This window comes from Protopterus annectens, chromosome 13.part0 (assembly GCF_019279795.1).
Source record: "Protopterus annectens isolate FY-2018-M chromosome 13.part0, PAN1.0, whole genome shotgun sequence".
NCBI classification, from domain to species: domain Eukaryota; kingdom Metazoa; phylum Chordata; order Ceratodontiformes; family Protopteridae; genus Protopterus; species Protopterus annectens.
The window spans coordinates 307,970,542-308,114,720 of NC_056747.1; the positions used below are offsets into that span (position 1 = coordinate 307,970,542).

Here is a 144,179-nt window from a genome sequence, read left to right on the forward strand (position 1 = left end):
GGTGTTAACCTTCTCCTCTTGACTGTCTAGCACAATCTTGGGTGGAGAGAGCTTTGCTTCCATTTTGGCTATGCAAGTGCCTCTCTCACAGGTTGTAGTGTTGGGTGGTAGGAGGAGAGGGTTGTATGTGTACATGGCTTGCTTTGGTTTATAAGTTCTTTCAAATAAACATCATGCAACACTCCAGATTAGAGGGCTGTAATACTACACTCTTGTTGACTATCACCTCCTTGAATAATTTCTTTTGAAACAGGTCCTCCGAATCCATTCCTGTTTCCGCCATCACCTCCAATACATTCTTCTGCTCCATACTCTCCTTCTCCTCTGGTACAAATGCTTCCTCCTCCTCTGCTACCTTATTATTACTTTTAGTTACTTGCACAATCATTTCTGCTCTCATATTTTCATTCTCCAGTTCTTTTTCAGCTTGATTCACATTTGCCATTCGTCCTGTCTCTCCAGGCCACCTATGTGCCTGGAATGGAAACAGGAAGTAAGATGCACCACTCTCTAATGCTTCCCCCTAAGCAAAGTTTAGGGGAAATTCTGTGATGCCCTGGCCAAAATTTCCCTAGTAGTTTAAGTACCACCTTAGGTCTCCCCCGAAAAGAGGCCACTAATTTAGTGGGACTAACATGGTCAACAAAGGATAAATAAAATAAAATATGCAGACTCCACACAAAAGGCACTCTAGGCGAGAAATGAACTGGAGAACCAACTGCTGTGAGGCAGCAGTGCTAATTGCTGCACCATTATACTATCTGCTTTTAATCATATCAAAGTGAACTACATATTGGAAAACTTTGTGGATAAGAAATGTTGTTACTGATGAAAAAGTTCACAGAGGAAAAGTGCTTGCATGAAATATTTACCCAATTATAAATGGATAGAAATTAAATTTTATATTAAAGGATTGTAGTATACAAGCTATAGAGTACAGAGGTGGTATTACTTTTTGTACAGAAAGAAAGCAAAGATGATTACATAGGGGAAAAATGCAATATTTCTGAAGGCTGCAAGGTTTGTAATGGCTTAGGAAAAAGAAAAATGTATACACTTTTTTTTTTTAATTTCTCCAAGTCTTTTGGGTTTCTAGGAACCAAGAACAAATGCCAAAAACACCAAACCAAAAAGCAAGGAGCTCCGACCAACTGAAAATGTTCTTCTCAGCAAACTCACTGAAGACAACCACAATGAAAATCCACGCTGTGCTGGAACTGTGTCAAAAAACGATCACAACACAGCTATGATGGACCAGTTTATTACACAAATACGAATAAACGAATTAACCTAGGTTTCGTCCGAGTTGACTAACTTCATCAGAATACCCATCCTAATGATGACTGACGTTTAAATACACAAGTCACACCCCAATTAAGACAATAATACTAATTACAACCACTTGTCAAAAAATTGACAATTGCTCAAATAGTACGTGTATGTTATATAAAAAATATGATAATGAAAAATACACATACTCAGCTGAAAATTAATAAAATTAGTATATGAATGATTAAAAACACTTTCAAAAATACTTTCAAAAATGCATGAATTTATACACTTGACTAATAATCTTAATAAATGTTAACCATAATGCAAAGCAAATTATTGTATAATGTAATGTTAATTGATTTGATGTGTATGTATAATGTGTAAAAATATTTAAAAATGTATAAAAAATATATATATATATATATTAAAGATATTCTGTTAATAATGTAATGATATAAATATTAATTTATTAAATACACAAGTCTTGTAAATATTCTAAAAATGAAATTAAAAATAATAATAATAATAAATGTGTAACTATATCATGAATAGATAAATTGATTTAATCATTGTTTTTTACCCTTAATCCTATTGAGCCTTAAAATGGGTTTAATGCTACAAAATTCATTCAACCCAGGTCGATTGTAGGCATCCAAGCATATCTGCCATCTCAATTCGTTAACATCCAAATCATATTTAGTAATCCTACCCTGTGCATCATAATCCATATGTTGGATAATACAAAATTTAAAACTATGGTTAATATTATTCTGTATATGTCTGGCAAGGGCATTCGTTGTTTTCTTGTGTTGCATATCCAGCAGATGATCCTTCACCCTATCCCTAAAACGTCTGCTGGTTTTGCCAACATAAAAAGCTTGGCAATCCTGGCATAATGCAATATACACAACATTGGATGTATAACAATTAAAATGACCTTTTATCTTAATGCAATGAGAATTCACAACAAGTTGATTGCCTGTACAATATATGTGGGTGCACACAGTACACCTTCCACATTTAAAGTTACCAACCGGTCTATTAGACTTTTCCCTACCAAAATTAATTTCTTTTTCAAAAAATTCCTTGAAAGACAAATCTTTCCTACATACAAATTTTAACTGCCCCTGAAATAAATGTCCCAGGGTATTATCTCTAACCAAAATCTCCCAATTCCTACTAATAATGTTCTTAATGACTTCAAACGAGTCATCAAAAACAGAAATATACAACGGTATCTGATTGGGAACTGGTTTAACCATGGTATTACACAAATTACTTCTATCACTTGAAAACCCGTGACGTAATATGGCCTGGTATACACCTGTGTGTCTTTTACACTTGACTTCATGTAAGATTTTCTCACATAAGTCTATAGGATATCCCCTGTTGTGAAACATAGATGACATATAATCCAATTCCTTGACAAAGTCCTCCTCATCACTTACCATTTTGGCTGCCCTGACCATGTGCCCCTTAACAACGGCCTTTTTCTGATGGTCAGGGTGCCAACTATCAAAATGAAGATAGGAATTTGAGAAGGTGGGTTTCCTATAAATGTTGGATTTTAATTCACCATTAACTCTGTCATAAGATAATGCAACATCTAAGTATGTAATAACCTCATGACTAATTTCGTGAGTAAACTTCAAAAACGCACAGTGTTGTTGATGTATTCAAAAAATGAATTCAATGCACTATGATCTTCATCCCAGATGATAAATATATCGTCTAGGTATCTTGAGTATGTTTTAATATGCTCGTAATAGTCACTCTTGAAAACATAATAGTGATAATAAGTCATGATGAATCAACCTGTTGATAATAATTACCTTCATAAAATAAAAAAATTATTGTGCAATACGATATCCATTAAATTAACTAATGTGTTGATTCTATCCTGGTCATAAACATTAGTTTCAAAAAGCTGTTCCTCAAGCCATATTAACCCAATATCATGTGGGATAGATGTAAATAAATTACATACATCCACCGTTACAAAAATGTAACCATCCTTCATATCAAATTCTTTCATTTTCCCTAAAAAATCCCACGAATCTTTAGTAATATAGGGAAATTTTGACATACCCATTTTGAAATGATAGTCTAAAAATTGACTGATGAAGCAAGTTTTGCTCCTTTTTCCATCCACTATCGGTCGAAACTGCAGGTTATTCAGCCCCTTATGTATCTTGGGTATACCAAAAACCCCACTAATTACGGGATAATCATTGTTCAAAAAATTATATTCATTTTCAGAGATTTCCCCTTGTAGTAACATGTCCTCTAATGATAAATCTATTTTTTTATAAGCAATGTTAATTTAGTTTAAACTTACTTCAATGTAAGAATCACCAAGTAACATGGTTGTCATATAGGAAATATAATCACTTTTATCAGTAATAACCACACCATTACCCTTATCGGGTTTCATGGTCCTAATGTCCTTAATACCACGTATACATTCAAAAATAGCATATTCATCATTAGACATGTTTGTATGTGTAGGTTTCTTATAACATGTGTGAAATCTTCTAATGTCAATCTCACTTAACCTTTCAAAAAGGGCTACTTTTTCGTTCATTGGAGGGTTGAAAACACTAGGCTTAGCAAATTCACTATTAATGTGCGTATTCTCATTGTCCAAACTATCATTAAAAAAAGATTTTAAGTTTAATTTTCGGGTAAACAATTTTAAGTCCAAAATGGAATTTACCAAATTGCCCTTGCGACACGGAACAAAGCTAAAGCCTCTTGAGAAAAGATTAACGTGACGACTGTCCATAGCAATCTTAGAATAATTAAATAATTTGAAGTCTCCCTGACTATTAGTAACAATGGTTGGGTTACTTAAAAATTCACTATTAGACACTTCCAAATTAATATTGTCAAGGTAATTGTTTGCTTCCTCTAAATATGCATCAGGGTCCAAGTTGATGGAAAAATCAACATGAAAATGATTGTCATCCAATGCTGTGGATGTAGCTGAATGAGAAAATTCATCACAACATACGCCATTATAGATTCCAAATCCTAATGTTACACCATTATTACCCTCAAAATGAGTAAAAACCTCATTGTTGTTCAAATACTCATACGTACTAAGGTTCATTAATATGTTATCCCCCACACAATCAAGCAAAGGCTGCAAAAACAAGTTATTGTCTTGCAAAACCATAAAGGGACTACCATGAATAACTGTGTAACAATCCATATTGTTCAACAAACAAGGATTTAACTTCCCAATCAAGGAATCATTAGCTCTATTACACTCGTTGGAAACGGACGCATTGTTCACAGTGTTATCGGTAAATTCTATGACATTCAACTCACTATTTAGTTCACAAGGCAATGATGTCAAAGTCCGTGTTGGATAGTCCAAATTGCAATCAATGGCAAAACGCCAACCATCCAAAATGGGCTCAACCGCTCCTTCCAACACTGCAGAAGTCCTGATACCTATCGTACTACACTCCAAATGAATTCTATTGTCCATTGTTGTCAACAATTTACCTTTTACTATTTGCGCGTTTTCCAGATGTTCTTCGGATTTCTGTTTTATAAAAAATCCTTCTTTGGGCGAGCCCCCATATTGCCATAATCACCTCCTTCATGTACATGCCCTTGGTTCCTGAGTCTCTCCGAACGTCGCAACCCATCGTCTATAGGGCTGCCATTAAGCGTACAAGTTTCACTGTTGTCATCACGTTCACAACCAGAAGTGATGTCATCCAACTCCTCCACGTGTCTCTCATGCCCCCTTTTGTTGTCTTTACCATGGCAACGGTCAAAGGGTATAGATTTAGGATAAATATGCCCAGTTTCATATCTTTGAATGTCCCTTTGAATTTTATGATTCTTTTTCTGAAATATTGTATCACAACTAATATCCACATCTTGAATGATGTGGGTATAATTCGTATAATATTGATCAAACAAAAGGTCTTTACTAATGTTGTGAATTAAGGCATCCAGTTCTGTTAGCAGACCCTCGATTTTAACATTATTGTATTTAACCATGATCTCCATTAATCTTAAACCAGTGTTGTTAAATAGTTCATGTAGTTCTTTAAGCATATTCTCATTATTATCACACCCATTTGGATACCTCCAAAGGCGTAACCCTTTAGGTACCATACCTAATTCGATGTTCCTGGTTAAATAACTGTTCTCTAATTGTGTTCTTTTAAATTTAAATAATTTCATCTCAAATGACTTTAGCATTTCCTTCATGGATTTGGTGTCATGTTGTGATGAATTGACTTTGGGAACTTTTGGGTTTCTAATTCCATGACGGAAATCGACCCCATTCTTAAGTCAAAGTATGATTAAAGTTCATGAAATTAGTATTGTTTCAATCTTTGATGTCAGCCAAAAGTGCTCTTCAGAGTACCCACAATGTGCCCAGTAATGACTCCTTCTGCAATTTATATGGAGTTACATGAATTGGTAACATATCTAAATATGATTATAGATTCTTTTTTATAAGACCCATTGCTCCTACTACTATTGGAACCATCTGGGTATCTTTCGTCCACGCTGCTCTCATTTCTGCCTGCAGATCCTGATATTTATTTACTTTGTGTCCCTCTGTACGCAAGACAATCTATTCACTGGGTGTGTCAATTTCATCAATGCTACTCTTGTCTTCTTTTCTTGAACCACTAGATCTGTTTTCTAACATCTATCTTTTGAACTGTTGGTAATGGGTGGTCCCATGTGATATAAACCATCATTTTCTATCATTCTTTGTGGCTCATGTTTCCAGTGTTTTTCAGCCACTTCAATACCATAATGTTTGCACGATCTCCATTGCAACAGTCTTGCCACATTATTATGCCTTTCAGTATACAGTCCTTCTGCCATTAGTATGTAGCAACCTGCAACAAGGTGTGCAAAAGTTTGGTTTTACAAAACCTACATTTGTCTGTTTCTCCCACATGCTCAATGGACTTTGTAAACCAACATGTACGTAGCACACTATCTTGGGCTGCCAATATTTTTATCTCTTGGCTTGAATTCGCCTCTCCTTAACCATTCCTGCTTTCATTCCTGATCAACATGAGGTTCTTCCAGAAGTTTTCTATACTTCCAACTATATTTATGCTTTTTCCACATTATTTGCCTTCTCATCTGATCCTTCACCTTATATGCTTTCTTTTTTTTTTTTTCGTATGTTCAGTTGCTGATTTTTATCCAGTTCTGGTTTGATTTCCATTCCTGCTTGACGCTGAGATGCTTCTGCTAAATTAAGCAGAGAAGTCATCTTAGATTTATTCTCCTCATGTTTCAAAACTTTCATTACGTTTGGGTCTTGTAAGGTCAGCAGATATGTGTGGAGTCCCACGATTGCAGATCTATACATATAATCAATTTCAAGGAGGCCCATTCCTCTTTCAGAATGGGGAATATATAATCTTGCTATGCACTGATTTTTATAAATCATTTGGTGAGCATGAAGCATCCTTCTTGTTTTCCTATCTAATCTATCCAACACGTTTTGCAGCCAATCAATCCAAAACTAAGCTAGGACAGGAAGACCAAATTGGTTTATAGCTTGAATTTTATTCCTACATGGGAGTGCTGTTTTCAGGATTGAGTCTTAAGTTTTACTCACATTTGTTCATGTTTTATTGTTGATCCTTCATCAATTCCCAAGTATTTATACACTCCCTTCTTGCTCAAGCTCTTTTATGTTACATTCTTTCCCCAAACTGTTTCCTGACATTGAAGTTTACCTGCTTTAAAGGTTGCTTTTACACATTTATCAAGACCAAATGACATTCTTACATCATCTGAAAAAGTTTTGACAACTTACAGTTGTGCTTTCAGTTCCTCATCTGATGAGCTATACCATTTTTAAATCAATGACAAAGATGAGAAGTCTTTACACTTTGTTGTTTTCTACGAGCCAAATTATAGCCATGGTCTAAGCTGTTAAGTAGACAGCTTAATGGGTTAAAAAGGCAGAATAGCAGCATTGACAGAGAGTCACCCTGGAATATCCCCCTTTGAATTTTTATCTCTGTGATAATAATTTGTCCTTTATCATGGCTTAATTGCAAAGTGGTCTGCCACTGTTTCATGGGCACTGTAATGTAGTCAATCAGTGTAGGGTGTATGGTATACATTAAGCTCTCTTTTATCCATGAATGAGGGATACTATCAAATGCTTTTTTGTAGTCAGTCCATGCCATACTTAGATTTTCCCCTTTTTACAGTTCTCCACTATGACTTTATTTAACAACAAATGATCCTTTGTTCCATGTGACTTTCTTTTATTGCCCTTTTGTTCTACTGCCATAATTGAGTTTTTTCTAAATGACTATAAACTCTGTCAGCATCAGTTCCCATGTATAGTTTATATGTTGTCAGAAGGCAAGTTATTGGTCTATAATATTTAAGGTAGCTTGCAGGTTCACTCTCAAGTAGGAGCATTGTTTTTTCCTGTTGTCAACCAGGTTGGTGTCTGTTCAGTATGTGCATATAAAGGGTTCTTACTCATGGCTAAATCTTCATGCAAAGATGTTAATATTTTCAGCCAAATATTAGGTACTGCACCTGGACCTGTGGTTTTCCAATTAGAGTCTTTTCTTAACTTGGTTTCAATCTCTCTGGCTGTTACAGCATGCCATTTCATATCCTGTATCTTTGAACCTCTTATTCTTTCTTTAACTTCTTCTGTCCATTTAGCATCTTTATGTTCCACAGGATCTTCATAGATATTTCTCCAGAATGTATGTGTTTCTTCTTTTTTTGGTAGTCTTTCAATTCCTTTTACCTTATTTCCCAATTTTCTATAAAACTTTTTTTGGATCATCAATCAATTGCTTATTTTGTACTTTTCCTTTATATTTTCATATATTCTAAGTCTTTGTGCCTGTGCTGAAATTTTAGTTTATTTGCAATAGTGCATCATAGAGCCTGGTCTGTTCTAATACTGCACATTGCTTTTATTGCATCTATTTTTCGTAGTATTTTTGTTGATCTGCTCCCTCTTCTATACTCTTCTAACAGTGACACTTCTTGTCTTAACTGCTTTATAGTTTTCTCTATTCAATATTTTCATGAGGGTATTTGATTTCTCCCCTTCCTTTCCCTCATTACCCAGATTTCTTGTGGTAGAACTTTTATCAATTAATTTAGCTGCACAGTAATATATCCTGTTAGCTTCTGTTATATCACATGGGTCTCCATGAACAGTCCTAATTACGGTGTTCATTATCAAACGTCTGACTTTTTGGGTTTTATTTCTTTCTTTCTTTCATTGATCTTGATATATTTGTCTATGTCTGTTAAATCAAACCCTTCTCTTAGCTCATTTTCTTCCAAACTAAGGGCAGATCCCTTGTTTTCCAATTCCTGCAGGCATGCTATAGAAGATTCTATAGCATCTTCCTGTGGCACATTCTCTTCAACTTCATCCCGTGCCATCCGTTGCTCTGTCATATGGGAACTTGCTGGCCTATCACTCCTCAACATTGACTGCATCAGAGTTTCCTGTTCCTTCCCTTGCTGTCTAGCTTCAAGTGACTGTTTAAACTGGTTGCCTGTGGAAGGCTCCAAATTATCTTCATATGGCACCTGACCAATTGCTTCCTGTTCCACTGATTTCCCCTTAATTTGGATATCCATTACTCTATCCTGTTGTGGTGCTTTCTGAATTAGATTTTCTACACTGAATCCTTCACTTTGCAGGTACTCCATGACCTCAATTTCTATTTCTTCAACTTCTCCCTATTCTACTTTTCCTCTGTCTTATTTTTTGTATTGTAAAGTTGTTCATATCTGGATAAATTTGCCTGTATTTCACTTCAAATATCTTTGGTGCTGCTCTTTTTGTATTGGTTAATTTTGCTTTATCCTTGCATAAATATTACACCATATTAAATTTTTCTTTGCCATGCCCATACGTCTTTTTCAGATGTTTCCTGATCTTCCTGTTCTTCCCTACTTTGGGGACTCCATCCTGTGATGTAACCTGTGCTAGGCCTTCTACACCAAATCCTTCACTTCACAGGCACTCCATAACTTCAACTTCTATTTTTTTTACTTCTACATTCCATCTTTGTGATTTTTTTTTTATTCTGAAATTTTCCATATCTGGATGCCTTTGCCTGTATTTCTCTTTGAATATCTTTGAGGCTGCCTTCTTCACATTGATTAATTTAGCTTTCTCCTTTGCATAAATATTGCACCATATCAAATCTCTCTTTCCCATGTCCATATTTCTTTTTTATACTTTTCCAATATTTCTTGGTTTTATTGTTTATATATTCGCACTTCCTTAAATGCTTCTTTTTCCAAACTGGTCAAGGTTTCTTGATCTACACACTGTTTTTCACAAATATGTTGTATCAATGAACACAAATTTTCATTTGAAGCTTCTAGAGTGTTTCTTGTGGAAGTATTTTTCTTTTCTCTAATTTCTTTCAGTCATTTTGTACATCTTGTGTCTGGAAATTCTGGGCTTTTTGCATAATAGTAACAATACATAATTTCCTGATCTTCAATAGTCCACATTATGGCTCTGCTTTGGCCTATTAGTTTGTGACTTTTGTGGACTGCTACTTCCTTCTACAACAGGGGGGCATCCTCCCCCTGGGAATGGCCTGGCCCCATTGTAGGAACATTTCTGTATTTTGAGGATTCTACACTGTCATCTTTTAGAGTCCTGGTACCAGTGCACCTACCAGGATTGGGCACTTTTTTATCCTGGGTTTTGTGCATCCAGCTATCTTTTTTATTTTTTAACCTACTTCTGTCCATGATTTATGCTATATAAATACAATCTACACATCAGTGTCACCTTGGTGAAATTTTGTAAAAACAGGGTCCATCTCATACAGGTACTCACCAAGACTTGCAGATTAATTCATTTCAGCACTACTACTACTCCTTTCCTTTGCTTGCTGACTTTTCATCTCTCCATTTGGTCCCCCCTACACCTATGAGGGAAAGAGCATGTTAAAGCTGAGAAATATCTAAGACTATGATAATGTACATATGGTAGAATATAACTGAAAAGTAATGTTAAAAATGGAAAAAGTTAATAAGTAGAAAAGGTCCATTAAGTAAACAGCAAAACAATATACCTAAATGTAGTATTAAGTCAAATTATTCAATTTGTCAGGGAAAACAAACAGTGCTACATGACTGTACTTTCTGCTGAAATGGGGATGGTAGGATAAACCCAGTTAAAATTATTACAAGTAAAGATGAGCGGAGTTAATATGCCAAAACCACAGTAAGCACAAGTGTGTAAACTATGTAAAGGATGATGCATGTATAGGGTTTCATGAAGGAATGATAATTATAATAAAAGACTGTAAGAAATAATCAGAAATATGGACAGTACAAGCTGGCCAGAACAAAGAACTAAACTGTGAAAATAAACACATACAATAAAATTTCATGAGATCAAATATAACAGATGAAAAGTTGTATGCTTGTACAAAACAAATATATAACAGGGAAAACAAATCACTGTACTTTGGTTTCCAGTTTGGTTCCTGTCTGGGATACTATTTATGCATAGACTGCACACTCTGCCTGTGCCACATGTGAGCTTTCTCTAGGTGTTTTGATTTTCTCACATATTCTAGAAAGCATGCTTTAGGTGAATTACTGATATTAAAGTGACCCCCAGATGTGCATGTCATATGTGACTGCATGCATTATGTGATGGGATGGGTTTTGCCATATACCCATTATCATGATAGGCCTCAGCTTCAGTGCAGCCTTGAAAAGAATAAAGTGTATGCTGGAACATTAATAAAATAATGCATAATAAAGAACTGTATAGCAGAAGTGCAAATCAAAATGTATAACATTTTTCTTCTTTATAAAAACAGTATAATAACTGTGTATGATCTTTCAAAAGTTTTGCAACTATGTAAAACCTAACAATCCACCATATTTTAATTGTATAACTTAAGTTTACTTGCTCTGGTTTACTGCCTCTGAGCCTGGGTGAAAGCTGAAAAAGGCCCCTGTATAAGACCACCTACCCAGTTACCAAAGAGTGAATAAATAAATCAAAAATAATTTCCCAGACACAGCATTCATATTTGGAACCCGGTATGGTTAAGGCCTTTGGAAGACAATAAAGGACTGAGAAAGAATTCATAAACAAGAAAGCTACCCTAAGAAAGAAGAAAGTTTTTTTTGGTAATGGCAACTAACAAGTATGTTTATTGTAATCAGATGGGTTAATTTTTTAAGGCATAAAAATTATCTAGCAGAATTTATTCTGAGAAAATGAAAATGTTTGCTGGGAAAGTTTGAAAAAAAGGAAATTTATTAACACAAAATTGCAGAAAATAAATTGGGTAGATATAAATTAGATCAATTTTAAATGAAATAAAGTTAAGTAAATGTTATAAGGTTAAATGAGAATGGTTAGTAGGCAGCTTGTTGTATAATTAGTAATGCAAATATCGCAAAAAATATGTTATTGTATGTGATTGTTTTATATTTAAATGTTAAGCAGTGTAAATATGTATAGAAGCTGTAAGGGTAATACTTTACTCTTTTCTGTTAGTGTCGTTCAACTTTTAACATCCAAATGAACTATTAAGTCAGATGCCACCTCAAAACTGTATCTTCCCATTATGTTGCACTATGTGATAAATACTGGAACAGGAATCCAAGCATCTAGTGCAGGACAGATCCACAGTCTTCTGATCATACAGCAAACACACACAAAAAACAACAGGTGTGCTACATGGTGAGTCACCAACAATGATCAGACAAAGCACTTAATTTCAACTCATATCAGTAGATACTGTAAAATACTAGGTAAATAAATGGGCACATTAATCTGGTAATTATTTATAAGAAGGGAATATGGAAAGCTTTCACATAAATACCCCAGGGACATGTTAATTCTTCTACATAAAACCTCATGTACCTTAGTATTATTTATGTGAAAGAGCAGGCAAAGTTTTATACCATCCTTAGCAGAGATCAAATCAGTCTGTCCAGACCCAGAGAAAGAAAAAGAACTGTCAAGTTATTATTAAAATACAATTGTTTCAAGCAAAACTATGAAAAACACAAGCTGGTCCTGTAAACCTTGTCCCATCTGTACCTTCAGTTTGAAGAAAAATGTGCTATCAGCATTAAAGTCTGTTTTCAGATGCACAAAATAAATCCACTCAAATCCACTCCAAATGGTCTGACATCAATTACAAGGAAGTTCCAAAATCTGAGTAGTCTGGAGTTGCAGAAAAAAAAACTGGTCATTCAAGCCATCAAAATCCAGGGACACTGCTTTGATTATTGCTGAAGCTCAATTGCAGGAGAGTTCATTTCTGCCTCAAGACTGAGGTGTACACCAAGAAGAAAAATCTCTGAAATACCACAGCAGCCCAATTCAAACTGAAAAAGTTTGATATAGTTACAAGTAACATCAGAATGGTTTCATTCCACAGCATGGGTATAATGAGATTTTAACACACAGCAAGCAATTGGAAAGTTAATTTCATTTAAATAATGCTGTCTGCAAATGAAGCTTAGGTGTGTAAAAGCTCTCAAGTTTACACAACAGTTCAGAGTCTCTAAAGATAATATTTAACCTTTTTTTTTTCATCACGAGCTGTCATCATTAGCAGTCTCGTACACCTTGAAAACATAATAAAAAAAAAATCACACAGGAATCCATGCACTACATTTCTTGGAAGTTAACAAAAATATATCTGAAAAGGCAACCTGTCATCACATTAAGCTTAGAAGTTTGAAATTGTGAGTACTGTAAATACACCTTGAAGATGGTAGCAAGACCAATAACTAAATAATATCCTTTCAGTTATTCAGAGAATGAGAAGAGCGGTAATCTAAAATCAGGAAAAGAAAGCAGGTCAGCAATATGTATGAAATATCCTTAGATACAAGTTAAATAGTGTTCAAGTGTAAGAACACCCATTGTAACTCAACACTAAATATAAAGCCAGGTTATTTATAAAACATGCACGCACACATAAATGTGTATAGCTGCTCCTCTCAAAGATCATATGGAACCATTTTTTTTGAAAATACCTGCAGTCTCTTTTGGAATAATAGAATGGCTTCCCACTCTGCAAATCCAATTTAATGGATATGCTATTCAATTTTACAATTTCCGCTTCCAAACATTTGCTCTCTTTGGACTTATGCAGGCAATTCTTCCTGTTTTTTTTCCATCATCACACCTGCCATTTTGATGATGCAAAGTTGGATCTTTCCTGAACCTCCTGCGTTAGTTTTATAGGCAAGTAAATATCATGTTAATGTGCACATGGCTGAGTGCAGTATGTCCAGTTATTAATGGAACAGGTTTTGCATTAGCCTGAATTTTCCAGGCAAAATGAATTATAAACTATGAAACCCTAATATTTAGCATTAGTGTCTGACTGTAATCCTCAGTGATTTACTAAAAAAATCAAAAATATTTTGAGAGATGGACAGAGTGAAAATATAAGGCATAATCAAGGGGCATTCTGCAAAAATCATGGTGAGATGAAAGTTAGTTTCAGTGACATTAGGAAAAAATCAGAGACAAGCATTATGGACTTTATGCTGCATGTGGGGTCTATATGACTAGACCGAAAGATCACAACAGCGAATGTATGTACATTGACACATTTACATCGATGTACATACAGAGCAAAACACCTAAACGGCGAAAACCAGAACACCGTACATGTTTCATAGCTAGCAGCAGCACGATGGTGGGGATAAGGAAATATAAGTAGTGCGGTCTTGGAGTTGGTATATTTAAGTAGGGGGGTGTGGGAGTTGCAGGGGGGCTTGCCCCCCTGCAAAAACTAATTAATTTAATATTATTTTAGTTTAGATTTTACCTACCTGTGTGGTGCATTATGATGATGAAACATGTTCGGCGTTCCGGTTTTTGTCGTTTAGGTGTTTACCTCAGTATGTACATCGACGTAAATGTGTCGATGTACATACATTCGCTGTTGTGATCTTTCGGTCTAGTCATAGACCCCTGCATGTGATGTGCTTGTGAGACAGCATAAGCAGCCTTCATTTGTTTTCACATAAAAGGAACACAAAATGCATGGGGTTTGAAGAACAGATTAATCAGAAGCATATAACTAACCTTAAAATTGAAAATTAGACAAAAATATACAAGTAAAACTACCCCAATATGAAAATACTCCTTTCTCCCTCTTGTTGAGCTGACTAGATGTTATAAAGGAAACGGAATATCCTGCACAGTAATCAAGGAGAATGGAACATTTTATGGTTATGGGGTCATTGTTTTTGTAAGAGATCTACTTTAAAAAGAAGAGTGGCAATGCAAGTTTAAATGTCAAGGTAAGTAAACATTGAAGAAATGTATTTTGGGAACAGATAGGCTACTGCACATTATCTTTAAGGGAGAACAACAGGCTAAAGTCTTAAATTCCTCAACCTCTAGATGTCTTTTTTTCCACAGTGCTTTCATATCTAAATAAAATTAAAAAAAAAGCACCCCCCTTCACTAATTTCCAAACTTTTGCTAACCTTCTCCATTTCACTAGTGTACAGCTAGCAATTCTTTCACTGCAGACAAATCTCACAACCTGGAAAATAAGAGATTGTCAGCAAATAGCTGATATCAGGATGGCAATTAATTCTTAGTAGTTTGTTTCGTGTTGTCTGTAAAGCTCACCCACAAACGGAAGGCATTTTCTGATGAAGTTTTGTTGAATATAGATAAAGGAATGAAAGTGGTAAACGTTTTTTTTTTTTTTTTTGTCCTGCTGACAGTTGCAAGATTATAGCTGCAGCCATTCGTGGTTATTTTATATTAGTTTTTCTAACCCGGTTTTACGTAGTTATTTTGTTTAGATTGTACCTTTCAGAATTGCTTTTTCATCTGAGGTGTTCTGCAGTCGGTATGCAGATGACTTAAAATTGGGAAAACTGATTGTGTGTTACAAATAGGGTATGTCTGCAAAAGACCTCAGCTTAGTTGGCCATTTGGACACAGTAGAATAATATGCTGATAAATACATAAAAAAACTAAGCATATGAAATTTGGGAGACATAAATTGAAAGGTTACAGCACATAATGACTGCAACTATAGATTCATTTAAGGACCTGGGTAGATCCAGCTTTGAGTTTTTCTAATCATATCAACCAACTGGTTAATGAAATTATAGAACTATAAGTTGTATAGAAAGATTTATAAATTGCAGGAAATCATGACATCATTGTTAGTTACATTAGACCTAACCTTACGTATGGAATAATAATATGGAAACCTCATAAGAAAAAAAGTATGAGTAAACTGGAAAGAGTACAGTGGAATTAAACCCAGGGCATCCATGGATGTGAAAATTTTAATTATGAAAGACTAAATAATTTGAACTTATACAATGTCTCATATAGATATTTAAGAGATCGTATTCAGGTATATAGGGCATTTAGCAAAAACTACCTGTGGGAATGTTTGGGGTCATCAAAAAGTAATAGGGAATCATCAGACAACCTGTGTAGAAGATCCTATAGGAATAAGAAATGTAGTAATTGGTTCTCGGAGAATGACTAATGCATGGAATAGACTACAAAATTATATTAAAGCAAGAACCAATTTAAATATTTTTAAAAGCAGCCTGGGCACTTATTATGGGGCCAACTGTTTTGGTATAGTGGCAGGCTAGAAGGGCATTAATGTCCATGCTTGAAATATTTGTGTGTGTGTGTATGTATATACATGTATCCATATATGTTGAATATTGTTGATCTTTCATGAGCAGTTTCACCTTGAATGTTCACTTAGCTGACTTTACATGCTTTTTTGTTTTGCGGGAATTTGTGGCCTGTTGAAGACTGGACTTTAATTATCGCAAGCTGCTCTGCTTTTTCTTATCCATGAATTTTTACTTTAGTATTTCATCTTGTGTCAGATTTCTGATGTTGCAATCAAACTCACTGCTTTGATGCTTTGCCAGATCCTTGATCTACTGTGAATCAACATCTGGAGCTTGCAGACTATACATTGTATTGGCATGACCGTATTGTGTTTGCTCTTGGATTTTGGAGATGATGGTTAGTAGGTTTCCAGTATAATGACCCACAGTGGATCCAACATTGTACTGCGCTGTCTCCCATGTGTGAAGAGTGAATATATGAATCCATTTCCTTCATATTACCCTGCATTTTATCACAGTGGATTGATAAACATTTTCGACATTTTACCCATACAAGAGCGGTTGACACATCAACTGAAACATTCTTCCGACATGGCCTTTTCTGAGTTATTCAGATGTTTTCACTGCTACTGCTGCTGAGTCTTATTTCTACTTTTGTATCAATTGCCATCTGACTTTGCTTCTCAGGTACATTGTCAATAACTGAGAGTTTCAAGTGAACAGGAGTTTACTGTTGCTTATGCCAAATCTCTTTTCAGTGCAAGTTTCCGTTTGGTTTAGCAACTGATATGCAGTGTTCTACAACTACTGTATTATTTGCAAGCTTTAAAAGTTGTGAAAAGCTTTTCACTAGGCATATAGTTTCTGGCATTTTGGACAATGCTCAAAACCATAAGGAAGCAAGAGTGATATAGTAAGTTATATACCTAAGCTTGTTTATGTCCAATTACAAATGAGCCAAATGCTCTATACAACTGCATAGGCAATAACCAGGTGTAACTTAATTTTTTTTGGTCTGTCAGCATTTAGTATATAATGCATGTATATAAAAACTGGTTATACAAATAAAATGGAGAAACTAATTAGATACGTAAGGGGTGTGAGTTGTACACTCTTAGGAGAGCACTGAGCTGAAAAGATAAATGCACGTATGGCAGTTATTTGTATATGTATTCATTCCACTGCAATCAAAGATCTGAGGTGTACAGTCCTACAAGTCCTTTAGTTAACAGCCGTGTGTGTGTGTGTGTGTGTGTGGGGGGGGTTAATTAATGTTTTCAATTGTTCCTAATATCTCAGAATTTTTCATCTCACATTGTTGTCCTATTACTCAAAGTTTGTTACTTTTCTGGCAAAACATTGCCACTAAATGATGACAGGCATTTTAGTTTCAGGCTTAATAGCCTTCAGTAAAGCATGCAGATGCAAAGCCTATTAAATATTCCAGCAGTACTTCTCCCTAAGATTAGTCCTTTGTCATCCATTATTTTTAGTTGTCTCTGATTCTTGATATGAGTGGAGGGGAGGGAAGTGTGTTGCATACCGTAATCTCCAAACAGTGAGCTGAGAAGATAAATTTGTCAGTTATTTATGTACCATTCATTCATTTGATGCTGTTAAACAGCTAAGATATATAGTCAAATTCATACAAATGGCTGCTACTGATGGTCATATCTGTATGTGTGGGGGGCTTAGATACTGTCAGCTGTCCCTGATCTTTCAGGATGTTTTTTTTTTTTTTTTGCCATATTATGCTCTGTTCCTCATAAAGGTTGTGTGAAAGTATTTTTTCTGTCAAATCACCAAGGACTATAGTCACTAAATCGTGCAAGACATTTGATTTGCGGCTTCAAAAGACTTCCATGTTAATGCAAAGCAAGTTATTCTTGAAAGTTTCTATGTATATAGACCCAACAGCCCTTGCTGAGTTTACTTGTCCACCATTATTTTTTAGCTTTCTCCTTGACAGGTAAGAAGTTGAGACATATGTTGTTGGGGAGTTTACAGTGGGTTGCACTGTATTCTGACAACTAACAAGGTGATAAACTCCTGGGTGGAAGTTATTTATATATTTATACATTTCATTGTATTCAAACATATGAAGTATTCAGTTACAGTCATACAAGTGCCTGTAATTGCTGATCATATCTCTGTGTAGGGAGGTGTTAAATTACTATGGCCAGCTGTTTATTGTCTATATAGCATTTGCTATTAGAATGGAGTTGGCTTTCATTGCTGGGTACAGAGGTTGTCCATGGATGAAAGTGACTGAAACTGTTGTCATCTATTCAAAATAAGCAGTTATTACTCTGATAAGTCCAAGAGATATCACTCCCCACAAGACTAATGCTACCTGTGCCAAACTCAGTCCAAGCACATAAACTAACATAAAAGGTACAGCAGCGATGCAGGCAGTAAACAAAGCACTAACAATAAATCTGAATTTTAAAGTTCATGAAGCAGCATTTTTTCAGCTTTGTTTCCTGCATTTTGGTTAGTGCTTTGTTTACTGCCTGCATCGCTACTGTGCCTTTTATGTTAGTTTATAAGTTATTACTCGGAGTTTGCAAAAGTAGTGTGCATAATATTTTTTTTTATAGCTGCCAGGCACATTACCTATTCACATGGAACCTGGGTTTTTTTTTTTTATTATTTAACTTATGGCAGCATACAAGTCAAGTGAAAATAATGACGGAGACAAAAAAGTACTGAAAAGGGAGAACAATATCTTTTAGTACTATAATATAGGAAATTTATTCATTGTAAGGTTTTGAAGGCTCAGCCATACAATTGTTGATAGCTAGAAAGCTAACTGTGACATTTAGTTTAGCTTTTCTTCTAATTGTGTTAATCACATCATGTCTATTGTATCATTATATGACTGTTTTAATTATAGTTTGGAAGCTAATTGTTATTTAAACTGTGCTTAAACAGATGTCATTACCAGATCATGAATTATGGACAAAATAGGGGTGAAGACTTCAGTACTACATTGAAATCTATTCAGAAAGGGTCAACTAATAGAAATAAATAAAAAAAAATCCTCTAGCACATTTATAGCCGTAGATGCTTAATTATTCCTTATTTTAGTGAAGCTTGTGTGTGTAACAGAGGATTCTGGACTGCATTTCATTTACTTGATAATGATTGAATGGTGATTACTGAACTTCTACAATATATAAAACCACAGTTAATTAAAAAAAAAGATGTTTTTCGTATGGATCACTGCTGCCAGTAGTCTAAGCTATACGGGTTACATTCTGCCAAGGATATAACACTGGACAAGCTTCCAAAGCTTCAGGGCACCTTCCACGTGGCCAAACAATTAGCTTGAGCTGAGCCAACTAAAAGATGGGTTTGGGTGTTAATCACTTCATTGTTTCCAGCCATCAAAATGAGTACTCCTCTGTAGGCTTTTGGGGATAGAGGATTGACTAACATTGTTCCGTTATGCAGATAGGTTCCTTTTGGGGGAAAAAATTCCACTGTTCTTTTTATGACAGAAACTGTACTTTTTCTGTAAAATATTTTTTAAAGCTGGGAAAAAAAGTGCTTCTAATGACTGCTACGTGACTTTTAATTACTTCTAAATGGTAGCATCACTTTTTACTTTTGTAGTAAATAATTGTTAAAACTGTTTTAAACTACTTTTCCTTCAGGGAAAGTAAAGTTTTTTTTTTGGGGGGGGGGGGGCTAAGGTTTTCCAAGTTACCTGTCTTACTATTACTGCTAGACTTTCTTGGGGATCGGGCACCTTTTTCAGCTTAACCATGGAACAACCTACCATTTCCGTAATTTTTCCTTCTTACAGCCACAAAAAAAAAAAGAAGAAAAAAAATGGTTATACAGCCTTTGCAACAACAGCAGACTTCTAAAGTACCTCAGCCACAGGTGGGTGACTCTGCTGTGCCCAAAGGTGTTTTCCTTGGGTCCTGCTGCCATACTCCTCAGCCACTTCAGCCACCATAGACTGTAGGTTAGAAGCATCCTCTGTGGCTGTTGGGAGTGCTCATGGCAGGCAAAGGAGAGACACTTTGGCATTCTCTGCTCCTTTTTCCAAGGACCAACTACTCTGTTTAGGCAGAAAGATACGCCGATCCCTAGGAAGGCAATATTGGCTCCATTTCTGAAAAAAAAACTTCCTGTGAAAATGAAACAAAAACTTAAAGCACAAGTCCTCCTCTCTCACTGTCTCTGGACAGGAGTTATTTCCTGGGCTTAGCTCAACATTTAGTGTAAGCTCCTGACCCTTCCTTATGTCCATTTCTGGTAAAAGTTTCTCTTTCTGACAAGATTCAACAGACTGAACATCTAAATGATTCTGTTTTGTCTCCATAGATTTCAGATTTTGAGGAGAGTACGACTTTGGCCAGTCTCTTTAAAGGATTCTCTTTCTCTGTATCTATTTCCACAGTGAAACAGATTTTTCAGTGGGAAAACAGAGATACTTCTTAGTCCCTCAGGAAGTATTAAGAGTTATTACACATGTCAATAAGGAATTACCATTTTTAAAATATTTTTAAATAAATGTTCAGTCAATAATAAAGCACATTAAAAAACTCTAAATAATGTCACTTCTCTACTATCCATCAAATTCTGTTTTGACTGGAGTTCTACCAAAGGTCTGCTGCCAATTCACTTAACTCTGAGAACTTAAGATTCTTACAGCTGATAGCATACTACACTCTGTTGTCAACTGACAGACACAGCTATCAGCTAGTGAGAAGACACAATCAAATACCTGAAAAAAACTTAACCAAGGATTGCCCTTTGTAAAGAGATGAACAATCTACTTATAGGTTCATACTAGGCTATCTGCCCTAGGGCATTTATAAGCCTAGCCAGAATGTGTTTGGCTTTCGCCACACATTTTAAATTTATTTTGCTATGCCCTTTTTCGAGGTTATTATACTGTGCCTCTGTCTAACAGTGACACAGAAGTGATACCCAGGGTAAACCTACGATCTCCCATCCACTCATCAAGATTCCTCTTGAAGAGAGTCAATGAGGGACTCTGCCTAACCTGGACTGGGATTTTATTCCAGAGTGAAGGGAGCCTCTGGGTTATGAATCTGTCCCTCCAGCATGTCCTATTTATTTCAGTGCTGAGGTTCAAGTCTCTCGAGCGTGGCTCGATGGGATTTGGATTTTCTGAGGTGCAGCATGTCCATTAATTCCGGGTTGGACATGGCTTTATACGTCAGGCACAGATCGCCTCTGAACAGGTGGTATGCCACTGAGTAGAGCTGGAGTTTCTTTAACCGGGCAGCATATGGCATCTGTTTGAGCCCTTTGATCCTCTTGGAGAGGTACGTTTGGGGTCTTTCCAGTTGCTGCAGGTGTCTGGTAAGGTACATCCCAAAAGGGGCATTGTACTCAATTATGGGCCTGATGAGGGATGAGTAAAGAGGCACGATGACCTCCCCTGATCTAGATGTGAATCCCTTCATGATTAGGTTGGCTATATAAAATGTTTTTCTAACCACTTTGGCCATGTGGTTGTCAAATGAGAGATTGCTATCAACTTGGGTCCCCAGGTCCCTAATTACTTCTTCTGTACTTAATGGATTACCACCTATGTGGTAATTTGTGGGCACTTTGTTTTTGCCAAAGGGGATGACTATACACTTTTGGCGTTTAGCTTGAGGCCATGGCTCTGGCACCAGTTGTCTGTTTCTATGAGGCCCTTTTGGAGGATGCTTGTGTCGGCTGGAGAGTCGATTATGGCGCCCAGTTTGCAGTCATCTGCAAACTTGGTCAGCCACAGTCCTTCCGTGTTGGCCTGTACCTCCGAGAAATATATACTGAACAAGAGAGGTCCCAGGACTGAGCCTTGTGGGACACCACTTGTAACTGGTTTGGAGTCTGACATGGCTCCAGCAATTCTAACCATGTGGGTTCTGTCCTTGAGCCAGTTTGCAATCCATCTAGTGATATAGGGGTTTATATTTAAGCTGGTGAGCTTATCTATAATGCCCGAGTGGGGTATTGTATCGAAGGCTTTTACGAGGTCCAGGTAGGCTGTGTGGACCACCCTCCCCTCGTCAATGGCCTTGGTGACTTTCAAAGAAATCAACCAGGTTTAAGAGGCTGCCCTTAACAAAGCCGAACTGGGTAGGATCCAGTGTCTGTAGGTCCCCAATATCTTTATTTATGAGGTCCATGATGATCCTTTCCATAGCTTTGCAGACCAAGCTCGTCAGGCTTATGGGGCGATAGTTTCCAGGATCCGTTGAGGCACCACCTTTATGGAGCGGGACCACTGTTGCTGTACGCCACTCTTTGGGCACATATCCTGTAGTAAGGCTGAGACTGAATAGTAGTTTTATGTTTGGGTTTAGCTCTTCTTGGAGTTCATGTAGGACGCAGCCCGGGACACCGTCTGGTCCCACTGATGCTGTGTTTTTTGCTTTGGAGAGGGCGGCTCTTACCCGAGCATCTGAGATGTCAGGGGGGGCAGCACTCTGCTGGGATAGATATTTGCCCTTTTGGTGGGGGGGGGGGGGGAAGTTTGCGCTGAACCTGTCAGCTAGGATTGTTGGCAATGTCTGTGGGTTCAGTGTATTTTTTGTCATTTTGGACTAATTCTGAGCATATCTGGGAATTACCACCCAGGTTCCTAACATAACTAAAGAAAGCCTTGCGATTATCCTTAGTGTCCTGTGAAATTTTTCTCTCGAAGCTGGCCTTAGACAATTTTATGAGTGCCCGTAGTGTTTTGCTAATACTGATCATTGATGCCTTCCCTTTTTGGGATTTTGCTCTATCATTTAGTAGCTTCCTCCTTCTATTGTATAGTTTGTTTATGGCTGGGGTCCACCAGACAGAACGTCTGCCTTTGGAGGATTGGGTCTTGGTTTTATTTGGGATTGCATGATCCATGCATTCCTGAAGGTGTTCATAGAATGCGTTTATAAAGGATTCTGCGGTCTGGGCCTTATTTTCCACAGGCCCGGGGGCTTTGAAGGATTCCACCTCGGTTTTGAAGTGTGTGAAATTTGCTTTAGAGAAGTTTTTCACTGTGGTTTTCTGGGCAGGGGGTGGGGTCGGGATGTGAATATCCAGTGAGATTAGTTTATGGTCTGATCTTACCAGTGAGGGATACACTTCTGGTCTGGAGCATAGAGTCCCCATGTTGGTGATGATCAGGTCCAGTATGTTTTCCCCTCTTGTGGGAGTGGTAACAAGTTGTTCCATAGCATTTGAGTTTATAAATTCTAGGAACCTTTGGGCTAGGGTGTTGGAGCTAGAGTAATGCTCCCAGTCTATGTTTGGGTAGTTGAAGTCGCCCAATATAATGGTGTTTGGAGAGACCTTCATATTTTCCAGTGTTCTCAGGAAGGCCGAGTGGGGTTCCTGGGTTTGGGAGGGTGGTCTGTAGCAGGCTATAAACTGGAAGGCAGTTTTACCCACTGTTAGTTGCACATGGATAATCTCTGATGCTTCGTGCTTTGCCACCAACCTGGAGGTGTGGGTATCTTTGATGAATATCGATACTCCCCCTCCTTTTGTGGTTCGGTCCAAGCTTTGGGGCCAAAAAGCATGGTATGAGGTATAACCTGGTAGTGCTGGGGTGCTCTCGGGAGCCCTGAACCAGGTTTCTGTTACTGCACAGATATCAATGTTCTCCATGCTAAGGAGAGTTTTGAGTGTGTGCATCTTGAGGTTTAGACTTCTGGTGTTGAGTAGCATTACTCTTAGTTTCTTATCCCTTGTGATACCTATGGAGGTATAAAAATTATACAAGCTATAAATGGATGACATTAAATGTTCTATGGATAGTCACAGACCTTGGTTTTCTGGTTTGGTTCCTGGTTGAAATGCTTTCTCTGGGAAGTCCATGTCATCCTTTTGTCTACATGAGACTTTGCAGGTTGCCACTCCTTCCACATTCCAAAAACATGCAATTGTCAAACTTTCCTTAAATTGGGTGTGTATGCCTGTGTGTGTGTTGAAATGGAAGGCCATCCTGCCCAGAACTAGCTCCCGCCTTTTCAACAATGCTTGGCACGTTGGGAACTAGCTTGCCCAGGACACTGACCTGAACATATTTCTAGGAGATGACATTGTCTTCTACGGTCATTTAACAATATAACATCACTTCCCTAAAGACGGCTATTGTTGGAAGTGCATCTCAGCTATGGACAAGAGAACTGCATAAATAAAGCACAGAATGAAGTTAATGTCAACAAGCCTTAACCAAAGCTGAGCAGTGACAATTTACTACAGCTATTGCTCTTGGCAGAACATGTACAACATACTTGAGAGTTTCACATGACAGACAACACTTTCTGCTGCAGCTTACATGGAAGAGGGTGGTAGCATATCACAGAGGCCAGGCTGAAGCAAATAATACTGGCAGAATGCTAAGAATAGGAGCCAAACGACAGAAGCAATTTGGGCTGGATTAAAGTGGCTTCTGAAGATCATATGAGCTTGTCATGAAAAGCTGATGGTAGGGTTCTTTACAATAAAATCATAACTACTGTCAATAGAATGCCAAGAAAAAAATGGAACAAAGTGAATTTTAGCATTACATAAAAACCTCTATGGCAAAACAGGCATTTTCATCTAGCCACAGATGGACACTATTTGCAAAGGTCATTAGAAAGATGAGGAACTGCATGTTGAACAGTAGTAAAAAATACAACTAAAGATGTCAATATAGTTGAAGCATATGTCATTCTCTGCCTTATGTCCCTCACTACCAGATCCTGAGTTGCAATGCTGGGAACTGCTACTCTCTAAGAAACGCAATACACAGCAGAGGTTTAAAAGGAACGGACTTCATCAGGCAAGCTCAGAGTATGCCTGTACATAAATCTGTCATTAATCAATCCAAATGACATCATGCATATTATTATTCTGGTTCAACAAGTCACACCATGTCAAACTGGCTTATACAAACAAGTAGTATTAAAAGCCAGCTTACCAATATTCACTTAATAGGCTTTTTTTCCTCAACATAAGCTTGTTATAAGTCTTCAACTACATCTGAGTAACTAGAGTTAGAGTATTTGCTTTCATTCTATAAATGTTCTAAACAAGTGTCATTAAATAAAATACAGTTTGAAAAATACTGCTAATTTTCTGGCATTTTATTATTTTTAGCAATGAAAATAACAAAAACTACCGTAGTTTAAAGGTTACTCAAAGTCACCCGACTCTGGATTAGTCAATCCCTTTGCTAAACATGGCTCTCCTGACATATAGACAGCAAACAGGCTTTTGGAAGAAACTATGCATACAGAAACCTGGCAGTTTTTGAAGGAACTGCAAGTGCTTAACACATATCCTGACATATAGACAGCGAACAGGCTTTTGGAAGAAACTATGCATACAGAAACCTGGCAGTTTTTGAAGGAACTGCAAGTGCTTAACACATATCAATAGGTTATCACGCTGTAAACTAGTGATAACCTAATGTCAGTTTTTAATTTCAAAGACGAGACAAAATTAGTGGCATAGGCTCATTACAAACTGTAGAGGATAAAAATGTACTCAAGCCTTTCCTAGAGATTCCATGCTCAGGAGGTCAGGTCAGAAAAATGACTAAGTAGAGGTCTCCCTGAAATCGAAACAAAGTACTCCACAGACTACATCACATTAAAAATACTTTCAGTTAATCAGTCAAGAAATACTTTTAACTTTCTCAATGAACAAAGCTGCAGCTTTCTGTAGAAATTCCCCCTTCTGCATAAATGAAGCAGGCTTATGGTTTATCAGTAACTTGTTCATTTCCAAAGCCAAGCGATCTGGTCCAAGCTTAGAACCAGCTTCCAAATAACTAGCTGGAATGGACAGATTACTTGCCTGTAAGGCATCTTCCAAAGTTTCCAAAACAATCTCACATAATCTTTTATCTGCTTTCTTGGAATCCGATAGGGTCTCAAAGAGAGAGGAGGATTTGGAGAGATACTCCAGGAATATGAAGCATGTCAGCATGCTGTAACGAAAAATCTCAAAGGGGACTGCTTCATGCTCCCGACACTGTATTTTCTTCAGTAAAGAGCCAGAGATATTTTCAGGTATTCTTCCCTCATTGCAGATCCTTTTCAGAAGATCAGAATACATTCTGCCATTCAGACCAGGCTTCTTCTTCCGCCCATTTGTGAGGAGAATATCATAGGCAATGCCAACACTGTTGTTAAATGCAGCCCTGTTTTGGGAAAACAGTTGAGAAATAGATTACAGAGTGGTAAAAGTTTACTGCCCATTCTAGTACAACATACCACTAACTGAAATATACATTTTCTGAAGGCTCGTATGGCTGAAACCACAAGCTATTCTAGTGTTCTGAATTCCAGAGGTAGAAGTAGCAGTGAAATCTGGACTGTAGGACAGCAACCTCATGCAAGACTTAAGAATGGAGCAAATAGATTATTGATGATCTTTGTATTTTGCAAACATCAGGTACCTACCATATACATGATCCTTTGACCCGACATGTTTAATCATTAAGTCAGTCATGCTATGCATGACTGCCCAATACAAAAGTTAATGAATCACTGTCTCAGCTGAAGGGCAGATCTTTTTACAATCATCCAAGGCAGTAGCTCACCATCAAAGCCTTATTTACTGATACATGCTACATTGACTTTTGTACTAATCACCATGTGCTACCACTGCATTCAATCTTGTTGCAGGAAGACGGCTTAAATCTATAAAAGGCTGAAATAATAAAGAAAAGAAAGCTCCCAGGTATTATTCTTAGAGTATGAAACCATTAACATATGACATTTAAGACACCAGAAAAACACAAACTAGGAATATGGCTTGATTCAATGCAATATTCAAACATAGTTTTTATTGTTAAAAAGCAGCACATGCATATGTGAAGACTCTTTTTCAGACATAAAGATCTTTTGTATGCAGCAATGCATTCACATACAGCAGCTGAAATCTTGACTGAGGTGATACGGTGATTCAAACAATGCTAGTTCAGTACCTTACACAACAAGGATTGATTTACTTATTTTACTAGTTGTTCATCAAGAAGGTGGGCTGATCCACTGACCCTTTTCAGCCACAGCCTGGGATGAGAAAGCAGCAGTACACATAATACAAGATTGAGATTATATATAGAAAGAAGTGCATAATTAGGAAACAGCAAATCATAGCATACACAATCTAAGTGCTAGTACATTAGCAATAAACAAATGTTATCAAGATGTGCAAATATGTTGGCAAGAAACAGCATTTATAAACCAGCATTGTGTTCATATATAAAACAAGGAAACACCAGATAATATTTAATGCAACATACAAGAATATTCATTGCAACAAGTAAGGATTCGGGTACAAAGACATGAATATGTTCAATGTCATAGATGGTAAAGTGGGCTGCCATAAGATGATGCTTCTTTTAACAGCATGTTTAAGAGTTTCAAGTTTATCATGGGTTTTTACATCTATGGAGAGTCGGTTCCAAATGGCAGGACCTAGTCTACAGAATGCCCTGTCCACAGTAGCATTTTTGACGTGTGAACACACAGGAAATGTTGCCTTTTTGAGAGCTTCTCAGGGTGTAGTTTTGGTGCTGGAGTAGGAGTGCTGTTTTTAAGAGTGGGCAGGAAATCAAATTTAAGCTTTTTGAAAGTATAGTGCTGAGAAGACAGGCAGACCTGTATGTTACTGATAGCCACTTCGTGTTAATTAAGTTCATGGGGATCTGCTAAAAGGAGAAGTCTTAAAATTTTGTTTTGTGCAATTCATGATCTCTTGAGTACTATAAGAGGAATGCAGTGCCAGCCAATGCAAACTGTAATCAAATTTTGGAAGTAAAACATTTTTGGCAATGGCAATCTGAGCAATAGGTGAAAGGTGGTATAGGATACCGTAGCAGAGTTTTACTTGTACCACTACTATGAATGTGATTTTATCTGCAGGAATAGAAAAGAAGAATGATGGGTCGTGTGTCACTTCAAGGTATTTCTGTTCCAAGACATTGGGAATGGTGTTGCCTTGGATGTCCTTACAGCAAAAAAATGTTGAATAGTAGCAGTATCATTGACTAGATGGAGCTTACTGGACTATGACTGATTTACATAGCTGGCTTTAGGCACCAGGGAACCCCCTATGGTTGTTGGGAGTCCTTAACCACAGTAAGTTATTTTATTTTGATATTTTGTCAAACCAATTAAAGCTAGTACAGCAATCTTGTGTAGTTCATAAACCATGTAGGTTATATTAAAGGACAACTGTACTATGTTCTTAGTGTTTCACTGTTGCAGTCATTACATTTGGGTAGAATCCCAAAGTTATGGATGGGAGGCTGGCGCTAAACAGCATTAGGGGCAGCTATAAGTAGAGAGGCAAATGATAATGCTTTGTACAGGTGTGAACAGAACTCCAAGTAGCAGCCTCTAGAATGTCTTTGGTTGGTACTCCTCTGAGGAAAGGCTGCTGATATAGCTGCAGCTCTGGTGGAATGAGCCTTAATGCCCTTGGGCACAGGTTTGCCACGGTGCAAGTAGCAGAAATAAATGCAGTGGCTTATCCACTTTGAAATAGTCTGCTTTGAAATAGCCTTTCCTTCTGATCCTGCAGCATATGTCACTAGTAATTTGCTCAGTTTTTCTTACAGCTTTAGTCCTGCTCAAGTAGAATCTTAGCTGTCTGTGTACGTCCATGGAATGCAGAATTCTCTCCCCCTTGTTCTGCTGATTTGGATAAAAGGTTGGCAGATGAATAGTTTGGTTAAGAGCCACACTGTAAACCACCTTAGGCATAAATGAAAGATTGGTCCTCACAGACACCCTGTGTCTGAGTAAAATATGATAAAAGGCTCCATAGCCATGAGGGCCTGTAGCTCTGAAACTCTTCTTGCTGAAGTAACTGCTAGGAGCAGAGCTGTTTTCCATAATAAGAACTTTATATCTGCAGTAGCAGCTGGTTCAAATGGAGGCAGGGTGAGCTTTTCCAACACACAATTGAGGTCCCATGCAGGTATTAGTGATCTTCTGGGAGGCCTTAAATTTTTGGCTCCTCCAAGATACTGCTTTAGTAAAGGATGAGAAAAGATTGGTGGGTCTGTATTGTAATGAGCCGAAATGGCAGAGGCATGGATTTTTATTGATGAGAAAGATAGGCCTTTGTCCAGCATCTCAGTCAAGTATTGTAAAATCTGAGGAATATTTGGTTCTGCTGTATCAGTTCCTTGTGCTCGATTCCAAGCACAGAATCTCTTCCATTTATCAGCATAAGATTTTCTAGTACTAGGCCTTCTGGCTTCCAAAATGACATCCATCACAGCTTTACTGAGAGATGTTGTTTGCATAACTACATGATCAGCCATGCTGCCAGGTTCAGTGTTTGGAGCTGATTGTGCAGGATCTGGTTGTTTTGCTGGGACAGTAATTGAGGTCTTTGAGGTAAGGTCCAAGCTGGGTATTGAGACAAGTTCCTTAGGATTGGGTACCAGTATTGGTGGGGCCAGTCCGGGGCAATTAGTATCCTCTTTGGTTTCTCTTGTCTGACTTTTAGTAGGACCTTGGGAAGACGACGCAGAGGAGGAAAGGCGTAAACTGATAGGTTTTTCCAACTGAAGGATAGGGCGTCCACTTTTCATGCTTGTCTGTGATAAGTCCTTGTGCAGAATCTTTTCAATTGATAATTTTGAGGAGAGGCAAATAGATCTATGTCCGGGCTCCCACATTTCTTTGTTATCATGCTGAAGACTTGTGAATCTAGTTTCCACTCGTGAGGGTCCATAAGGTTTCTGCTTAAATCGTCTGCCAGAGTATTTTGTTTTCCTGGCAGGAATTGAGCTTGAAGATGTACTTGGTAAGTCAAAGCTGTGTCCCACAGTGCCATGGCTAGTCTGCAAAGGGGGTATGAGTGCGTGCCCCCCTGTTTGTTTATATAACACATAACCGCGGTGTTGTCCGTCTTTATCAGTAGTTGTCCTGGATGAAGCAAGTCCTTGAAGGCTGTGAGGGCATTTTGAACAGCTAACATCTCTTTTTGGTTGATGTGCAGATGCATTTGTTTTGGGGATCATATGCCCTGAATGCATCTTCCCACCAGGTGGGCCCCCCATGCATAATCTGATGCGTCTGTTAAAGTTTGGCTGGCAGGGGGTAGAGTGAAGGCCCGTCCCATATTTTGGTGACATGCCTTTGCCCACCATAGAAACTCCTGTTGTAGGCAGGGAATGAGAGGAATCATTGTTTCCAGACTGAGAGAATGTTGACTACATAAACTTGTTAGGTACCATTGAAGTTTCCTCATATGCAGTCTTGCATATGGAATAAGTAGGATGCAGGATGCCATGAACCCCAAAGCCTGCAGAGTTTGTCTTGCAGATAACGGAGTTTTTGTTGCCATCAGTTTGAAGTAAGTAGTCAGTTGCCTTTGTTTGTCTGGCATGAGGAAAGCCATCTGGGCAGTTGTATTCAAGTTTGCACCCAGGAATGTTATCTTTTGAGAGGGTACCAGTTGTGATTTCTTTTCGTTTATTGTGTACCCTAGGCATGTTAGAAGCCTTTTCACAAATGCCAGGTGCTGAAGAAGAATGTCCTTGTTCTCTGCTTGAATGAGACAGTCGTCCAAGTAAGGATATATTTGTATACTTCTTTGTCTGCAAAAAGCAATTACTGGTGCCAGGCACTTTGTAAAGACCCTGGGCACAGTAGATAAGCCAAAGTGCAGTGCAGAGAATTGGTAATGCATTAAGCTAGCCTTGAAATGGAGGTATCTTCTGCACAATTCCGTTATTGGAACATGCAGATATGCCCCTTTTAGGTCTAATGTCATCAGCCAAGCATTGTTGCCCAGCATGGGTAGAAGCTGCTGCAAAGTCAGCATTTTGAATTTTGGAATGTACAGGAATGTGTTCAAAATTGATAAATCCAATATTGGCCACCAGGCCTTGTCCTTTCTGGGTACCAAGAACAGACTTGAGTAAAAACCTTGTCCTTTTTCTTGTTCTGGTACTGGCTGAATAGCCCCCATATCCATGAGGGACGTAACCTGTTTTTGTGCCTCTGCCCATTGATTTTTTGGCAGATCCGGCCAACCGTTTGCCATTGGCAGAGTATGGGAATGGAATCTGTATCCCTGTGATACTATGTTTAGCACCCACTTGTCCTGGGTTATTAACTGCCAATTTTGAGCAAAAAGTGCTAATTTTCCCCCTAAGGGTGCTGCCAAAAGGTAAGTGCTTGGCAAAGGCAGAGGGAAGTCATTGGGACTGTTTTCTGTAGGGTTGCACTTTATCTCCTCCAGATTTGGAGGTAGAAGCACCCCATTGCTTTGACCTGTAAGACTCTTGTGCCTGGTATCTAGAACCTTTAGGGCGTCTGGATTTGCCCCTTTAGGCTCTGTCGGACACAGGAAAGGATACGTTTTTTGTAGGCTAGTGTCTACTGAATCTTGGTGCAGCGAAGTCTTTTACAGTTTGCGTAGACTTAGCTTGGTCTTCCATTTTCTTTAAAACCTCTTCTGCCTTAATACCAATCATGCTGTAAAGGTGCATCCAGTAATTTAGCTTTAACATGATCAGACAAATTTTGCTCTTTTAGCCAGGCATGCCTCCTAATCACAGATTCAGTAATTGCGGCCCTGCAGGAGGCCTCTAAGGAATCAAAACCACATTGCAAAGTATACTTTCCAACTTGTTCAGCTGCATGCAATAATTCCTGCAATTCTTTATTTTCTGCACATTCAGAAATCAACATAACTTTCTGTTTCAGCAATCCCATAACATGTTGTTGATACTTGAGCATATGCAACTGGCAGTTTAAGGCCGTAATTGCCAAGGTTGCAGATGTATAAACCTTCTTACCCCATCTATCCAGTGCCCTTGGATCTCTGTCAGAGGGGGTAGGATTTTTTGCTGTTTAGGCCTTAACTCCCTTTGGACCCTGTGAAATAGTTTCAGGGTCAGCAGCAGGGTTTCTAAATAAAACTTTGTGTGAATCAGGGACCCTGTAATATCGGTCAGGCTTGCTGGGAGCCGGAGGTAAGGAGTCAATAGTCAAGCTTGACTCTGAAAACACATCATCCACAATGTCTAAAACGGGGTATGGCTAAAGGCCTGTGCTGAGGGAGAAGGAAATTCCTGAGCCTCTTTTTTGATTGAGAAATCTTGACTCTCCCAGTGAAAATGCTCCCTCAAAGTATGCAAGGTTTCTCCAAATGAATAATCCTCAGGAAGTGATGCAGATGGGATAGATTCCTCTGCATCAGAATCCTCATATGGAGGTATAGATAATTCCTGATCAGAAGAGGAATCAGAAGAAATAGAAACCTGATCTGAAGATTCATAATCAGTGTCTTGCCTAAGCCTCTTATCAGGAGGGGGTTGGGAAAGTACAGTTGTGTCCCTACCATAAATGTAGATGTTAGAGTGTATTCACTGTTGCAGTCATTACACTTGGGTTATCCTGCTGGCAGGCTACCCGCAGTCGGCCTGAATTCCAAAGTCTTGGTCCGGCGTCGGCTGCTGTCGCCTCTTCCCTGACGTCAGTGCGCCAGAGGTATAAAAGATGCAGCCAACGCCATTTTCTTCAGTTTTTCTTGCCCCAGATGTCAGGTGCCCCCAAATTGGTGGGCTAAAAATTTATGCCAATACGTATGCATGCAATAACAAACATTTCCTTCATCTATAAGCAAATACACCACATAGGTTGTATAGGATAGAGAAGTACAGATAAGTCCCAGCAAAGAAAAGGGGGATGGTGGGTGGGTAACCTGGACTGCAACAGTGAATACACTCGAACATCTACTTTTATGGTAGGTACACAACTGTACTATGTTCGTGTTTCACTGTTGCAGTCATTATACTTGGGTTGAATCCCAAAGCTGAGGTAGGGTGGCTGGGTCTAAATAGGATTAGGAGAGGCTATAAGGCCCTGCAAAACTGCAGTGGCAAAGCCTGCTCTGGATTTAGAGTAGAGAGGTAAATGGTAGTGCTTGGTGAAAGTGTGCACTGAACTCCAAGTTGCAGCCTCTAAAATGTCTTTGGTTGGTACCCCTCTGAGGAAGGCTGCTGAAGTGGCTGCTGCTCTGGTAGAATGTGGTCTAATGCCCTTAGGAATTGATTTGCCATGTTGTGAATAACAGAATCGAATGCAGTGGCCTATCCATTTCAAAATAGTCTGCTTTGAGATAGGCTTTCCTTGTGATCCTGCAGCATATATGCCACTAAAAGTTGGTCAGTCTTTCTGAAAGCTTTAGTTCTGTCCAAGTAGAAGCGTAGCTGTCTGTGTATGTCCAAAGAATGCAGGAGTCTCTCAACCTTATTCTGTGGGTTTGGATAAAAAGTAGGCAAATGAATGGTTTGGTTAAGGGCCACACTGGACACTACCTTAGGCATAAAAGTCGGGTTAGTCCTCAGAGAAACCCAGTCTGGATGGAAAATGACAAAAAGGTTCCACAGCCATGAGAGCCTGTAACTCTGAAACTCGGCTTGCAGAGGTTATTGCTAGGAGCAGAGCTGTTTTCCAAGATAAGAACTTTATTTCAGCTGTATTGGCTGGCTCAAAAGGCGGCAGTGTGCATTTCTCCTGGACATAATTGAGGTCCCATGGAGGTATTGGTGCTCTCCTTGGAGGTCTTATGTTTTTGGCCCCTCTGAGGTACTGCCTTAGCAATGGACGAGAAAAAATAGGTGGTTCCATATTGTAATGAGCTGAAATGGCAAAGGCATTGATTTTAATTGATAAGAAGGATAGGCCTTTGTCCAGCATCTCAGTTCAGTACTGTAAAATCAGAGGAATATTTGGTACAAGCTTGTCAATTCCTTGTGCCTGGTTCCAAGCACAGAATCTCTTCCATTTTTCTGCATAAGATTTTCTGGTACTTGGCCTCCTGGCCTCCAAAATAACATCCATCACTTATTTAGAGAGAGGTGTGTTCTGAATGGCTACATTATTCGCCATGCTGCCAGATTTAGGGTCCTGAGTTGGCTGTGCAGGATCTGATTGTTTTGTTAGGTCAGTAAGAGAGGAATTAGAGGCAATGTCCAGGCTGGGCCTTGAGACAAGCTCTTTAGGACTGGGTACCAGTGCTGGCGGGGCCAGTCTGGGGCAATCAGGATCATTTTTGTCTTCTCTTGTCTGACCTTTAGGACTACCTTGGGAAGGAGAGACAGAGGAGGAAAGGCATATACTGTTAGGGTTTTCCAGCTGAATGATAGTGCATCCACTTTCCATGCTTGCTTGTGATAAGTCCTTGTGCAGAATCTCTGTAGTTGGCAGTTGTGAGGGGAGGCAAAAAGATTTATGTCTGGGCATCCCCATTTCTTTGTTACCATGCTGAAGACTTGTGGATTCAGTTTCCACTCGTGGGGATCCGTAATGATTCTGCTTAGTTCGTCTGCCAGAGTATTTTTCTTTCCTGACAGGAATTGTGCTTGCAAATATACTTGATAAGTCAATGCTGTGTCCCACAAAGTCATGGCTTGTCTGCAGAGGGGGTAGGAATGTGTGCCTCCCTGCTTGTTTATGTACCACATGACTGCAGTATTGTCCATCCTTATCAGTAGTTGTCCTGGATGAAGAAGGTCCTTGAAAGCTGTCAGGGCATTCTGAACAGCTAGCATCTCTTTTTGATTGATATGAAGATGCATTTGGCTTGAGGGCTATGTGCCCTGAATACATTTTCCTGCCATGTGGGCCCCCCAGGCATAATCTGAAGCATCTGTTGTTACTGACTGCCTGGCTGTGGGTAGGTTGAATGGCTGTCCTTTGTTGAGGTGACAGGACTGTGCCCACCATCGAAACTCCTGTTGAAGGCAAGGAATGAGGGTAATCAATGTTTCCAGGCTGTGGCAATGTTGAGTCCAAACACTTTTAGATACCATTGTAGGTTCCTCATATGCAGTTCTGGCATATGGAATTAGCAGAATGCAGGATGCCATGAAACCCAAAGCCTACAGAATTTTTCTTGCAGATAACTGGGTCTTTGTTGCCAACATTGTGAAGTAAGAAGTCAGTTGCCTTTGTTTGTCTGGCGTGAGATAAGCCATCTGGGCAGTTGTATTTAAGCTTGCACCCAGGAATATTATCTCTTGAGAGGGTACAAATTTTGATTTCTTTTTGTTTACTGTGTACCCTAGGCAACTCAATAATCTTTTTACAAATGTCAGGTGCTCTAATAGAATGTCCTTGTTCTCTGCTTGAATAAGGAAATCGTCTAAGTAAGGATATATTTGAATTCCTCTTTGTCTGCAATATGCAATTACTGATCTCTTGTTCTTGACACACAGAACCAACAATTTGACTACTAATTGGTAATGTGGTTCTGGTTTGTCTTGACAGAAGTCTCTGAGCAGGTGAACCAAGATGTTTATCACAAGGAACATTTCTGAGATTCAAGAAATCACTATTATCTCATTTTGACTTCTCTAGTAACTGCTTTGCACATTGCACTGTGCATTCTGCCAAACCATTTGACCGCGGATACTCTGGACTACTTGTGACATTAGTAAGGTCCCATTCTTCAGCAAAACCTTTGAACCGTTGGCTTGTAAACTGCGTGCCATTGTCAGAAATAACTGTGCGGACTCCCATGTACTGCAAAATGACACTTCATCTTACTAATGACTATACTGGCTGGTAGTTTAGGAAGCAAGTCAATCTCAAACCAATTGGAGTAAGTCTACTAACATCAAATAATGTTGACCATTCCACTCAAAGATGTCTGCATCTACTGTCGACCAAGGCAGTTCCGGAATCTGGTTAAGATGAAGTGGTTCTTTCTGTTGTGGTGGCTTTGTACTATTACACATGGAACAAGACAATAGTGCTTTCTCAATATCTTGTGACATAAAAGGCCAAAATACTAGTTCTCTCACCCTCTTTTGGTAAATTCAATTCCTGAGTGACCATGATGCAAGATAGTGATGTACTCTGGTTGCAAGGGCTTTGGAACAATTACTTTCGGACCTTTCATAATGATACCTTTTGTCAGCCAAAATCTTATCATTGTATGGAAAGCAAGGTTGCAGATCTTGAGGTAAACTAGATTGCTCTGAAGGCTATCCTTGATTGAGGAAGTGGTTGAGCCACTATAAAAAAGACTGGATCTGTAGTTGTGTGATCTCTCAGCTCATCAAGACGTGTGGAAGAAAAATGACTCACTTCCCAAGACTTCAAAATCATCAATCGAATGAGAACCTTGATTTTTCACTCTGTTCAGTGGTATTTCTGGGTGATCTGGATAACGTATTAGCAAGATAAAGAAGTTTGCCTTTCTTGTAGACAAGAATGAAATTGTACTTTTGCAACCTCAGCATCATGTGTTGCAGTCTGGCTGCAGTTGAATGCATTGGCTTTCTCAGAATATAGTGACTAATGGTTGTTGGCTTGTTTTGATCTGGATACGTCTACCATAAACATAATCATGGAAGTTCGAATATACAAACACAACTGCCAAAAGCTCTCTCTCAATCTGGGCATACTGCATCTCAGTTTAGGTAAGAGTTATTGATGCATAGGCAACAGGTTGATCCTCGAAGCATCTCAGGAAAAGTGTAACTGGTTTGTGAAAAGCTAAGTATCTGAGCGTTGGTGGACCAGCAATTCTCTGTTTCAGGACATCAAATGCTCATTGGTGTTGCTCTAACCAAGACCAGGATGTATCTTTATGTGTTAGCTCTCAGAGTGGCACTGAAAGTTGGCTTAAGTCTGGAATGGACTTGCCTAAGCAGTTGACCATGCAAAGAAAATGTTGCAGGGCTTGAACATTGTCTGGAGCTGGCATCTTGAGAATGGCTGTTTGCTTTGAAGGGTCTGGTTGTTGGCCTGTACTTGTAAATAAATGACCAACATAAGTAACTTCTTGTAGCCTGAATTTGTATTTGTGTGTGTTGAGTTTAAGATTCACTTGATGTGCCCTTTCTAGAACTGAGGTTCTGAGGTTTCTGTCATGTTCTGCTTCATCACGACCTCCTACTATGTTGTCTACTATAACAGCACAAGGATACCTAAAAAAAACTTTGCTCCATTGGATGTTGAAAGACTTCACTTGCAGAATTTCTCAAATGGCATTCTCAAAAATCCTTGCCTGCCAAACGGAGTACTAAAGGTAGTGAGGAAAGAGGATTTTCTATCAAGCTGAATTTGCCAAAATGAACTCTCTGCATCCAAGACAGAAAAAATACTGGCATTTGGTATTAAGGTTGCGACTTCGACTGTGTGCATTGGATGATGAGGTCTTTTTAGTGCTTTGTTCAAATCTCATGGATCAATACATATTCTGATGTCATCTGAACTTTTCTTATGAGCTACTGCCATGGAAGATACTCATTCAGTTGGAGTTTCCACTGGACAAATTACACCTCGTCACACCATTTTATCTAACTTGGCTTGGACTCTGTCCTGCATGGCTACTGGAACTATGTGCTGGCCTGATAAGTGGACTAACCTCTGGGTCTAACTTCATGGAGTACACAACTGGAAGTTTGCCTAGTCGGTCTTAGAAAAGATCAGCATAGGCAGAAACAATGTGCTGGGCAAAGTTAAGAGTAGTGGTCTTTTAAACTAACATGGTGGACTTCCTTCTTAAATAAAAGTAGTCCCATTTTCAAAGAGTCTCTGAACCCTAATAATGACTGGACATGCCTCTTGACCACATAAAATAAGTCGTAGCTTCTTCCAGCAGAGTAACATGAAAGTACTACTGAGCCTTCAGTTTGAATTGCTTTACCTCCATAAGCAACAAGTTTCGCACACCTTGCCAAATCAAGTCTTTCAGTTTTACACACACTAGTAAATGTTTATGACATTACACTTGGAACCTGTATCAACTTTGAGCTCTATGGGTTTGCCATTTATTCGAACAGTACAAAATACTTCATTCTTGGCCCTTAAATCAGCTGCATTAACCATTTCATGAAGCACCGACACACCAGCAACATAAAGAGTAGTGTTGCCACAGTCTAAATGATCAACTCGCCTCTTAAAAATGTTCCTTTTTTTATAAATGAATGTCGGCCTTTTGATTTTCAAAATATTTTGAAGTGATTCCATTTATTACATTTGTGGCATTGTTGACCAAAAGCTAAACACTTTTCCCTTTTAGATTCATGATTACCACCACAATTACGACAGTTGGCAACTAGATTGGGGCCCATACTTTGAGTTTGCAACTCACTCTTATGCTTCACTGAGACTGTATGAACTCTGGAAATTGTTAGAAATTTCTGGGGGTTACCAGTAGGTGCTGCAGGGGTTACAATTGCCATGTGCATGGGCCTGTTTCTTTTAACCACATGTTGCATACTATCAACATATGAGCTTTATCACTGTGTCTTCTAGAGCTGCTCTCATTTATAAGCATATTTCTGTGCTTTTCTGGGAGCTCGTATATCTGACAAATCTCAATGGCCTTTATTCAAAGCTAAATCACTGTCCCGAAGCATACTCTCTCTCACAGCATCATCTTTTATACCACACACAAGTCCGTCTTTTATCAGCTCATCTCTTAAAATCACCAAATCTGCAAATTTCAGCTTTATGTCTCAGGTCAGTTATATATGCTGAAAGTTTCACCAGGCTTTTGATCCCTTCTGTAAAATAAGAGCCTTTCCATTGTAACATTTGTCTGGGGTTACACATTTCTCCAAATTTACATTTTAAGCACTTGGGGTCCTCCTTTTAATCAGCCGGTACAACAATACGATGGTTTCCCCCCTCTCCAGCAGCTAGATAGCAGGTGCATACGCAAATAAACATTCCCTTTCTATAGCTTCTGCTCCAGCTAAAGTAGAATAAATGCCTTTGTATGATCATCTTTATCAGAAAATGCAGCCTTCATGAAAATGTCATACTCTTGCTCAAACACTCTCCAGTTCTCAGCAACACAAGTGTAGTGGGTTTTTGAAATCCACAAATACACTGAAAATATGGTCCTTTGTAATTACGTACAAAAACTCTTCTGCGAGCTTGTAACAACATCCAAATGCACAAACTCTCCAAAATACTTGACTTTGCGAAATATGCCTTGTAATGGCTGTACTTTGCAAAATATGCCTTGTAATGGCTGTACTTTGTGAAATATGCTTTACTATAACACTTCACAAACATGAGAACACTTTATACATTTCTGATAACTCGGATATTTTTGCTTAATCGGAAAATATATACTTAGTGAAAATGCAGTCATTCCCCTTATTTTGTTTTATGCAAGTCTGATTTTATTTCAAACATTTGCCATAGTAAATATCGTACATATCAGTTCATGCGAATATCGTTTGGAATGCTCTGTATGCCTCATTTCATATTATACGAAAAGAAATAGTGCTGAGCAAGTTTTAATACCCGAAATTCATTTCTGACCTTTATTTTGTGAAGTTTGCACATTTTTAGGATGATCCACTCGTATATATTCCACCAGCATCTGGGCAAGTGCCTTAAATAGTTTTCAAGCCTTTTCTAGGTTCATGCCCTTTTCTGGTATCTGTCCTTTAGCTATGCCACTTCTGACACCATGTCACTTGTTTGTCTCTAATACAAATAATAAGAAGGCTTGGGGCTTCAAATGTTCATAGGTGTGTACTAGGCTAACGGCCCTGGAGCCTATATAAGCCTCACCCAAGAAGATTCCCTGGCATCATACCACCTAAAGTTAGTTCCCAGTGCCCCCTGTCAAGCAAGGCCACTGAAGTGATCCCCGGGGTGAACTTCCTATTGCCCACCCACTCTTCAAGATTTCTCTTAAAGAGGGACAGTGAAGTGCTCTGCTTGATGTGAATGGGAAGTTTGTTCCAGAGTATGGGAAGTCTCTGGGTTAGGAACATGTCCCTCCAGCATGATCTGTTTATTGTGGTAATGAGGTTAAGGTCCCTGGAGCGTGTGGCATGGAGGGATTGGGATTTCTTTAGGTGCAGCATATCTAGCAGCTCTGGGTCAGACATAGCTTTGTAGGTCAAGCAGAGATCGCTTCTAAGTAGGCGATAAGAGACCGAGTATGGCTGGAGTTTTTTGAGTCTGTCCATATAGGGCATATGTCTAAGGCCTAAGATCCCCTTAGTGAGGTATTTTTGGGGCCTTTCCAATTTTTGCAGGTGTCTAGTGAGGTACATACCAAATGGGGAGTTGTATTCTATAATAGGCCTAATGAGAGACGTGTAGAGAGGGATTGTGACCTCTTCCTTCCTGGATGAGAAACCTTTTGTAATGAGATGTGCCACATAGGACTTTCTGACTACAGTAGCAACTACAGTAGCAATGTGGTTATCAAAGGAGAGGTTAGCGTCAACCTGTGTCCCTAGGTCTCATCACACCTTCTGTGTTTAGTGGACTACCGGCTATGTGGTAGTTCATGGGCACCGAATTTTCTCCAAAGGGAAAGACAATGCACTTTTTGGCATTGAGTTAAGGCCATGGTTCTAGCACCAGTCATGTCTACATCAGTTGGAGAATCAATAATGTGTTCCAGTTTGCAATCATCTGTGCACTTGGTCAGCCAGAGTCTCTGTGTTGGCTTGAACTTCAGAGAAGTAGATGCCAAACAGGAGAGAACCTAGGACTGATCCCTGTGGGACACCACTTGTAACTAGTCGGTAGTCAGATTTGTAGTCCGCTACTTTCAGCGTGTGGGTTCCATCAGTGAGCCAGTTGGCAAGCCATCTTATTACATAGGGGTTTATGCCAAGTTTAGTGAGTCTATCTATGATTCCTGAGTGAGGGATGTTGTCTAAGGCCCTGGCAAGATCTAGGTAGGCTGTGTGAACAACCTTGCCTTCATCCACAGCTCTGGTGACAGACTCTAAGAAGTCTATCAGGTTGAGCAGGCATGATCTACCTTTCACAAACCCATACTGCATGAGGTCCAGAGTTTGGAGATTCCCTATGTCCTTATTTATAAGGTCCATGATGATGCACTCCACAGCCTTACATATCAGACTAGTCAGGCTAATGGGGCAGTAGTTGCCAGGGTCTGTAGTTGCTCCCCCTTTGTGGAGTGGGATGACCGTAGCAGCGCACCATTCGGTAGGAACAAAGCCTGAAATGATGCTGTGACTGAACAGGGTACTCAGGTGTGGTGCCAGTTCACTTTGTAATTCACGCAGAACACAGCCAGGAGATATTATCAGGTCCCATGGAAGCTGTATTTTTGGTTTTGAACAGTGCATTTTTTACCTGTGTAGCCATGATAATAGGGACATGGCATTCCTCAGGTATTGTGATAGGCACTTTAGGGGGGGGGGAAGGGGGTAAAGTTCGCACTGAACCTGTCGGCCAATATGTTGACAATATCAGTTGGTTCTGTATATGTATTGCCATTGTGCTGTAACTCACAGCAGATCTGAGTACTGCCATGTAGATTCTTGACATAACTATAGAATGCCTTGTGGTTGTATTTAGAATCTGCAGCAATTTTGTTTTCATAGCTAGGTTTAGAGGATTTGAAGACAGATGTCAGTTTTTTGCTGAGGCTAACAAATGAGTTTTTCCAGTCTTGGGGCTTCACCCTTTTCTGCAACAGTTTTTCTTTCTGTTGTAGAATTTGTTTATGGTGGCGGAGCACCAGATTGGCTTCCTTTTTTTTTGGAGGACAGCGTCTTGGTTCTGTTTGGTATGCACTTGTGTATGTGCTCATACAGTGGATTAGTGTATGATTTAGCAGTCATGTACCTATTTTCCATTTGCATGGGTGTCGTGAAGTTAGCCACCTCTATTTTTAGAAGCCCAAAATTGGCTTTGGAGAAGTTTTTTATGGTGGTTTCCTTGGGGGGGGGGGGGAGAGTTGGATGTACATATCCATGGTGATTAGCTTGTGGTCAGATCTGACCAGGGAGGAGTTGATTAATGGTGTAGAGCAACAGTCACCCATGTTAGTAATGACCAGGTCAAGGATGTTTCTACCCCTGGTGGGGGTAAGAATGAGTTGGTCCAGGGCATTGGAATTAATGAATTCCAGAAAATGTTGAGCAAGTGTGTTGGTACAAGAGTAATTTTCCCAGTTACTGGAGGGGTAAAGTGTCCCAGTATAAGGGTATTGGGTTGTACCCTAATATTTTCCAGTGTGTTTAGGAATGTGGAGTTTGAGTCTTGGGACATGGTGGGGGATCTATAGTAGGCTACAACCTGGATTGCAGTTTTACCCTGTGTTAGCTGTACCTGAAGTATCTCTGATGTGTTATGTTGGGCTACTAGTCCGGAGGTGTGCATATCCTTTATGAATATGGAGACACCACCGCCTTTAGTGCTTCGGTCCAGGTTTAGGGGCCGAAAGGTGTGGTATGACTTATACCCTGGTAGTGCTGGAGTGCTCTCTGGAGCCTTGAACCAGGTCTCGGTCACTGCACAGATGTCGATGTTCTCCATTTTAAGGAGTGCTTCGAGCGAGTGCATTTTGAGATGTAGACTTCTAGCGTTGAGTAGCATAACTCTCAGATTTCGTTTGCTTGTAGCGTTTATGGTGGTAATTCTGTCTTTCGGACATTGCCTAAAAAAGGCACTACAGGAGTGGAAAGAGCCTTGGCCAGTATCCAGAATCCCTGGAGTGACAGGTGCAGGCCATCTCTGGCGAAACATTGAGGTCCGTCGATCATGTCATCCCAGGCAGACAGATACTGGATCCTCTTAGAATGATACCAGAAACTTAGCCAATTGTTGAAGTCAATCATTTTCTGCTTATACTGTGGTATCATTCTGGGTGACGGTAGGATGCTACTCAGAGCTAGGGTCATACCTGCCTGAGCTACAAGATCAGAGAGCTCCTCTAGGTCTCCATGTAGTCCAGGGAGGTACACCTCAGGTAATTCACACCAACATGGACAATGACAGAGTTATATTTGTACCTGTTGTGGAGTGACCTAAGTGTGTGCATTATGTGGCAGATCCTAGCACCAGACAGGCAGCTGACAGTAACTTTCTCCTTATTTAACCTAGTAAGTGGGACATCAGTGTGCCTTACTATTGAGTCACCTATGACTAGTGTATTGGGTAAGTTGTTTTGCCTTACGGGCTTTGGTTGAGTGGCGCACTGTTTATGTGAGCTATGTGTCTCATGGTTTGTGCTGGGATGTGGTGGTTGTTTGCACTTCTGCCTCGAAGGTCTCTGTTTGGGCAGATTTTTATTGAGAGCCTCCACGAACGTAGGTGTGTGTTTTGTGTTACTATGTGAGAAGGTTGTGGTGGTGTATGTTCTGGAGGGCTATGTGTTGAATGTGGTGTGGTGCAGGTGTTATCCTTCTCCTCTTGACTGGCTAATCCAGTCTTGGCTGAAGAGTGCTTGGCTTCCAATGTGGCTATATATGTGCATCTCTCACAAGTCACAGTATTGGTAGGTAAGAGGAGAGGGTTGTCTGTGTACATGAGGCAGTTGCTACACTGCCTCAGGTTGCCCAAGTCCACCAGGATGACAGGAGAAAGCACAGGGAACTGACCTTTAGACATGCCTGGATATGAGCTCACTATATTAAGTACAGAAGCCTTTTACAGGAAAAATGTCACTCGAAGTGTCTGGGTCTGTACAGAGCACTGAAACATTCGAGGGGAAACCAATATGTAGACCCTGAAAATTTAAGGATGAAGTATATAGGCAGATATTCTGAAGTTAGGAAGAAATCAAACAGTACTTACTGAAAATAAAGAATTAGCTTGTCAAGAAAGATGAAAAGAGTCACATGAATGGCTGCTGCCTGATTACTACTAATGCTGGTCTCAGCACAGCTTCACTCTATTGGGATACAATACTCCTTTGCTTCTTCTCTCACCAGAAGAAAAATGTTAGCACCAATCCCAAGAAGAGAAGCAGGCCACAGCCTGTTTGGTGAGCCAGAGTCTTGTCCCAGATGATGCAAGGGTCTAAAAGGCTTGTAGCCTTTTTCTGGTAGAAGCCTTGAATAGCAACCAGACCAATCAGGTAAGTTAAGCACAGACACTCTCTCCAACCAGAAACAGTCAGAAATCCATGCACTCTGCTCCTACTCTCACCAGGATCAGAATATAAGCACAGATTCCAAGCGGTCACCTCTAAAGCAATTAAGATTTCTGGTGATCAGCAGTCTCCAGGAAATAATATAACTGCACTCCTTCTCTCACCAGGAGAAAACAGAAGCAGTAATCCCAAGATGACTAGTGAGAGGCAAAATGTGGGCTCACCAATAACTGGTGGTCTTGCAATAGATGCTTAAAGGTAAGATGAAAAACATGGTTTATCCTAAACACTGCAGTGTGCACTGGAGGAGTTATATGTGAAAGTAGGCAACTTAAGTTTTACCTGTCTAAAAAGTTAAGTTTTAGTGGAGAGTCACTATTTTTAAAACAGCAAGATAGATTGAAAGGGGCTGGTCACTTTTTTCTGGTACTATAGAATACAGTAGGATGGCCAATAAATTTAAATAGCTGAAGGGGAGTGATTTCACAAAACGATAATTTTGTGCTTACTCACACCAACCAGTTAAAGCAGACAGAAAATGAGATAAATGGTCAAATTAACATAAGGGGCAGGCAACTAGAAAGACAGTGGTGTTTAAGCACACAACAGTAACTGGGTGGGAAAATTTTCCGTCTGACTCACAAGAGACAGCGCTGTGGTGTCTTTTCAAGTTTTAATATGCAGTTAAAAGCAGAATACAAAAAAACAGTGTAAAGAAAACAAATCACAGTATACAAAATAGAAAAAGGTACTAAAGTAATAAAGAATACAACAGATAAAAAGCAAATTAACCTTTCCCTCACAGCAAACTGCAGCAGAGTCTGGATGAGCCTTTCCAGTAAAGCATCATTTAGATGCTTTAATACATAGAAACACATCAGGATGGATAGTAGCATCTTTAAATATGAACAAACTAGTTAACAGACAGACCTTGCATACATGAGATCACATCTCAACAGCTAACTACAAAACGGCAGTCAGAATTGCATGTGCTCAGTATTTATACACTTGTGCAAGCCCTTGGATAACTTCTTAAAGGTATATACACGTCTTAATCTACACCACCCATTCTGACAATCCATTCTATGATTCCAATATCTTACACATTAAGTACTCCCACACATATAAATAGTTCTCTACAATCTACTACTCTCATGCCCCTCCCTCATTTGTCTTTCCTATTTAGGACAACTTCTTAAAAATCTCCAAGATCTTATGGATCTGTATATCATATTCTCCCTTCCTCTGTCGGTCCCAAGTGAGAACAGCTTTACCTCCTTTTTTTCTTTGGTTATATTCTTTCCATTCTATCCCATTCACCCTTCTGGTGACTCATCAGGACTCCTTCCAGCAGCCAAATATACCTCACCACGAACTGCAAATCAGAGGATGATCTTGCTCTGTATTCCCACTGATATGTCAAATACAAAGAAGAGTACTGGATTTAAGACCAACCTCCAAGCTACTCCATTAGCCACTTTTCCTTATTCCTGACACACACATACTCACCCAGTCCACTGCATGCTACCATTTGATTATGAACCAGAACAGTTCCTTAGTCATAATCTTATCCTCAGCTCCTACAATTTTAACAGAAGTCTTCTGTGCAGGACCCAGTAAAAGACCCTGCTGAAGTCAAAAACTGGTCATGTCTAATGTACTTCCTTATCAAATTATACTAAAACCCAGCCACAAAACTAGATAATATTCATCACAACTTCTTCTGGTCATAAAGTAATTTTATATTTTGTCAGGGATGCTGCTGTCCTAGAAGAAAGCAACCATTTTTTTTTGTTTGGATACTCTCTCTGACTTCCTGTGCCACTGATGTTAGGCTAACAGTCCTGTAGTTACTTTATTGGTTCTATTTTCCTAGCAGCCCCTGTACAAAAGTACCATAATTGCTGTCATTCATTTCTTAGAACTGTACATGGTACTCAGTTATGTTAAGGGGCAGTGATTCTTGATTAAAGGCAATGGTCCCTATGCCAAAACATTTTTTCTCAATTGTTTTATTGAAAAATTTAACAAAACATTAATATATGATAACAGAAATATTATAAAACAAATAGAAATTGTGCACCACTGAGTACCCTTTTCAATCAGAGGCTAATCACAGGCTTTGTTCCTGCAGAATGGAAAACAGCAACAGTTATTCCACTCCACAAAGTTGGCCTAGCAACAGACCCGGGGAATTACAGACCCATAAGCCTAATCAGCCTCATCTGTAAGGCCATGAAACATATCATTATGGACCTCAAAGACAGACATAGGTGACCTCCAAACCCTGGATCCTACCCAATTTGTTTTTGTGAAGAGCAGATCATGCCCATTAAATCTGGTAGATTTCTCTGAAAATGTGACAGAGGCCACTGACAAGGGCATATATGTGCACACAGCATACCTCGACCTGCAAAGGCTTTCCACACAATCCCAAATTCAGGCATTACCAATAAACTTAGCAAACTGAATGTAAACCCCTTAGTTGTAAGATGGGTTGCCAACTGGCTCACAAGCTACCAAAGTGGGTGACAACATCAACCAGCAGACCTGTCAACAGTCGGGTGCCACATGGGTCAGTGCTGGGCCCCCTACTGTTTGGTATCTACTTCTCAGAAGTTCAGGTTGTGGTTGACCAAGTTTGCAGACAGCTGCAAACTAAGTGCAATTACTGAATCCCCAAATTATGTCAGTATACTCCCGGAGGGTCTCACACAGACAGACAACTGGTGTGTTAGTCACAGTCTCAATCTGAATGCAAAGAAATGCATCATCATTCCCTTCAGCACAAACTATGTCCCTTCACACTATAAAAATAAACAATACCCTAAGTACCCATGAAGTGGTAAGAGACGTGGGAGAATAAGTTGACTGTGACCTTAACTTTGACCACCATGCGTCTACTGTAGTAAGAAAAGCTGTCTATTAGCACACTTGATTAGTAGAAGCATCACCCTGACAGCAAAATCATTTATAATCCTCCTATAGTCAGCACTTATCCAGCCCATAAAAAAAAAAAAAAAAAAAAAAGAAAAAAGGGGCATAACCATGCCCTTTCCTCCATTAAATTCTGGCAGTGTCCTGTCAGGCCACTATGAAAGCTCTTCTAAATCTCACTAATATGACTTCTCCAGCTGGGACCACTATCATTGGTAGCAGTCCCTCAATTTGGAAATTATCACTGCTGTAGGAAGCTGATGGCTCATGAAGTGACTCGATAATCCAATGTGGGTTCTAGTGATCCCACCACAGAAAAGATCAAATGCTTCCAATGTTTGACATTGCTCAGCACTGTTGTTTCCTCCTCTCCATCAATATGACCTTTCTTTCTCCAGTTTTGAGAACAATGTTTCCTTAAGTATGATGAAAGTTGCAGCAATAAGATCAGTCTGTTGGCCACCATCTCTTAGCTTCTGAGGTCCATAGGACTATGAGTTTTCTTAAATTAAAATTTCAGCGTGTCTTTATTGCACTGCCTAAGAGCATCAATAGACATCTGGTTAAGATTTAACTGGAAATGGTAAAGAGTCAAACATCTAAAGACGGTATCCAGTCTGTTAATCTATGCCTAAGGACCCTTACCAATAATGCTGACACCATTGCTCTCAGCAACTGAAATGAATGCACCAGGCTTCCATCTCACTGCAGAGACTTTTTCAGGAGCATCACCGGATTCAACTCTCTAGAGTGATTGTTGGAGTGATAACCAATCTATATAACTGTATTATTGTCTATCCTTTTGCAGATCACGGTCCATTAACATACACCGAAGCAGTTTTCCTAAATGAAATACTAATATACTGGATACTGAACTAAAACTCTCTCTGCTATTAGAGTGGTGGCTAAAAAATATTTGTTTCCAGGATCTGTCCCTTTGGAAGGCTATCAGCAGAGCAATAACTTTATGAAATTTCAAAAAGTCCAGAATCTTAGATTTTGCTAAGCACCTACAGTGCTATCCTAGTGGAAAAAATGAAACAATCAAGACTGATGAAGGGTTAATGCCAGATCCTCAAGAAATTTCAATCAGTGCACACACACACGCGCATTTCTTTCTGCAAACATTTGGAATGAGGCTTTTGTCAAGAAAAAGACCTGTTAGGATTACACAGAATAACTTGAAACAATGATAACTCTTTGTGTGACTCCAGTATATGTAGTAAATGAGTCTCTGATCTACAGTAAAGGACACTGGCAGTCATTTGGTCACTCTGAAGTTTTAGAGCTTTATATCAACAGTAACCTCCACATGGAATGATGACTGATTTAAGATCCTCATAAAAAGGGGAGGTTATCAACCGAAAATACTGAAACTGGTGGGTTCCACTTTACACACCGCTACCTTGTTGAGTGTACCAGACCTTGAAACTGAAGTTCTATCGGTCATGGTAGGTGGAAGTCTATTGGTGACCCTTGATCAATGACAGGACAACTTCTTTTCTACTTGCTCACAAGGGTCAAACAAGGTACAACAAGTCATGCAGTCAGCTCAGGCACACTGACAACTCTCTGACCATCAGCTAACCTGTTATGAAGACCTTCATTTATCTAGAAGGGGCCATGTCACAAAGGTCAACTCCCACCACAGTAACCCAGGACAGCAAATCAAAGCTGTTCATGCATCCTACCCTGCCAGATCTTTATGGATTCAGAATTTTACTTGAAATATGGTTGTGGGCAGAATACTCAAAGAATGATCCTCTGCAGTAATGGGGGCGGCAAGGCTTGAGTGACTCAAAGATTTCTGCTAGGTCAGTGAAAGCCATTCAGAAATATTTTCCCCACCACATCACTTGAATCTGCTTGTCAGTGCAGATTAGATTATGTCTGATATCTCAAGAAATGGACATAATCAAATTTCTGAAGAAAATATTTGGAGTTAGAAAGGGGTGGGTTAGAAGAATGTAGGTAAATATTTTTCCTTTGATTTAAAACAAGACAATGCTTTGACCACTTCACACACCAAACTGCTTCCCCTTTCTTGATGGCATTCCTCAAATCCTCTGGAATCTACTTTTTGTTCCAGTTTGTTAAGTTTACAGAGCTTTCATGTTTAACCTAACCCTGGGGAATGAATGGGTCTGTGCAATGCCTGGGAGGGTGTGGCTAAATGGTCAGTCTAAAAAAAAAAATGCAACAATCAGCTATATCTTGCAGCTATACAGCATGTAGTTTAGGCAGGGCACAAAAACATGCTTCCCAAAATTTGCTCATGACCAGTGACTCAGAGGGATGAACAACAAGGTTTTGGGCAGTGAGTTCTACACTCAATTGAGCTTGGGAATTTTTGCCAATGCTGAACAGTCCCCAAAAAGTTGGCAGATACAGTCCGCTTTCTTTGGCAAGGGAGCTAAATTGTTAGGGTTTGTTCAAGTTAGTCTTGCAGCATCTTGGAGGATGCCTATAAACAGAAGGACCACCAGAAAAGGACAGGGTGAAAAGACAGATGTTTTTAGCCTCTCCTAGGGAGAGATGACAATTGGATCAGTGGGCTGCACATGCTGCATTACTTAGAAGAATGCCACAAAATCTGAGGTCACTGGGAAGGCAAGTAGTAGATATGTCATCTTTGCCATCTAAACATTTGCTTGGAAAATCTAGCTGTAGCTTCACAGGCTTCAGTTTGCAAAGACATTCAGTAAGGTCTCCTCAGTGACAGCTCCAACTCTTGAGGAGTTGGCTGACCTTCTGAAAGCTGGGATCATCAAGGAAAATTTTAGGGAAAAAGAAAGGGTGGTGAAAGAACAAGTAGCATAATATGCCACTTTCACAAGTTAAAGGATGAGTGGACCATTATGGACAAAAGGAGCCTCACTAAACTACTCCGTATTGAATAAAATAATTCTGGTAAAAAACAGGGGTGCCCAAGTTACTAGCTTAGTGATAGAGCAGCAGAAAGTGAAAACACTGGCACCTGGAAGGCCAATGTGGAAAAAGCAGACAGCAAAAACCATGGTATCATGGAGGACACTGAAGGCCAGTACTGGATAAAATGTACTGTTGGGAGCAGAACAAACTCCCGAGAACAGAAGGACTGATATCACAAAAATTGAAACTGGGCACAATAATGGAACTGCTGGTACCAAAAAAAGAGGAAGCAACAGTAATGAACTGAAGGATACAACTTTCACCCCAAGACTATGGGAATAGGAGGTGAAGTTATAGAATGTTTTGTGGCAAACCTGCATAGGGGACAGACCACATCATCTCTCTCTCATTCTGTTTGACGAAAAGCCAGAAGTTGCCTCAATGGAACTGGGTTAACAGACCTGAAGGTAGTATAAATCCATGAAAAAGAGGAGTTAGTGGATTGTATCACTATAACACAGGGTAATTTAACAGACTTCCACAAAAGGCTGCCCCAGTTCCTTAACTCATTACAGCCGAGTGACGCCTCCAGGTGCATCTGCAGTTACCGCCTACTGCTCCTCTAGGCGTCAAATATTGCTTGTTCATATTTGCATTAATAATTCCAAAACCATGCCCTATACGAGGTATCAGAATATTTTATCTTGAAGCATACATGATGGCAAACACAATTGTATTGATATTTGACCTATGTCAATGAGTATTTGTTAGAATTGTAAGGTGATAACTTAACTAGTAATTTACGGTATCATTGCCCTGGTGAAGGCATATCCTCAGCAATGAAGGATCGGATGACTGACAATCGAGAGAAAATTAGTTTCATAGAGCTTTCTGATCTCTTAAGGAGGAGTGCTTTTTTTGTATTCAAAGAAGACTAGTGCAAACAATGAGAAAGAATGGCTGGAAAAGTGAACAATAATACTTTTCTGTGGCAGAAAGTTTAAGATAGCAAAAAGTTCACTTAATAGTCTTCTTCACCTTCTCTTTATGGCGTCTGTGACAAAAAGAGATACTGCCAACCCAGCCATCTGGAATTTTGTAAATAATTATATGTCATTTGTGACTATTAAGATTTATACAGAATTTTAACAAAAAGGAGATACTGCCAACACAGCTGTCAGGAATTTTGTACATGGCTGTGTATCATTTGTGAATATCAACATGATTCATATGCCTGTGTTACAAATGTATTAGAACTGTATGTTGTTTGTATATCAAACTACTGGTACAGAAGTGTGTGTTGAAAGGCTTTGTAAAGTACTGAGCCTAAAGGTGTATCCACAGTGTATCCTACTGGAAAAGAACAGAAATATATTCACACTATTGTAACTGTGTAAATGTATATATTTTAACCGTGGAAACTGGAACATCGAAAGTTACTTGCAAAACTTAGAAAAACAGTTGAAATTAAATTATTTTATAACTGCGCCATAAAAGATTGTTTCAGTGCAGTAAGGAGACAGGATATCTAAAACTAAGGAGCCTTCTGTATTGCCTTGTAAGTGTTTTATGTCTTCTAACAGCTGCAAAGATCTGAGGGCTATGTCTTTTTCACAAGTAGATGCTAAATGTTGGCAGTTTCTAGCAATGGGGGTTTAGCTTGGGAACTAAAGTCAGATGACAAGAAGTGATGTCATCCTGCAAGCTAACCTAGCAGTAATATTTGAGATTTTAGTTTGAGAGGTCTCAGAGAGACAGAGTATTCTGTATTCTGACTTGGACCCAACATAATCAGCTAGAAGATCCATTCACCACACTTGCCTTGATCTGGCAGTAAGTTAACTAGGGTACAGACTGTCCTGCAATGTTGATTTAAACATTTCCTGTGATTTTGAACTCTGATATGTGTTGGTTATTTATGGAACATTTTCTTGTTCTTTTATTATCTATGATTAAATATATTTAAACCTATCATTGTGGCTGACATTTGTGAAACATATTTAAGTTCTGAGAGTTCTTCCATATTTATTTGGCGACACTGTGTGGGCCACTCCTAATAGACTTGCTCTTGGTCAAACTACCATTTGGATTAATAGTAAAATTACACAGTAAGATTGGACACCCTCTGTTAAGGGCCTTAAAGTAGCTGATAAAGAGTTGGCTGGTGGCAGTTATAACTACCTTATAGTCTGGGGAAAAAGGGGGCATAGTTACTAAACCTGTGCCAGCCTTTCCCAGGTAGGTGTGTGTGTGTGTGTGTGTGTGTGTGTGTGTGTGTGTGTGTGTGTGTGTGTGTGTGTGTGAGAGAGAGAGAGAGCTACTTCAGCAGGGACATGAAGCATTGGTTGGACAGACAGGGTGCTGGAGGTCTTGGCTTGGTCACTCAGCTGAAATCTCAACTCTATAGCTGTTCGAGTAGTGAGTCTTACTGAGGATCTGGAGAAGGAGGGAGAAACCAGACCCAGACTGACTGTGGTTTCTGTGTGCTCTTAAGGGAAATTGCACTTGATGCAAACAGCTGCATCTGGAAATACTGTTTGCAACTTGTCATCCTCTCAGTGTGTATGTCTCCCACTGTTGCCAGTGGTGAGGATTGAGGCTCCTTGATTACTGGGCCAGTGGTGGGGGGGTCACAGTGTCATTAAATCTAAGATGGATAATCAATGTTGTCACACTGAGTATTTAGAAAGTATAAACACTTGATTGTCTTTTTGTTACTCATGTTCCAGATGCTTAGAGCTGAACACTCATCAGTGTATTTGTGTGCAAGATGGTTGAATACAGACTCTCTCTCTAAATATACTTTCTTTTGAGTTGGTATGAATTCAAAGGCTGACTACTTAGAAAATGGGGATGTGGAGGCAAGGGTGTGTGTGTGTGTGTGTGTGTGTGTGTGGGGGGGTGCTTGCCTAAAAAAAAAATGTTTGCAAACTTGCATTAATCATCAGTAAATACATTTTGAAATCAACCAGCAGTGAGTTGTTGAGAAGCCATTAACTGTATTTCTAGTTAATAAAGTAGATCCACACAAAGTGTCCACCAGCAGAGGGGATAACATGCCATGGGCACATCTAAAATAAAAACATTTGAGAACATCAGAACTGAAGGTAACGACATATATATCCAAACTTGAGGGGAATTGCATTGAAATTCAGAAAGGGAAATAAATGGCCAGGAATTTAGGTTAATAGGCAAGTACTAGGTTAGGTGCCCTTGCAGTCCATTTTAAACCCAGTTTCCTTTTTTATTTGCTCAAAATAACCTATAGATTGGTCTTACCCATCCCATGGTTGATAATTATGCATCAACCCTAATGAAAATAAATTAGATAATTTAAGGGGACCCATGCATGAGATAAAGCATTTACGAGCTGGCTCTGTTAGTAGTACAGGGGGCAGTCCTGGAGTAAATCTTTTGTCTCCCATTCACAGATCTAAGCTGTGCTTGAATATGGACAGGGATGAACTTTGTTTTATGTGGACAGATATTTGTAATCTAAAGAGGTACAGAACAATATTGAAAAAAAAAAAAAAATGTTATATATTTATATTTATTTTTTACTATAGAGACCGTTTCTTTATAGTGAAGCTTTCAAGCAGCAAGAAAGAACTGCCAAGGTCATGAGAAGGACAGATAAAATGTGCTACGTAGTGCATGATGGGAATGGGGTGCTTGGGCACTTGGGAACATTTTATATGCTAAATAGAGTTAATGCTTGCGGACTGTAGATGGAGCTCCTCAAAAGATCTACCACTTCTCATTCCTCTGCTTTCAAGACTTCAGTAGTTATACACAGGGGAGATACATGTAGGTCTCCCAAATATGCAATACAATCTAGAAATCTTTGCCTGGAAGTGTTTACATAGATATTTTTATACCCAAAGCAGCATCCAAAGAATCTTTCCTCAGGTAGACAACAAATGTTGGAATGTTGGAGATGCGATGGGGAAGAAAGCTATAAATGGGAACATATTTTCTGGGAGTGTAATGAGTTGGCTAACTTTAAAGATTCTCTGCAGACTGCTCTGTCGGAGATGCTGGTTGATCAAATTGGAGTAACTAGGAAATGATTTTTCTGAGCTATAATACAGAGTTAAGACCTTGCAGAGTCTAATAATGATGACTGCCAAAAAAGCAATACCTAGAAAATAGAAATCAAAGTCTAAACTAACTTTACTATAAGTAACAAGTATAGTAACAGAGATAAAACAACTGGAACTGATCTTTAGAAAAAGACAGGAGTAAATGACACAGGACAAAAATGGGAAATGTGGGACCACTACCTGCAGAGGAGGAACAATGTTTAAAAGAAGGCAGGATCTGAACGAGTTATGTAATGGCTGACTGACAATGACTGGATATATTAAAAGTGATGTATACTGTTTGCAGCTGCAGTTGTGTTGGCATGATTTGTAAGATACAATATTTGCAACTGAGATTGTGCTGCTACAATTTATTTTCATTTATATAAATGTAAGATTGCCTATGTCATACATATTTTAATAAAGATTTTTTTTAACAAGACTTCAGTAGTTATACTACTAATTCCTGTGGTTAGTTTCTTCCTCTGCTTGGTGGCACATTTTACTTCTCCTAGACAGAAAGGTTAGCAAGAAATAAATTTACAAGTTTCTGAGGGACAGATTTGGCAGTGTCAAAGCATTGCGCAAAACCTGACTAGATGTAAATCTAGAGATGAATAGTGTGGAGAGGTCACCATAAACAGAAAATAAATCACATCTAGCTGCAGAATTCAACTTTGTCCATAGTTACGGAGAGCCTGATATCTTTTTTTCCTTATGTGACTGCAGATCATTAAGCCTCCCCCTACAAGTCCAACTCATTCCCTCTTATGTCCTTGGCATCTCCCAGACAGAGCAACAGACAGCTATGGTTGTAATTTTTACCCTTGCTGGCATACTGACGAGAGAATTTTTGTTAGGATCCTAACCCCATCTGCCTGGTGGCTGATGTGAGCGAGCACTCTTGTCAATACTGGGGTGCCCTAAGCCCTGCACCTACATAAGTGCACTACCATACATATGTCTAAGGGGGTTAATGTCACCAGCTTGAGATACCCAAAATCTGGGGAGGTGGACTTGACAATTTGGCGACATGTAAACCTCTGCTTTATTAGAAATATTGGTTGAGTAGAAGCCAGGCCCCCCCCCCCACAAGATGGGCAAGTTAGCATAAGCCGCTTGCTGCCACCCTCCCATGTCTGTCTCTTTCTATACCCGAGGTGCTATTTAAACTAGAGTCATTTGCATTGCGGATAGGCTTCATCCTTCTACATCACAGATGCATGCAACATCAACTTTCATTTAACCAACAGATGAGGATCCTGTGTTGATGATCAATGAAAGAAGTAAGCCATGCTACTACAAGGTCTTGATCTAAGAAAATAATGCAATTACTGTTTCAGTGTTGATGCTGTCAGTGTACATTTTAATTCTGCCCTCCAATCTAATACTAAAGCCACCCTCAAATGTCACCTCTTTTTGAAAATCAGCCCATTTTTCATCCACTTAATCATTTTATGTCTCAAGTCATACCACTAACTTTAAATAATATACTTCAAAGGAGGTTGGCAAAGAAGACCTTGATAATACCCAGACATATATCCACATGACACACACAATCTTCTTGACAGCAAAGTTCCACAGAACTGGATCAGGCAAAACTGTCAATATCTCTACTACAAAATGTGATAGTGTTCAAAGCCAGCAAGAGAATAAACATTTATGAACTCCAACAACCTGTCTTGCAAAATCTTTGCCATGATCATTCCTAGGAATGATTGAAGACTAAGAAGGCTCTTACTGCCCAACTCTTTCATAGAGCCAACGTTGCATGAACAAATCTTCTCTAGCTTTGTCACACCACTATAGTTTCTAGAAAAAGACTACAATTCTTTCAAAAATTCAATGTGCACCATTGCCAATGTGTTTAGCATACAGAGGAAGCAGATTCGTTTATTCTGGTTCTCCTATTATCTTTACAAATTCTCTCCAGTGTTACTCTAATATTCCCAGGCTGGCTCCCACCTTGTCATTCTAATTTAATTCTCCCAAATATATAGAATTTTTAATACTGTAGCAGTACACAATCCCTTTCCTAACTCAAGGCAATCTTGCATCTTATAAGGTCATGAAATTAATACTGCTTTAATATATTTTAATGTTTGCCTTAAGTGCTCACAACACCTGCAACATACCTTGGGCTACCTTTTTCTGGAATTTGTACAGGGCTACCTGTAATCGTTGCTTATTCAAATACGCTTGAAATGTCTTTTTGTTAACCCAAACGCTGTTCAATCCAGCTCTGTATTTTGCTTTTATGTCTTCATATCGTATTAAACACCAGTCTATCATTGCTTAAGACACTAGTACACAACACTGAGAGAAGTAAATAGCCTTTATCATATCACTGTACCTTTAAAAACATCCATACCCACCATATAATTATCCAAGAATTTTTTTCTGAAAACTTCTACAGAGGTAAACTTTTGTATAAATGAAGAAGACTCATTCCAAGACAGAATAATTGGTCTTCTTTCGGCTTTTCCCAGTTAGGGGTCACCACAGCGGATCACCGGTCAGCTTATGATTGGCAGTGAATTTTTATCATGCTGAGTTGACAGCCTGGTACCCAACCTTCAGAAAAGGCACACACACACAGACTCACGCACCTACCTGCATATCTTTCAATGTTCAGTCGATTGCAGGGGGGACATGCAAACTCCACACCGAAGGAACTCCAGCCGAGAATCGAACCAGACACCCTTCTGGCTGTAAGGCAAAAATGTTAACTGCTGCACCACTGAGGCAGACCAAAACTGAAGAATTCCATCTCAAAAATACTCCAATGCCCTTTAAACAATCTGCATGGTTAACTTGTTAATCTGTATTCCTCTTTAAAACTACAAGAAGTTGAATATGGCTGCTACAAATCCAGGCAAAAAATATGACAGCTATGGAAAGGTAGATCAGAGAAAATCATTCTAAAGGCTTCTATTTCTAAGAAGTTCTTGTAAAATCTGAGTAAATGAAATTTTAAAGCATTTTTTTTGTAAAACGTATATGTATTCTGTCCAATTTATTACTTAAATTCCTTGAGGAGGGGGAACCACAGAGGCACCATACAAAAAAATGCAACCTTATTACCAATTTTTGGTAGCTGGATAAGACATATAAATTTCAGATACAAAAAGTAACGTCTGTCATTCGGTTTGCTTTTAATGAAATGGTACTAATATACTCAACTTTCCATTAACCTCAACTACAAAATTAGTTCTGCTGAGAGTGCTATCCAAAAGGTCTTGGCCCAGACTATATTTTAATTTCAAATTGTTGTGAACACGCACTTTATTTTGGTCTTAAGAGATGTTGAATGAGAGTTTTCATTAGCCCAACTGTTGCTGCAATTCGAATGATCCGTCTTGTGGATATTCACTGTACTGCTATGCTTCTTTAGATCATCAACGGCCTAGGGTGATCATTGAGGATATTCTAAGTATAATAAAATACTGCTCTACATACACAATTATTATGCTCAGTGCACAGTAACCCACTGATGAGCCTGTTTTCTATCCTGAGAAAATGATATGTATATAAATACTGACTTGTTTCTCTAAGAGAATTTGGTTATTTAATTTATCAAACGTCATGGAGCCCTCCATGAATTCTATATCTACAGGGAATTTTTAAGGACCTTAATAAGTAGGTCTAAAGAAAAAAAATTAAACAATTTCAAATAGCAAATTTATGAAGAGTATATGATATTCAAGTCTCAGACCTTTTTCTAATAAATCCAAATGCAAAAGCCCATAATTGTAGTAGCCTTGAAAACTGACTGGACTATAATCTTCAGATAGGACTGCTGCTTCCATTAAAAGATAAATGCAACACAAGTTTCTTTTTCTAACAGATTAGAACCTTTCCTGTGACAAGGCATTATTAAACACATCATACAAATACTGATCATCATTGCTCATCTTCAACATCACAAGACAATCCTACCTCCTCAACAACGTTTTCACTTAAGTCAAAGGTTGATAACATTAATATCCTATTTCCCCAAGATGGAATACATCCTTCCTAAAAATCACCCTAAATTCATTAAATAACATCAAATTACTACAGATCAAAAACAAAACATGCAGATTCATTTATCTATCCAACAACTGGGAACTATTTCACTAAGAAAATGTATCCAGCTCACAATTGCAGCCACAACCACCCTACTACTAATGCCACTAATTAACAAATAGTATGAACATCAACCAATAACCTAGACAGACTGTGGAAATTAAACACCAAGAAAACAAACAAAAAAAAAAAACAGTATACAGCACTGTAGACAGGAGACAATAATTCTTGACTGATTTCTACAGTGCTATATACTGTTTTTTTTTTTTAATTTGCAAATAGTTTCTTAACTGCTGTTCACCAGGCAGAAAAACCTCAAAAAGTAGGCCCCTCCTGTACTGCTTCATCAACAAGTCAGACATTTCTTTTTACTGCCAAGAGCCATCCTCTTGCTTAGTAATATATGTGAAGGCATTTGCAAAGTTGCATCAGCTATCTAAATCAGCTTATCCCTAAAGATTAGAAACTCCTGCAATTATTGCAAATTTCACCTGCAACTAATCAATCATTTAGAGGAAATTAACAAAAGCAAATGCTTCCAAGATAATGGGCAGCAATACAAATGTACAACTCTGAAACTTTCATATAGAACTGCCAAGTACTGTCAAGAAAAATACCACTGAAGAAATTGTATTTCTTCTAATTAATCAAAACTGTAAATGTGCTACCTAGCTTAGATAAAACAGCATCCAACTGTATTTCTGCCATCTCTGTAGGGCATGGCTCAAAAGGATCCCTAGACAAACCCGCTTAGCCAAATTTATAAATGACTAAATGATATTCTCACAAGTGCAAAACCTGTAATTACAAGTACCACAAGTTACAAAAAAGTGTGACACTAAGTAACAAAGTGATTCTGAAATGATCCTGTAATGACATTAAAATATTTTTGCAGGGACACTTGCCCCTCTGCACCCCAGCTACTTATGCATTAACTCTACTGCCACTATACTTTGAAATAAAACTGTATAATAGTCTCCTTTACCAGTGTCAGACTCTTAGTCATGCTCCTGGAATTTCAAAAGGAATTTAAAATGTAATAAATATGATTATCAGACCTTTTCAACATTCAGTTTACTAATACAATAAAGGACTATTATAGCAATAACCCACGCCTGGGTGTGGGTAATGCTAAATTTACCCACGGTTGGCGTGGTTTGGTCCCGAGGGCCCGAGGACCAAACAAAGCCAACCGTGGGTAAATTTAGCATTACCCACACCCAGAAGTGGTTATTGCTATTATATATGACATTATTTAAGAAAAGAAACTATTACTTTTCTTAAATAATGGCATAGTATAATGCCTGTTTACTGCCCTTCCGCAGATGTCTGGCATCCGCGGCAGTTCTGATGTGGGCAAAAGCAACGGAGAAAGCAAGATCTCCGTTGCTTTTTAGTCTCGCTATGTTAAATGAGTTTAACATAGCGAGACAGTTTAAAATAAGCAACGGAGATGTCCGTTGCTTATTTTAAACTGTCTCGCTATGTTAAACTCATTTAACATAGCTAAAAAAAAAGCAACGGAGATCTTGCTTTCTCCGTTAACAAACACTGTCTGCTATGTTAAATGGGTTTAACATAGCGAGACAGCTTTAAAATAAGCAACGGAGATCTCCATTGCTTATTTTAAAGCTGTTTCGCTATGTTAAACCCATTTAACATAACGGGACAGTGTTTTAAAACGAGTTATACTAATGGAAAAAAAGTCCGGGCAACCGGACCTTTTTCCATTAGTATAACTCGATTTACAACGGGCACGCTGGCCAATCAGCGTGCACGTTTTGGGGGGGTCATGGTATAATTACAAATAATAGGAATGAAGAAATAGTTTGTTGTTTTTCTCCCATATTGCTACAATAATGGCCTAAATGTAATGCATTTCACAAACCTGTCACTGCTTTCCTCAGAGAAGCAGTTTTTGATAACTTTACCTAATACAGTGCCATTATCAGCTGAACCAAATAATCTAAATGGTAACATATATTCTAATTGATTGTTCCCATGCCTACATTTTTTTTTAATCTTTTGGATTTTTGGAATGATGTTTCAGGTAAATTTATTTATTTAAATTTGACAGTGGAAGAGTGCCGATTTACAGGGACCATTTTCAGGCTACTGCAGGATAATAAAAGCGCTTATGAAAAATAGAGAAACATTACAGCTAAAATTTTATATATATATATATATATATATATATATATATATATATATAAATATAAACACACACATACATATACACACACACAAGGTTATGAAGTATGATATATATATGTATGATTATATATATATATATATATATATATATATATATATATATATATATATATATTGTTCCCCTTCATATGATCGAATATCTGTAAACTCGAAATTCATAAGCCTGAAGCCAGAATCGCGAGTTTAAAGAAACTCGAAAATATGAAGGGGACATAAAAAAAACAAAATGTACACCTTTCTAATGTTTTTGCAGGGGGGGCTTTGCCCCCTGCACCCCCCACCTCCCCTACTTAAATTGTCCTACTTCGAGATCGCACTACAGTGAAGGAAAGGGAAATCTCCCGTTCCACGCCATATGCGTAAGTGCAAAACGGAAGACTTTCCAGTCCTCCGCTATACTACGATCATGTAGCATGTGGATTTAACCTGCAAGAGTGCAGGGGGACCTGGCCCCCTGCAGAAAGGTAAGTGAACCCTTTTTTCTCTAACCCTACACTTCCCATTCACAATTTCGAGTGAATGGAAGTTCGAGATTTTCGTCTCGAGCTTATGCATTTCGAGCTTCCATTCATTCGATATTGTGAAGGGGAACTATATATATATATATATATATATATATATATATATATATATATATATATATATATATAGATCTAGGAAGTCCAAATCCATAACAATCGAACACACTTTAACGAAAGCGCTTTTATCGAAAAAGTGCTTTCGTTAAAGCGTGTTACAAAAAAAAAACAACACTGCATTAACATTTTAGCAAGGGGGGGCCTTCGCCCCCCTGCACCCCCCCACTTTAATATTCTCCCTCCAAGACCGCACTATAGATGGGGAAAAGGGAATTTTCCGTTATCCGCACTGTAGTACGGTCTCAGCAACAGGCATACTTACGCGAAAGTGCTTCTTCTGTGAAAAGCACTTTCACGTAAGTATGCCCGGCCGTTTGGGTTTCAGACGTTTGCTCATTCGAGCAAATGCCCTAGACCCATAGGAGTGTACCTAGAGGGGAAAGGAGGAGCAGAGAAAGTGGGCGGTGGTGTAGGTAGAAGAAAAGTAGAAGGGGGGAGGATAATTGAGAGGGATGAAGGTCAAACATTACAGACTAAGAATGTAAGTATAACGAGAAAGTAGAGTAAGGGGATTATGAATAATTAAGCTTGTGCCAGAAGTTAACACGCAGGAACATAAAGCAGAGTTAGACAAATGTTTTTAAACTTAAGAAAGTACTGAATGTCTTTCAGACTGGAGGGCAAGGCTTCCAAACGTTTGAGTTCAATAACTTAGAAAGCATAAACCGTGGATTGAAGTAAGAAATTACATACAAGAGAATGGAATAAATCTGAATAGCTTTGTGGGATTTTTAGTAAATTATCATTGGCAAAGAAATATTTTGTCGCTAGCAGTACTGGCAAAAGTGGTTGCGAAGTTCTTGCCCTCCACCCCTGTATAACTATTCAGCCTTCTATGCATGCCCAAGGCTTGGAAAGGCTTGAGAAAAATCTCTCTGATGGCTGCCTGGATGATGGTTATACTGCAGCTGTGATCTTGCCGCATTTTGGAAAATGATGATGTTAACAGTTGTGAAAAATCTGCAGAGAACCATGGTACATGCGATTGCTTTGGGCATAAATGTATCAAACATGTAGAGGATGAAACTTTTCCTACACACACCCACCACAGTAGTCAGAGTCTAGAAACTTATAAGCTGTTACTTTTTGGCAAAGATGCAATATTAGAGTTGGAATTTTCCAGGTAAGGACAACCTTATGTCACAGATTTGATTTAACAGAAAAGGTCAGAAAGGTACCAAATCCAGAAAAGGAACCTCCTGTCAGGGGGGAAAAAGCACACACACGCACACACACTTGTAAGCGAACTACATGCCAGTGTTGATCTATTTTAGAGCACCCTTCTGGATTATCACAAACTGGTATGTCCTTCTGCTAAGAACTACACCTCAGTTAAATTTCACTTTATTTTGTATGTTGATGGATTCTGAACACCACTGGAAGCATTCAGATACTGAAAATTCTTGCACAGATATCAAGACAAAATGATATATAACCTGCTTCTGTGAGATACAGTGAGCTCAGGTTTGTATAGTTCTCTATATTTCTTAACTACGAAGTAAACATGAAAAATTTAGCAATAGTTAGCTTCACTCAACTTTTATTGAAAAGACAGGTATAGAACTAGGAAGGTAGCATTTTCTGAATATAACTGTACAACAACTTTTACCTGAATTTTTCAGTTCAATGTAACATTTTCCTGATATTCAGCTATCAGTGTGATTACCATAATTTTAAGCATTTTGCTGTTCAACTTACAAATTTGTGGCTGACTGATTACTGAAATGTACAAAGTTAACTGCAGAAATGTGCATCGGCATCCAACTTTGAAGACTGCTTCTGCTACAGTTACTACAACAAACATGGTATGGCTGGTTAATTTTAAGAGTCCTCAGCAAATGCATACTGAAGTGCCAGACTGGTGTGGCTGGTGGTAGTGTGCTACAACTGAAGCAGTAAGCTATGATGGAACTGAAAAGGCATTAATTGCCTTCTCCTGAAAACCACTGTGTACATGCATGTGACAGTACAAGTCAAGATACTGGTACAATAAAACTGCAAAGCATTGTGCCAGGAATGTAAAAAGTAAAATCCTGAGAAGCCTGTGGTCAGTATCTCTGTTCTACAGCCACAATGCAATGCTTAACTGGGTGGGGCAGGACTAGTCATACCAGAGGCAAAAAACAAAGATTCAGGCGAGGATGACAAACCCAAATGGAATCAAGTAGAATGTAACTTTATTCAATAAAACAAGCGCTTTCGCTCGGCTAAATACCGAGCTTTCTCAAGTCAAAATTAACTGCTAGTAGCAACATTAAATAGCCCCTTCAAAGTCACATGATTATTTAGTAAGTATAATTAGTAAAAAAATAAATGAAACCAATAAAACAAGCTGAAGCAAGCTAAAGTACCGTAGCAATATTTTGAAAAATGAATGTTGTCTATTTAAAAACTCATTACACAAAATAGTAAATGTCAAAAACACATGAAGCATAAATGTTGTTCAGGATATCTAAAAAACACTTATTGTGTAAAACATATAAAATGTGAAATATCAACTGTGAAGTAGTATGACAACAAACAATGGCTGTTGACCAAATAAAGCATGTGATAATTAAAATACTCTGGTTGAATAAAAAAGATCAAAAAGACAAGAGTGCTAAAAACATAATTAATAGCATTAAAATTGTGTAACTGGGAACCTCATAGATGTGCCATTCTAATTTTAAGAACGCTGCTAATATTGATGCTCTCATTCAAACCGGGAGGTTTACTAGCATCCAACTTTAGTTGCCAGAGAAGTTCTCTGTATTCCAAAGTTGTCTCCCAGTCACCACCTCTAGCGTCAGGCAACACTTGTTCTAAAACCAAGAACCCAAGTTCATAGTTGGGACATACAAGGGAGTGTTTAAAAAAGGCATTACACTCTTTCTGTTTAGAGATGTCATAAAAATGTTCATGAATTCTTTTTCTAAGGGGCCTTTTGGTTTTACCAATGTAAAAACTAGTGCAGGTGGTACAGAGCCCCAAATAAACCACCCCCTTACTTCCACAATTTGTGTAACAACTAGAATTAAAAAGAAAGTTCCTTGAAGGAATGTATAAACTCGAGATGTTAAAAATAACATTACATTGTTTACAGGCTCCACATTTAAACGTACCTGTTCGAGAGACCTGTGTGCTCATAGGAGCATTATATTTCCCTTCAAATAATTCTTTAAGGTTAGTGTCTCTCTTTCTAGTAAACTTAGGATGTGTTGGTATTATATTCTTCAGTTTGTCATGGAGTGTGAGAACTGGCCAATGCCTCTGTACAACTTTTTCGATCTCCGAAGAGTTGAGGCAATAGGTGTAAATAAAACTACCATGAATTTCATCCGGTACCTTGCTGTTGATGGTTTGGTTAAGAGGGACACCTTTACCCAAAAGTAGGGGGTAACTGGTTTCCCTGTTGTCAATAACCTCCTGTGCTAGAGTAGTAACAAGTGAGGGAGGGTAGCCTCTTTCTATGAACAAAGACTTTAAAAAATGAATTTCCTCTAAAAAGTCAACAGAAGTACTGGACATCCTGGAGGCTCTGATGAACTGCCCCTTAACGATACCCTTTTTCTGGTGAAAGGGGTGCCCACTCTGGAAATGTAAATAAGAGTTAGAAAAAGTGGGTTTCCTATACAGTTTAGATTGTAATGAAAGGTTGTGTAAGTCTTTGTACAGAGTGACATCAAGATAGTGAAGTTCATGATCGCTGATAGTATAGGTAAAAGTCAGGAAGTGAGTGGTAGAGTTGAGATAGTCAAAAAAATCCAAAATGGGTGCCCCCCCATAAAATACAGATGTCATCTAGGTATCTCTTATAGTGTATCAAGTACTGAACCCAAGTGGTAGAAAAGATAAATCTTTGCTCCCATCTGTGTAGAACTACATTGGCGTACAAAGATGCACAAGGAGCACCCATGGCTACTCCTTTTTTCTGTTTATATAGTTCACCATTGAAAAATATAAAATTGTTCTCTAGAACTATTTCCATGAGTTCAACCAACAAGTTGGTTACACTGTTACTCAAACCAGTTTCAGTAGTTAGTACCTCATTAAACCATGCCAAACCAACGGAATGTGGGATGCTGGGGAATAATTCTACTATGTCAACAGTGATCAAAGGGAGTTCCGGTTGATAAAACAAAGGTTTTACTCCTTTAAGAAAATCCCATGAGTCCTTGCATACATGTTTTAAAGATGTACCTAGTTGTTTTGTTGCATAGTCAATAAATTTCCCAAGAGGTTCCGTGACACCACCTGCTCCAGATACAATAGGACGAAATTTCAATGGGTCTAACCCCTTGTGAATTTTGGGAATTCCGAAAATAGTCGGAATTTTAGGTTTGTTAACATGCAAATAGTTTCTCATTGATAGTTCCTTGGAGCAAGTGGTCAGTTAATGTGAAATTTATTTTAGAATAAGCAAGGTTAACCTCATTCCTCGAGACTATCTCATATTGGTTGGAGTCTTGTAACATGTCATAAATACAACGATCATAGTCAGAATTATACATGAGAACCATCCCTCCCCCTTATCAGGTTTCATCACTCTAATGTTCTCTCTTTTAAGATGGTTAAGAATTCTAGCCCCTTGTTGATCTAAATTAGTAGAAAATGCATTAACTCTCCGAGTTTGTGTAGTTCTAAGATCCCTTTCAACAAGCTCTTCAAAGACCTTAATTGAGGGGTGTGTGGAAGGGTTAAAAGTACTAGCTCTAGAGAGTCCATTGTTAACATAAGGTTGTCCTATAAAATAAAGTGTAAGGTTGAGACTTCTTACAAAAAGTTTTAAATCAATCAGGGCTTTGGCAATATTAAGGGGACGGAGGGGTACGAACTGCAGACCCCGTGTAAATAGGTTACCAGAGGCAGCAGTGCATGTTTGCTATATGATCTAAGGCCATCTGTGACTGTGGGCATGATGGTTGACAAGTGAAGAGGTATAAAACAAGCTCCAAAAAACATGACAATAAAAACCTTAGGCATACAAACATTAATGAGAAATACACTACTATATGGCAAATCCGACAAATGCAGGTTAAGTACATTAACATGCTGTGGGAAAACAGGTTTCCAACTAATTTCTGAACTATTTCTACAAGAGAAAGAAGGAAGCATAAATTTCAAAGAAACAGTTCTTTTAATTGAAAGGCTTATCTTTTAGTTTTATAGCTTGCCCTATACAGTCTGTATGAACTAAAATTTCAGATTAAGCAATTCTAGTAAAAGTAAATATATACATATCAAAATAACACAATGCAAACACTAACTAAAGTTAATGAACCATTTTTTTCTGTGCTTATAAGATCCAGTAAAATCAAGTAATCCCTTTAAACCTAGAGCATTGCAACCTTGCAGTTTGCATATTCAATTGGTGTCTGGAAGAACAGCCCACCTGCATAACATATGCCCTATATTTTTGCTTTAAAGATTATTTGCAAAGTACATATTTTTAACATTTTGGAGCAAACTAAAGGCAAGCTGACAAAAGTTCCACTGACTATCTGCAACATACCCATCTTCAAGTTCTACATCAGTAACCTGCATGTTTCCAATTCTTCAGCTTTTTCATTACATTTTATTAAATACAGTCCACTTTCATGTACTGCCATAATCAGCCTTTCTTATTTTGGTTTATGTTGACCATTTCACAGTCACTCATATCAAACCTTTATCAATATAATGGGGGATTTCCAATTTTTAATTTCATACTCTATCCTTATATATTTTTTTTCATTTTTGCCATACCCGTTTTCAATGGTTCTTTGACCATTTCTGGTGGAATATCTGTTCTTTTCCAAAAAGCCGCTGCTAATCCAGGAATAGAGGTCATCTTAGATTTGCTTCTTTCCTGACTCAGGACTTGCACTACATTTGAAAGTGAGGAGTATAGCCCCAGTAATACAGATGTTCACTCATATTATGAATTTCAAGCAACCCTTGCCTCTCTCAGACTATGACATACATACTCTTGACATGCATTTTAACAAATTACCTAGTAGCTTTACTGCAGTAAATGTATAAATCTAAAGTCATCTAAAAGGTCTGAACAATTTCTGGTGATAATAGTGGCTGCAATGAAATTTTTCATTCTAGTAATAATCGTGACTGCAATGTAATTTATCAATGTATGATGTATTTTAGTCCTTACAGAAACAGATGCTTGGTGCCAGAGCCATGGGCTCAAGCTCAATGCCAAGAAACGTATAGTTATCCCCTTTGGGAAAAACATGTACCCGTGAATTACCACATAGGTGGCAGTACACTAAACACCAAAAGTGTGATGAGAGACTTAGGGACACAGGTGGACAGTGGTCTCACCTTCGATAACCACATCGCCACAACAGTCAGTAAATCCTTCTATGTGGCACACCTCATCACCAAGGGCTTTTCATCCAGAAAAAAAGGAGGTCATTGTCCCACTGTTCTCATCCCTCATTAGACCCATTATAGAATACAATGCCCCATTTGGTATATACCTCTCAAGACATCTGCAACAACTGGAAAGGCCACAGAAATACCTCACAAAGAATCACAGGCCTAAAGTAGATGCCCTATGCTGGCAGTCTTAAAAAAAAAAAAAACACACCTATACTCTGTAGCATATCGTCTACTCAAGAGGCAATCTCTGCTTAACATACAAGGCCATGTCAAACCCAGAGCTGTTGGATATGCTACACTTAAAGAAATCCCAATCCCTCGGAGACGCACGCTCCAGGGATCTAAACCTTGTCATCACAATGAACAAAACATGCTGGAGGGATAGGTTCCTGACCCAGAGACTCCCCAGACTCTGGAACAGACTGCCCATACATGTCAAGCAGAGCACCTCTTTGGCTCTCTTCAAAAGGAACTTTGATGATTGGATGGGAGATAGGAAATTCACCTCTGGGATCACGTCAGTTGCCCTGCTAGACAGCGGTCCAGGGAAGTAAATACTGTGGGAAGAAATAGCCAGGGAACTGTTATGGCTATGCTTGTATAGGTCCTAGGGCCAATAGCCTAGTACCAACCTATGAACCAAAAATGTTCTATAATCTAGGAATGTTGAACACAGGCCATTAATTATTTTATTATCTATTATATTAGTTAAAAAAAAAAAAAGATCCATTGTACAAATATAGCTCCTGTTCTGTGTTCCTTGTTTACCAGACCAGACCTAGTAATCCCTTCAAAACTATGAAAGCGAAATATTGATTTATTTACTGCACTTTATTTCCCTGATTGCCTGCACAAGACTGTACTGCATCTGTGAAGTTTCTGCAGCCGAGACACAGAATCTTCCTTTGTGAGAGTAAGCAATTTGCTATTGTTCTGGACAGCCTCTCACCCCAAGGGAATAACAGCAGCCAACTGGCTGGTAAATTCTTCTAGATTCATGACTTAACAAAGGCTTTTTCTCTGATGGAAAAAAATCTCTGAAAGCCACTTTAAGCAAAAATGATCTTTAGCCTTTTTTGCGGGGGGGGGGGGCAAGCCTCCCACACCCCTGTATAAGAGGAGACCCCATACCACCCTCTAACTTATATATGCAAACTCCATGGTCACACAACAGTGGAGAAAGGGCAACAACATGCAGCCATCCTGTTGCTCTCACTCAGGCAGTGTCTGGCAACAACACGCATTCCCATTCTGTATGCTATTGCTTACACTGAAGCTCTTTGTACACCACTTCACTTCCTTTGACTGTGTTGACCTGAGCTGCACATTCTGCAGTAGCATGGCATAGTACCCTCTACTGTACCAAGTCAATAGATCTGAAAACATACAACTTCTGCATTCCGCTAAACTATTCCCCCTTACACAGATACACAGTTGCTCATTCCCTACCTTAACCTAATCTAACAGCAACATGATACACTAAACTGCAACCTCCACATTCTAACTTCAAGGAGAAAAGCTCTGATGCTCTTAAGCTGTTCCTTCTCCCATTCTCACAACATAACACCCTTCACTCATCAAGGCAATTAGCCCCCCCCCCCCCGTCACATCATTATCTTATAAATATATATCATCTTGTATAATCTTATTAGGATAAATATGTAATCCCACTGCCGAGTATTCCCATTATTTTGGTCATACCCCTGTATAGGTGTGTACTAGGCTAATGGCCCTGGAGCCTTTACAAGCCTAGCCCATAGAAGTGCCCTGGCATTCTGCCGCCCGATATTAGCTCCCAATGCCTCTATCAAGTAGAACCACTGGAGTGATCCCCGGGGTGAACTTTCTATTTCCCATCCACTCATCAAGATTTCTCTTGAAGAGGGCCAGTGAGGTGCTCTGCTTGACACACACACACACACATATATATATATATAGGTTATCATTATGACAATACTTCATTTTTGTAGAAAATCACATTTGTTATTTTTTCAGTTTGATGGTTATGATGTCATTTCCTGTTTAGTAAGTTAATTAATGAACTGGAAATCATTTGAAAATGTTTCTGAGGAAGTTCACGTATTAAACAGTGGATGAAAGCGCTAAATTTTTGGCTTCTGGTTTACTTGGTTTTTTTGCCAGCAGGTCTGCAGTTCATATTCTGTTGATTGTGGTAATGAGTTTGAGGTCTCTGGAGCATGTGGTGCAGAGGGACTGAGATTTCTTTAGATGTACATTTCTAACAGAGCTGGGTCAGACATGGCTTTGTAAGTCAAGCAGAGATCGCCTCTTAGTAGAGGATATGTAAGAGAATACATCTGGAGTTTTTTGAGTCTGTCCATGTAGGACATGTGTTCAAGGACTAGGATCCTCTTCAGGAGGTACTTTTGTGGCCTCTCTAGCTGTTGCACGTGTCTAATGAGGTACATGCCAAATGGGGCATTATACTCTATGATTGGTCTAATGAGGGAAGAGTAGAGAGAAATGATGACCTCTTTCTTCCTGGATGCAAAATCCTTGGTAATGAGATGTGCCACACAAAAGGACTTTCTGACCACAATGGCAATGTGATGGTCGAAGGAGAGGTTGCTGTCAACCTGTGTCCCCAGATCCCTTATAACGTCTTCGGTGGGCTCCCATCAATGTGGTAATTAGTGGGAACTTAAGGCCATGGTTTCAACACCAGTCATTGGTCTCAGTGAGGCCTTTCTGTAGGATGTCTGCATCACTTGGGGAGATAATAATGGCTCCCAACTTGCAGTCGTCTGCAAACGTGGTCAGCCAGAGTCCCTTTGTGTTGACCTGGACTTCTAAGAAGTAGATGCCAAACAGAAGAGGACCCATGACCAATCCCTGTGGAATTCCACTCGTGACTGGTTGGCAGTTTGACATTGAGTCTGCTACTGTAACACTGTGGGTTCTGTGAGCCAATTTGCAACCCACCTAACGAAATATGGGTTGATACCCAGTTTGGTGAGTTATCAATAATTCCCGAGTAAGGAATGGTATCAAAGGCCTTGGCGTGATTGAAGTGGGCTGTATGAACTGCCTCACCTTCATCCACAGCTCTGGTGACCGACTCAAGAGAAGTCAACCAGGTTGGGCAAGCATAAGCTACCTTTCACAAAACCAAATTGCATGGGATCTAGAGTTTGGAGATTCCCTATATCCTTGTTAATTAGGTCCGTAATGATGCGCTCCATAGCCTTAAATATCAGACTCGTCAGGCTAATGGGGCAATAATTTCCAGAGTCTGTAGTCACTCCTCCTTTATGGAGAGGGATGACTGCAGCAGTGTGCCATTCAGTACGGTCAAAGCCTGAGGTGAGTCTGAGTGAACAGGGCACACAGATATGGTACCAGTTCCCTTTGTAATTCATGTAGAACACAGCCAGGGATATTGTTGGATCCCATGGAAGCTGTATTCCTGGCCTTGGACAATGCAGCTTTAACCTGTGCTGCAGTAATGCTGGGAGCCTGGCATTCTCCTGGTACTGAGATGGGTCCTTTGTGTGGGGGTAAAGTTGGCACTGAATCTGTTGGCCAGTATGTTGGCAATATCTGTTGGCTCAGTATAGGAGGTACCATTGTGCAGTAACTTAATCTGGGTATTGGCGTGGAGATTCTTGATAAAACTACAGAAGGCTTTGTGGTTGTTTTTAGTGTCTTCTGCAATTCTGCCTTCACAGCTGGCTTTGGAGGTTTTGATGAGGAATCTCAACTTTTTGTTGGGGCTAATAAGGGAATTTTTCCAATCCTGGGACTTCAACATTTTCTGCAACAGTTTCTTCCTTCTGTTGTAGAGTTTATTAATGGCAGGGGACCATCAGATTGGCTTCCTTTTTTTTTTTGGAGGAGAGTGTCTTGGTTCTGTTGGGTATGGCTAGATCCATGCATTTATGTACATGTTCGTACAGTGTATTGGTGTATGATCCGGCAGTCATGCATCTATTTTCCATTGGCATGGGTATCGTGAAGTTAACCACCTCTGTTTTTAGGAGTCCAAATGTCAGATTTGGAGAAGTTTTTCATGGTGGATACCTTTGCGGGGGTGTGGGTGAGATGTGGATTTCCATGGTGATAAGTTTGTGGTCGGATCTAGCCAGGGAGGAATTGACTATTGGTGTAGAGCAACAGTTGCCCATGTTAGTAATAACCAGGTCAAAGATGTTGCTTCCTCTAGTGGGGGTAAGAATGAGCTGGTCCAGGGCATTGAAATTGATGAATTCCAGGAAGCGTTGGGCCAGTGTATTGGTGCATGAGTAGTTTTCCCAGTTGATGGAGGAGTAGTTGAAGTCACCTAGTATGAGAGTGTTGGGTTGGATCTTAACAGTTTCCAGGGTGCTTAGGAATGTGGAGTGAGTCTTGGGACATGGCTGGGGACCTACAGCAGGCTACGACCTGAATCGCAGTCTTACCCAATGTTAGCTGTACCTGGAGTATCTCAGATGTGTTATGGTGGGCTACTATTCTGGAGGTGTGCATATCCTTTATGAATATGGAGACACCACCATCTTTGAAGCTTTGCTCTATGTTCTAGGGCAAAATGTGTGGAATGAGTTATAGCCTGGTAGTGCAGGGGTGCTTTCTGATGCTCTAAACCAGGTCTCTGTTACAGCACAAATGTCAATGTTCTCCATTTTGAGGAGTGCTTCAAGCGAGTGCGTCTTGAGATTTAGACTTCTAGCTTTGAGCACCATGACCCTCAGATTGCATTTATTTATACCCGTTACAGTGGTAATTTGGTCTTAGGAACACCACCTAAAAAAGGCACTACAGGGGTGGCAAGAGCCTTAGCCAGTACCCGGAAACCCAGGGGTGACAGATGCAGGCCATCTCTGGCAAAGCATTGAGGTCTGTCAATCATGTCATCCCAAGCAGATACTGAATCCCCTTAACTTATCCAATTGTTCAAATAAATCATTTTGTTTGTACTGCAGTATCATTCTGGGTAACGGTAGGATGCTGCGCAGGGCTAGAGTCATAGCTGCCTGGGCCACATAATCCGAGACCTCCACCATGTCTCTTTTCATGTAGTCCAGGGAGGTGTGTCTCAGGTCATTCACACCCATAGCTTTTATAGAACATTCTTCACTAGTACACATTTTTTTTTCTATTATGCAAGATATCAAGACCTAGAACAGCAAACTCTTTAGCTAGTTTATTATAGACTAGACTGCATACTGCTTACCAGTTTCCGGAACTATAAAACCTCACACTAGGCACCCTGAGGCACTGCACAAACTTGCTTTATGTTTACTAAAACCACCTCCTTTTAATACACAGTGAACCTACATGTGAGAGGTGTAAACACCTATTAAATGTGGATGCTAACCTCTCATCAAAACATGCAAACTGCCCCACCAGGTTGTCATTACCCACACCCACCTCATTCCACTCATTCACCCAAATGATTATCACCTGTACACTGAAGAACTTAAAAATCTCACTTTAAGCCCTCAGTGCTTTGGAGTATTTACAGAAGATCTCTTTCCTTAAACCATCAGGGTTAGTGGGACCAAGTCTTTCTCCATCCCATTGTGCCTTTTTAACATTTCCAGTCAGTACATCTTCTAGTCTAACCAATTCTAGCATATCAGCATTTGCTGTTTTTATTCTCTTCTCATCTAAATACCTGCATGAAGACATTGGTCCTGATCAGACACAAATACAGTGACAAAACTTTAGGAATAGACACCTATGATACACCGTGGTAAAAATAAGCTATAAAACAAAAGAAAAAATCCTCACTTTAACCTGAAAGCCCCATGCACCGAAACTGAACACAAGAATTTAGACAGAAAACGTAGGAACAAAATAAATTTTAAGTTAAATACAAGACAAAAAACTTAAAATGTCATAAAACCAACAATTCCAAAAGAATAATACAGGTGATTTTTTTTAAACTCGTACAGTTTGTAAGTGCGGTCCTAACATATTTTTATTATTGCATATAGATGCTGATAAATTCTCTTTTTAAGGGCCTCCTTGGTTTTACCTAAACAGAAAGCCAGGCATTGTGCCAAGTACACAACTTCAGCATGTATTTGCAATAATAAAAAAAGATGTTAAGAAAGCACTTTACAAACACTCTATAAAACACTGAGTTTTAAAAAATTCACCTTTTTATTCTTGAGGAAAATGGAAAACCTGAGAGGGAAGGTAATTCGACTGCCTTACTGGAGGCACATGAATTATACTGGCAGCTGTTTTTAGATGCTAGAAATGTTCTGGGACTCTGTGATAAAATATCAATTTCCAGTTTAACTGGATGTTAAAGAATGTAATTTTATTTTTTAATGCTTTTATATTTTAGTGTGCTGCTTAATGTCATTTGATATTACTGTATTTACTGAACGCTTTTTTGTATCTACTAAGTGGGTGTTTAAACTGATTTTGCCAGTAGAATGCTTGGAATGGGTTGTGTCTGATGAAGTTCATTTAGAAGTGTTTTGAATGACAGCACTTACATTTTATTAAACTGTGGTCCTAACCTTGCCTTGGGAGCTTCGTTTCTTTTCAAATATGCACTGAAAATAATCACCTCCATCAAGGACCACAATAAGCCCTTTTTTCAACTACATTACAAACCCTGGGAATAATAGCCAGCACTGCACTGTGCTGAATGGGTAATACATAACATCACCTACTCAGCACTGCACTGTGCTGTGCTGATGCATAATATTGCCCATTCAGCCTTGGGGAGGGGGGTAACATGATAACTGATACCACCACTGCCCCCCCATTAGATCTGCTTCCCCCTCAAAAAAAAAAATCACCACTCTAAAGGACCTGACAATGTGTCAGGGTACTTTCTTGCCAGTATGAAATATTGTCTCACTGACCCACTTCTAAAACTGTTCAACTACAACTTCTCAAATGGTTTTGTACTGGAGTCATGGAGAATAGCAGTGGCTGAACCCTCCACAAGGTTGGCCCCACCGATGATTCTGGCATCTATACACTAATAAATCTTACCAGACTTATCTGTAAGTTACCTGAAAGCATCATTAATGACTTCATAAATAAAGAAACTGGCAGCTGCAGTCCTTTGACCCAAGCCAGTTAGGGTTTGTGAAGGATAAACTTAACTTTACCAGCTTAACCTAGCGGACTTTAGAAAATTGGTATACAGTGTACCTCAACCTCACCAAAGCCTTTGATACCATTCCACACTCAGGCATTATAGACAAATCTATCAAACAATGTAAACTCCTATGTAACCAAAACTGTCTCACAGAGAGAAATGAAAAATTACAATTGGTGATGCACTCTCCTCTAAAAAGGTTGGTTTCTAGTAGGGCTCCCCAATGTTTAGCAACAGGACCAATCCTATTTTGCACTTGCTTCTTTGATGTCAAAACTAATGTGAAAGGTTTTGTCTTTTCAAGTATAAAGTCAAGTATTGTGTTCTTTGGTAAATATTAGCACCCATACATCTAACAAATAAATGACACCCCCCTTCAAAATCAATACAGTTGCAAGAAATCAGGGTATCTTTGTAGACAATGAACTCCCCTTTGAATGCCATGTGTCTTTGGTTATTAGAAAATCCTTCTACTTAGCCCAGTTGATTTCTTGTATAATCATATTAAGAAAATAAACTGAGTAAGGGGAGTGGAACACAAGGAAGGGAGACAGCAGTGCACGCTAGACATTCCCACTGGTACAGAAGAAATTCCAACCAAAAGTCAGTCATTTTTGTGGCTGACATCCTGGGCAAGACCTACCTCTTATAGATGGGGCCAGCTATGCAACTCTATTAACTGCACAAGAAGATGCTTCAGGGTCACAATGTAAGCATCCAGCTGGTAGCCCACCACTTCCATCATAAGCTAGTGCACCTCCCAGTGGGTGACCCACAGGACTGCTCTGCACCATTTCCATGAGAGGAGCCTCCACTTCCTACCAGACAAGGTGCTCTTTGAGGGCACCATAGAGCCTCGCCAGGTCACCTTACACAGAAGAGTACTTTGAGCCCCTGCAGAGAGGCAGGCCTGGGAACGGTTAGTGGCTCAGCAAAAGGCAAAACTGGCCAATTCACCCCCACTGCCTTATATCATCAAGCACCACACCTGACTATGAATTAAGACAGAGGGGAAAAAAAAAAAAAAAAAAAAGATAAGCATATTAGTACACAAGCACAGTGGCATGGTGTGCATCATTGCTGACTCACAACAAGAGGTTCTCCACTTCAGTTTTCGGCTGGGGGCAGCCTTCTGTGCAGAGTCTGCATGTCCTCCTGTTTGTAAGGGTTTTTTTATGGGAGCTCTGGTTTCCTCCCACATTCCAAAGAAATGCTGCAAGGCGAATTGGGGGACTGTAAATTGCCCATAGGTGTGAGTGCAGGGATGAGTGATACGGACGAAAGACCTGGCAACCTGCTTCCATTTCTCCCTTTGCCTTGCAAACTCCTCAGGTAGTGTAGTCTGTCTATAGGGTAACTCCAGGAGTTGGATGGGACTCATAAGAGCAGGAATGTTTATTCCAAATTGAAATGCTAGTAACCATTTATGGTACTTACTTGCCACCTGGTCAGCCTCTGCCTTCTCCTTAAGCAAGCTTCCTGATTCAGTATCACTTCTCTAACACTGTGAAACATACAACATACAGTAATCAGTACAATATATCCCTGCTAATATACAAGGAAAGGGCAGCAAAGTCAAAAATACTGCAATGCATATAACTGTTACAAACTGCTTACAAGAGAATGCTTAATCCCCTCACCAACATCTGCCTCCTACTGCTGGAACAGCCTGGGGTGGCATCTCTGCTAGCCACTGTACCAGTGACCGCACTGTTCACCAGAGTGGGTGATTCCAGTGGCATCACTCACCAATATGGCAAGCTGGCGCCAGGCACTGACTTCATACATGGGGCCATCATTCACTCCCAACAGCTGCTACTTACAGTATATGCCAGTGCAGAAAGAAGAGAAAAATGTTATTTTTCTTTCTGCAACAGATGGATGGCCTTGTTTGGTCTAAACAGGCCATTTCCATTCTACAGATAAAAGAGGAAAATTAAGACTCAATGTGCATGGCCACACATTATGTTACCATGTAGTGTGTATCGCTGGGCAGCAAAACTATACAAATGTAATAAGCTACAAGTGCAAACAAGCAGCTCTAAAGATTCATAATGTCTGTTCACAAGCTTACTGTGCATATGGCCTCCAAACACAGAAGCAAGCACAGCTTAACATGGCAGCACTGTGAGCAGCTAATGCAGTTTTTATAGCAGTAATTCAAAGACCATTACATTACAACATTTCAGAAGCATAATCACTGAGCTATGTAGCCCATGTTATTTTGATAAAAAAACAGTGGTTTTCCTACTGTGGAAGACCATGTTAAAAAATGAGCAATGTACGAACTAGAATGCAGAAATGGATAGCACTTTCTGCTACCACACAGATGTATTGCAAACAGAAAATAAAACTAGTAAGGACTCTCCGGAACACAAGGTACACACAAGGGTACCCAGAGCCGACATTTCCAAACACTACTAGTGCAGTATGTTGGATAATGGAGCAAGAGGACATGTCAGGTTACTTTCCTGTTGTGCGGAGGGAAGGCTCACCTTTATCAGGGTACAGAGCACAAAGGTATGTCAGGAAGGAGATGCTCATCCTGCCAGGGTGCAGAGGGCAAAGAGATGTCAGGTTACTCTTCTGCTGTGGGAGAGGGTTCACTCAGTCAAGATACAAACCACAAGAACATGTCAGGTTACAGTCCTGCTGTGGGAGATCAACCTATCAAGTTACAAGCACAAAGGCAAGTCAGATTATTATCCTCCTGTGAGGAACCTCAGAACTCTACCATCTGCTCAAAGACCAGCACACCTGCTACAGTGGATACTAGATCTCCTGTAGAGCTGTCTCACCATGTACTATCAACACAGTGCTGCAAGATGGCGGGCAATGCCACAATGCCCATTGCTGCTTACAATATGGCAGAGGGTGTGGACAGTGACAGCATATTACAGTTCTGAAGCCAACAAACTGAAGCAAGCTGCCAGTGCTTGGGCCATTAGTGTCTTGCTAAAGGCAGTCATGTACACACTAGTATTGATACACATGTGTAACCCACATCTGGATATTTTGTCATGGCACCAATGAACAGCAATGGCTAGAAAAGTTCAAGGCAATGGAAGCAGAGGTACGTCTGCAGGTCCGATGCACACAAAGTGCACAACCTTCAGAAAGGTAAAGCACACAATGGTCTTCCAGGACCAGATATGGCAAAGTATCAGTGCTGGGCATGGACTAAGACAGTAGTACTGGTGTGTCACACCAAAGGATACCATGTTCCAATACCATTGTACAGTGACCCCCCCCCCAGTGCAAAGGAGTTGCACTGCAGAACACATATGCACACATCTTCCAGATACATCAGTGCTGTAAGCGCAACAACCTGCAGTACAAGGCATCTTATGTGCCCGTAGAATGTAGACAGAAATTAGCATGTAGCAGTATATGTGCCATTTGTTGGGGCAAGTGACATATTTCAGCATTGTCACAAGAATGTTATCTTTATGTTTTCACAGGTTCCATTCCTGGAGAGTCCAGCACAACAGATAGGCAGATTCCCAATACCATAAGGCCACATGTTGCTGACAATGATGGCACTCTTCACATGGCACAGTGGCACTGTCAGCAACATTAACAGTGGCAGGCAAGTAAACATCACCCGTTGATGGACAGGTAAGATGAGCCTCTGACATCCCCTGTATTTACAGCTGGATATCCAGTCCACATTTTCCTAACACAAGTGACACAAAAAGCACCACTGTGGGTGGCATCCATGAGCCCTATGCCTCTGAAGTGTGTGCACCCACCACAGATGAGAGCTGTATAAGCAGCTGTCCCCACCATGACTTTAGGATATTTTCTGATCTGGTTGCCACCCCTGGCATCAACCAGAGGATGTGCATGTCAATGATTCAGACACAGACAACCATTATACATAAAATGCTGAAGATACTGATTTTGCTGGGTGGTCTACAGGCTATTCTACAAAGCATGCAGAGTGACACAACATATAAGGACCTGGAGCAGACAAGACTACTGAGGTCTATGGTGGCCAAGTTGAAATCCAGTGGTGCATCCATGAGGATAGTGGCAAATGTCCACCTGGGGATATGCAGACGTCACACTATGCTGAGGACTGCATCACTGTCAGCTCTGTCTATGGCAAACTCCACCCCTCGGTACTGATGGCTGTGGCAGAGTCTCCCCTGGCTCTTCCACAAAGAGACTCCACCAGGCCAGCTGCTCTGGGTTCTGCAGTTTCACAACGTTCGTACTGGCCTAAGTACCACACCTAACTGTGGCCATCTGTAAGGTTGTGAATGCAGAACATCTGCTGTTTCCCCATGTGAGGGACCACAATAGCGCTCTTGTACAAGTGCCCAGAACACTGCATCTTACATCAGGTATGATGTCTTCATTCCTAATACTGCAGTACCACAGGGTACACATTACCAGCATTTGGAACACAGCAGCTTCACCCTGCCTATGAACAATATGATCCCGGAATACCACAGTCAACCCCAAACCTTGTAGGCGTATAGCAACTTACAGGCCCATAGTTCTTAGATGTTCCTACAAGTTCACTTTCAGAGAGTAGCATAGTATCCTCCTCAGTTAATGAGACTGCTCTCGTGGTATACACACAGTTTTCACTCAAGGTTAAGATGTTCACATTTTTTCCCAAAACTGGGCAACATCTGAACCTGTACTTTTCCAAAGAGAAGCCTCTCAACTTTGTCTCTATCTCGTCGGCAATTACTTCATTCATTATTCTTTTCTATAACCTCTACACCAGAACTTCTCATCATTTTCTTTGACTAGGTTTTGCAGTTTTGTTCACAGATGTTTTTCCAGCCAGGATTCATTCTGCTTTTGTTGGAATTGCTAAAGCCATTTTTCTTCCCATTTCCCTAAAAAAAGCCTTCAAAGTCATCCCAACATTTTGTTTCTGTACTAATTTATTTTAGTTACAGCTCCCTTTTTTCTTGGCCTTTGTGATTTTTTTTCAGTAATTTGTTAGAGATGGAAGACAAACCCAAATCCATTTTAACAGTCTACTTTCTCTTAGTGCATATATCCAAGAACGCTCACTTATCTACTCAAGATTCGTTACTTTTCTTTATGTTTTGCACTTATCTGTAGTATAGAGTTGCCATGGTGGCCTTCTACTTGCTCATTTCCTTTAGGTCTCTCCTAGCAATACTTTGTTATTAACATAGCTGCAAAACTCTGATACATGGATCTGAAGAATATCAACAGTTACTCACTGTGTTTGTTTTATTAATCTTTAAACAGTACAGTCACTCATATATTTTTCCATTAGATCCATAAAAATCTTCCCTAAAACTGTTCTCTTCTTAGCTTAAAATTTCTTCAGTGACTATTCCTTTTTCCTGTACCGTCTCCCTCTGTATAACCTTGTCTGGGTTTTCAAATGGATCTCAGTGATGAAGATAGTAATGCTTTAGTTATGGTGTCATTTCTTTAGCACTTACTGGTTTTATTGTGTTATCAGGTTGGGGGTGTTGCTCACCAAGGGAGTCCATTGTCTAACCATTTACCTTTTAGTCCATCACATGAACTTCAGTTTGCTTCCTGACTAGACAACTGGTTTCTTTTCAGTACATTCACTTATGTTATCATTCCCGTCTATGAAATGTTTACTAAGTCTGGATGCCTGTACCTGTGAACATCTTTTAAGTTTTGTTGCAGTTGCTTCAGCCACACTAGGTGGCAAGTCTTTCTTTTCTGCATATATGCTACACCATATTCAGTTTTCTATCGATCCCATGCTTCCACCATTTTAAGTTTTAAATATTCTAGTATCTGGCTTTCTCACTTTCAGCGCTACTGTTTTCTCTAAATAGGATGCGTTTTCATCTGAATATTACACTGTTTCAAATTTGCAATTTTACGGCTTTTAATGCTCTGATACTTGTACCCACAGACATTTATTTCAGTGAGAACTATTTATTTATTGACATTTGATTACAGGGAAAGTTCAATGGGTAGGTGACCACTTTCAGAGGAGGCCCAGGGAGAAAATGCTCCAAAGTATTATCAAAACATTTTAACAATTTTACAAGCTTTAAAGAGAATGTAAACATACCTACAGTTTAAATTATACCAAATTAGACAACATAACATTGGTTAAAAACAGAAACAATTTGTATGACAATTTAATATTGAGAGAAGTTTTTAGCAAGTTTAGAGAAATTAAAGGTAAGTTAGCATAACACAAAGAGAAACTGCAATATGAAGTATTTAGATAAAGACCGACAAGCAACTAGTGAAAACCAACGAAATAAACGAATCCTTCAAGGCAACCAGGATACCAAAAACGAAAAAGTTTTATTGTGAAGCGCTTTTCGTCATTCACAGTTGAGTGACTTCTTCAGACAAACAAAAGTAGATGAATCATGGTTTAAATACACATCACTCTCATTAATTAAGCAATTAAATAACCAATTAAGTTAAAGGATCCATTTTGTACAGGAGTAACTCACTACTAAACTAATACAAACATGTAAATATTATTAATAAACCTAGAGGTATTATTATTTGATATCCAATAATGAGATATCTTAAAATACTACATATATCTAAACAGTCCACTTTAAAATACTTGTAAAAAACATATATATTAAAAAACTTTTGTATTTAAATTTAAATATATTATATTAAAATATATTATCTTCATTCCATTTTATTCGTGTAAGACTATAAAAACATGTATTTGAAATGGAATGAAGATAATATATTTAAATACAAAAGTTTTTTAATATATATATATTTTTTACAAGTATTTTAAAGTGGACTGTTTAGATATATGTAGTATTTTAAGATATCTCATTATTTGATATCAAATAATAATACCTCTAGGTTTATTAATAATATTTACATGTTTGTATTAGTTTAGTAGTGAGTTACTCCTGTACAAAATGGATCCTTTAACTTAATTGGTTATTTAATTTCTTAATTAATGAGAGTGATGTGTATTTAAACCATGATTCATCTACTTTTGTTCGTCTGAAGAAGTCATTCAACTGTGAATGACGAAAAGCGCTTCACAATAAAACTTTTTCGTTTTTGGTATCCTGGTTGCCTTGAAGGATTAGTGTATTTAGATAAAGAGCCAGGGGAGACAAAGTGATTGAAATTAGGAAGTAAAGAAGGGGGAGTAAGAAGATGTTATGTATAAATAGGTACTTATCCATATATAGGGATAGAGCTTTTCCTAGGTTGAGCAAGAACAGTGTCAGATTTTAGCTAGGAAGTCTGGTTTTAAAGGACTGGAGGGAGTGTATTGACCTGACTGGAAGGAGTTCCAGATCTTGGCGGCATGGTATGAGTACAGACCATGACCAGCAAACTTACTAAGTTTTTGGACAGAGAGATGTTTTTGGTTACTGATTGTAATGAGCGGGATGGAATATAGTTGTATAGAATGGTACTTACTGTCGAACAAGCAGATGGATGCTGGATAATTTTATAGGTGGTAAGAAGTTGTGTATGTGTTAGTTGGTGGGGTAGTTCTAACCAATTTATGCTTTTTAGTGCTATACAGTAGTAGGGCATTTCCTGCAAATTTGCAACTTTATTACAGCACTGCTCACTGTTACAGCACCCGCGGTGGTGGTGCTGTGGTAGCGTTGTCGCCTCACAGTAAGACGCTGTCCGGTTCGATTCTCAGCTAGTGCGTCTTCTGCGTGGAGACATGCGTGAATGGGTGTACCTTCGTTGAAGGTTGTGCGTCAGGCCTGGCAAGCAGGTACATAAAAATCAACTGCCAATCATCAGCGGACCAGAGTTCCGCTGTGGCGACCCCTAACCGGGAAAAGCCGAAAGACACAAACAAATTACAGCACTGTTCAAGTTTTGCTTTTTGTGATGCCCGGAGGTAAGGATGGGAGCACCATAATGTAGTGAGGGTTGGAAGTAGTGGCAAGTGTAGTTTTAGTTGCAATGGTGAGAAAGTATCCCAAATGTTTGATGATTTTTAAAATACATTTTTTTGCAGGTGTGTGTTCCTTTAATTTCATGCTGTCATTCTGTAACCCATCTGGAAATTTTGGATTTTCTGTACAGTGGTAGCTGTAACACATTCTTTTTATATACTCTTGCCACCTAATTTGTTTTAGGCTTGTTCTCATTTAGTTATTTGCTTTAGACTTTTTTTTGTGGACTACTGCCCACCCCCCCCCACCACACACACACACACACACACACACACACACACACACACACACACACACACACACACACACAGGGAATACCAAGAACATTATATATTTACTCTATAGTAGTAGCAGTAGCACACAATTCCTAACTGGTTTCTAGGCTTCTTCTTGTTTAGTCTGACATTAATTCCAGGACTTCCCCCAAACTGGGATCACCTCAGGAGGAGGATGCAGGGGAAGACTACACTTCATCCAAATAATTTCCAGGGTTGGTGGACTCAAGGAAGTTTGATGCTTCCTTGTTCATTTTCACTTTCTGAGAAAAGCTATAGAATATCAATAGACTTGAGTCTTTACTATCACTGTTGTTGTTGTTGGGTCTTTTCGGCTTTTGCCGGTTAGGGGCCGCCACAGCGGAACTCCAGTCCTCTAATAATTGGCAGTCGATTTTTATGGTGTTGAGTTGTCAGCCCAACACCCAACCTTCAGTGAAAGCATGCCCATTCACGCATGTCTTTCGGAGGCCCCTTGACCGCGGGTAGGACATGCAGACTCCACACAGAAGGCACTCCCCGCACTCGAGACGAGAATCGAACGGGACAACCTCTTGCTGTGAGGCAACAATGCTACCGTTGTACCACACTAAAACAGGAGTATTAAACATACAGTACAAGCTTACATGAAAAAAGCCTTAAATTTTAAAGCTTACAACTGCACACTTAAAGACCCCACAGAACATGGATTTCTCACTGACTGCAGTGCTTAAATGCAAGTATTATCTGACAACCACAAATCTGCTTTGCAAGTTTCAATTAAAGTAAGATTAGGGTGGGATTCATAAACTTGATATGTATTGTGTAAGACCAGTATACCAGAAAATGGGCAAACACAGTTTAGAAAAAAGTAGAGTACAAGGGGTTGATTTGGCTTATGTTAACATGCACCAAGCCTACCAGTTGTAAGCAGAACATAGGTTCATAGGTGTGTACTAAGCTAATGGCCCTGGAGCCTTTACAAGCCTAGCCCATAGGATTACCCTGACATCGTGCCACCCGACCTTAGTTTCCAGAGACTCTGTCGAGTAGAGCCACTGGAGTGATCCCCAGGGTGAATTTTCCGTTTCCCATCCACTCATCAAGATTTCTCTTGAAGACGGCCAGTGAGTTGTTCTGCTTGACATGTATGGGAAGTCTGTTCCAGAGCATGGGCAGTCTCTGGGTTATGAACATGTCCCTCCAGCATGTTCTGTTGATTGTGGTAATGAGGTTGAGGTCTCTGGAGCATGTGGTGTGGAGGGACTGGGATTTCTTTAGATGTAGCATTGCTAACAGAGCTGGGTCAGACATGGCTTTGTAAGTCAAGCAGAGATTGCCTCCAAGTAGGCGATATGAGACAGAGGGTAGTTGGAGTTTTTTTGAGTCTGTCCATATAGGACAAGTGTTTAAGGCCTAGAATCCTCTTTGTGAGGTACTTTTGCAGCCTCTCCAGTTGTTGCAGGTGTCTAGTGAGGTACATGCCCAATGGGACATTGTACTCAAGGATTGGCCTAATGAGGGAAGAGTAGAAGGAGACAATGACCTCTTTCGTCCTGGATGCAAGACCCTTAGTAATGAGATGTGCCACACAGAAGAACTTTCTAACCACAGTGGCTAATATGCATATGAATTCATACGCAAATGAAGCAGTCTGCACGAACAGAGCACAAAGCAGCTACACTAAAAATATGGCCATCACCTAGCAAAGCACTACCATGCAGATGCAGCTAGCTACTGATGGGCTACAAGGCACCCAGCCAGGACAAAGGAAGGTAAACCATGTGTTCCAGCATTAATATACAGCTATTCAAGCTGAAAGGCAACCTTAAAAAACATACAGCTCCAAAAAGAAATCACATAAAAAAAAGAATGCTCCACTTAATGTTGTGTACAGTTGGTGGCCAGACATAGGTATATGCAGTTGCATTATGTATATATGGCTACAGACTATGCAAAAAGACACAAAAAAACTACTGAACATTACTACCCTAACTTCTCTGCTCTTGCACAATTGCCTCAGTGAGTAAGTTAAAAGTATTATTGGTATTGGTCTTTGAATAGTACGATAACAGCTAACTCTGTCATGGAGATAAGCAAAAATTACACAAAGATGGTGCCTAAACACATGAATGGGTAATAAGAACCATGCCAGGTTTACATTTTACAGACCATGTGATCCATTACTGCCCTGCAGGGAACACTTGTGTACAGATGCAAACACAAACACTGTGGAAAAGACACACAAATGAGACAGTATGTGCATTTCTGCACATTGCATGGCTCAAAGCCACCAGAATATATGTGTGTGAATGACAGGGAGGATAGAGGAATGGTGAGGATGCAGGGAGTAGAGTTGGCAAAGATGAATGAGTTTAAGTACTTGGGATCAACAGTTCAGAGTAATGGTGAGTGTGGAAGAGAGGTGAAGAAGAGAGTACAGGCAGGATGGAGTGGGTGGAGAAGAGTGTCAGGAGTGATTTGTGACACACGAGTACCAGTAAGAGTGAAAGGGAAGGTTTACAAGAGGGTAGTGAGACCAGCTGTGTTATATGGGTTGGAGACAGTGGCATTGACAAAAAGGCAGGAGTCAGAGCTTGACGTGGCAGAGTTGAAGATGTTAAGATTTGCACTGGGTGCGATGAGGATGGACAGGATTAGGAATAAGTATATTAGAGGGACAGCCCAGGTTGGAAGGTTTGGAGACAAAGCCAGAGAGGCAAGATTACGTTGGTTTGGACATGTGCTGAGGAGGGATGCAGAGTATATTGGGAAAAATGCCAAGGATGAAGCTGCCAGGTAACAGGAAAAGAGGAAGGCCTAAGATAAGGTTTATGGATGTGGTGAGAGAGGACATGCAGGTGGTTGGTGTGACAGAGCAAGATGCAGAGGGCAGGAAGAAATGGAAACAGTTGATTTGCTGTGGCGACCCCTAATGGGAGCAGCCGAAAGAAGAAGAAGCATGGCTCAAAGCTACCACATTCATGTCCACCATTTTAAATGAGGTCTGTCTGTTCAGTCACTGGTTAGCACATAGTGTAACAATTCTATTTCACTGTATAAGGCTTCCTGATGATCCTGTATTTAGACACAGCTGTGTGAATGTGTGAAGTCTGATCACTCTGTGCCATGTCCCCCTCTGTTTACTTATCCAAGCTTATGATTACTGTACATCCTTACTCTATGTTCAGTTTTTTGCAAAGCTACCACACCACCCATTAGCACTCAAAACAAACAACTTGTTACTCTGTGCGCCCCATGGCGTCACATGTTTTATCCTTCGGGTCCCCAAACAGAATACTCTAAATCTCTCTGCCTTCATTTTGTGTGTGTGTCTTTTAATGAGCATTGGGAAATTCTTGAACATATCACAGAAATAAGTACGGCTGAACATAAGATTGCCATGATGTGGCCCTAGGTAAAATCTTTTATGCACTGACTAACTGACTACATTACATTAATGTTGGATGCAGAGAATGCCAAATATATTCACGCATTTCACTAAGCATTACATGACTCTTTTAGTGCGTTACTTGTGACTGTGCTCATAGCTCATTAACTGCATGCATAGCAGTACAATATACAAAAAAAATCCATCATGTGTACACAAGACATTCCAGGTTTATGAATCCAGCTGCTAATCAAAACATTCTCCTTTAGTCTATGAGAAAAAAAAAAAACAATGAAGTACAACTTACTGTGTGTTATACTATACTGTTACTAAACAGGTTGCTAAACTATGGCAACTTTTAAGCACTAACAACATCACAGTTTGAGAACTGAAAGAGGGCAAACTGCAGCTGCTTCATCAAAAAGTATCATACAATCAGGTAACCAATCAACTACTTCTTTATACTATAGTTTCTGAGTATGTCAAACAAATTATATTGTTCAGTTGCTGTATGTTTCTGTTCAAGACCATCTGCGGTTGGATGTATTACCTCACAGCATGATCAAGGGGTATGCTCCAGTACATGGAAAAAATACTACGGTTCACATATCACTATAAAAATAATTTAATGCCTGCAGCTTAATGCATACCTCCAAAACAGATTTGTAAATGCCACAATTATTTTATATATCTGTTGGTATTTTAAATCACAGCAGCCTTCCTTAACAGTTCAAACTTAAAATGCTTGTGCAATAAGCTTTTTGTTAACCCTTCTTCCGCCAGTAGTCAGCCCTTAACTACCATTTGATGTCACATTCAGACATTAAAAAATATAGTGGTGAAGCATTAAAGTTAGCTAATTTAGACACCTTACAAAGATTACAAATAAGTTAATCATTAGCTAAATGTGAATATGTTCTCTACTGCTAAGACATCAATTTTAAGCATCCCCCTGAATTTCTCATACATAGGAAACAAAATCTGGTTATATGCACATACTGTGTAGTATGGGAAAATACATGGATTCAAGTAACTTTCACAGCGACTTCCAGCACTACTAACTACTGGATGCAAAACTTTATCATGCTCTTTGTCTCTCTGCATTTATATATGCCCCTGTTGTATTGGCAGATTCTGAGCTTATAAAGCAGTTTTCCATATAGGTCGATATGCAGTACTGAGTCATGCTGTGAAACATTAATCAGACAGCATATACGTGGGGTACTGTTCTTGCAAAATAACCAAAATGTGCACAGCATGCAAACAAGATAAAACACACAGCTAGGAAATGCAGTTATGGAAATTCTTGCACTCAAAGACATTCTGTGAGTTTGGTTTGATGTTCTTTTACTACATACCCCATCAACATCATATATTTAATGCTATACTAGGAAGCATCTGTATAAAGATGGAAAAGAAAATATCTTTGGGTTAAGGCCACATGTGGGCAGCACTATCATTTATATTACTATTGATGCAATTATATACTTGCCAAAAATAGAAGGGCGCAAATATGGGGTTTATAATATACATTGAAGTTTGAATGAAGAATTTTCATCCACCATTATAAAAAAAATTAAGGAATAAATGGGCAACAGCAATGGCTATCCAAATCAAAGTAGCTTTAAATTATACATAATTATTCTGATATCGGAATTTCTAAAACATTTTTGCCACTCACTAACAGCACAGTTATGCTGCAATCCTAGCAAAGTCTTTCCATGGCCACGTGACCAGTTTGTAAATAGCCAGACAGGCTTGCTATGAAACCAGCTTTGAGGAATACACTCATTTCCAAATCAGAAATCCATCCTACCAAGTTGGTTGAAAGCAGGGGTTTAGTGGATAAGGAAATGAGCTGTGAACATCTTACGCCCTGATGATCAAAGTCTTAACTTGCATACTTCCAGACAGCCTTTAACCATACCAATGCATTCAGAATATTAATGTAACCAGAAACAGAAATGAAATGCACAAAGCAACTGCTACCTTAATAAAATAAAAATGTACACTACCTTCTGCCTTTAGAACACAAAAGAAAACAAACATGACTTGCAGTTCTACTTTAGCACAATAAGAATAACTTAAAGTAATGTAAATGAATTAAATGGTGGTGGTGACATACACCTGTTCTTATCTCAGTCATATCAAACTATTCAAGACTAAACACTCTACAACAGCTGGACAACATACTGCAGCTGTGAATGGATGTACGTTGAGCTATTAAAGAGTCTCTGCTCATTCCGCAGGAGCCCAGTACTACTGTAGCTTCTTCTAGCTTTACCCTTTAAGTCAAAAGCGACTACCGTTCTTTTATGCTACTGAGACAGGGATAAAATCCTCAAAATAGGAAACAAAATTTCACTGCACAAAAAACCTATATGGAAAAGGGATCAAAACAGTTTAAAAGGACTTACATCGGTGCTGTAGAGGGATAAAACTCTAACTACAGCCCAGACTTCAGTTTGCTTAGTAGCTTAAGTGCCTGACAGAGCAGGTAGGAGAGGATGGGCATGACTATTTCTAGGAAAGGGATGGTGGTTCTTGGCTGACTTGTGCCCTAGCTCCAATGAAAGTGCCCTGCTGGACAGCAGAAGCTCATTGTGCAGTCAGGTGCTGGATAAGTAGGATGTGGGCTTGCCCCCTGGTGATGGTAGCCTCTTGTTGGCATGTCGAGTGAACATGCAGACGTGGACTGTGAGGTGGAGGCAGCACTTGTGGTGATGCAATTGCTCATATCACTATGGGTGGTGGTGGCTGGTTTATAAAATGAAAAATGCTGTCATTGCCAGGATGATGACAAGATCATAAAGCATACTTCTGGCTACCAGGATGATGGCCCCTTGCAGACATGATGGTGTATAATAAGTAAAAATATTCCAGAAAAAAAAGTTTAAAAGGATTTTTAGTAACTCTAGTGAGAAACAATACACACAGTAACATTCTCAGTGGTATTGTCTGCACATGTGAACAGGTCAGTTGCATCTTGGGCTTTAATAAGTGAAATGGGTTTAGATTTCAAGAGGTCAGTTTGGAGGGAAACAACCTTATATGGATATGGTAGTCTACATATACCTTGGACAGGAACCAGGATTCTGGGTGACAAAGACAACTGTTATACAACAAAAGAAATGGGTCACAAAAAACATCAATAAAAATGAGGTAAAATGCAAAAAGAAGAACAGAGAGGTGGTGATTACAAGTGCTGGCAAATAAGGCAGAAAGCTTAGTTATGAAGAGACTAGTACCCTGTTATTGTAGGAATGACAGAAATATGGTACACCAAAACACAACTGGAATGTAAACATACCACAGTACACTCTGGATGGACAAGGGGGATAAAACTGAGCAACCATCTCTACAAAGGAAAAAACATAACAGTCCAAATGATTAAACAAAGTCATGGACTGATACAGTCGGACTCATTTCAGACTGGAGATCAGGTGTTATTTACTACACCATTCTAAAATGGACCTCAAAAGTTTAAAAAATGGATCTCTCTATTGGGGAATGCTTAACATATTTGTTGGGAGGGGAAAAGCCTACTACCCATACACCTTAATTGCATGAAGAAAATTGAATAAATAAAGATCCTGTAATCGCCAAACTATACAATCTGGGTTAATATAAACATGTAGAAAAGGCAAAATTATAATCAGGCTTGGAAAAAAGCTGTATTCGAAAAAAAAAAAAGTTCTTGCAAGATACATTTTGACAAAAATCAAGGAGACCTTGGGAATGGAAGTAGCAGAATAAATCTACAAAAAGGTTAAATACAGAACACCTTCTCAAGGAAGAAAACAGATAAAAGTGTATATCCTAATGATGGCTGAAAAGGTTGGTATTACTAATGATGACTTTAATATGCCAGACATTAATGGCATCAGCGTAATTGTAATCACAGCAAATAGTAATATCATTCCTGATGCACAAAAAGTGTCAGTCCTCATAGACCTGTTACTAGAACATATTCAAGGAAAAAGGACCAAGTACTCTCAAATGAGGAGGGAAATGCCTCACTACAGAGGTGAACAAAACAAAGGTAAGGTTTCTCAACTTTAACAAAGCCGCTGAAAACTGAATCAGTGCCTCAACACTGTACTGAATAACTGAGGAACAGATTGGAACTGCTGGTAAACAAACAAGCACTCAAAACAAAGAGACAGGGAAGTGTGTTCTCAAATGAACCAACTACATTTTGGTGAAAACAAAGCTTTCAGGAAACAAAGGGAAGCAAAAAAAAACAGCAATACATTTTTAAAGCAGAAGAAAGCTGAAAGGGCAATCAGAAAAATAGGAATCCAAAAAGAGGAAAGGATATGTCAAATTCAGAGAATATGGAAAGTAAAACAATCTATAAAAACACAAAGAAGCAATACAAGCTTACGGAGAACTAACCTTAAATACATGGGGCGGGAAAGAAAAGATGGAAAAGGTAGGGCTACCAAATTTAACATTTGAACTTGGTAGTCACAACATACAAATGTATAATCATCAAATACAAGTGAGTATGCATGGCAAGGTGATCTTATCCCACTCACAGATTAAAGGGTCAAGTATTCCAGATACTGAAGGTGCCGATGGCAATATGAACAGATAGGAGTAATCCAATAATTCTTAGACTGGTACAAATATTGAAAAACGTTACTAAATAAACTTTTAATACATCATGAGAGGAGTACAAGGCTCCAAGACAGCAACAGTACAGGAGAGATTTTCCTTCAAAACGTGGGAACAAACCAGAGAGAGTAAACATTTATTTTATTTATTTATTTTATTTTACTTTACATTTGTTAACCGGGATAGTCCAACTGGATACATGTCCATTTTCAGTGGAGGCCTGGAGAGAAAAGCTCCAAAGAAACACATATACAAATATATTTTACATGTTTCTAGTATATTCAACCAGACAATATAGATGAGCACACATTATTAATTCCTTCAGAAATACATATATAATGATCAATGCATATACAAACAATAAAGTATGTTAAATATCTATCTAGATTCACATCATGCAGACTACACCAATCAGGAGATTATGAGTTTAAGGCAAGAGTTATAGCAAGAGTGGAGTAGGACTGAAGTTAGTCTGGTGTGGAGCAGGGACATAACCATTTGTTGCTGAAATGGCTTTTGATAGATTTCTTAAATTTGGCTAGAGAAGATTCCAGGGTAATGGATGGAGGCAGGGAGTTCCAAATTTTGGATATGTAAGATGAGTAGAGGGAGTCACCAGCATGGTTGTGAGCTCTAGTAACTGTTAATAGTAACTTATCTGTGGAGCGAAGTTGTCTTGGACAGGAATACTGCTGAATTAGCTTGCTTAAAGCTGGTGTTTCATTTGGGTGGGGGAGCAGCTTATAAGTAATAAGTTGAATGTAGATTAATAAATTTGGCAGTTCAAGCCAGTCCAGTTGTTTTAGGTTATGACAGTGATGGGTTCTAAAAGAGGAGTTATTAACAAATTTGGCTATTTGATTATTGCAGGTTGCTAGTTTGCTGGTTTCTGTTTTGGATAGATTTGTTAAGATTGGGGATGCATAAAGTAATGTTGAGAGCAAGTGAGTGTGAGCAATTGTGGTCCTAGCAGTATGGGTCAAGTACGATTTGTGTTTGTAGAGACTACCTAGCTTTCTGTGAGTGTTTTTAATAGCTAGATTAATGTGGATATCAAACTTTAACTTGTTATTAATAGTGACGCCTAGTAATTTTGTGTGAAATTTGGGTGTGATAAGTGTACCATTTTTAGAGTGACTATTGAAAGTGGCGGTAAGGCTGGTATTTTGTGAGGTGACATCACTTGTTAACCTGATTTTTTGTCATAGGAAACTCAGTAGAACTGCTACAGAATTATTTTATTTAACATCTGGGAGGGAGGCCTAATGGTTTAGGTATTTGCCTTACAAACACAAGATGCAGGGTTTGAGTCTCATAAGGGATAATTGGCTAGGCTTACAATGGCTCGCAAGGGCAGTTAGCCTAGTACTAACCTATTTGTTTACCAGGATAGTCCGACTGGACAACTGGTGTCAGTTTTCAGCGGATTTTTGGGGAGAAAAGCTCCAGAAGAATATTTTTTAGAATTTACAGAAGCCACTGAGGTACAGAATCCAAGACAGCATGGATTACGTTCTTTAACAGGGTAAGAAAGACACTATGTTCATGGCTTACTTAAAATTCTAGCAAGCCATCTGATACTGTACAAATGGGCACAGTCTCAAGAGGGTCAGAGTACACATAGTACACTCAAATGAAAGCAGAGTAACCAAGTGCATACCATAGGACCAAGTCCTTTTCAACATCTTTATAACAAACACTGCACTGGAGATGTGGTAACAAAATAAAAGCAGGTTCTTCTGCAGATGACAGTTATGCATCTGGGTTTATATAGAGTAATGTCAAGAAAAAAAGAAGACAAGCCTGAAAGAATAAAAAAAAAAAAAAAAAAAAAAATGAATAAAAAAAATATAGCACATTAGACATTTTGTCTTCCAAAAGTAGTGAAAATACCAAGATAATGGATCAGTTGGGCAAAAGGGTGCAGCAAACATTAATTAGTATCATGATGTGACTATAAGCCCAGTACAGAAACCTACATCTCAGCTGCTGGAGGGTTGGGGGTTTAAATACTACTGTTAAGATAACCATATTGCTCTTGCACAATTCAAGCAAAAAGCTCAATTTCTATGTGACTAAAATAAGCAATAAAAAACAGCACCTGTGACACCCTGACAAATCTGCCATTTAATACTTGCCCAATAATATTTTAAAGAGATACCCATATTCTTTTGGGATACTGGGCTAGAAACATGCAGAAATGGCAAGCAGGCTTAGCAAACTCCCAGAAAAACAATTTTATGAAGCATCAACAAGGCACCATAAAAAGTGCCATCTTATGGATTCGGCATGAACCAAGCAAGTTTCCCCAATCAAACAGGTGTTGGCTACTTTAAGTGACCAGGTATAACTTTTTCCTTTTTTTGGAACTTCACCTTTCTCAATGACTGCGGTGCTGGTGCTGCAGTAGCGTTGTCGTCTCACAGTAAGACGTTGTCTTGTTCGAGTCTCAGCTAGAGCGTCTTCTGTGTGGAGACATGTATGAATGGGCGTACCTTCGTTGAAGGTTGTGTATCAGGGCTGGCAACTCGGCACGTAAAAGTCTACTGCCAATCATTAGCGGACTGGAGTTCCGCTGTGGCGACCCCTAACCGGGAAAAGCCGAAAGAAACAACAACAACAACCTTTCTCAATGGCTTCCCTATATTTTTAGAGACTTCATCTTTCTGAGTAGCTTCTCTATTTTCAAAAGCATCCTGTAAGTCTGCCCTTGTTCTTGGGAGGTTGTATAACTCCCCCTTTAACCCTCATCCGGGGTAACACCATTTGTGGAAAAGGGGAACAAATTTAGTCCTAACCTTGAGGCTTGCCTAGACTATCTCCTTGGTTACTGATTAGAATGAGTGGGATTAACCCTGGACTGGGACTGGGACTGCATCCCTGGAATCACAGCTGCCAAATGTCCAAGATTTTGTTCAACATACATATGAATAACCAGCTTTTTTGTTGCTAGTAATTAAACAATAATAAATCACAGCTCTGGTTCAATTAGTTAACCAATTCAGAAATCCATCAGCCATCACTAACAATAACTTTTAGTCTTTCACCTTTGAGAAGGATGGGCGACACGGAGATGCCACATAGCTCTGTTGACGACAGACTGCTGCATCTGTCCCTGGTCCCCTCCACCCCCCTCGGAGTTCAACACAAGACTGTGGAAGTGGTTCGCCAAAAACGTTATAGGCTCCTCTGGCCTGGTTTCTAGCAACTTCATTAAAGCTTCCCTTAACATGATCCTAACTCCGGACTGTGACAGGAACTCTCGTTCGCATTCCTCTTTGAACGCTTTAGAGTCCGAACTACCCGCATTATGTACTCGTCGCTTCTCCATCTTTTCTACTAGCATTTAATTATTAATTAGGAGAAAACCACACCAAACGCCATGTTGTTAAACATTAAATCAGTTTCGCGCTTAAGAAAGGTTGATACTCTATTGCTAGTTTAACCATTTAATAACTTTAGAAATACCAAAGTAAGATCATCTATGACATCTACTAACAACCCAATTACAAAAACGTTAAGACTTCACACCGCGTTACTGAGCGGAAGCAATGCCCTTTAAGGACAAGTCTTCCGGACTTGTTGTTAAGGCGACAAAAGAAACAGGAAACGGACGTCGCTGTTCAGTATCGGAACTTAGTACTAAAAGATAAGTATTTATCAATGGCAGCTCTTACTTTGAACTGGAACTGAACCGCATCGTTGTTGTTGCGGTTAAAGATGTGTGGCCAATAAAGTAAAAAAATATAAAGGATAGGACAACTAGAAATACAGATAAGTGTTATATAACCCTGATTTGCAGCAAATAAAACAGGTTAATTTTAAATAAATACGATTATTTGTAAACAGTTGTGTAAGTACAGAACTTTATTGCAGGCGTTAAGACAGTTATATACATTTTGACCTATATAAGCCACAAGAGCTGCTAAAAATGTATTCAGTTGAACAAAGCAACAACTGAAATGGAACTAATGCCACATGTCAATGACAAACTGGTTGTGCATGTATGACCCGCCCCACAGTGACGCACTAAGCCGAATAAAGTTGTTAGCTATGGTGGCGTCTTATCAGCTGTTTGTCTACATTTCAGTTTTATAGCTTCATGCGGGAAGTAAACATTGCCTAAAGACGCTGAAACCAAATCACTGAACATGTGACACACTTTGCTTTAATATTTTTCTTATAAAAGAAAATAGAGTCATATAAATTCCCCACCCCTTCTGAGAAATTCTTTTATCAAACCTTCCAGTAGCTTTGCAACTAGCAAAACCTGCCCATACTGGCTGAAATGACTAAGCGATGTTTTAAATAAGTCCGTATTCACAGCCGTATACTTTGTTTTCTTATTTGCAGTTTGTTAACTGGTAGGTGGACTGGTCTAATGACCATTTTCATCCATAACCTGGGTTGGGACAATCCAATACATTAACATTAGATACTACAACAATTAAAACGTGAATACCACTATTATATTTGCATAACACTAGCAACAGGCATTACGTCAGAACGATTTTGACTGGCAATGGCATACGAAATTTATATGACAATACAGCAATAAAGAGCAGTCAAGACAAGCAATAACTTTGTAAGGATCTTTTCCTAGCAAGGTCCGTCGATGTATGTGTAATGGGAGCTTTGAGTTCTTGAAAGAAGCTTATCAGAAAAAAAAAATAGATGTAGGGCAATATCAAGGATTGTTTATGCAGCTGAAGGGTAAAAATATCACAGTAATCTTCTGGCAGGCACTGGTATATGGAGTATTAATAAAAGCATATCACGAAAATGATCACTTATCCCAATGCTCAGTGCATCAAAACATTTATTATTTATTTATTTATTTACATTTGTTGACCGGGAATGTCCGACTGGACGCAGGTCCATTTTCAGCGGAGGCCCAGGGAGAAAAGCTCCACAAATTAAAATATTACAGACATAGTTACAGCTGAAGAATCCTAGCAATTAAAATATTACAAACATAGTTACAGACGAAGAACATAGTCATTCAGTAGATAACTAGCATCTGTTCTAAACATCGTAAAGATTACCACAGATTGGAGTCAGGAATGCATATATAACTACTAGCAGTGTAAAAACAAAAATTCACACCAGTTCAAATACCCCTTGTTTTTACCATAGGCTTCCCAAATTGATTTCTTCCCAGCTTTGCATGCTTATTTCTATGTACAGCAACTACTACTGTACTCTACTCGAGATGTTTGCACGAATCTGTATATGTTACTCTACTCAAGCTGTAGTAGTTATGAAATGCATTACTGTTGAAGGTGTTGCTTGTACAGGCTGGCTTACAGTGGTATTTTAGCTAATGATTGCATTGCTGTTGAAGTTGTTGCTAGCACAGACCTGCTTACAGTGGTGTTTCATATGTTTACAACACAGTGAGTACTGCTGCTTCAGTGCACTTTATGCAGCAGAGATGTATTTCAAATGTGCTAATTTGTAAATGCTGGTTGGTATTGTGGGATTGTTTTGTAAGATAGCATTTCTTTTGAAGTTGGTGAAAGACTAACTGCAGCTGGAATGCTTTAAAGCTATACTGCCATGGATGTGAAATTGTCTTTATGCAATTAAAACTGATTTCAAGAGCAACAACTTTCTTCAAGAGTAAACTTTGCAGGTGTAAGCTGCAGTTTGTATTCAAAGTAAATGCTTGTGTCTATGGACTTTGCCTAAACAAGCTACCATGTTTGTAGTAGTGTACCACCATTTTCTCGCTCTGCTGTAACTTTTCTGTTTTCAAAGCTTGTCTGAATTACTTTTTAGGTATTGAAAGAATGTAGCTAATTCTGGCAATCTGCTGTTTCTGATAATCATTGTGTTGGCTGCTGCTGCTGTTTGTGTTATAAAAGGCACAGTTTGTAAAAGACAATTAATATAAAAAATGAACAAGTATAGGAATCTGTCTAGTTCCAACCTCATCACCACAAGTAATGAGGGAAAGAAAAGACAATTAATCCTACTCACTGTTAACTTATACACAACAGATGGATGGATGTTTAAGGTTTTAATACTGCATTGTAAAAACTTTTTTTTTTTTGGGGGGGGGAGACCAGCTATCTAAACAAATTTATGTTATCTACAAAAAAGATTCTTTATTCAAATCTGCACTTTATGGGGTATGTACTGTAACATCAAAGCAGACTTATTAATTGCAAGTAAGTGTATTTTAAATAAGTCCTAACTAACAGATTGTGAAATTGATCTATAGCTATACATGTTATTTACTCAAAAATCCACACACATTTTTGTTCACATCAAGAACTTTATTTCTTTAATATACTTGCAAGATTGCCTCTCAGTATTGAAAGTCATCAGTTTCCCTGTCTTTCTGCATCATTCTATATAAAATTATCTTTAATCCACTAGGAGGATTTGCAGCCTGCAAAATATATTTTTTCAATGTAGACAATAAGTAGACTGATGTCTTTGAGTACCACTAGGTAAGCTACTAAAACCATCAATACCACTGAGCTTGCAGGTAGTGCTACTGCTAAAGGAAAATGATACTTTATGTGTTAATGTACTTCAGGCTTCATAAACCCATTATATCTTGATATGTATGGTTTTCTGACCCATGAGCAACTTTTTAAAAAACTTTTTCTGCTCTGCTGTCCAGTTGAGTTACTCACATTATATTAGCAAAATTACACACGCTGCTGTTTAAACCTTCCCTTACCTCCATTGTCACTGATTTGTTTTTCTTGGGCTAATACCACCATCTGTAAGGGGATCCCATGTCCCTGCCCTTTGGGAAAAAAATCTGTATTATTCTCCTCCATAAAGGAGGTAACTCTTCTGAAATTTCTGACTTTAGGCCAATTGTCATCCTGTCCCCCTTTCTAAGATCCTGGAAAAGTATGTTTCAGTACATCTTACAAAATGATCTCCTAACCCCAACACAACATGGTTTCTGACCAGGCCACAGCCCCCCACAGCTCTCTTCATCCTTTCCAGCACCATTAATAATGCTAGAGACCAAGGAAGGTTTATCTCTTCCGTTCTTCTATCTTTCAAAAGCCATTGACACATTGTTGCATGAAAAAATTCAGACTCATATGCTCTCTTTAGGCCTTTCCAAACCAACTCTTCTCTAATTGGTTCTCGACTTATCTGAAATATATCAATTTATCATATAGGTCTCTTCTTTCTCTCTCTCTCATTTCTAGTTAAACTATATGTATTCAAGGCTATTTTCTAAGTCCACTGCTCTTTAACATTTTCATCAATAACCTATATACCTCCTCTCAGCAAGCTTGTCTTATTCAGAATGTAGATGACTCAACTCTTATCTGACAACCCACGACAATTGTGATGCCTTTAACCCATTTGAACTGTGGCTATATCAAAACCAACTTTTACTTAACCCCAAAAAGACTATACTACTGCTATTTTTCCTATGTCCTATGTCATGCTAAAAATAACTTTCATATTACCTTTCTAAATAATACATCTATTGAAGTAGTTACCCACACCAAATTGCTTGGCATTATCATAGGTGACAACTTAAAGTTTGATCTTCATATACAAGCCTGTATAAATAAACTCATCAACAGCTAGGTCTGATATATATATATATATATATATATATATATATATATATATATATATATATATATATATATATATAAAAAACAAAGTTTAAACATGTCAACTGAGATCTCCGTACAGTGCGGAATGGGAAGATTTCCCTTTCCTGCACTGTAGTGCGATCTCTGAGTTTGGCATATTTAAAGAGCAGGGAGGGTGCAGGGGGGCTTGCCCCTCTGCTTAAAATAGCCAGGTAGTTTTTTTTATTTTTTTATTTAGCTTTATGAACTTTTAAAAGTTCGATCATACGGCTTTGACCATATGACGTTCGAACTTTTAAAAGTTCAATAACATAATATACACCCAAAATTCTGTTAGAACCACTCTAGCTAACCTTTATATTTTACCCTCTCTTCTTTGTGGCTCACCAGTGTTGACTAACATCTAGATCTCTCTTAAATCACAACTGGAGCAATGCTATAATATGATAGTTAGATTTGCAACTAACCTGCCACATAAAGCTCATCACTCTCTGCATTGAATGCACAACTGATTAATAGTCCCACATCAACTAGCTCATTCACAACTTCTTCTAACCCATCAGATACTATATAACCCCTCTTCCTGCCCTTCTATCTCCCCCGTTACTTCATAACTATCTCCCAAATAGCCCACTGCTTTCTCAAGACAAAAAAAAGCTTGAAATCTATAAACCAAAAATAGTATGGGACAAAGTCTATACTTATACTGCATAGCCAAACTATGGAACTCTATCCCAAATTAAATCTGAACTATATGTAGCTTACATATATTTAAGTCCTCTCAAAGAATTTCTCACAAATTCATGGCTATGCCAGGCACCTAACCTGTATGATCTACATTAACAAATACTTTACATTCTTACTAACAACTCATCATACTATTTTTACAGAGGTTGCGTTGTTGCCTCAGATCAAGAAGTTCTCTGGTTCGATTCTTGGCTGGGGTGCCTTCTGTTCAGAGTCTGCATGTCCTCCCTGCGTCCATGTGGGTTTCCTCTGGGTGCTCCGGTTTCCTCCCATGTTACAAAGACATGCATTTGGAGGATTTCTCCTTAGGCCTCCACTGAAAATTGGCATTGTTCCAAGTCGGACTTTCCTGGTAAACAAATGTTAATAAAATAATAAAATAAATAAATAAAATAACTCCTGCTTCTCCCTATTCTTGGGGGGACCTATATCATGTTTATATATTTTTATTTCCTAGCATAATAGACTTTACTTCTAATACATTTGTATATACTGATTGTCATATTTACTTGTCATTTTTATTTTTTTATTACATCACTGATGTCTCCTCATGCTTTATTGCATCTTATGTATTCCACTGTCAATTGTATGTATGTATGTTTTGTTAATTGTTTCTATACTACTGTTTTATTTGATGTTCTCTAACTCTCTGGACCTTTTCTTTCCTGGGCGTCCATTGAAAATGGATATTTATTACTCAAATGGACTTTCCCAGTAAACAAATATTATTATTAATAATAATAATACAACTTAAACATGAATCTAAAAGAAAAAGCAATTTATGACTTTAACACCAAGACTGTATATTCAGGTATGTATTTGGTTCCTAAAACAAGCCTGATCTATGTACTTCCAAATATTGCCCAGTCTGAATTTTCACTACCATTCAGTAACTCCATTTCACTTCTTTCTCAATATCATGTATAGAAATATTAGTACCCACTAGGAAAAAAACAATACCATGGCCCCAGTTGTCACATTCTTTTCCATGTGTGACATTTATTCTTCTGCTTAGCAATACTAGATAATGAACATTGCTTTGTGCGCTACTTGGAATTTTTACTGCAATTCTTTTAAGGTGTTACTACTGGATATGGTGTGCTCTAGCAAAGCATTATTATTGTCATCATTATTGTTATCTTATCTTATTTATTTATTTATTTTTTATTTTACATTTGTTTACTGGGATAGTCCGACTGGACCAGCAGCCCATTTTCAGCGGAGGCCTGGGGGCGGGGGGGAAGAAAAACAGACAAAATGCAACAACAAAAATAAAAAAAAAATAGTAACAGAATAAAAAGATTGAACAGTAATTACAAATATAGATGATTTTAATATACAGCTTAAACAGAATTTTTTTAAATGTTAGGCATTAACGTTATTAATAGAATTATTAAAAATTGATGCAGTAACAATGTATACAGATTTTTACAGTGCCAACAATTTTTGGTAAATTCATGCTATACTCCTTCAGCAGAGTAAGATTAGAATGGAAAAGTGGTCAGTGGAAGAAGAGATTTATTAGAAGGTTAATATTAGTAATATGAAAAGTGGGGAGAGACAGGGTTAAGAGGAGATTGGTAGGAGGTTTCAGTTAATGCAAAGTGAAGAGTGAGGAGAGATAAAGTTATCCAGGGGTAATACAGGAACAGAGCCAATTATTGTTTAGATGTTCTTTAAGAAGGAGTTTGAATTTGGAGGTAGTAGGGGTATTTAGTATATGTTGGGGAGTGCTGTTCCAAATTTTGCAATTTGATTTGCAAATAAGGAGTCACCAAAAGTGTTGCTACATTTCTTAGATTTTAGAAGTAGTTTGTTGGATGAGCAGAGGGTACGGGTTGTGTTCTAAGGTTGGACTAGGTTCATTAGTGCTAGACAGGCTTCTGGCTGATGTAAGATCTTGTGAGCTATTGTGAGTTGATTAAGAGCAAGAAGGTTTGGTAGCTCCAACCACTGTAGTTGTTTCAGGGCTGTACAGTGGTGGGTTCTCTTTTGGAGGCCAGCAGCAAAGTGAGCTATTTTGTGGTAGCTTATCTGTAGTATGGACAGTTCAGATTTTTCTAAGATTAGTGAAGATGGGGAAGCATACATTAGTGCCTACCGAAGGTGTTTTCTGGCTATGGCTTGTTTAGTTGAGGGAGTAAGGAATGCTCTTGACCCGTACAGGCAGCCAAGCTCGATATGTACCTTTTTATGGTAAGGGCTATGTGCTTGTAATATTTTAGGGCACGATCTATTGTGACACCAAGTAACTTTTTGCTATCTACTGCTTCAATTATGGTGCCATTGGAGAAGATTGTGTGAAGTGGTGAAGGAGGTTCTGTGGTTTTATTATTAGAGAATATCATTAGCTTTGTTTTTTTATTATGAGTTGCCTTTCTTTGAGGAATTGCTGTATGTCTGAAAGGGCAGTCTGGGTCTTAGAAGTTTGGGGAGGGAAGGAACTGTGCAAATAACAGTGGAATCATCTGCATACTGTATGATAGCATGTGTGGATGCTGAGCTAAGACTGCTTGTAAAGATGGAGAAGGGCAGAGGTGCAAGAATAAGGCCTTGAGGGACTCCTACAGTAATAGGAAGAAGGGTAGAGGTTTCATCTTTCCAAATAACTGCTTTGTGGCAGTCAGATAGATAGCTATGAAACTAGGTAATGGTTGATAGTGTCACATGGATTGATGATAAATTCAAGTAGTTTTTGATGGAATACAGTGTCAAATGTTTTTGACATATCCAAGAAAATGGAATAGATGAGATTATTACTATTTCTATGGTGGGTGATGGAGTCTGTAAAATGTAATAGGGCTGTTGTGGTGCTATGTTTTGGTCTAAAGCCATGTTGGGATTTGGAGAGAAGGTTATTTTGTAGTAGATAGGTCAGTAGTTGAGTTTGTATGCATTTCTCAAATATTTTGCTAAGTGAGGACAGTATGACAATGGATCTATAGTTGGATAATTCTGTGGAATGGCCACCTTTGTGCAGATAAATGATATGGGAGACTTTCCAGTGTATTGGTACAATTGTTCAGTAATAGAACAATTAATAAGTAAGGAGACTGGGTATGAAACAGAGTCCACTGCTAGTCTACAAAATTAGCTTGGCAGTTGATCTACTGCAAATCTGGTGGGTTTCATTTGAAGAAGGAGTTTTTTGATGTATGTGGTCTGAATGGTTTGACACAAGAAATCTAAAGATTGATGGGCAGTAGCTGTGGAGATAGTTATAGGGATATGGGTACTGTTTGTAAATTCCTGCATACACTGTTAGAATTCCTTTGTATTCCGACTGAAGAGTGCTTCTCAAAAAATCTGGAAATATATTGTTGATAAGTATATTTCTTGGCACTTTAACTTTTCAGAGTTCTGCATTGTCTTAATTTTTGCCTGACTGAATTATTTTAGTATTTGCTGACATGGTTTCCTGTTTTCTGATCTGTTCTGAAACTGGTCCCCCCATTCCTGTGATGGTGTTAAAGTTTATAAAACTGGTCTCACAGCTTTTGTGTTACCTAACTGTTTCAAGGCTTGCTGATTTAAAAATAGTCCCTGTTTGTAAATTCCTACATACACTGTTAGAATCTCCTTGTGTTCTGACTGAAGAGTGCTTCTCAAACAATCTGGAAATATATCTATTTCTTGGCAGTTTAACTTTTCAGAGTTCTGCATTGTCTTAATTTTTGCCTGACTGAATTAATTTATATATTTTCTGACATTGTTTACTGTTTTCTGATCTGTTCTGAAACTGGTTTTCTCCCTCCCATATTCCTGTGGTGGTGTTATAGTTGGTGGCTTTACAGTTGCTCAACTCTACTGTAAATTTGATCTGGGACACTCCTCCCACACTAGTGTTCATTCTACCTGATACAGAGAGAACATTTGAGAAGGCCGACCCACTTAGGTTCTTAACCTTGAATTATCTTCTGCTCCTCCTTCCTCCCTTTGTACTTTACTAAAAAAAAAATCTCCTTGTATTCTGACTGAGTGTGTTTCTCAGCTGATAAGTATATTTTTGGCAATTTTTAACTGTTCAGAGTTGAATAAAACAACAATTGAATTTAGTTCAGACTACATTTTGACTAAATTGCATTTATTTAAACTGTATTTGCTTTAATACTGCTACATACTCAAATGTGTTAGCTTGCACTATACTTGAAATGTTTTTAGTGCTGTTTTAGCTGCTTTTTGGAAAAAAAATTGTAAGCTTATTTCCTGCCTTTTCTGTAACTAGTCTAGTCGAGATACTGATTTGCTGTATCCAGGACTGTTGGTAAGCTTCTAAGTCCCCCAAGCCGTTCAGTGTTGGAGAGAAACCTTCTAGATTGTCATTGGGAGTGGTAAACACTAGGTAGCCTATCTACCACAAGAGGAGTGGTTTCTGGCCCAGAAATTGTAGTTTATTGGCCGTTTGGGCAATTTTTTCCATCTCTTTCAACTTTCTGGTTTAAAAGCACTCTTTTGCACTTTTCCCATCTTTCCTGAAACTAGTCTAGTCCAGATACAGATTTGCTGTATCTAGGACTGTTTGTAGACGTCTGAGCAGTGCCAAAGTCTGCTCTTCAAATTTTCCCTTAGATCTGCTAGTTCTCTCCTCTCCTGCACTTTTACTAGCTTGTTAGTTTAGCAATCTACCAGACTTCTTGTAGCAATTATTATAGCTCACAAAAGTGCTACCAGCACTAAACGTTCTACAAGGAAACAACTCCAGTAGTTATTATTAATGCCCACCTCTCCAAGCATTTCTAAAGGTCAGTTCCCTGTGCTTTCTCCTATTAAACTGGTGAACTTGGGCATCCTGAGGCAATGTAGCAACTGCCTCATGTACACTGAAACCCTCTCCTCTTACCCCCAACACTCAGACTTGCGAGAGATGCACTTGTATATCCAAATTGGAAGCTAAGCACTCTCCAGCTAAGATCAGAATAGCTGGTCAAGAGGAGAACATCAACACTTGCATCACACCACATGGAACACATAACCCTCCAGAACACACACCAGCACTGTCTTCACATAAAAACATAAATTACACACCCACCTTCACCGAGGCTCTCAATACAAATCTACACAAACAGAAGAGACCTCCAAGGCAGAAATGCACTCGACCACCACAACACAACACAAATCATGAGACACATAACTCACCTAAGCAGTGTGCCACTCAACCAAAGCCCCTAAGGCAAAACAGCATGCCCAACACACTAGTCATAGGTGACTTGATAGTGAGGCACATGATGTCCCACTCACTAGGTTGAATAAGAAGAAAGTAACAGTCGGCTGCCTGTCAGGTGCCAGGATCTGCCACATAACGCATGCCCTCAACAACAGGTACAAATATGACTCTGTCATTGTACATGTGGGTGTGAATGACCTAAGATGTAGCTCCTTGGACTACATGAAAAGACACATGGAAGAGCTCTTGGATTACGTAGCCCAGGCGGGTATGACCCTAGCCCTGAGCAGCATCCTACTATCACCCAGAATGATACCACAGTACAAGTAGAAAATGATTGATTTCAACAATTGGCTAAGTTTCTGGTGTCATTTTAAGGGGATCCAGTATCTGTCTGCCTGGGATGACATGATTGACAGACTTCAATGCTTTCCAGAGAGGGCCTGCATCAGTCACCCCTGGGCTTCTGGATACTGGCCAAAGCTCTTGCCACCCCTATAGTGCCTTTTTTAGGTGGTGTTCCAAAGATCAAATTACCACCGTAACAGCTACAAACAAATGCAATCTGAGGGTCATGCTGCTCAATGCTAGAAATCTAAATCTCAAAATGCACTCACTTGAAGCACTCCTTAAAATAGAGAACATCGACATTTGTACTGTAACAGAGACCTGGTTCAAGGCAGCAGAAAGCACCTCTGCAGTACCAGGCTATAACTCATTTCACACCTTTCAGCCCCAGAACTTGGACCGAAGCTCTAAAGGTGGTGTTTTTTTCCATATTCATAAAGGATGCACACACCTCCAGACTGGTAGCCCAACATAACGCATCTGAGATACTTCAGGTGCAGCTAACATTGGGTAAGACAGTGATTCAGGTTGTAGCCTTCTATAGGTCCCCACCCATGTCCCAAGACTCACACTCCACGTTCCTAAGCACCCTGGAGAATATTAGGGTCCAGCCTAACACTCTCATACTGGGCGACTTCAACTATCCCTCCATTAACTGGAAAAACTACTCATGTGCTTTCTGGAATTCATTAATTCCAATGCTCTGGACCAGCTTGTTCTTGCCCCCACTAGAGGTAGCAGCATCCTTGACCTGGTCATTACTAACATGGGCGACCGTTGCTCTACACCAATAGTCAACGCCTTCCTGGTTAAAGCCATCTAGAAACCAATCACCTTGGAAATCCACATGCATCCCACAAAAGTAACCACACAAATGCATGGATCTCGCCATACCGGATAGAACCAAGATGCTCTCCTCAAAAAAAAAAAAGAAGTCAATATGGTGGTCCCCTGCCATAAACAAACTGTACAACAGAAGAAGGAAACTGACGTGGAATAAGGTGAAGTCCCAAGACTTGAAAAACTCCCTTATCAGTCTCAACAAAAGGTTGAGATCCCTCATCAAATCCTCTAAAGCTAGCTATGAAAACAGAATTGCAGCAGATAGTAAAGACAACCACAAAACCTTCTATAGTTATGTAAGAATCTCCACGGCAATACCCAGATTTGCTCTCAGCTACTGCACAATGGTACCTCCTATACCGAGCCAACATATATTGCCAATATACTGGCCGACAGATTCAGTGCCAGCTTTACCCCTTCCCCCCAAAGGACCAATCACAATACCAGTAGATTGCTAGGCACCCAGTATTACTGCTGCACAGGTTAAAACAGTGCTGTCCAAGGTCAAGAATACAGCTTCTATGGGACCTGGCAATTTCCGTGGCTGTGTTCTACATGAACTACAGAGTGAACTGGCACCTCACCTGTGTGCCCTGTTCATTCACAGCCTCACCTCAGGCTTTGTCCCTACCAAATGGCACACTACTACAGTCATCCCTCTCCATAAGGGAGGAGCGACTACAGACCTCGGGAACTATCGCCCCATTAGCCTGACGAGTCTGATATGTAAAGCTATGGAACACATCACCATGGACCTAATAAACAAGGATATAGGGAATCTCCATACTCTGGATCCTACACAGTTTGGTTTTGTGAAGGGTAGATCATGCCTGCTCAACTTGGTCGACGTCTTTGAGTCAGTCACCAGAGCTGTGGATGAAGGCAAAGCAGTTCATTCAGTCTACCTTGATCTGGCCAAGGCCTTTCCTACCATTCCCCACTCAAGAATCATAGAAAAACTCACTAAGCTAGGCATCAACCCCTATATCACTAAGTGGGTTGCAAACTGGCTCATAGATAGAACCCACAGTGTGAAAGTAGCTGACTCCAAGTCAGACTGTCAACTAGTCAGGAGTGGAGTCTCACAGGGTTCGGTCCTAGTCCTCTCCTGTTTGGTATCTACTTCTCTGAAGTCCAGACCAACATGAAGGGACTCTGGCTGACAAATTTCGCAGGTGTTGGCAAGTTGGGAGCTATTATTAACTCCCCAAGTAATGCTGACATCCTACAGAAAGGCCTCAATGAGACCACCAACTGGTGCCAGAACCATGGCCTTAAGCTCAATGCCAAAAAATGTGTCATCTCCCCCCTTGGGGAAAAAACAGTTTCCTTGAATTACCACATTGATGGTAGTCCACTGAACACAGAAGGTGTTATAAGAGATCTAGGAACACAGGCTGACAGAAACCTCTCTTTTGACCACCACATTGCTACTGTGGTCAGAAAGTCCTATGTGGCACATCTCATTACTAAGAGTTTTGCATCCAGGAAGAAAGAGGTCATTGTCTTCCTCTACTCTTCCCTCATTAAGCCAGTCATCGAGTACAATGCCCCATTTGGCATGTACCTCACTAGACACCTGCAACAACTGGAATAGCCACAAGATTACCTCACATAGAGGATCCTAGGCCTTAAACTCTTTTCCTATATGGACAGACTCAAAAAAACTCCAACTATTCTCTTTCTCATATCGCCTCCTTAGAGGTGATCTCTGCTCGACTTACAAAGCCATGTCTGACCCAGCTCTGTTAGAAATGCTACATCTAAAGAAATCCCAATCCCTCCACACCATATGCTCTAGAGACCTCAACCTCATTACCACAGTCAACAGAACATGCTGAAGGGATAGGTTTATAACCCAGAGACTGCCCATGCTATGGAATAGACTTCCCATACATACCAAGCAGAACACCTCACTGTCCCTCTTCAAGAAAAATCCTGATGAGTGGATGGGAAATAGAAAATTCACCCTGGGGATCACTCCAGTGGCTCTACTCGATAGAGGCTCTAGGAACTATAGTCAATTGGCATGATGCCAGGGTAATCCTATGGGATAGGTTTGTAAACGCTCCAGTGCCATTAGCCTAGTACACACCTATGAACCTATGTTGTTTACTAAAGTCAGGATGGAGTTTATGAAACGTGAGTTGAATTGGGCTGCTGTGATTATATTGGAATTAATGTTGGTTGGTGAGGGAATAGTGGATTGTCCTGGATTTAAGAGTTGTTTAATGGAGTGCCAAAACATCTGAGGGTTATTTTTATGTTTTTGTTAAATATGGGTGTAGTAAGATTTTGTGTATGATCGAACCTGATTTTTGGCTAAATTAAGTAGTTGGCCATAGCTGTGGAGGGAAGCTTGGGTTTTGGAGGACTGACAGTTTAGCCATACTCTGTCTCTTTGTTTCATTATGTGTATGGTGTCTTTAATTAGCAAGTGAACTGGTGTGGACTTGCATTGTGTTTTTTCTAATAGGGGCTAGTAAGTTTAAGATGCTTAAGAATGAGTTGTTGAAGTAGACGACTGCCTCATCGAGGGGAAGTTGTTTTAAGGGGGACCAATTCTGATGTTTTAAGAGGGTGTTAAAGATATATTTGGAGAAGCATTTTTTTGGTATAGATATACTTTGCAGATAAAGATTTTTGTTGAGTGTGCTGTGTGTCTAATTAGGTAGATGGGCGAATGATCCCTAAGGGAGTCAGGGAGGTAGCCAGACTGTGAACATAGGTTTGGGTGAGTGGGGAGTATCCAGTCAAGTATGAAATGTTTATTAATGTGTTTGTTGATTCTTTTAGGTGTGGTGCTAAGTTGGGAGAAGATGAAGAGGTCAATATGATTTGCTGGACATAGTGCATGTGGACCAGTCCAGATTAAAGTCACCTAAAATTATAATTTCCTGATTGTATGTAGTGGAGGCCCAGGTAAGCAGGTTTTTTATTACAAGACTATTGTTTCCAGGGGGAGATATACTGCAGTGATGATGATGGACTACTTTATGTTAAGTTGAAGATGTGAGATTAGTATTTCAGAGTTAGTAGGTAGGGGTGGGGTAGTGTACAGTTGTTGCAAGTCAAGGTTGCTCTTATAAAATGATTGCTATGCCGCCACCATGTTTGTGTATTTTGTCAGCTCTGTGGATATGATATCCTAGGGGTAAAAATTCTTCACCTTTTATTATGTTTTTTAGCCAAGTTTCAGTAATAGTTACATTGTCTGGGAAGTACAGTGACAGGGCAGCTTGGAAGTCTGGTATTTTATTTAGAATACTTCTGAGGTTTATGTTTAGGATTAATAGGTCAGCGGAAGTATGTGTTAAGGGTGAGGGGTTTGGCAGGGCAGAGTTATGTTGTAGATGGGTGTCTGAATATATGGGTTAGGGGCCTGGATTCAGATGAATGTCGCCACTAAGATAAAGTAGATATAATTTAAGTAATAAGGTGACTGAAGGTTTGATACTGAGTCTGTAGTATTTTTGTAGAATGTGTGAGGGTATGTGAGTGGAAGGGTATTTTAGTGAAAATAGCTGGACCTGTGTGTTATTGAACAGTTGTGGTGCTATGTCAATGTAGGTGAGCAGGTAAGATGTAGAAGGATAGGCAGGTTTAGTCGGCATGATTGTATGCAAGACTTAAAGGTGGTGAATGGTGATAAGGTGAAAAGGTGTGAGTAGAGAGAGGAGTAACACAGTGAGTAGTAGCATATTGAGGTTGGCGAGAGAATATTGAAAATCAGAGATGTGTAAAATGTTAATATAATAGTGTGAGTAGAGGTACTAAGGATAGAAGAGAGTGGTAAGGTTGAGAAGACTATGATAGTGTGAGTGTTAGCTGAGCAGGAGTGGTTTTAGGAATAAAGTGGTTAGTGAGCAATTAAGAGATTGGTTGAAGAGTATGGATGTGTGGTAGGAGAAATAGAGTAGCTGTGGATGTGATTGGTTAATTAAGCAGAGGGTATGCTGTATGTACGTATAAAGCTGGGGAAAGTGGGGGTGGGTGGGAATGGGGGTAGGATAGGGGAGTGAAGAGAGCTGAAACGCAGTGAGGGCAAATGGAGCAGGCAGAGCCCAGGTAAGTGAATTGCAGTCTAACAAAAACTATCTGTCAGATGGGAGACCTGAGTGAGTATAGCAGTACAGTTCTATACAATAATGAAAGATTGTGCAGTCTGACTTGTATGGGGATGCTCTCCCCCCAACTATTACCAAATTAGACTCTTTAAAAACTTTCAAATAGCACTAAAAACACTTAATAACCATCTCTGTTACTGTAATCACATTATTAAATCACCCTAAGTCTGGTTCCTCAGTCTGTAGCTCCTGCTAACTGTATACATTTCTATAAACCAACATGTCTTTAGGTTAACTTACATGCCAGTTGTCTAATTTTTGCACATCATTTAAATGCTATGTAACACTCTTTTATTTGTATTATTGTATATATGTAACCTTCTTACCATTTTAATACTATGTTTTTAATTGTCTGTAACTTTGTTTTTGGAGCTTTTCTCCCTGGGCCTCCACTAAAAATGGGTTCTTGGCCCAGTGGACCTTCCCAGTCAACAAATGTCAAATAACTAAAATAAAAATATCAAGAATGAGAGTTTGTGTAAAATGGCTATAAAACTAGAGGCTACGGTTAGAAATGACTGCTACTGGAGTTTGGAAGCCTACATTGGGAAAGGACAGGCTAAGAAAGAAAAATAGAGGGATTGCTTATGGTGACGTTAAATTAGAGGCTAAGTATAACTAGTACAGGAGGTAACCAAGCATGATTTGGGAATAGGAAGGCTAGCAAAAGAAAGAAGGAATTGCTTAAGGAAATTTTTGATAGAAGCTACAGCTAAAAAGCTATTATGGGAGTTTACTAAGAGTAAATTAGGAAGGGCAGGCTATCAAAAAGTAAGTGTGTGTGTGTGGGGGGGGGGGTAACAAACATCCTGGTAGTGTGCTGCACTTGTCAGAGTCTCAAGAACAGCTAAAATTATACAATATGTAGTTGACATGCATGAGATGGTCTAAAATAGCAAGCCCTGGGGAGCAGCCAGACAGGTTGAATACAATGGCAGAGTGTTTTTAAGTGGTTGAAAGGTTCACAGGATAAAAGGTGTAACCAGCAGCTGGACCTGTAAAGAGGGAGAGAGAGGAGACAATGAACAAATAATAATCTAAAAGATGGATTAAGTTACTTTATAAGATATGCAGACAAAAGACTTAGAAACAGATAATTAAAAAGAAGAAATATTATAGAGAGCAGCAAAAGAGAGAAAGAGAGGATAGAAATCAGGGTAAAGCAGGATATAGAGGGAAGTAAGGTGAAAGCAAGACATTAGCGATACAGTGTTTTGATAGTAGCAAAGGTAGTACTAGAAATAGGAGATGGTAATATGCAGAGAGAGAAGAATAAGAAAGAGCAGGTAAGGAGGGGAGAACATAGAAAAAGAGATACCAATACAGAAACAGAGATTAATTAATGCTTAACGTAAATATACATAATGCAAAATAGTTGTATGTGTTACAACATATAACGGTACTATTATTATTATTATTGCAGCTTTTAAGTGCAGTATGATAACAGAATTAATTTACATGTTCATTCAGTCTGAAAACACTGCCTTGATGTTAAATTTTACTTTCACAAATATTTTGAGATGACTTGAGTTGTATAGAGAGTTGCTGCATTGCTTGTGCATTAGCTGACCTACCTTTGGATGGAGTCAGTGGCAGATATGAACAATTTCTGTGGTTGCCCAGGGGCATCCATGGCCAGCCAGGAAAATAATTTTGCTTAAATAGTTTTGTTATGTTCAGCATGGCTAACTTATTTTAATAGTGTTGTACATAATAAGCAAAGTGATCCCTAAAGCAGACCTTTCAACTGTACTGCTTATGGGGGGAAATTACTCTGTAATAGTCCATAAGTTTATCCTCATCCTATGTGATGAGAGGCGTGTAAATATAAAGGTCCTGTATGGATAAATAAGAAGTATAAATAAAATAAACAGAACAGAAAAAAGTACATAATATAGAAGAGCAGAGCTGAGAAAGCTGACTGGTCAGAACAAAATCTTTAAATTATAAGTAACAAATGGTCATTGGCCAGAGTTACAGAACACTGAACAAACTACTTATTAATGAAATAAAACTATGTTCGAACATTATCTTATATGCATCATATCAGCTTGAAAGTTGCAGGACCTTAAATATCAATTACCATAAGCATAAAGGAAAATACAACATTCCTAAAAAGTCGCAGTCCTGCACATCTGGCACAGTTAACAGTTAATACAATGATATACATTACAATATTATTATTATTTTTATAAGCCTAAATACATTTTTATATATCTATATGTAATATATTAATATATGTCTATATCTATATACATCTATATACAAAGAGAGAAAGAGAGATGTCCAATGACTATAAATTAAACAGATCTGTGTCATTCTGTCTATACATATTTTCACATAACAGAAGTAATTCTAGCAGTGTATTGTAAATGTTCTTACAGTTGAGCAGATGTATTTTTAATCTTATTTGAAATCCTGAACACGTGGCGTTGCTGGCTGTGCTCATTTAAGGCATACAAAAAATCGTTCTCCTTACTTAGCATCCAAGGCCAGTGGATATAATGTTGCAGGTTGTTCTGCACCACTTCCTTTCCCCATCTCATCATTGGTGTTGTCTCAGACCCTGGGGATAGTACTGGGAACACTAAAGGAAAAATGATGGAGTCTGGTACCTGATCTTCAGCTGGGAGCATGCAAATGGGAAGCAAAAAATAAGGAATGGCTAGATGTTCTGGGGATGAGAAAAAAAATAGCCATCTTCTTCACTTGCACAGCTTAATGTCTGACATTAATGGGTAGTGTGCATTTTTGTGAAATACATTGGAATATTTACTTTCTGACTATTCGTTCAGTGAAACAAATTTGAAACTGGCCCCAGTTTCACATTATGTCCTTGTCTTTGCCTAATATTCTTGTTCTGAAGTGAACACTTGTTTTTGTTCAGCCTACCAGCTAGCATTACAAGACTAGTGTGCAATTGTATGCAGTAAGTTAGAATATTTTCTCTCTGATTACTGTTTTTATGTGAGACAAAGTGGGGTGGGCGGGCTTGCTATGGATGAAACCAATTTAACCTCTTGTCATTGGGTCAGTATTAAATAATTTGGATTATACCATGACCCCCCATTAATATTCCAAAACGTGCACGCTGATTGGCCAGCGTGCACATTGTAAATCGACTTATACTAATGGAAAAAGGTCCGGTCGCCCGGACTTTTTCCATTACTATAAGTTTCTTTTAAAACACTGTCTCACTATGTTAAAAGAGTTTAACATAGCGACACAGGTTTAAAAAAAGCAACGGAGGTCTCCGTTGCTTTTTTTAAAGCTGTCTTGCTATGTTAAACTCCTTTAACATAGCAACACAGTGTGTAAAAAGCAACGGAGATCTTGCTTTCTCCGTTGCTTTTTTTTAAACCTGTCTCACTATGTTAAATGGGTTTAACATAGCGAGACAGCTTTAAAATAAGCAACGGAGATCTCCGTTGCTTATTTTAAAGCTGTCTCGCTATGTTAAACCCATTTAACATAGCGAGACAGGTTTAAAAGCAACGGAGAAAGCAAGATCTCCATTGCTACTGTTTCGCTATGTTAAATGGGTTTAACATAGCGAGACAGCTTTAAAATAAGCAATGGACATCTCCGTTGCTTATTTTAAAGCTGTCTCGCTATGTTAAACCCATTTAACATAGCGAACAGTAAAAGCAATGGAGATCTTGCTTTCTCCATTGCTTTTGGCCACAGCTCTGATGTACTGCGTAGGCATGCGCAGTACATCAGAACTGCCGCGGATACCAGACAGCTGCGGAAGGGCAGCAAAGAAGCATTATACAATGCCATTATTTAAGAAAAGTAATTATTTCTTTTCTTAAATAATGTCATAGTATAATAGCAATAACCCACTTCTGGGTGTGGGTAATGTGGGATTTACCCACAGTTGTCTTTGTTTGGTTCCGAGGGCGAAGACCACACCAACTGTGGGTAAATCCCGCATTACCCACACCCAGGCGTGGGCTATTGCTATAATATTCACTGTCTTGATACTGTTTCTGAGAAATCAAGTTTAAACTGTTCTTGATTTTGCAGAATGTTCCTGACTTCACCATGCTACTTTAGCTACACTAGAAAACTTTGTATTAAAACTTGAGTAATTTCTTTAATTTGACTTTCTTCATAAAGTAAGGGACTCTGGTTGTCCTTTAAATTTTTGTTAATAAGTAATAATCTTTATTTATATCAGTATTTTACAAAGTTTTGTAACTTCTGAATGAAAAAGCAATGCTGTGATCCATAAAAGTTCAACAAGTATTCATAAATACAGACATATATACAACACCAATGTCAACATAATTCACGATTTTGCTATGGTGTATTACATTACTTGTCTATCACAAGAAAACATTTTCTAAGATTAATACTGGTTGAAAATGGTTTTAAATGCTTAGTGTTATTGCCATACCCTGCTTTCATGATCAATGTAAAGCTTTTAAGTAACTTCTTAACAAAAGGCTTAAGTATATCCTGCTCTTATTACAGTGTCTTTGCTAGAGATGAAGAATCTTGATCATTACAATGCCTGTCAAATACAAGTTACCACAGTACTTAATAATGCACATCTGTATAAAACATTCTTCAGAATTATATAGGGAACCTGTTAAAGTTGGAACTTTTTGATTTTATTAATAATGTTAAATTCAGTACTAATAATTGTTTTTATTGTAATTCAGTAGGTGTTGTTTATTCCCTACAATGTCCCTGTAATAAATTTTACATAAAGGGCATTTAAAATAAGGCTCTTAGAGCATGTTAGGGATATAAACAATGCTAATATTGATAGTCCTGTAGCTTTGCATTTTGCACAATTTCATAACAAATGTAGTGGAGGTTTAAAAGGCACTATATTAGAACAAATTTATGTTTCTGTATATCATAATGTGAATGTGAAAACTCTTTTATTACAAAAAGAAGCTATGTACATTTTGAAATTTGGCATTATTTAATTAATGTGTGAATTAATTGATTAATTGTATAATTATTTTATAGTTAGATGTATATATTGCTATGATGTTGAGAGTGTTTTATTCTCCTTGAAGGCTTTGGCTGAGACGTCAGAGAAGATTTTTTTTTTAAAAAAATGTTGGTGGATACTGTGCTTGTTGACATCTGTATAAGTAACCTACAGGATGATATTATACTTTTTTTAAATGTACTTTTCTAATTGAACCAGAGATACACCAGTGATTTGGTAAATTGTTGGTTGATCTTGTTTCACATATGATGATTTTCTATTCAAATATGTATTGATAGCAATAATCTAACATGATATAACTGTCCAATCTGTAAAGACACCCTTGAAGCATGTTATTTCTTTTTTCTTTTTGCCATGAAACTAGTTTAACAAGACTGCTTTATGCATTTAGGCTATCATGAAAGGGAAGCTTTGCAAGGGATTGCCCTTTACACTTCGGGAGTACTTGTGTTGTGCTGTATTCAAAGCCCAATGAGCTACAATAATGTTGTTCAAGACTCTGTGAAGTGTGGAAATGTATGAAGTGTAAGAAACAAGCTTTTCACCCAAGTGAAGAAAAAAATATTTCAATTTTGCGTAAATATTTTATATTGCTCTTATAGCAACCCATGTCGTGAAACATTTTTGTACTTTTATGCTTTTTTTTCCATGTTTTAACCGAAAAAGGTATCTGTTTGCATTTTTTTTTTTTGCTTTGTTCTGTGACCTTAGTCTTGTAGCTTCATTTGCAGTTGTGGGAAGATTGTATATTACTGTAAGATTTTAACATTGTTTATACATTATACAATACTTCTGTGTACATAAATAAAATTACTTTTAAAAGCAAGCTGTTAGTATTTAGAACCCTGTCTGGGGCCTTAATCTTGTATCTTCATTCACAGCTGTGGCAGAACTGTGAGCTGTTGTCAGATTTCAGCTTCATTTACTTCTTTATTGCAACATTTTTCTATAAGGAGCATTAATGGTAAATTTCAGCATAGCCTGGTGCTTTAGTCTGTGTTGGAATTGCAGTAGTGGCAATATTGTGAATTCTGATCCAGGATTTGTGCTTCAGTACTATTATAGCTGTTTATATACCACTTTTGCTGCTAGTTATCATTTACCTGGTTAATGTTGCATTCCAATACCTTTCTGCTTACTTTACTGATTTTTTTCACCATTCTTTCAGTCTGCCCAGCCCCCACTGAGACATTAAGCTAAAGTTTCTGAAACTCTAAACCATAGGACTAGAACTCTAATATTGGATTCTTCTGTAGGAAGCCTTCTTCTTGCAGCTTGAACTTTTCCCTCAACCCTCTCACCCTTTTCCTGTTGTGGTTTTAAAAGGCTATGTTTCTTGCCTCTGCTCCTTATGGTAGTCTGACTTCCAAAGTCCCTCTCTGCCCTCTTTCATTGCCTGTACAGACGCAAATGCCTAGATAGTAAATTTTATCTATAAAACTACTATTAAAACTGAAACTTGTAATTTAGTATGTATGAACAAAGCCACTGCATGGAGCAGCTAGGGTGAGTGTTTAACAGCTCTGCTATCAAATATTAGCACCCTCTATCCTAGTCTAGTGCCAAAACCCGAAAACCACCAAAGGAGACCTCTGTATAACCCACTTCACAACCTACAGTAGCCCACTAAAATACAGGTCTGGAAAATATTGATATACAATTTCCAAATGTCTCTATAGGCAGCTTGGTGGATATGGGCATTCTGAGATAATGTAGTAATTGTCTCATGTTCACAGACATCTATTTATTCCTTTCAAGTAACCAAGAGACAAACACAGTAATCAAGAAATACACATACATAATTTCACTGGAGGCAAAAATCTTGCATGTGTACAAAGATGTCACAAACTCATATACTACATCTCCGACAGACGGTGTTCACCACACACATAGACCAACTTATGCTAAGGCAGTAAAAATCACTGTTCTCAAAGACCACCTAAGCCTATAAATGGCAATGCCTATCCTCAGCAATCTCTAAAGCACTCACCAAAAAATAGCACCAAACACTACACATAAGCCTATACCCAGTGGATCCCTAAGAGCAAAGCCCATAAGACAAGCAAAAACATTACCCAGGACTCTTGTTATAGGGGACTCCATTGTATGACACAGAGATGCCCAATTCACCAGACTGAACAAGGAGAAGACAGTGGTTACTTGCTTATCTGGAGCAGGCTCCACCATGTTACACATGCACTCAAGTCACTACACCACAGGTACCAGTATGATTCTCTCATAGTTCATATGGGCATTAATGACCTGCAACATACCACCCTGGACTATATAAAGAGAGACATTATTGATCTCTCTGAATGTGCCTCAGGTGGATATGTGCCTTGCATTCAGCAGCATTCTATCTTCACCAGTGTTGATGCCACCGAATGAACACAAGATGATTCATTTCAACAACTGGCTTAGTTTCTGGTGTCTTTCATAGGGAATTCAGTATATGTCAGCATGAGAGGACATGGTTAACAAACCACATTACTTTGTGAACGATGGTCTGCACTTGTCTCCCCCAGGCCTCTGAATATTGGCGAAAGTTTTATCTACCCCCTTACAGTCTCTTTTAGGCAGTGCCAAATTGACAAACCTACGAATATAGCATATAAAACTCAATTACCTAAAGGTGTTGCTGCTCAATGCTAGCAGCCTAAACAGGAAGCTCCCCACCCTACAAACTCTCCTCACTCTGGAGAATGTAGGAATTATGCCATTACTCAGAGATGTTTTATTTATGCCATTACTTAGACATGGTTTAAATCCACAGAAAGTTCTCCGGCAGTGCAAGGCTTCAGTGCCTCCCACACATAGACATTCAACTGTACAGGCAGGGACAAAAGCTGTAGGAGTCTCGATCTGCATTAGGAAAAAGTTTAACTCCTAGGTTGGTTAAATAGGATGAAGCCCTAGAATTTATCTTCATGCAGATCTCCACAGACAAAGTCCCATGCCATATCCTAGCAAGCTATAGGTCACCCTCTGTGTCCCAAGAATACCATAGCTCATACCTAAACCTACTGGAGACACTCACCATTAAACCAAATACCCTATTCATTGGTGACCTTAACTATCCATCTATAGACTGGGAAACATACACTGCTTGAAACTTGCAGGCACAATGATTCCTGGACTTTATAAACACAAATACCCCTGACCAGATAGTCTGTAAACCCACTAGAGGTTCAAAGATACTGGACCTGGTACTCACCAATAAGGGAGAAAGTTGATCCTTCCCCAGTGGCACGTCCTCATTGCTGACCATAAAGACCACAATGCTCTCTCTCCTTTGAAATAAAAATCAATTCAGTAACCTCTACAAACCCTGTAACAGTTCAGAACTATTCCAAAGCAAACTACCTCCTGTTAAGCAATAGTTTGTCAAAATTCAATGCCTCTCCTAACCCCAAGTTCACAGCAACCTATGCAGAATTGTTCACAGAGATCCTGTACAACCATATATATGGCTGTATAAAGATGCTGCAACTACTAGAAGTAAGTCCAAAACAGACTCTAAAAACAAGCCACACTGGTGGAATCGTATCCTTAATAGGGTATATAGCAAAAGGAAAAAGGTCATGGCTAAAATCAGGAAGAACAACTCCCATAATGATAAGAGCTGTCTAATTAAACTAAACAGGAAACTAAGAGGACTAAGTAAGTCCAGAAAGGTCAGTTATGAGGTCAAGATAGCCTTACAGGGTAAAGACAACCACAAGGCCTTATACAGCTATGTCTGTAACCTCAAAAGTAGCACACAACAGTGTGCTGAGCTGGTGGTCAATGGTGCCGCCTTCACTGAGTAGAAAGACATAAAAAAATCTGCTGGCTGACAAATTTAGCTCAAACTTCGTTCTCCATCCCTCACCTCCCCCTATGATATCTTTACTAGCATAAACCCCTAAATGTTAGCATGGAACAGGTCCTGGCAGTGGTCGTTAAGGCCAAAAACATAGCCCCTCAATGTGCCCCGACAATGTCCCAGGATGCCTACTAAATAGCTTGAAACATTACCTGTCAGGACCCTTTGAGTTACTTTTCAACTATAGCCTCAAAACAGTCTTTGTGCAATGAGAATGGAGGACTGCAACAGTTATTGCACTTCTCAAGGGTGGATCATCAACTGACTCCAGAAACTAATATGCAAGGCCATGTAATGAATTATTATGGAAATGATCAACAAAGACATAGGCAATCTTTAGAGACTGGGCCCAACCCAGTTTGGCTTTGTCAGGGGTCACGCCTACTAAACCTGGTAGACTTTTCAAAAAGGGGGTTAAGGTTATGGATGAGGGAAAAATGATGTATACTGCCCACCTGGACCAAAGGCATTTGAAACACTCCACTCAGGTATAGTTGACAGACTTGCCAGACTGGGCATATATGCATACATAACTCACTGGATTTCCAGCTGGCTCACAGACAGGACCCAGGAAGTTGGGACTGGTTAGACCACCTCCACTAAGAGACTGGTTGCCATAGTGGTGCCTCAGTATTCCATGCTTGGACTGTTCCTATTTAGCATCTACGTTTCGGAGGTAAAGGCTAATGTTAAGGGCCTTTGGCTGATAAAGTTTGCAGATGACTGCAAACTGGGAGCTACCACAGATTCCACCCATGGCACAAACATCTTACAAAAGGGACTAACATAGACAAATGGCTGGTGCCAAAGTTACGGATTAAAACTCATTGTCAAGAAATACATTATAGTTCCTTTTGAGAAAGCAGCCACCCAAGCTATTTACTCCATTGGTAAGAAATCCCTAATAGTTGACCTAGTAGTCAGGGATCTGGAAACATATGAACACAGCAATGTGTGCTTTAACCAACATGTGGCCAAGATAGTGAGAAAATTATTCTGTCACCAAATTATAAGTAAGGAATGTGGCATTCATGTCCAAGGAATTCATACTGCCACTTTATTTAACCCTTATCAGACTCATCGTTGAGTATAATGCCCGCTTCGGCATGTACCTGACTAGACATATGCAACAGTTGGAATGGCCACAAAGGTTCATTACCAGGAAAATCTAGGTTATAAACACATTGCCCTATATGGATCATCTTAAAGCCCTATGTCTATACTTGATCTCCTACAGGTTACTGGGAGGTGCTCTATGTCTGGCATACAAGGCATCCTTGGATCCAGCTCTAACCACTAGATCCAATAATTTAAATTTTGCTTGTGACATAAATAGGGCATGTTGGTGAGACAGATATGTGTCTCAAATGATCCTCATTCTCTGGAACAGGTGTTTCTATTCCTTTTGCCTTGTTTTCCAGTTCTCTATAAAACTTTTTTGGGTCATCAATAAATTGCTTATTTTGTACTTTTCCTTTATATGTATATGCATATCTTCTAAATTTTTCTGCCTGTGCTGATGTCTTTAGTTTATTATTTGCAATAGTGTATGATAGATCCTGGTCTGTTCTGATACTGCACATTGCTTTTATCACGTCTATCTTTCGGAATATTTTTGTTGATCAGTTCCCTCTTCTGTATTCTTCAAACTTCTTCATTTCTTGTCTTAATTGCTTTATAGTTTTCTCTATTTGATACTTCCATGATGGGATTTGATTTTTCCCCTTCCTTTCCATTACTGCACAGTGTTTTTGTGGTAAGACTATATGTTACTAATTTAGCTGCACAGTAATACATCCTATTTACTTCAGTTATACCACATGAATGTCTATGAACAGTCTTCATTACTGTGCTCATTTGTTTTATCAAACTTCTAACATTTTGGGTCTTATTGACCTTCAGTAATCTATTCCTTTCATTGATCTTAATATGTTTATCCATTTCTATTAAATTAAACAACTCTTCCCTTAGATCATTTTCTTCTAAACTAAGAAATATTCTTTGTTCTCCGTTTTCTGCAGGCATTCTACAGAACAAAACAAAAGAAAGAATATAAAGGTGAAGGACCAGATGAGAAGGCAAGAAATGTGGAAGATGCATAAATATAGTTGCAAGTACAGAAAACTCCTGGAACAACCTCATATCGATCAGGATCTAATGCAGGAACGGTTAAGGAGAGGTGAATTTAAACTAAAAGACCAAAAGTTAATATTGGCAGCCCAGAATAATGGGCTACATACCCAATGGTTTACAAAGTCCATGCAGGTTTTGTAAAACAGAATTGGAAATGGTCACACATCTTGTTACTGGGTGCGATAAACTAATGGCAGAAGGCCTGTATACTGAAAGGCATAATAGTGTGGCAAGACTGTTGCACTGGGGATTGTGCAAACATTTTAATATTGAAGTTGCTGAGAAGCATTGGAAACGTGATCCACAAAGCATTATATAGAAAATTATGAAGTTTATATCAAATTGGCTCACCCATTACCAACAGTTTAAAAAATATATGCAAGAAAACCAGATATAATAGTCCATGAAAAGAAAACAAAAGTAGTATTGATCATTGCAATTTCTACAACCAGTGAGTACAGTCTCTTATATACAGAGAGACATAAAGTCACAAAATATCAGGATTTACAGGCAGAAACAAGGGCAGTATGGAAAAAGGATACCTAGACAGAGCAATGGGTCTAATAAAAAAGAATTTACAGCCATGTTTAGATATGTTACTGATATGTGTAATTCCATATGAAATGCAGAAGGAGTCAATACTGGGCATATTGCGGGTACAGTGAAGAGCACTTTTGGCTAACATCATAGACTGAAACAATACTAATTTCAAGAACCTTAATTATACTTTGATTTAGGAATGGGGTCCATTCCCATCAAGGTATTGGAAACCCAAAAAACCTTGGGAAATTAAACCAAATGAGTAAAGTGCAGTAAGATCTTCATGTGGCCATAGCATCATAAAAAGGTAGTTGGTTAGTGCATCACTGTTTAGCTTAGCTGACTTCCTTAGCCTAAACCAGTAACACATGGCTCACTCTAGCTTATGCAGGCATTCTGCAGTACCTTCTGCACTATGGAGAGGGAATCTCTTTTATAGATAATGATTACAGGGGGTTGGGGATTGGCATAATGATTAAGATATTTACCTCACAGATAAGTGGTATGGGATTTGACTCTCACAAAGGGAAATTGGCTGGGCTTAAAATGGACCACAAGGGCAGCTAGCATAATACATGCCTATGAACAAGTTATGACAACCATTTAACCACATACACTGTTGAATCTTAGTAACAAAGATAAGCTGCTGGTATTGTTCTTGCCACCTGTAAGACACCACACAGTCAGGCTATTCTCCTGTATGAAAGTGCAAATTGACTACCTCCTCCTGAATGTCAGGACCCTTTAATTCTCCTTCCACCCCCAATTCCCCAGATATCTACATTTATATTGAATATTCTCCTCCCCCTTTTGCTTACATCACAAACACCCTTTAAAACTGTACCACAACTTACATTACTAATATACCAGTACTGCACAGCACAATAACAAACATGTAGCCCTACTCTAATTGACACTTTCATTGACCATCACAACTAATTTAGCTCATCTCAGTTATCAACTCTATCCCAGCAAAGCTCACGCCAGCTAAAACCACAATGGCATGACTCATACCATTCAGACTGCAAATCACTCTACTCCTACTTGTTCTTATAAACAAAAACCAAAATATTATACTACAACAGACATGTACTCACCCGAACAACACCTCCAACACTACATTTATAACCCGGGCCAAGAAACAGAGGTGGAACTGTCTTCATTTATAAAAATTTATCTTAACATACAATTCCTAGCCCAAGCCAACATACCCTGTTCCACTGCCCTTAACTAGTTACTTCTACAAATTGCAACAAAAGATCTTCATCTTTCAGTAGTCTACTTCCCTCCTCCATCCACACCTATAGAATTCCTAACACTTATCCAAGAAATTACAAACTAACTAGGAAAAAAACACATCCTCCTTGGTGACTCAGCTTTAATATGCTTTCTTCCATCCAGCATAAAATTAATGAAATTCTCCTTGATCAGACCCTTAAACAATTACAGCAGCCTACATGACGTATCGGCATTACTAACAATAATTCCCTTCTAGATCTAATCATTGCTGACATCCCCAGTCTAATCTCTGTTATCATCCACCCTCCTTCTATTAGTGACCACTGCACAATAAGCTTCACTTTTCATACCCTCACATCAAAAATTCCTCCCAAATTAATCTGCCTAAAATGCGTGCAAGCATAAAAAAAAATGAAAGAAGCCCCCTCCATACAGATTTGTTTTTCCATATTAAACCTAAGTAATCTTAATGTTGCTGCAGGCAAAAATCTCTCATCAGTATACTTATATTTCACCAGGAAATACTCTTTCCTTTAATTGTTAAACTCTATAAACTAAAAAGAAATAACTAAATCCTAAAGTCCCATTTAAAACTGAGAGATGCCACCTGGCAAGCATGAAAAAACAACCCCTCTGTTTTAAAAATCAACAATATATCCAATTTAGAAACCTTTCCAAGCAAGTAAGCAACATGACAACACAAAGTCAACAAATGAAAATATCTCAAACCTCATAAGAAGAAAATCAAATCACAGGAAAGGCTATTCAAAACAACCCACCATCTACTATAACTAACTATTTTTTTCTAAATTTCTCGATGAATTCTCCAACCTATCCACTCTCTCAAACATTCACTCTGAACCCAAACCCTGATCCACCTTTCTGCTTTTCTCAATTTTACTTTCATCTGATTGAAGGAAAAGAGTTAATACTTCTTCTGTAGTAAATAAAAACTGACAACCCTCCAAGCCTCTATCTGTGGCTCATAAACCACTGCAGGGATTTCCTCATAACTCTCCTTCAACATATCATCAATATCTGCCTAACACAAAATATTCAAGACAAATATAGTGAAAACAACCACTATCAGCTCAGTCTCAGTCTAACCCTACAAAACTTCCCAACACAGAGCAAACTTTACCCTACCTACCCTAGGCAAACTGCTTGGAAAAATTATCTGTGTTCACCTCACATGATATATCACTACTTACAACCTCCTTTCCCATAAACAATATGTGATCTGATCTGGTCAGAGCAGTCTTTACTGACCTGTGAATCCTAACCAATTAAATATGGTTTACCTTTATAATGTCAGCAGCTGGAATGTCGAACCCGCGTCCGTGAACACTGAGCTGCGACTTCACAAAACTTTGAATACTGAATTTCCGAACTTCAAAATCTCGCCCCCTTTTTGACCCATGTTGGCACTTGTTTGTAGGTGTGACATGGTCGAAAATGTCAAAATTCGAGGTTTTTCAAACTTTTGAAGTTATCGCGGTTCCAGTTTCGTGGAAACAGTTCAGTGATGTGGCCGTTTGGTAATACCTGATCAACATTATAAAGGTAAACCATTAAATATTACTAGCTATGGAGAGAGGCCACCTGACTGGTGCAATCCTGATTAACCTTACAAATGTCTTTGACCTCACTGACCACATTTCCCACCAACAACTATTACAAACAGACATAAGTCCTAGTTCCCTACCTAGATTTCAAAACTACGTCAGCAGTCATTGCTTCTCTGTCAAAATTCATACATCAATTCCTCAGTAAATCAGCCTTTAAAAAAGAGTACCCCAAGGTTCCATTTTTGCTCCTCTACTGCTGTTCATCGTGTTACCCTGCTGCAGTCATTACACTTGGGGTTATCCTGTCGTCAGGCAGTCCCGCAGTCGGCCTGAATTCCAAAGTCTTGGTCCGGCGTCGGTTGCTGTCGCTTCTTCCCTGACATCAGTGCGCCAAGGGTATGGTATAAAAGAGGCATCCAACACCATTTTCTCCAGTCTTTCTTGCCGCACGGTGCCCGAAGCAGAAGCAGTTTGCAAGTGCAGGTCGGCCGACACCTGAGATTTTCTAATCGAATTTAAGTCCGAAGTCTTCAAAGCTAAGTACCCAGTTGGGGAACCTTTTCTTGCCTCAGTCCGATGTCAGAAAAAGTTAACAATTGTATTTCTTGTGGGAAGCAAATACCTCGTAAGGACTTTCATTCTTATTGTATACCTTGCCTAGGCCCAGACCACGACATCACTGGTTGTCGGTTTTGTGCTAGGTTTAATAAGCAAACTATAAAGCGACGCTTTGATTTCGCATGACACTACTTCGGTAGGAAATTTAATTACACTATGCCGTCGGAGCAACCGACTACCGGTGTGCATAAAAAACACAAAGATAAAGACAGGCAGCCTAGATCCAAGCCAGACTTCGAGGCCTCGGCTGGGCTGGTCGCCAGTTCTCTGGTTTTCAGTGGGGCTAGAATTGGAACCCCAGAACACTTCGGATTCTCAAGCAGAGAGTTCTAGGCCGACGTAACCATTTTCTTTAGGCCCTACCGACAACATTGCAGAAGGAGAAGCCGGTGCTGTGGAAACACCTTTGGTTACAGAAGGTGTCTTCAGACCGACTACTCTCACCATAAAATCTTATGCTAAGCTTAAGACTCCTCTTAAACCAAAAAAGACTGCACTTCATTCTCCAGTTCAAGGCCCCATGCCTAAGAAACAGATGCTTAAAATGGCTGAAGATTTGATTTCTTTAATCAGGGGTTCCCAACCCCCCCAGACAAAAGGCCTAGACAAGAGGAGATTATGCCTCCTCTGATCAAGTGTCTATTTCCTCAGGCTCCTCTGAGGAACAGGATTACTCCTTTCCCCCTTATGAAGATTCTGATGCTGATGATTCCTTTCCCTCAGCTTCTCCCCCTGAAGACTATTCCTTTGGGGAAACCTTACATACCATGAGGGAACATTTCCACTGGGAAGGTCAGGACTACTCTGACTCAAAGAAAAGGCTCAGAGAGTTTCTTTTACTCCCCCAGCACAGCCCACTTGCTATCCCTCCAGTTTTAGACATTGTGGATGATGTTTACTTAGAATCTAGTCTAAATCCAAATTCTCTGCCTCCTGCTCCAGCCAAACCAGATAGATATTATATAGTGCCTGACTCACACAAATTCCTTTACAAAAGCCTTGTTGTGGACCCAGAGACAATCTCCCAGGGTCCCAAAGGGGCTAAGGCTTCTATGGCTAAAAATCCTGTACCCTCTGAAAGGGACTCCAGAGCACTAGATAGGTGGGGGAAGAAGGTTTACACCTCAGCTACTCTAGCTATGAGAGCACTAAATTGTCAATTTCACATGCTGAAATACCAGCAATTCCTAATGTCTCAAATAAAACAAAAGATGAGCACGCACCCTCAACAGTCTGAATTCAAGGAAATACAGAATCTGTTGCATGCAGCTGAACAGGTGTTAAACATACTTTACAATGTGGATTTGATTCCTTGGAAGCTTCTTGTAGAGCAGCTGTTACTGGGTCTGTTATATGCAGGCATGCTTGGTTAAAGGAACAAACTCTGCCTGATCATGTTAAAGCAAAGTTACTAGATGCACCCTTACAGCAGGATGTCTTATTTGGGGTTAAAGCAGAAGAGGTTTTAAAGAAAATGGAAGATAAGGCAAAATCTATGCAGACGGTTAAAGATTTCTTACAGGTACTACCCCCATGCTTCAGCAGAAATTGGCCAACAAAAAATTGGTCCTTTCCAGCTTCTGACAGACCACAGAGGGGTAAATACAGATGCCCAAGGGGCAGAGGACAAGCACAAATCCCTTACAAACCTCGCCAATGGGGCACTGCAACACAGAAGGGAGGAAAAGACAGGTCCCAAACTACTAGAAGACAAACAATGACTTAAACCTCAAACTGCTAAGCAAAACTCTTTTGGCAGCTCCCTTGGGAGGAAAATTAGCTTTTTTTTCAGACAACTGGCGCATCGTCACAAAGGACAAATGGGTCCTAGACATTATCTCACAAGGATACAGATTCCATTTCCACACCTTGCCAAGGATAAAAGGAATGCCAAACCTGCCACAAAATCAATGGGCAGAGGCACAAAAACAAATTACAGCTCTCATGGACATGAGAGCCATTCAACTGGTACCTACACAGGAGCAAGGCCAAGGATTTTACTCCAGGCTCTTTCTAGTCCCCAGAAAGGACAATGCTTGGAGACCCATTCTGGACCTTTCAATTCTAAACACCTTCTTGCAAGTACCCAAATTCAAGATGCTAACACTACAGCAGCTTCTTCCCATGTTGGGCAAGAAAGCTTGGCTAGTAACGTTGGACCTCAAGGAGGCATACCTGCATGTCCCTATCAGACAAAATTGCAGAAGATACCTCCGTTTCATTGCAGGTTCAACCCATTACCAATTCTCTGCACTGCCTTTTGGCTTATCTACTGCACCCAGGGTCTTCACAAAATGCCTGGCACCAGTAATTGCATACTGCAGACAAAGAGGAATTCAAATATACCCATACCTGGACGACTGCCTCATCCAAGCAGAAAGCAAGGACATTCTCTTACAACATCTGACGTTTGTAAAACACCTTCTAAGTTGCCTAGGGTACACAGTAAACGAAAAGAAATCAAAACTAGTGCCCTCACAAAATATGACATTCCTGAGTGCCAGCTTGAATACAACGGCCCAGATGGCTTATCTGATGCCAGACAAACAACTACAACCAACTCAATACTTCAAAATAATGGCAACAAAGACTCAACTCCCTGCAAGAAAAATTCTGCAGGCCTTGGGCTTCATGGCATCTTGCATACTACTAATACCATTTGCAAAACTGCATATGAGGAAATTACAATGGTACCTGAAAAGCATATGGACTCAACACAGCCACAGCTTGGAAACAATGATACCTCTCATTCCCTGCCTTCAACAGGAGTTTTTATGATGGTCACAGGCATGTCACCTCAACAAGGGTCAGCCTTTCACCTTACCCCCAGCCAGGCAAACTATGACAACAGATGCATCGGACTATGCCTGGGGGGCACACATGGCAGGATGGTGTGTTCAAGGCATATGGACTGCAGATCAAAGGAATCTGCACATCAATCAAAAAGAAATGCTAGCTGTACAGAATGCTCTGACAGCCTTCAAGGACCTCTTACATCCAGGACAGCTTATAATAAGGACAGACAACACCACAGAAATGTGGTACATAAACAAGGGGGTACACACTCCTACCCTCTATGCAGGCAAGCAATGACCTTGTGGAACACAGCACTGGCTTACCAAGTTCAATTACAAGCTCAATTCCTGCCAGGAAAAAATAACACATTGGCAGATGACCTAAGCAGAAACATCATGGATCCCCACGAGTGGAAACTGGATCCACAAGTATTTGCAATGATAACTCAAAAATGGGGGCACCCAGACATAGACCTGTTTGCCACCCCCAAAAACTATCAGCTATCAAAATTTTGCACAAGGACATTTCACCATCAAGCTTGGAAAGTGGACGCACTCTCATTCAGTTGGAAAATGCTGACAGTATATGCCTTTCCTCCACTGCCCCTTCTCACAAAGGTGCTGCTGAAAGTCAGGATGGAGAGACCCCGAATGATACTCATTGCCCCAGACTGGCCACGCCAGCACTGGTACCCACTACTAAGGAACATGGCCCAGGGCCCACCATGGATTTTACCACAAATTCCTCATCTGCTCACACAGCAAGGCAGTCAGATTCTGCACAACCAGCTCAAAACCTTAAATTTGGCTGCATGGCAAATCACCTAGGCAACCAGCCAGTTTCTCTTGCTGTTATGGATGTCATTCTGGAGGCCAGGAGGCACAGCACCAGGAAAGCCTATTCAGACAAATGGAAAAGATTTTGTGCCTGGAACCAAGCTAAAGGCCAAAATACCCTTCAGCCGGACATACCTCAGATTCTACAATATTTAACTGAGATGTTACACAAAGGACTTTCTTTTTCATCTATTAAAATCCATGCCTCAGCTATTTCAGCTCACTACAACATGGATCCTCCCTTATTTTCACATCCACTTCTAAGGCAGTATCTCAGAGGGGCCAAAAACATTAGGCCGCCCAGGAGAGCGCCAACACCAACTTGGGACCTCAATTTTGTTCTGGAAAAACTTACACTGCCACCTTTTGAGCCAGCTTTCTCAGCTGACTTAAAGTTTATATCATGGAAGACTGCCCTGCTGCTAGCAATTACTTCAGCCAGAAGAGTCTCAGAGCTACAGGCACTAATGGCAGTAGAGCCTTTCCTCATTTTTCATCAAGACAGAGTCTCTCTATGAACTAACCCCTCCTTTATGCCAAAGGTGGTATCCAGTGTGGCTCTAAATCAAACCATCCATTTACCCACCTTCTTTCCAAATCCACAGAACAAAGGAGAAAGACTTCTGCATTCCTTGGACATTCACAGGCAACTACGTTACTACTTGGATAAAACTAAGGTTTTCAGAAAATCTGACCAACCTTTTGTATCCTATGCTACAGCATCACAAGGAAAGGCTATCTCAAAACAGACCATTTCCAAATGGATAGGGCATTGCATACGTTTTTGCTACACCCATCATGGAAAACCAGTTCCTGCTAGCATAAGGCCCCACTCCACCAGGGCAGCAGCTACATCTACAGCCTTCCTCAGGGGGGTGCCAACCAAGGATATTCTGGAAGCTGCAACATGGAGTTCAGTACACACCTTCACCAAGCACTATCACTTACCACTTTACTCTAAGACTAGAGCTGGCTTCACCACTGCAGTTTTGCAGGGCCTTCTAGCCTCCTCTAACCCTGTTTGACTCCACCTCCCATCCTTAGCTTTGGGATTCTACCCAAGTGTGATGACTGCCGCAGGGTAACACGATGAACATAGTACAGTTTTGTACCCACCATAAATGTAGATGTTCGAGTGTATACCCTGCTGCAGTCCAGGTTACCCTCCCTCCATCCCCTCTGACCTAACTAAAACCTTTCAATACCTTACATTCTGATACAACCTTTGTGGTGTATTTGCTTATAGCTGGAGGGATGTTTTGTTTGTGCTAAACTTTTATTAATGGTACTATTTACTAACCACATTTTGGGGGGGGTACCTGACATCTGGGGCAAGAAAAACTGAAGAAAATGGCGTCGGATGCCTCTTATATACCCCTGGCGCACTGACGTCAGGGAAGAAGCGACAGCAACTGACACCGGACCAAGACTTTGGAATTCAGGCCGACTGCGGGACCGCCTGATGACAGGATAACCCCAAGTGTGATGACTGCAGCAGGGTATACACTCGAACATCTACATTTATGGTAGGTACAAAACTGTACTTTTTCTAGCCTTATAAACTTGTCCTTGACCAACTTCATCTTCCTAAACTACTCTCTGCAGATGGCATGGTAAATTTTCACAAAAATAGCTCAGTACCAACCCCCAAGAAAGATCTGTAAGATTTCCTATCTATAATCTGCTGAATTGCTAACAAAAATTCATTCTTAACTCCAGCAAAATGAAAACTATTATTACTGGCAGCAAACAGAAACTTAAAAACATACAGAACTTTTTCTGTTTATTACCACAAATCCACCACCACAGAAAGCACTTCTTCTTTTAAGTATTTCAGCATTTAGCTTGATCCCTCCCTGAACTTCCCTCTTCATCTTGACAACACGAGGAAAATGGTCAACTCCCTCTTATTTTAGGTTCACAAAATCTCCCCTTCTTCCTAAAACATCCAGAAGAGCCATATACAAAGGCATTCTACTCTCCTAATTTGAATATGCCCTCATTTTAGCCTTAGCATCAGAAATATACTCCACACAAATTCAAGCAATAGCCAATAACATTTGGATATTTATTACCCTGTCACCCAGAATGAGCACAACTGTAAAATACTGAAAAAAAGCAAAATGGCTTCCTGCCCAACAAAGGTTTGCCATTTTGCTATGATCCCAACTATTCAAACTCTTAGCCAACCAGATCTTCTCTTCCTTCGCAACAAAACTAATTAATTAGACAGACTACTTCTTACAGCCTCAGATACCATAACCACTCCACCCACACCCCAAAACTAAATTGCATTCCACTTCTCTGTTCTAGGTCCAAAACTCTGGGAAAGTATCCCTCACAAATAAAAGACACCTCATCTTACTTTAAATTTAGGGTTCAGTTAAAAGCACACCTCTTCTCATTGGCCAAATGTCATTTCCCCTCATCCCACCTAATTTAACCCACGTCACTCTCCCCTTATCTTACTACTACTTATATTCTTACTCTCCATCATCTAGCACACTCAGCTGTACCAGTCTGTTATCCTCATGCACATAACTCCTGATTCCAAACTCTCTAACATCTTTTATTCCAGTTTTCTAGCCTATCATTCAAACTTACACAAGAAAAACCTGTTATATTACACTGACAACTCATTTGTGACGTGAATTACTTCAAGATATTGCAAATACTGAATATATATATATATATATATATATATATATATATATATATATATATATATATATCAACTGCACATATTCATTACATTTTGTTTGCTGATAGTTGTATTTTACTGATGTGCATTTTCATTATATCCTTCCTTAATTGTAATTGTGATTTTCCTTCTATTTATGGCCAGAGACTGAAACCGGTCAAGAGAAATAAAGAAAAAAAATGAGAAATAAAAGGTATCATGGTAGCAGGGACAGGATGAGAGCAAAGCCTTTGAAGTGTACACAGAAGAGATAATGCATTAGTCTAAATGACATCTTTATGTTATTCTTTTAGCACAGTTACTGATAGTTTGTTTTGACTGTCTTAATGCTTAGTGCTAAACTGGCAAAGTGGGCTGATATAGAATTGCTTCAGACACCAGATTCTAAGTGTAGGCTGTTGCCCTCATCTGGGTGACACATCATATAAGTATTCTATTCATTTGTATAAGATACTTCCCTGCTATTGAAAGAATATATTGTACTTGCATGTGTGCAATCCAACACAATAAAGGGACATGAGTGCACACTAAATAAAACATGCAGGATAAATGTCATGTTTTGAGATGTGATGTCTTCAGAAAGATAAAAATTAAAAACAAAATACTTGTCTCATAGGTAATTTATGAAGACGATTCCTGGTCATGTTATCAAAATAAACTTTTTTCTATTTCCATCATGTGTACTTAAACCATCTTTTTTTTTCTAGGACTATTCATGAGCGCTAAGGCTAATCTGCACATTTCCTTAACAAAGTCAGTTGTTGTATTACTTCCCACTATTAAAGCATATTTGTAGCTGCACATCTGGACTGTGTAGGCCCATCCCCAAACTTCTTAAGGTCTGTTAATTATACTCCTGTAGTAAGACTGCCACAACAGTGTTACTTTTGCAGAAATATGATTTTGCAGGAGAAGTGGTACTACTATTTCCCTTTTTAAACAGTTTAGAGGAAAAGGCAGTTATTTATGTTTGCAGTTCTGTAGTTTACAAACTAGATCTGTATATCAATGTTCTCATTATTTCTTTGTATAGAATATTTGCCCACGCAGTTTATAACTGTCTTCATAAAACATAATTTCTGTGACTACAGCTAGTACCGGAAGAGTTTATTACAGTCGTCTTAAGAATTGAATTTCTGCAATTACAACTGGAGCTTGACAATTATACTTTCAGATTTCTATCAGTGATGCAATTAATTACCATACTATAGGAGGAAAAAGCCCTGCAAACATAAGATAAACTTGATGAGGATGGGGATGTTAATGCAAATAAAAGTGTCACTTGTAGTTAGAAGACTTTCAACAATTAACATTTCCTAAAACAGAAATATTACCAGCCCTTATCTATGTGCTAAACACTGGGAGTGCAAACATCACTGATAATTGAAGTATGCATGGAAGTGCTATTAAACTAAAATAAAGCCTTATGTTTACTGTCATGCTATATGCATGCATGCATGTACACACACACACACACACACACACACACACACACACACACACACACACACACACACACACAAAATGCTATTTACACTCATAAGTCTGAATACATTTCTGCAACATCTAAGGTAACATTAAGAGACCTGCAAAGTACCAACATTTGATTGCATATCCCAGAGTGGCTGCCAGTCTCGATAAATGAAATTTTATTTCCCACTTTGAGGTTGCTAATTATCACACAATTAGTTGTTAAAATAGCAATTTAATGCTGGGTGTTTCATCACTTTCACAGTCACATTTTAAAACATTTTCTACCTAAAATGACATTGAGATATAACTGCTACTTGCATATACTAAATCTGAAATGATTGTATCTTAGATAAAAGTGAAATGTACATTTTACACAGTCTCAGTCTCCGCTAGCAAAATCACAAAATTACACAGCAGTAATCACATTATAAAGTGTAGTTCCTTAGTGTTTTATAATTGTCTACCAATAATGTGTATATGTGTCTTTGAATGTGTGTGTGCATATTTTCCCATAATTAAAAAAAAAAAAAAAAACTATATATATATATATATATATATATATATATATATACAAATTCACTTAAATTGATCAAAATTAGTTAAACCTGGCCTCTGTTTTGTTGATACACTTTGGTCAACAAAACAGATGGTCAACATGCAAGATTAGACAATCTTCTGGGTTGGGGAATATGGCTTTTTCCTGGGAATTGTATGATCTTGGAGTCGGTATATATAATTAGCAGAGGGTGCAGTGGAATTGCTACTTTGCAAAAAAACACATTTTAAACATTGCATGATCCAAGATTATTCCTTGGAGCATGTGTAAAAGCATGCCAATTTTGATTTATAAATATTTGTATGTTGACATTGTTGATGTTGACACTTGGGAGTTTTCCTAATTTTTTAAAATTATTTAATTTTGTCAAGTTGTAGTTCATTTGGATGGAATCCATCAAACCCAATTCATCTACGCGGACTCAGCAAATTTCTCTTCCTAATGCATGCATACGGATAGCTATAGTGAGTCACTCAGGTTTCTAATGTTAACTGACTGAAGCATCAGCTGGATGAAACAAAAGCATTAAAGTTTCAGCTCAATGAAACCTGTAAAAAATGTTTTAACTTTCCTTTCCCATCTTAATTAGACTAGTTCCATCATCATATATATCTAACAATATCTATCCATCTTCCTATATATATATACATATATATAGATATAAATAAAGGTAATTATGTGTGCTTGCATTTTTGTAAGTGTAGCAGGGGAGTTTGGAGTATGGATTGACATACCCATTTTGGGCCCCTTCCTTGCCACTTCCTCAGACAGTAAGGTAAGGTTAGCACAGAGGTAATAAGTGCTATTCTGAAATTCCATACGTTTGGTAATCGCTATAGTATGGAGGCAGTCCAGACTGGAATTGTAACATTTTGCATTGCAATTTATAGCAACAAAAAAGTAGTGTATAGCATTATTAAATAATTATGTAAAACTGCATTTGATATTATAGTACTCTTCTTTGAGCTGTAACTAGGGTGGGACAAAGCAGACATCTGCAAGCTGCAAGAGTTTCGATCAGTATGTACCTATGATAGTGCAGTGGAATACCAGCTTTGCTTTATGAAGCCACAGGTACAGTGTGACATCATAAATGAATGCTGATTGCAACTTTAGCAAGCTGCTTGTTACAGGTTAGCAAGCAATTTGCTACAGTTATAGAATAGTATTTTTCTGGTCTTCAACTCTGAGAATACCTTTCTTTTTTATTTTTTTTCTTCACCTTTGAGTTGAGGGAGGTGCTAATTTGGGGAGCTGTATGGGGTGCCAGATGAGTTACTGATGGTTCTGATTTCTTTGTCTAGAACTGTGACATTCTGTTTTGCTTTTCACGAGATAGAACAGATGTCATTAGCTGTAGTTCGGCGGTAATAAGTGTTGTTCTGAAATACTCGGGCTGTACTATTCAGACTGGACCTGTGATGTCATAGGGGTCCTGACTGGAGTTATGACATTTTGTATTGCATTTTATAACAATGAAGAATTAACATACACTATTAAAATGCATGATTAATATACATGCACATACACACACGCGCACACTTGCACTCATTATTGTTAGCAATATAGTGGTGATGGAGTAAAGCTCTGACATAAAGCAAGCTGCATAATTTTATTACATTTATTCATTAATACATTTTTATTTACTAATAATTGATTATTTATTAATTTATTATTGTATTTACCTGTGGAGATCACCACTTAATGTGGTAGTATTGCATTAAAAAATAAAATGTTAGCAAAACGGAGCTATTATGCATTGAATAGCCCTATTCCTAAATGCTTGATTGGAAGTGACAGTCTCAGATGGAGCTGTGACATTTTGCATTACAATTAACAAATGGCAGAAATCCCTGCTCTCCTGTCATAAACTTAGAAATTCTCTTTCTCTTACTTGATCTGTATTATCACGAGAGAGAGAAAAAGTAAGAGAGAGTGTTGCTAGGTAAAGAACTAGAGTGGCATGAGGAGCTGGAATATCTGTCCTCCCAAGTCCCTCAAAGGGAGAAGGGAAAAGTTAATATCTGAATAAAATTAGAAAAAATTTAGAATTTTATGCCATTGACCTTGTCTTCAACATAGTGCCCAGGACAGCAGCCTATTTGTTTACAAATATACATTTATGCATAAATAAATATTATTTGTCCATTTATTTGTTTTATTTTAATTAATTTTTTTGTTAGTTATATAATTGGACTAGATGGCCAAGGTGAATTTTCGGCCAATGACGTCTCATTTAGTCATTCAACCTACACTGCCAGCTTTTTCCTATTCAGGGCCATGAGAGAGTCAGAATTTATCCTGGCACACAGTGGATGAAAGAGAATTATTCCTGTTACAAGATGTCACATTCTCTCTCTCTCTCTCTCTCACACATACACACACACACACATACACACATTTATTTATTTGTCTGTAATGTACTTGGACTGGACTGCCAGGGCCCATTTTCAGCTATGACTGTCCATCAGTCATTCATTCTGCAATGCTAGTTTTATCCTAATGAGGAACATGGGACTAAAGGAGCTTATCCTGGAAAATCAATGGATGAAAGACAGAGGACCATTCCTGGACAGGATGCCATTCATTTGCAGGATACACACACAAACACACACAGATACGTGTGCACACACATGAGCTGTCTCTCTCTCTCTCTCATTTACACACACACACACACACACACACACACACACACACACACACACACACACACACACACACACACACATGACTATGGACAGCTTGACAGTTCATTTATCTGCAGGCCTTTAGAATGTGTGAGGAAACCAGAGACCAGATACTCATGTCAACAAAATGATGCCATGCAGATTGTACACAGAAAACACCACAGGAAATAAACCAACAGCCAAGTGCTGTGAGGCATCAATGCAAAATGCTTCACTACTATGTCACACCAGTCATAACCAGTTAAATAAAACATTAACACAAATATACATGAGAAATTTTTCTTGGATCAGCCCACTAACCTATTTAACAAGCAAGCAACCCAATAAATAAATAAATACAAACTCTGTTGATAACAACAGTGATAAAAAGTATAAACAATAAAATGATCCAACTGATGTTGCCTAACCCCATAACTTAGAGGGAATAAGCCATGACTCTGCCCTAGATGACCCACGTAAGACTACTGGCATTGGTACTAGAGTGTCTGGTAGGGGGAGGATAGGAGTAAGTGGCTAACACCAGTGGTTAAGAATGTTGGTTTGGACCACTCCACTGGCAACTCCCAGGGCTATATTCACTTAAGTAAAGGAGAGAGAGAAAGTGGGATATGATTTTTGCGGAATAAGGTCATATGTAGGGACAGTGAAAAGTGGGGAGAAAGAAAGGATGGGTAGATAGCATGGCCATCAGACTGGTTACTAATTTGAGGCAGGCCATACAGAAATACAGTTTTACAGAAAGGGTGATGGATATTTGGAATAGAAAAAGAGTTAGACAAATGAAATGGAGGAGAGGAGGGGAAGGGGAATGGGAAAGGGAGACTGGGGGTTAGTTAGTTAGCTGTAGGTGTATATTTACATGTTTTTATTAAATTACGTGAGTTAGCAAACAACTTATTTTAGAGAACAAAGAATATTAACAACACTGGTAGAAGAAATAAAAAGTGTAATATCCACTGATGTGTATGAATGTTTGCATATGGATATGGGGGTCAATAGTATTATCATCTCTCATGATGTCTTGCATCAATGTGCATGAAAAGAGCCTAGTCTGGCTGATGGCACAGAGGAACAAGACTTTGAGCTATAGTTCCTTTGGTAAAGGGTTTGATTCTCTCAGCCCTCAATTTATTAGTGTTTGGCCTTGAATAATTCTCTTAATATGATAGTGCTTGGAGGTAACTGAAAATTTGGGCTAAACTCCTCAGTGGTCCTCTAGACTGCAAGCCTAGCAACTATCTATGAACCTATGAACCTATATAATCTTATAGCAAGACAAACAGTGAAAATACCTTTATATGAAATGAATAAATATATAAAAACAGAGGAAGTTGTGTGATTAATTTATTTTGTATTCCTAATAGGCAGATGGAAAATAGGCATGACAGGGCTTTTCCTTTAAAGTTCTATTTAACATGGATGTAGGTTATCCACTTTTATTTTCTCTCTTTGCTAGCATATTGCCTTACATTATCGTTTTTAACTGCAATTTATTTATGTCGTTATGTTGCATGTTATATTCCATTAGCTGTTACCCATGTCAAGCAGATATTTGACTTTGATGATTACCCTTTCCACTGGAGTCTCTTTTTCTGAGGTGACACTAGAATTTGCTACATTGTTGAAGCAGAGGATTTCAATACAATGAAGCCTGACAATGCAGATATCCATTTATCTTCTTATCTTAGTATTGATTAACAAAGCTGTCACTCATTTTCTGTTTGAATGTAAGGAACTAGTTATGTTTGACATGGGATGTGCATTGGTTAGTCTTCAAAGAAAAATCTGCAAAATCATTCAGTTTATATATACTGGCAAAACTTTATAAAATACACAAATATTTAGAATAGATCATATAGAAGAGGAGATGACAGCTGTCAGATGTACATTCCTCATTCTGTGATGGTTCCTTTGTTAGACTCATAACTGTTTATGCTAACTACTGAAAATGAAATGTAGTTAAAACATTTTGTAACTGAATTCTACAGGATTCTTTATACTGCTATTATTTTCGCTTATCATTAGTGTTCCTCAGTGGATGGATTAGTGTTGCAATGTACGTATTCACAGCGGTACATATATTACCACAGTTCACAGTTGTTCACTGATATACAATATCCAAAACAATTTCCAAGCAAAGTGCACCAAAAGAGCTTTGGGGGCGTGGCCAAGATGAGCACAGAATAACAGCTTTTCTTATCAGCTCTGCCTTTACAGAACTTTATTGACAGGAAATATTGATATAAACTTCCATAATAATATTTTTTTTTTATTTTAATTAATTCTTTAAAATATATATTAGGGTAGTATATAAAAATTTTCAAGTAGATTTTAAGTTTTCCTGTCAAAGTTACACTTGGAAGTACTACAGTAAAAGAACAGGATGAGCTTCACTAAATATTCTCATCAAGAGACAATTATCAAAAAAGAACTACAGTCATTACTAACTACTATTCAGGAACTAAGTGTCAAAAGGGACAAAATGGATATAAAAATTGACAATTTCAAAGAAAAGTGTTCTCACCAAATGGACATTCTACATGAAGATTTACTGCAACAGAGGAAGCAGATTTCAGGAATGGAAACTGCATTAAGTGATATGGATAACAGAATTCACGAGAGTGAACATAATGTTGAGTTCCTGTTAAAGCAAAATTCTCTTCTTCAGACAAAGGTTGATGACCTTGAGAATAGGTCCCGTAGGAATAATGTGAAAATTTTTGGCTTATCGGATAACATAGAGTGAAATAAAATGGAAAAACTTTTATCTTCCTGGTTGCCTGAAGTACTTAAACTGCCAGAGGCTCTTTCATATGGTATTGAAAGAGCTCATAGATCAATGGTGACATCTAAAAACACCAAGAGTAATTATACTAAATCTGTTATTGTAAAGTTCCTATCAGCCCATGATAAGGAAATGGTACTAAAGACTGCATGGGCAAAATCCCCAATCAAACTGAAGGACAATATTATACGCTTTGATAATGACTATTCTTCTTTGGTATTATCAAAAAAGGAAAATTTTCTTGCCTTTAGTCAGAGAACTAAAAAAGAATAAAATAAAAACCCATTTGCTTTTTCCTGCAAGACTGAAAATATTTTATCAAGATGGTTTTAAAATTTTTGATGACCTAGACAATGCAATAAATTATATAAAATCTAATAACATACTGGAAAAAGTAGATGAAATGGATTGGGCCAGTCCTAGTCTTAAAGGAAATGCTGAGAACAACACTTGGAAAACATTTGACCCTAAAAAAAAAAAAAATCAAAAGATGAATCATAACAAGTACATATTTGCACTTGATTCACTCAGTTGGGGAAATGAAACCGGACATACAGGTGAGCTTTTGGTATTATATTTAATATAATGTAAATTGGTTAACTAAATAGTTGTCTATTTTGTTTTGTAGAATAGTCATTTGTTGGGATTTTTTTTTTCATTTGTACTATTTGTTTAACATTAATAATCTTAATGTTTATTGGTTTGATTCCCATGGATGCAGTTATTCTCCTGTCTCAGATATCTATGCTTCCGGATGTCTTGTAGTGGTGCTTATCATTAGGAGGTGTATTTGTTTATCTTGATTTTGGTTCTTATAGTGGTTGGAAAACTTTTATTTAGTTAGAATTGCTGTATTTGTATTTTAGTTGATTTATGGTTAATTGTTTGATAAAGGAATCTTGTATGATGGCCTGATGTATAGTTGCAGAATTGCTGTGCTAGTGATGGTACTTCTGACCCGAGGTGTGAGTGGCAGTGTGGCTGGAGTAATGGTAAGGATTTGTTGTCGTTTCTGAGTTGTTGGTGTGTTTATTTGGGGGCTCTGGTTTGGTGCTCTAGCACTGTAGAGATATGTGTGGTGTTGTTTGTGTTAATTGTATGTTTTGGTGCCTGTGTGCTTTGGTCGGAGATTAACTGGAGAGTCTGGTTGATAGTGTGGTGAAGCTTTGCTTGATAGCTGTCATTGCTTCGTGTTGTGAATGCAAGGTTTTTTTTCTTTCTTTCTCATCTCTCTCGGTATAGAGGGAGTCTCGAGACATTGCCTTATATGTAGTTAAGTAATGTTTTACTTACTATTTCCCGCTGGAACTTTGAAATCTTTATCTTCATGATGAGCTCGAGACTATGGTATCCATCGTGGCTAGAGAGCTCGGAGCTTTCTTAAAATGTCATCATGAAGGTGTCGGAAGTAAATTGATCTTCTGATCCTCACTGGGAAGCTACTGAATCGAATTTGTTTCCTCATACAGCATACGGAAAGAAGATATAACTAGATTACTACTTTCAACTTATTGTAAGATATTATATGCAATAATCTCTTAAATAAATAGGGATTATATTACGCATGTAGCCTAAATACTTTTTCTGATCATCATAGGTTTTCTTAAGCCTTATGTATTTATATACGAATAGTATTCTCATAAACTATTTGCTTTATGTATGACAAGGGTGCCGATATCTTGATGAGAAATACTAGTTGTGATTTGTGCATTTTTGGAAGATTTAATAAGTCTACAAGCTGTTTATATACGTGTGTTACATGTACATTTTTTATAACTATTGACTTGCTGAGAAAATATTCATGAAGCATTTATCAAAATGTTAAATGTATAGATGTATATAATAGGTTATCTCAGTTATTTTATGAATGCATTTGTGTAATAGGCTGATAGGGAAGTACCACATAGGCAGCAATAATATTGCAAGGACAGGTGCATTAAAAATAGTTAGATTTGTTTATCATTAGAAAATGTGAAATTTTCATCTTTTGTTTTGTTAATGAAATAGCTTTTCAAAATTCAAAGATAGTATAAGCTATAATTGAATAATAAAAAGCTCATTATATTTAAATAAGGCTTTTATATAGTATACAGGAGCTATTTAAGCACCTTGCTTCTTTGAACTAATATGACCTTTTCACTAGTTTTCAGTATGTTGATGGACCCTTTGAGGTAACTCAAATTAATGCAATGAATGGAAGATCAGACTTTTAAGGTTTATTAGTCACTCTTCTATGAGAGACTGCACCGGGGTGTTTGGTTATAAGAAAACTAGCAGGATGTTGTTGGTTTTACTTCTTAATGAGTAATCACTATATTTGATTTCTGGCAAAGAAATGCAGTATTCATTTTTTCAGAACAATCAGTATGTTAGTTGATTGTTAGTAAAAATCATTTTTGTTAGCATCTTATTTATTAGCTGCCACTGTTAGTGCTTATTGAAGGCCCTTAGGTGATTAATTTACAATTATGTTCCATTTAGCTGATCATCTATGACAGTACTATATATCACACTTCAGCCTTTATTAGCCATATTTCGATAATAAAAGAATGCCATAGTCTCTTTTTAAGGTTCTTATCAAATGTGATTACTTTAAAACAGAAGAGTGAACTAATAGATCATAGTAGTTCTTAATAACCTACTAACTAATATAAGAAAATTCTGTACTTTATTCCTAAGATGTAGCTGTCATCAATTTACTAATTGACACAACATTTTATATATATATATATATATATATATATATATATATATATATATATATATATATATATATATATATATATATATATATATATATATATATATATTTGGTTCATACAAAAAATTGTTTATGTTATTAATGAGAAGCCTTATTTTTATAGTTATGACTATAGACATTTAGGCAGGTGCTGATTGGATGCTGCTTTTGATAGGAGGTCAACTCGAGTGACTGATGTCATTCGAGTTAGGAGTTTTAAACTTCTGAGGGGTTTGGGTTGGTTATTTTGTTTCATGTTTATGTTATAAATATTTTCTAATAACTTTTCAGATGTTCATATCTTATGTAGTACGAAATAACCTTAATTTTAAGAATATGATACTCTTACACTATGTTTGTTCTAATGATCATAATAGTATTCCTATTAGATATATTCTTGTGTATTTCTTAGATCAGTATATTTATATTTACATCATTTAATTTTCAATGACTACACTAAAAGGTATATCAGTTAACATTAATGGTTTAAATTATCCTAATAAAAGGAGGAATTTAACTAGATATCTTAAGTTATATAAATCCCAGTTAGTATTTTTACAAGAAACTCACTTAATAACAGAAGATATATTCAGACTTGAATCTAAACCATATAAGATTTTAGTAAGTTTTGAACATACTAAGAAAAAGAGAGGAGTAGCTATCCTATGGAACAGCATAATGCCTTTTCTTAAAATAATAGATACATATAAGGATAATAAAGAAATGTTTTGTGCAGTCACCATAGAAATAAACAGTAAAATTTTCACATTGATTAACATATATTGGATCCCAGGGATAGGGATAAACACAGTGAAACAACATCTAGATCAAATTGTACTATTCTCTAAAGGGAACATTATTTTGGTAGGAGATTTCAATTGTATTCTAGATTACAAAGACTCTAGTACTAATGGGAAGAGAAGAATATCTGCATCATCTAAATTATTAAAAGACTTTTCAGATACTTATTTTTTGAAAGATATAAATTATTTTGCAGATACTAATTCTATGTTTTACACCTTTTTTTCTCATAGACATAACTCATACTTGAGGATAGATATAGTTTTTATTTCTAATAATTTAACAGATTCCTTAAACAAATCAGCAGTGATTTCATGTCCTTTATCAGATCATAATTCTATAATTTTTGAAGTGGTAGTCAATCCAAATTTTAATATTCATATTAAAAGGATCCCAGCTTATATCACAAAATTAAAAGATTTTAATAATTTAATTTCTACAGAAATACAGAATTTTTTAGAACTTAACAATACTAATGATATATCAGAAATTTACATATGGGATGCCCTAAAAGCTTATCTATATGGTAGGATATTGAATTGGTACAACAAAAAAAAAGAAAGCTTGGGATAAAGAGCTGCAAGATATACAAGGTAAATTAGACACTTTAAAACTTAGTAATATGGGTGATAAAGATATATCAGATAAAAGAAAAGAAATAAATATGTTAAATAATAAATATCTAGAGATATTAAAACAAAATTATGACCAATATAGAAAAATTCAAGTGTATAAGTTTCTCTTCTAACCCTAAAGCCTTAAAACTTCCTGCTAATAAAATGAAAAGATTAAATAGATTTAATCATATTAATGAAATATTCTCCCCTAAAAACAGAAAAATGGTATTGGAAATTCATAATATATTAACTGAATTTAGAGAGTATTTTATAAACATCAAGCAAACAACTACTGAAATTAACTCTAAAGAGGAAATAAAAACATTTATTAATAAATACACTAAAACAAGACTTTCAGAGGAACAAGGAATTTCTATTGATAAACAAATATCTTTCAAAGAACTTCAAATTCACATTACCAGATTAAAGCAAAATAAAGCACCAGGTAATGATGGCATAATTCCTGAAATTTACAAATTACTACCTATAAATGCTCTGAAATTGCTTTATAAAGTATTTAATCTTGTTCAGGATAAAAACATAATTCTACCTTCTTGGAAATACACTTTTATTTCTCCTATTTTAAAATCTAACAAAGATCCCTCTAAGTGTACCTCCTATAGACCCATCTCCCTATTGAACACTGATTACAAATTATTTATGTCCATTTATGCAGAAAGGCTTAAAACACTTTTACCCAAATTAGTTGATAGTGATCAAACGGAGTTTATAATAAAGAGAACTTCATATGATAACATTAAAAGAATATTAGCTTTAATTGATTCAGTGAAAAATCTTAAAACAAATTTAACCCTAGTGAGTTTAGATATAAATTGTGCCTTTGACTCAGTTACATGGGAATATCTGTTCACTCTATTAAACAAATTAAATTTCTCCAATAATTTTATCAATCTTATCACTCTGTTATATGAAGGTAGCCAAGCTTATGTTAAAATTGGTACTAGTATATCTCAAAATATACCAATAGTAAAAGGTACTAAGCAAGGGTGTCCTTTATCCCCTCTTTTATTTTCATTAGTTATGGAACCATGGGCAAATTTAATAAGACATGATACAGATATTGAAGGATACAAGTTAAACCCACTATATCATCTACAATACAAATGTTTGCAGATGACATATTGATTACTCTTGGGAGTAGAAGGGAATCTACACAAAAACTTTTTAAAAACATGGAATATTTTCAAAAAAATTCCGGCCTTACTTTTAATAATAATAAAACACAAATTCTTTTAACAGGTTCAAAAAAATACAATATACCTGATGAATATAATGAATATATAGCTCAGTCTCAACAAATAGCATATTTAGGTATAATTATAACTAACAATATTAAAGATACCATTCAAATAAATTATAATAAAAGTCTATTACAGATATAAAATTTAATAAATAAATGGAACAAATTACCCATTTCTATGGATGATAAACTTTTAATAATAAAGATGATCCTTCTCCCCAAAATCTTATATATAATTCAATCTTTATCTATACCTCCTTCTTACCAAATAATTAAAAAATGTAATTCAATGATTCAGAATTTTTTGTAGTTACCAAATAAGCCAAGGATTGCATTAACATACCATATGTATAATTGGAATAATAGGGGTATTGCCTTACCAAATTTAGAAATGTATTCAATTTCATCAGTATTTAATACAATCTTTCATCTCATTGATGTGAAATACACTGCTAGGTGGAAAGAGTTTACAGAGGTATTGTCACAAAATACCAAAGATATAAACAGTTCCTATAAGCTAAATATAATTAATAATCCATTTATTTGGAGGTTAAAAGATTATATTTCTGAATTTTCTTCTCTGAGTTTTAACTCTAAGTATATAGTTTTTTTCTTTTAAAATCATTTAAAATTTTATATTTAAATATAATATATATAAGGATTGTTTTTCTTTACTCTTCCCTATAGCCTACACACACATATGTATTTTCTCTTCAGATTATACAAAAATGTCTATATTTCAGCAAAAGCATTTAACATTTTGGCACCAAATGATGATAAATAATGAGATAAAATCCAATAGTTTACTCTTGGAAGAGTATAAACTTGATTCTTGTTTATGGTTAGAGCTTCAAGAAGCTAGACAATATGTATTAAATAAATTGGATTCTATGTCTCCTATAATTAGAAAAAAAATTCCCAAGCTAATACAATATATGATTTTATCAGTTTTGCATAAATCTCCTGCTAATAACAAGTTATCAAACATTTATAGGGCAATT

At 38.5% G+C, this 144,179-nt stretch overlaps 1 protein-coding gene across 1 annotated transcript; it reads right to left on the reverse strand.

The window, feature by feature from the left end:
* Positions 1 to 24,998: 24,998 nt before the first annotated feature.
* Positions 24,999 to 93,763, reverse strand: TPGS1 (tubulin polyglutamylase complex subunit 1). The gene is made up of 2 exons (XM_044053895.1): positions 93,223 to 93,763; positions 24,999 to 26,074 (listed from the first exon to the last, which is right to left on the reverse strand). The coding sequence occupies exons 1-2, from the start codon at positions 93,519 to 93,521 to the stop codon at positions 25,546 to 25,548; spliced, it is 828 nt and encodes a 275-aa protein (XP_043909830.1). The 5' UTR covers positions 93,522 to 93,763; the 3' UTR covers positions 24,999 to 25,545.
* Between the last annotated feature and the right edge of the window lie 50,416 nt (positions 93,764 to 144,179).

Excerpts from the sequence above, each read along its gene's own strand:
- TPGS1 (XM_044053895.1), bottom strand. The coding sequence starts at position 93,521 with ATGCTAGTAGAAAAGATGGAGAAGCGACGAGTACATAATGCGGGTAGT. Across the intron at positions 26,075-93,222 it reads GTCGCCCATCCTTCTCAAAG|GGCTGCATTTAACAACAGTG; the intron begins GTGAAAGACTAA and ends TTCCCAAAACAG.